General features: G+C 46.0%; 3 protein-coding genes and 1 non-coding gene across 6 annotated transcripts; all 4 read left to right on the forward strand.

The window, feature by feature from the left end:
* The first annotated feature begins 34,602 nt into the window (after nucleotides 1-34,602).
* LOC144728825 (potassium channel subfamily K member 13-like) lies at nucleotides 34,603-68,104 on the forward strand. Its single transcript, XM_078608507.1, has 2 exons — nucleotides 34,603-35,130; nucleotides 63,424-68,104. The coding sequence occupies exons 1-2, from the start codon at nucleotides 34,740-34,742 to the stop codon at nucleotides 64,569-64,571; spliced, it is 1,539 nt and encodes a 512-aa protein (XP_078464633.1). The 5' UTR covers nucleotides 34,603-34,739; the 3' UTR covers nucleotides 64,572-68,104.
* A 19,701-nt stretch (nucleotides 68,105-87,805) lies between these two features.
* Nucleotides 87,806-102,311, forward strand: WDR43 (WD repeat domain 43). The gene is made up of 18 exons (XM_078608508.1): nucleotides 87,806-88,057; nucleotides 88,732-88,866; nucleotides 90,181-90,302; nucleotides 90,586-90,706; nucleotides 90,825-90,964; nucleotides 91,768-91,867; nucleotides 92,314-92,378; nucleotides 93,078-93,243; nucleotides 93,364-93,450; nucleotides 94,649-94,804; nucleotides 95,750-95,884; nucleotides 97,057-97,143; nucleotides 98,031-98,062; nucleotides 98,938-99,001; nucleotides 99,447-99,560; nucleotides 100,207-100,276; nucleotides 101,155-101,210; nucleotides 101,577-102,311. Exons 1-18 carry the CDS (start codon nucleotides 87,866-87,868, stop codon nucleotides 101,688-101,690), a joined length of 1,956 nt encoding a protein of 651 aa, XP_078464634.1. The 5' UTR covers nucleotides 87,806-87,865; the 3' UTR covers nucleotides 101,691-102,311.
* Nucleotides 91,062-91,139, forward strand: LOC144728998 (small nucleolar RNA SNORD53/SNORD92). Its single transcript, XR_013587609.1, has one exon. It is a non-coding gene; the product is annotated as a small nucleolar RNA SNORD53/SNORD92 (small nucleolar RNA).
* Nucleotides 102,312-106,906: 4,595 nt separating the features above from the next.
* On the forward strand, nucleotides 106,907-121,156 carry PRPF39 (pre-mRNA processing factor 39). Of its 3 annotated transcripts, XR_013587571.1 has the most exons (15): nucleotides 106,907-107,029; nucleotides 109,506-110,209; nucleotides 110,370-110,495; nucleotides 111,369-111,487; nucleotides 111,961-112,128; nucleotides 112,486-112,726; nucleotides 113,462-113,569; nucleotides 114,369-114,533; nucleotides 115,009-115,135; nucleotides 115,421-115,689; nucleotides 116,087-116,271; nucleotides 116,451-116,511; nucleotides 116,702-116,782; nucleotides 117,835-118,027; nucleotides 120,022-121,156. XR_013587571.1 is itself a non-coding variant. In XM_078608509.1 (14 exons), exons 1-14 carry the CDS (start codon nucleotides 106,945-106,947, stop codon nucleotides 120,103-120,105), a joined length of 2,655 nt encoding a protein of 884 aa, XP_078464635.1. In that variant the 5' UTR covers nucleotides 106,907-106,944; the 3' UTR covers nucleotides 120,106-121,156. The 3 variants fall into 3 exon arrangements, 2 of the variants coding, with proteins under 2 accessions (XP_078464635.1, XP_078464636.1); XM_078608509.1 differs by lacking the exon at nucleotides 116,451-116,511; XM_078608510.1 differs by lacking the exons at nucleotides 117,835-118,027; nucleotides 120,022-121,156 and having other exon boundaries at nucleotides 116,451-116,541.
* Nucleotides 121,157-121,896: the final 740 nt, after the last annotated feature.

Here is a 121,896-nt window from a genome sequence, read left to right on the forward strand (position 1 = left end):
CTGCCTAGTGCTTTGTAGGGAGACTGCCATGCATACAAAATGTGTCTACAGTCTGCCGCAGGGCTACGATGGGCGTAGGGTGGTGGAGGATTGACACCACTCGTGCCTCGCAGCCGAGATGGGCCTGAGTTCGATTTCTGCCCTGGACATATTTCTGCGTGGATTTTTAAAATTCTCTCCCTCTGTTTTGCATCGGTTTCCTCTGGCTTTTTTCTGGGTTTTTTTCGCCCCATAGCTAAAAAACAATGAAACATGCAATGCAACTGGTATTGACCAAACACTTCCCAGTTCTGAAAAGTCACCTTCAAATTAATTGAGAGATCACCCGCTAGTCCAAAACCTGGCGGGAGCCTCCTAAAAAAGAGTCTTGAGACTTAGTGAGGCTTTGCTGGCTAAATAATAATATATATTTTTTTTTAACGGAGGGCAGTGCACCAAATGAATTGTTGTATGGTACTATGCTGCCAACGTCTACGTTCCCCTCCTTCGCCAACCCACACTGACCAGCGTGGTGAAGTATGCTCAAACGTCTCCCGTACCTGACAGGGCCTTCATCCGGCGACGATGGCACGCCTGGACCTGTAAATGACAATCAGAGTCATTAAGTTGGAGAGTGATAAGGTCACGCCAGGCACCTTCCCTGCAGTTCTCGATGGCGTTCAGCGAATACATTAACAGGACACTGCGGTGATCTAGGTCAAGGATTGGATTTAAGCTCAATATGGCTGTAACAATAAAATTATCATTTATATTCTAAGGTTTTCGGTAAAGTCACGTAGGTAAAAAAATTTAGAATTAATAAAAGTAAAATAAAATAAAAATCACGACGTTTCGGAGGCAACACAAGCTTCCGTCTTCAGGTGGAACCGTCACAGCACGATTGCTGTATCAAGTAAGAGAAACTCCAAGAAAACCGTCCTTGTATATATACTTTTTTTACTTTTATTAATTTTAATTTTACTTTACCGAAAAAACCTAAAATTTGGCTATAACAATTAAATTATCATTGGCATGACAGGTTCGCATGATGTGTATTCTACCCCACCCCTCCCCCCCCACAGCAATACATATGAGACACAGTAAGTGCTGTAGAATACACATTGGGTTATGTGGCCCATAGCGGATGCAGTACAACGTCTTCCATCTGTTGCCACGCGCGGCTGCTGGCTGACTCACTTATCCAGTATCTCGCGGAGTTCATAAATTGTCGATTTGTATTGACATTGAGGAGCAATAAAAAACAAACCATTGCAGACCAGTGACTGTGAAACACCATTCACATCACCTCCCACGACCTATCTGTCCCTCCAAGTTACATCACTTACGATGAAATGTATTCGGCCTGCTCTCAAGCATCAACAGTTACAAAATACCTCCATCTATGGCAATGTTGTCACAAAGTATCTGTGCAATGCGGTTGGAATAAGTTGCACAACGTTGTCCATTCAATGTTACATGAAGACGTTTGTGTTAGTCGTGGATTATTTTTCAATTTAAAGTTTTCGTGACTGCAGGGATTCATATTCGTGGTTCTTTCGGAAAAAGTCACGTAGAAGGGAAAAAAATAAAATAAAAATAAAAAAACTTCACCACGCTGGTCAGTTCCGGTTGGTGAAAGGACGATGAGTCCAAGAACAATTCAAATATCACCTGTCACTGATATTGGCCATGGCTAGGAATCGAACTGAGGTTGCTGGCTTACCGAAGGATGATAATATCCACTGCTCCGCCCCTTTGCAAATTTGCGCATCGATATTTGCCACTCGAATAGAAATTGTCCGATGTAGTTGTTATATATAGTGAAATATTTCGCACCACAATGTGGAAATGTACATTAATCTATAAGGGGGTGAGACAAAGGAAGTTGGAGAAACATTACCATACATTTCAACGATATTCTTAGTTTTTCGGTAAAGTCACGTAGGTAAAAAATTAAAATTAATAAAGATAAAATAATATAATTTTTATTATTATTATTATTTTATTTTTATTAATTTTAATTTCATTTTTTTACCTACGTGACTTTACCGAAAAAACTAAGAGTATGAATCCTTGCAGTCACGAAAGCTTCAAATCATTTCAACGATGCCACCACAAATTTTGCAACAACCACGAAAAAAACTAGGAGTTAGGGGAAATGCGTGCCTCTCGTTCTAAAACCGCGACGTACGCGCTTACAAAGTCCACCCCGAGGCTTGAGCAAAGCTGCAAGGACCGGGCTGAGCCTGCTAACATTGCACCGACTACGCCACGGAACGCCGCGTACAGCACCAGTGGCTGACAACGGGTTTTTTTTTCTGGACCTGAGGGCCTCTCACCGCTCCCTCTCAACATCTCGGCAGGCCCCCTCTACACGAGAGAGAGAGAGAGGATGAATGAGTCATTAACGTGGCAGGGTGTATTTATGATTATGCCTCTGATTGGTGGTTGGATTATCACGGGGGGGCAGGGGGGTGGAGTAGGGAGGGGGAGAGGCGCGCGGGGGGGGGGTGAAGTGCTTACGCACTCTGGCCAAAGATACCTGGAGAAAGGGGGGAGGTGGCAGGGGTGGATAATGGGGGGGGGGTGGATTTACTCCCCTCCCCAAAATGTTTAGATGGCAGTTGTGGATCACAGACCATTGTTGAGATGTGTTTCACGAGAGTAACATAAAAAATAATGACCCCGTGTTGGTGCATCTTTTATTTGAGATGTACTGCGTTTAATAGCATAAAATGCAAACTTCGGGCGTATGCAATCAATTGCGTTTTCCTTAAAATGTGTGACGTTATAACGGTGAAAAAATTTTGCACCCTTAAAACCTTTATGTTATATAAACTAAAATATTTTTTTTTATTTTATCAGCTAAGGGCCACTGAGCTATATAGCTCTTTTTCAGAAGCGACCTGGCCACAAATGATAGCCTAATGAAGTGGCTTTTCCCGTGGAAATGTATAGCAGCCAAATACACTAAAAGCATGTTTCTAAATATGGAGGGAAAAACCGGAGGACCCGGAGAAAAATTTCACACGACCACGGGCAGAGAGACACGCAAACTCCAAATATACAGCAGCAGGCGTCAGGATCGACCCCACGGCCTCCTGTATACCAGGCGAGGTAGTTAACATCTCGCCACCGTGATGATGAGAGAGATACACGCAAACTCCAAATATACAGCAGCAGGCGCCAGGATCAGGATCGAACCCACGACCTCCTGTATACCAGGCGAGGAAGTTAACATCTCCTAACCACCGTGATGATGAGAGAGATACACGCAAACTACAAATATACAGCAGGCGCCAGGATCAGGATCGAACTGACGACCTCCAGTATACCAGGCGAGGTAGTTAACATATCCTAGCCACCATGGTGCGCGGCCCACAGTACGCCAGCTGGGTCAGGCCTCGTAATCTCAGCTCTTGCGGAGCGCCACGAGAGTCCTGCCAACACCCAAGGAGGAGAACGAGGCGGGGGCTAGGGGGCTTTCCAGGGCCCCTAGGGGTGTAACCACTGGGGGGTACACAACAACCCCTCGTCACCCCCCCCCCCCCACCAGTCAGACCCTTCCCCCGCCCCAATAGTCAATGGAATGCCCCTTTCAAGAGGGACGTCACACACATGCGCGCACGTGATGTCAGAAATTCGGGCCGCTACATTTTGTTTCTATGACGGGGTGGTGGGGGGGGCAACGTAGACAGTAAAGCAGAGGTGGAGTGGTGATTGGAAGGGATTCACGGGGTGATGCAAGTCGTCACCGCTGCTGATTGTCGGGGTGATTAAGTGGCACGAGCCTGATTGGGGTCTATTCAGACCACGGATGTTGAAGGCTTCCCGTCGCATGTCACCTGTGCGGGTGGTGCGTTATTAGGAGGGGGGGGGGGGGCCTTTGTCAAGGTTCGTCCAAGGAAAGCAGGGGGACCTTTAACGGGGCCGGGGCTGCCTCTTCCAATGCTCGCATTCGTTAATATTTAATTGGATAAATAATTATTAACGTGTGGGTAGATCCGACAGATGGCGCGTCGTCGTGAATGGCGGATATGGAAATGTTATCCTTTCATTTCAATATGAATGAACACATGCTTACAAAATGTGGCTGTGTTTAATATTTAATATACATGGATAGTTTGAATGCAAATCATGCATCTTGTTGGCTCTTTGATTTAATGCAAGATTTTTATGTGAATTTGCAATCAGGTAACATGGTGGCTCCGGTGTCTTGCGTTGGCATATCTCCCATTCGTATTCACAAATTCAGGGTGTATTTGGCCGAATGTCATCTTCTTCTTCTGGGCCGTGACCCCCCCAAAAATCAACAACACGCCACCCACAGAAAGTATAAAGGTGCGGCGCTGCAACTGCGCGGCCACACCACTGCTGGTTGAAGAGCCTCCAATAGAGCGAGCTCCGGAGATCCCCTCTGAAGGGTATTTGGCCTACTCTTTCATGTTGGGTAGCATCCACTATTTAGCCCACCACAGTCGACAAACCGATGAAGCGATTTTATTATCTATCTATTTATTTACGTATCTATTTTTGTATTTATGCCGCTGGGTGGAAATAGAGGCGGGTGGGGGGAGTGGGCAGCTCAGGAACTGGCCCCATATTTGAAACTTTCGTGACTGCAGGAATCCATACTCTTTGGTTCTTTTAAAACAGTCTGCCTCAGCAGCAGACCATGCTTTCCCACCTGATGATGGACGCTTATGTTGCGCCCGAAACGTCGTGATTTGTTTTATTTTATTTTATACCTACGTGACTTTACCGAAAGAACCAAAGAGTATGGACTCTATTGTTTCAACTGCTGCGTCGGGAGATGGGATCTGGATTAGCAAAGCCAGCGTGCTCATGGCCATCACGCCACGGCAGCGGGCTGCATGCCGGTCACCACACCACCTACATCACGGCATACACCTGCAAGTGATGGGACCCTTCACAGGCCCAGGCTAAATCGGGTGCATTTACGAGGAGATCTTCAGAAATTCCACCGCGGTTCCGAAGCGAAGAGCTCTGCACGGTTGGAAATGTTCCGACTGATGGTAATAAAATGTCAAAAAAAATACGTGCAATATAGTAATAGGTTTTTACCCTTTCAACTGGTACAAAAACTGACACCTTTATACAAGGCGTCATGTTTGCAATAACCACAACACAAGCAGTCAAAATGCAAACAAAAAGAAACAACTCTGAAGATGATAACTTATGCACTGTCCTTGAAGTTGCATATCATTATCATCATCAGAGTAGTTTATTTTTGTTTGCATTTTGACTGCTTGTGTTGTGGTTATTGCAAACATGATGCCTTGTATAAAGGCGTCAGTTTTTGTACCAGTTGAAAGGGTAAAAACCTATTACTATATTTTGCCACTGGTAAAGGAGGTCTCATAGTATATATGTGCAATATAATTAATACATACACCCAAGATGTTCTGGTGGAAATGCAGACGTGCAGTTCTCTCTGTGTGCATCTAATGCATTTCAGCGGAGGGCAAATCTTGCGAGCTGAAGATGTCGAAGGAATTGGGAGACAAAATAATTCCCACAAAGTGGTTGATAAGCATTCGACTTTTTACAGCCACGAAAATAGGGCACGCTAATGGGCTGCTGTATGGCCACTTCCACTCCTAGGAACAATTCGCTAAATCAGTTTGCAGTTGTAAATTGCTTTGACCCTTGCATGGCGTGCTGGCAGTTAATTCATGTATATAAAAGAATTCTGATTGTGTAGCCGTTATGCCTATCTCGGTCATTAATGAAGATTAGATCCAAGCACGTGTGTGTGTGTGTGCTCTGACACAAATGAGGGTACAGTCAAGCGCATAGCTGCACAGATTGACGAGACAGATGATGCCAAAGGTTTATTTTTTTGTTAAAAGTGAGTTTGCAAGAAGCAATAGGCATTTCCATGCGCAAAATTTTTCAATCAAAATTTGAGCCATGTTTTGAATGCATATATACGCCTTTATTGTAAATTTTAAAAATGTTATGTTTCGCGTGCTTCGTAAGCCTTGATTGCTTTGAAAATAGCAGTAATAATAATTGCCTTTGTTCGTCGGCTAAAAAACCCACCTCACTTTGCTCCGGCCGCGATTTATGTGGCATCAAACGATGCCCCCGTTAAATGCGATGTACCCTCTAAATGGGCCCTTGAGTGCCGCGATCATGTCAAATACAAAGGTTAAACGGGTCACGTGGCGCGCATCTTTCGTATGTGACCCGCGGGGATCGTTTTGACGAGAGATGACAACGCTGCGACCAAGGCCATGTCTACAAAAGCCAGAGGGGGGGGGGGGGGAAGGAAAAAATACATATATGAGGGTTTCTCTGATTTCATCGCGTAAATATAGAAATGTGTCGTCAAAGCCGTCACCACCAGACAGAGCCAATTAGTAAGGTTTGTCACGTTAACAGACATGCCAATTCGTTGCTAGTACAGCAAACGGGTGTGTTGGAGAGCATTTATATATTTACGCGATATAACCCCCCAATAAATCGTGTATTATGGATGATATTGGTCACGAAAACTTATACAGCACAACCGCGTAATGAAACCAGGAAAGCCTCTGAGTTTTGAGGATTTACTTGCCTGAAACGATTTGACCAATCCCTTATTTAGCATTTTAATAATGCAATTATTATAACAATCGAGTGAAGTTCATTTATCCTGAAAATCCTCGCCGAATCTCAATACTGTGTTTGCACCACATCCCTGCTTGGGAAGAAGTCGAGTTTCCAATTCCGTTTCAAGTGCCGGAGGATACTTCACATATATAGCTCTGCAGCCTACTTGCTGTACTACCTTGTTGTCCATGCAGATCGATGTCTCCCGAACACGATGGCCCTATCTGTATACGACTTACCGGCAACGCTGCCACGCTGCTGGATTACGGCATGGCCGTTGTCAAATTGGGCCAAAGGCACCATTGGAACCTCCTTTGCCAGTAGCAAAATATGATAATTGTTTATTTTTACCCTTTTTATCTGGCACCAAAACTGACAACTTTTTTACAAGGAGTCATGTTTGCATTGACCACAATATCTGCGGTCGGAATGCCAACAAAAAAACATAACTTTGATAATGTATACACTGTCCTTGAAATTAATTGGTCAACACCCGAGACAGCTTTTCTTAGAGCCTAGTCTCACATGGTGTTGGACCAGATGACGCCAAAAGGCGCACATCTCAAAGACAATGCACCATCAGAGTATGAGAGCTCGGGGCAAGCATTTACAAAGCCCCAGGAATTACATATTCAAATGTCACAGTGACCATAACTAGTCATCATCCCTCCATGGTAACTCAAACGACACAAAAACTTGAATAGTAATTCACACTCGGTGGTGGAGGTGAGGCTAACATGGCTCTAGCCATTAATGCGATAACATAAAGTAGTCATAATAATGATTCCCTTTATGCAAGCAGGAAAAACTCAGTCTTACCCTTCCTGCTTCGGCTTTTATTTGGCCGATTTGTTCAATGAGTGGCGCTAGAAAATAAGCCGCAGTGCACGGACACAGTCCGAACAGAAAGATTGGAAGAAAATGTGTCACGATTAATTATTAATTACATTTATTGTCTTTGATGGCGATTCATGTGTGTGCACTGTTTTCGATTTCACCCGAAACGCCGTTGGTTAATTGTCATAATTTGCTTACATATCATACAGCGTTTCGAGATGCCTTTGTATTAATTACGCAGTGTGAAATATAACTGTAATACAATTTTTTCTCAGATTTCTATGAGGTTGTTTTTGCACCGATTTTGTGTTTGCTTCACTCTTGCCCATTTGTCTGCGTGACCCAAGTAAAATTTTCAATGAAGACGCACTCCGGTCTCTTGAGCTCTCACCCGGTTGATCGACTTAACTTGAACTCAAAGCTCCACCAAGGATACATTCAAACCCACTTGCTGCACTGCCCTCTCCTGTTGACCTCACGGCACGGCGAGTAGGCGAGCATCGCAAGTCTCGACGTGTGATCCACCAAGCCTCCTCGCGTCCACACGCGCTGTATCACAGAGGCATGCGACATTGCTATGGCAGTGCCCTCGGCACCGACAAATGGAAATATTGATTTCCATCGCACGAGACTTGTAAAAGCATTGGATCAGAGTGTTTTTTTTTCTTTTTAGAGATAGAGCGAAAGAGGGAGAGATTGGGAGAGTACACGTGAGAACGGGAGAGTGTACCTCTGTGGTTTAATGCTTCTCTGTCTCCCTCACCATGTGCCCGCCGGAGGAAAGTAAGCACATGGCACACGCATTACTGGCCAGCTTCAGTGAATCCCACCCAACCCCGAAGCTCCTTTGAAGACACGGGGATTAGTGTGTTCGCCGTTTGCGTAGGTTTACCTGCATTGTGTCGCAAAGCACTTCTTTGGCCGCGTGATTTGTTTCATTTATTTGATATATAATTTTTGAGCGGATGAGTGAATACAATGAATTGAAAGGCAAGTGGGAAAACGCACAAAAAGCGTGCTCCGTTGCATCCTTTACGGAAACATGATTTTAAAAAAAGATAAATTTATACAAATTAATGGGCCCCAAAGAAAATGTGACGCTCACGCACACTTGAATCAGATCACGTGGCCGAATAAAATAGAATTAGAGAATGCAACATTTTAGCAGTTATATCTACACCCACTAGCATAAAGAGAAATGGAATACAATTACGATGTTATTTAAAGACGGTTGACATTATGGCCGTGCAAATATGGTAGTAAATTATAATTTTAAGCCCTTTCACAATCATCTATTGAATGAAGGCCTGCCCACACCTTTCAATCATAAGAAAAAAAATCTAACTTTTTTAACAAAACTGCCATAAAATAAAATCAACCATAATCGGTGACGTTTCAGGCAATGGACCTTCTTCATAACACATAGAAGCCAGAGAGATTTGGTTAATAATGATTAGAGACTGCACTTAACATCATTGGGCCTGAGGAGAATTACATTTTCTAAATGTGTTCTGATCACACAATTTTAAATCGACATATTCATAGTGACCGAAAAGTAGCTATTGAGTAGTAGACAACTCCTTCAATGAAAAAAGTATCACAAGAAAACTAACTTATATTCAAAGTAAAAACGTTCAATGTTGCCGGCGCAATGCATTGTGTTATTACTCTTTGTTTTTTTTTCGGTAAAGTCACGTAGGTAAAAAAAGAAAATCACCACGTTTCGGAGGCAACACAAGCTTCCGTCTTCAGGTGAAACCGTCACAGCAAAATTACTGTATCAAGTCAGTAATTTTAATTTATTTTCTTTTTTTACCTTCGTGACTTTCCCGGAAAACCAAAGAGTATGAACCCTTGCAGTCACGAAAACTTAAAATCTAGCATTGTGTTAAGTTTAGTTGTGGCAAGGACAAAATGGGCCCAATCCCCCCTGGCATTGCGTTGATGGGCCTAATTCTAATTTCAACATTTTTATTGCCCATACTTCACCACGCTGGTTTGGTGAGAAGGGCGCCACTCAGGACCACATCTTTGACATCGCCCGCCACGAATGTTCACCGTCAAACTGGAATGGAATCCGGGTCGCTGGGTTCACAGCGCAGAGCGCTATTTATTTATTACTAATCACTTGGAAACTAATTTTTAACTAAACGACACGGATCTTCCTCGTGCAAAGCGATTTCATAAATCTCCGCGTTCACTTGTTAAATTAAACAGCCTAAAGAACACATATCTCTGGGGGGAAAGGGATTGCATGAATAATTAAAAATTAATTTAATTATATCCATTTCCCTGACGAACATGCTAATCATAATGATATAAACCCGTTTGACTGCATGCAATTTTATTTTTAAAAAAAGTCTAATTGGCATCACGTACGGACACTCGATAATTAGCACCTCCAACAAATTAGTGCGGGTTTCCCTTAACGCGCCTGCATAGTTGCACATTCTCGCGGTCATCATGGCTTGAACTACTCCAACTCTTAGGTTTTTCGGTAAAGTCACGAAAGCTTCAAATCTATAATCCTCAAACTCTGTTTTTAAATCCTTTATATTAAGTTCACTTGCTTGCTTGCGCGCTTACGACCGTGCAAATCTTTCGGTCGTTTTTTTAACCCACTTCCCGTGATCCAATCGAGCTGACATTTTTCACACAGACTCGTTGTGCGTGACAATTTATTTTCGTGAAATTTTTTTCCAAAATTTTACACTTTTTAGGAAAAAAATCATTTCATATTTTATTTAAAATACCAATGCGATAAAAATGAAACTCTTACTCAAGAAAAACAGAAATGAATAATAAAATAAAACCGATGCCACGCATTTAAAGGATATATAGTGAAAAACTTTGTTTTTACGGGTTAATTTTTTATTATGACGACGACGACGACTGCCGCGGCTGTTTGAGTTATCGACAAAATCTCTAGGGAGTGTGCCCACGTCTCGCGAGACCTCGGCCGCTTGGCACGGCGGTTTCGAGAGCTCTGGGGAAGGTGTCCGGGATGCTGGGACCTGCCGTGACAAACGGGCGTCAGGGGGCGATGGAGACGGTGCAGCGCTGTCAATTGTCGTACCCACTACGACGTTCCTTCCAAGCCATCTACGCCCCGCACCCCTTTGGTTCGCAATCCGTAAACATTTACATGATGTAAATATAATGCATAGTTGTTACTTACGTGCCCGATCTTTCCGACAGACCTGTTCTTCACCTGAGGACGGCTGCTTGCGTTGTGGCCGAAACGTCGTGAGAATTGTATTTTATTATGTTTTATTTTTATTATTTTATTATTTCCCTTCTACGTGACATTACCGAAAGAACCAATAAGATGAATCCCTGCAGTCACGAAAGCTTTAAATCGAAATTTGCTCGTGCTTAATTTGTGTTTCGATGATTTACCATCTAAAATTTTAAATCTGCCCATGTCTCGCACCGCCCAAGAAGGGCATCTCGCACGCCGAGAGGTTGCGTGTACCCCAGGTTAGGAACCACTGCTCTACGCCTTCTCCGCCTTTCATCAACCCTCACTGACCAGCGTGGTGAAGTGCCGTCAATGATCCACCCGCGACCCACACGCGCGTGGGAAGACTCTCATCCAGCAGTGGATTAGTGACAAAAGGGGCTGTATGCATACAAGAATATCTCATGCGTCCTCTCTCTTTCCCGGGATCCCATAGGAATATTGGAAAACATCATTTGTCTTGTACCAGTCCCACGTTGAGTGTGACACTGTAAATGCCGTGGTCGACTGCTGCTGACAGCGACGTCACGGCATCTCTAATTCCCGTGCGACCATGGAAAAATCCAATTGGATTTGAACCCCGACAGGTCCGGCCGATCGTTGTGTGACCTGGAGGTCAGCACTGCCCCAATCACAACACAGCGGCGGGTTTGAACGAACGCTCCGCTTCAACTCGCCGTGGCGTGCTGATGCGCTGTCATTTATCCGTTCGGCGAGAAGTTGCATGACTTGTCAAAACACAACCGAGCGGTGCTGAGTCAGGTTTCCATCACGGGCTCCGTAGCAGCAGGGGAGATGTTTGTTACCGACCAATCACTCGGGCGGACGAGGAGCGCTATGTTACGTGACGTCTGATGTTCGTTTGTTGAACTTCTTTCGCACCGTACGTAGCCAACCGTGCTAATCGGAGGTGCGAGATTAATGTTCCGTCGGTGAATGAATGCCGAGATGCATAATTGTTTTACCTAATTCATACATGCCGGCATTATTCACATTTCACACATCCCAGCATTCGATCACCAAATGGAGGAATTAATCCGACAAAATATCGCTTCGCTGCAGCGTTTGACTCGGTGGCTGGAACATTGCCTTGGCTATCGATCCATTTCTCAATTGGCATTTCTTTTCTTTATATCCAACATAAGAATGCATAACACTTGGGTGCGGGAACCGGCAATATATTTCTCAGCACGAACACTCCCTGCACACCCCGAATGCGCCCGATCTCATGGGATCTCGGAAGCTAAGCAGCTGAGCCTGGTCACCGCTTGGATGGGCGACAACACCGGCCCTGCCCGGTGTTGTCGGCATGGGGCTTGCGAGGGCTGCCAAGTGGGAAGGAGATTGGCAGGAGAGTGTGCGTGCGGTCAACAGATATATTTGGTCTACTCAGTGGCTCGAGCCTCTGGATGGGATCTGTCCGTGTGGCGATGTCGGTGCTTTCTCTTCATGCGCACGAAGTGGCTTTGTCTCAGGGTGCTCTCATCTCCTCCCACACAAAGCCAAACTCTTGGTAATAAAATTGACCGAACATCCCGGTGTAGCAGCACCCTCCTAATGAGAAGAGTCTCAAGGCTTATTGAGGCTTTGCTGGATAAATAACACTGGTCAACACACTTTTTCTGGCATAAGGTATTCCAACGGTTTTAAGGTAATGTTGGGGTGCTGATTCCAAATCTGGCATCAGTTTTTATCTATCACATCAGGTTTTTAAAATATCAAATATTGCATTTTCAATAAAAACTGCAGAATAAAAATATTAAATAAATGTGGATATCTACGTTAAATTATATTATAAACTAAAAATACAGCACCATATTTGAACACTAAAGCAGTTACTGACTCGCAACAACTTTCAATCATAGCATAAAATGAAATGTGATAGAGCAAATCTGAGATCAGATTTGGAATCGGCACCCTGAAATTAGTCTAAAACAGCTGCAAAAGTCCAGGCCAGAAATTTTTTTTTTTTGACCAGTGTAATCGAATAATCGGCGTCATTGAAGTCTAGGCGGGTGCGGTATTGGGGAGTGGGGGGTAGTGTTGCGGTTGAGTGGTGGTAGAGCGGTTGCCGCACTGCTCTGTGAACCGGGTGATTCCCGACCACGGCTGAGATCGGTGGCAAATGACATCAGAGCAGGTCCTCGCCTCTCCCTCTCTCTCGTCAACCCACCATGACCAGCGGTGATCAAGTATGGACACGGCGCTCTCCACGTAGCGGTGGACTGACACACTCCTATCTCGATCATCACTCTCAGTTCGTGTTATATTTACGCAGATGGTTCCGCCCGTTGCTGGATTGACATCGACGGGACTTAACGTCGAAGGACGGCGCTGCGGCTGCGTGCACGAGCGAGACAATCACCGCACGGCCTTCAAGCGCTCTCGCCCTGCAACTCCCCGCGCATCGGCGGCGCGGTTATTCGCGATGTCGCCGCAAGACGACGACTCGTCGCGACTCGGAGGAGAGTCGAGATTGAAGGTGGATCGGCGAGGAACTCGGGGCCGGCAAAGCGCGCTGGCTGTGGGAATGCGGTTCGCTGCGCGTTCCACCGTCACGACGTTTGCTGCTCCAGCACCCCGCCCTTGGCATTTGAGCGGTGCCGGAGAGTCACATTCATTAATAATTGGGGGATATTTCTGCCTGCTGGTTATTGCGGCATTAGCTTCGGCGATGGTTTGTCGCTGCCGTTACGTGACGGACACACAACAGGGAATCGTTGACCCCCGCTTAGCCTCATTTTGTTTGATGCCAAAATGGGATCGAGTGTTTTGTTGTTGTTGTTGGTTGAATTGTTATTGTTATGATTAATTTGACCGTGATTATAACACAAGCTGATATCTGAGCCGATCATGGGTTGCTCTCTATTGCCTTCATCAAACACACTGACCGGTGCTCTGGTGGTGGTGGTGGTGGTGATGGTGGTGCAGTAGTTTGCGCACGGTGCTATCAGCCCCGTGACCCGAGTTCAATATACCCAATCACAGGTCACACCTCCGATTAGCACGGTTGGCTACGTACGGCGCGAAAGAAGTTCACCATATATACATTGGTGAGTGAATGTTTAACGACTCCGAAGGGCTTCCCCCTCTTCACCAGCCTGCACTGAATCCCCGACCAGGAGTAACATCAGCGGCAAATTATATCAGAGCCAGTCCTACACTCCACCCCTTCAACAACCTGCACTAACCGGTGTGGTGAAGTATGAACACACAAACTCCATGACCGTTACGGTGTCTGCAGGCCTTCAACCGGAAGTCGATTGATGAACGAACGTTAACATTTTCGCTGGTGCCGTTTCTTGCTGTCCGCTAAGCGCTTTGGACTTTTGGGCCAAAGTTCAGCAGCCACCGTGCAGCGGCGCTTATTCTTCATGTTCGGGATGAAAGGTCACGACACAGCGACTCAGGATGCCATGCGACTTAAACGTGAAGATGTCGCACGGTGTGCAACGTCGGCGTTGCAGGAGACACTCTGCGTAACGTATCGGTTGTCTGCTTATCCAACCTGAGCCCTGCGGCGAGCAAGCCGACCGCCAGACAATGAACATATGAATCACCCGATGACGCAGAGATTTTTTTTTAAAATATATATATATTTTTAAAGAGCATCGCTTTGGAAGTTTGCGTCAATATTACCAACGCTTTGCTCAAAATGCATTCGACAAGTGCCCCGTTATCGACGGAGTGGCAGAGAAAGGCGAAACCAAGCCTGGGGGGGGGGGGGGATGTCAACACCCCGTAGATGGAGCGATGATATCGCCTCGCGAACAGTGGCCAGATGTATTCTCGCGAGGCCACGACGGACGGCGTCAGCTTGGAAAGGCCTTGTGATGACAACAACAACAACAATAATAGTTTAATAACAATTACAACTTGTCACGCTCCACGCGGTATTCGCTCACTGTCGACGAGAGAGAATGACTCCCGAGGGACGATGGAACGACAAACAAGCAGCAAGGGCAGCAGCGAGGCAGTGAGTAGGCGCCAATAATTGCCCGAGCTCTGCAGTCCTCTATATATGAAGATATTTTCATCTAATTACATGTGGAGGGGGGGGGGGGACCGGCGCGCCTGGAGAAACCCCACGTGTGCGAGGGGGTGGGGGGGGGGGCAATACTCTCTACCGTACAGATGGAAGAGGTGGAGTCCCTATTTGCCGTACGACCGTCTTCTCGCGAGCCAGGGTATGGCAACATCCGTGACGCCCGCCTGAAGGAAGCTTCACGACATCGGTGCGATACACCAACCCTCCAGAGTGCTGGATTGCAGGTCACGTGCAAGATAGCCACCACCGGCCCGGCCTTCGTCCAGCATTGAATGGCTGATGACGCGTTGAAGCCCCATCTCCGTGGAAATAAATTTGGAAGTGATGAGGTCATTGTTGTGTGGCCAAGTCTTGATGTCACGGTTAGAAAAACACGTGGTCGGGCAAATGTGTGACACAGGTTGGAGACTGCGTGGAAAAGGAATTATAATTATTCGTATTTTTTTAATAAATCTCGATAATCGCCATGGAGCTCTTGAATAATAGAATCTTTGTAACGATTTCCAACTTATGTTAACCATTTCACGTTGTGGATACCGACGAGGGGGAGGTAGCTAAATTGCGTTTCCTACAACTATGAACTACTATTTTTTATAACAGGTAAGGCCCACTGAGCTATTTAGCTCTTTCTCAGCAGCGACCTGGTCACAAATGATAGCTCAAGTAAGTGGCTTGTCACGTGGACATTTATCGCAGCCAAATACTCCAAAACGCATGTTTCTCAATGTGGAGAGAAAAACCCGGAGGACCCGAAGAGAATTCCACACGACCACGGGGAGAGAGAGAACACGCAAACTCCAAATATACAGCAGGCGTCAGAGTTGGGAAATCACGACCTCCTGTATACCAGGCGAGGTAGTTAACATCTCGCCACCACGAGGAACCAGTGAAACAACGCGTCGATTATAATCAAACTATCCCTGCAGCTTTGGTGTCTTTGGCGAAAAGAGGTCTCTTGTGACGGAAATTAAATCCGAATGAATCGTTGTTTTTGTCAAGAAAAACAATAACAATACAGTTTCATAGCTTTGTTTGATAAACTAGTGATCTTTAAAAAAAAAAACACACAATTTCGGGCTTAACTGCTACAATAACCAGGGCTTTGTTGTTGTGTGAATTAACAAAATAACCGCCGCACCCATTCGTGTTCGGATTCTAAATGGGCCTCTCGCTCATCTGCCACCAAGAGCCCTCCCCTCTTTCTCGCCGTCTGATAAGAGGATCCGCGGACAATTTGTTTTTAAAATGGGGTAGAACAGCTCCACCTTTCAGGTGGCTTGTGCGACCTTGTTGGGGACTACGCAGCGACGTTAAACCGACGCAGTGCCAGTCCCTTCTCGCTGCCATCGCAGACGCCGTTAACGGGAGCCGGCACGACACACGACTTCGGGAGCGAGCTCGTGCGTGCGTGGGTATTGAGTGAGTGAATGCGTCCTGATTATTGAATTAACACCACACTGGGATTGAATGGTGGCACAGTGATTTCGCGCTTGCACGCTGCGGTCCGAAACCCCAGGCATTGGCGGGTTTGCTTTTTGAACCATCAGTGGTGAGTGAAATTTGTACCGGTTATCGTAATAATACGCTGGTATTCCAAAGCATGCATGCATGTACTGTACTTACCAGGCTCGACCCCACGTAGTATCCGAAATCTGGCGATATGCTCACACGTCTTACTAAATGACGTTGCAATTGCTTTCGTGCATGCTGGCAGTAACGAGTCCCTCGTAATAGACCACAAAGATAAAGATCTCCCGTATAGCCTTCATAAACTTTTGGGGTAAGTGCTGTTAGCGAGCACCTATAAAGGCCGGCAAGATGCACGGGTGGCCAGCATCGCGCCCCAGTGGCGATGTTTACACACCTAATTTGAGGCTGAGTCGACCTAGGGGAGGCCCGGGACCGTTTCGAATAATCGCCAATGGGCGTTGGCCGTGAGCGGGAATCGAACTCTGGTGGCCGGGTTCGTAGGGCAGCGCGCTGACCGCTACACCACCGCCCCCCAGCAATAGACCACACACACACACGCGCGCAGAGACATGGAGGAGATGTGCGCATGGATTCAATCCCCCCCCCCTCCCCGAGTTGCTCCCGCGCCCCTACAGCCGCTCGATGCGCGTTGATCGATCGCCTTTAATTTCGTCTGCCTCCGTTTGGCGGAGTATATTGATGACTTTCTTTTGGCAGCTTAAGAATTTCCCCCATCTCCCCCCTCCCCTCTCTCTCTCGCTTCGCCCGCACCTTCAACTTGCGGTAGGGAGATGCGGGTGACCTTATGGGGGCCACGCAAAGTAATAGCGACTGGAGTGCGCACGTCGCTTGCACAGCCCCTTCCTCGTCACGATCCACTGCTGGATGGGAGCCTCCCCCGCAAAACGCCGTGCGGACCGTGCGGAGGGGCCGTTCGGACACAGGGCGCCCCGAACTCATCAATGCGGGTCGGTGGAGGCGGGGAATGTGCATGTTGGAGCATAGCATTTAGTTCATTCCCCGAACAGCAAAGCCCTGGTTACTGTAGCAAATAAGCCGAATCTGTGTTTTTAAAGAGCACTAGTTTATCCAACAAAGGTATGGAACTGTATTGTTATTGTTTTTCTATCCAAAAACAACGATTCATTCGGATTGAATTTCTGTCACAGACATGGATTTTACTGCACTGACTTCTGCTGTTCACCTCAAATTTTTTTTTGTTAAATCACAGTTACTGAATACAGCCTCAAAATCCCTAAATCGTCGAGCCGCCAGCAAAACACATCGCTCTTGATAGTGTAATAGATAAGAGTTAATGCGTTTCTTGAAATATGCGACGGAGGATGTAATGTTGTGCACAGTATTTGGGGCTTACAAAGCCCCGCAAGAACAAGAACTACGGCAAGAATGTTCGGTGGTCACCAACGCAAGCAATGCCTACGTGTGGGATCGGAGATCTGATGACATCGGATCATTCCTGGCGAGTTGATCATGGGTAGATATTGAGTTGAAATTCCAGCCAGGGTTGACACTGGCCCAATCATCATATCATCCTCATCATCTTCATCCCACTGTGGTTAGTTAAATAGTCGCCTCCTTCTGAACTGCACAAATCAATGGGGAGTCATGCGCGGTTGTTTGTTGGAGAGAATGGTCCTTGCAATGCTGAATTTGCATCAGCGCACCAGGAGCAAAAATAACTTCCCAAGCAGACGCAGAGGGCCCACTTTAGACCTTAAACGCAGTGACTTTTCAAATTCCACACGCACAAAGTAATTTCAACTTTTACTGCCATGTGCTTCGTGAATTTAAATCGTGTTTGTTACACGTGGGCACCCAACATGTTTTTTTTTTACATTCGCCTTGCTAAATGTGCAGCTGCGTAATCCGTAACACAAACAGCAGTTTGTGTGTGAATTGTTTTTCCTGACAAATTCACGATGCTAAAATCGTTTGCGATTATTTACATTTCGGCTAACATTTCTTTTTTTCAGTGTCATGTTCACATTTTGTGCCTTGTTTGATTGTCCTGAAATTAGAATGAGCTCTGTTGGAAACTCAAATACAAAATAACAAAATATATTAACACGATGCCTCGCTGAAATAGTTAACATTTAAAATCCTCCCCCCCCAAAAAAAAACCCACGATAAATTATCATTCGGGGTTGCCCTTTAGGCAGACCAAAAGCTTGATTTATTTATTCACACCCCATTGATTTATAATAACCATCCTACTTTCTTCTCAACAGACGATTGAAGAGTGTGTAAGTTGTGGCACACGAGCAGAGAAGGAAGGTGATAGCTAGCATAGATGAAGATTCCCAGAGGTGTGTTCACACACAAAATAAAGATCCCTCGTGTAGCCCTAACCTAATGTTAGCGCAAGTGCTGTTAGCGAGCACCTATGAAGGCCGGCACGGCACCCGATGGGTGTGAATGGCCAGCCTCACGCCAGACCGCTTTTGTCTCCCTAGTGGCGGTGTTTATGCATCACACCTATTTAAGGCCGAGTCAACTTAGGGGAATGCCCAGGACCGGTTCAGATAATCGCCACTGGTGTTGGCCGTGAGCCGGAATCGAACTCGGGCGGGGGGGGCGGGTTCGTAGCGCAGCGGCGCTAACTGGCTTACACCCACCGCTCTCTCACGCGTACCCGGGCAGCTTGACTATTCCACCACGTGGGGAAACGATCTACAAATTATATGCCACAAATGCCGTGACGCACGTGAAATAAAGACGGAGAGAAAACAACTGTGATAACAGAACACGTGTTGCATGTGCGAGTTGCCACGCTGAGCAGCTCTCAATCAGAATGTACACGTGTACAAATGTATCCTTGTAATATCGGCGGAGGTAGCTATGAAGGACAATAAAAAAACTCAACGCATTTGTCAAGAAAACCGTGGCCTTGAAAGCAGGAAATATATCATCGGCGACATTCCGGGAAACGGGCCTTTTTATAGCATAAGTGGTGTATGTGCTATGCGAAAAATCTATTCAGCTCAACGGGCCTTAACACATCGAAAAAAAAGTCTAAATGACGTCTGTGCAATGAATAAGGACCATTGACCAAAACGTCGGCTGTTTATATATATTTTTACTTCTCAGGCCACGCAGTGTTCTTGACTAATGTGTTGCGTTTTATTGTCGTTATTTGCCATCAATAAATAGTGACCATGTATTATCTATCAATGGGTCATCATCTATCATCTATCAATGGGTCACCATCTATTATTATAGCTGTGTACAACAGTACGAGACCTCCTATTCGATTCTATTTCGAGTCACCCTCTATTATCAATGCTCTATGGTTCTTTCGGCAAAGTTACGTAGGTAGATATTATATCACGACGTATTACACTGGTCAACACACTTCTTCTGGCATAAGGTATTGCAACGGTTTTAAGGTAATTTTGGGGTGCTGATTCCAAATCTGGCATCAGTTTTTGTCTATCACATCAGGTTTTTGAGATATCAAATATTTCATTTTCAATAAAAACTGCAGAAGAAAAATATTAAATAAATGTGGATATCTACATAAAATTATATTATAAACACACTATCCTAAAAATACAGCACCATATTTTAACACTAAAGCAGTCACTGACTCGCAAAATCAATGAAAATGGGGTATACCGATAGCATAAAATGAAAGGTGATAGAGCAAATCTGAGATCAGATTTGGAATCAGCACCCTGAAATTAGTCTAAAATAGCTGCAAAAGTCCAGGCCAGAAAAAAATGTTTTTTTTTCTTGACCAGTGTTATCTATCGAGCTGAGCTTCCGAAATGAAATGTTTGTGATTGTTCCGAATCGTCGTCATCATCATCATCATTATCCGACATGTGCGGGGGTCGGCACCCTGCGGCTCTGGAGCCGCGTGCGGCTTTTTAAGGACCACTTCGTGACCGTTGTTTATTAAGGACCCACCGCCGTCTCGCGTTCACCACCGTAGTGCTCTTGAAATGTTGAGTTGTTGTTGTTGTTGTTTTCTGAATTCGGAAAAACAAGGCTCATCTTGTTATTTTGTTATTGCCGACCCCCTGGTCATGACCAATCCATCGCTAGATCAAGGCCTCCTCGCCAAGCCATCGCCACCTGTCAACGATCCTGAGATATAAGAACAGGTGTTACCCTTTCTGGCAATAAAACAGTTGTGTTCAGATGTTAAAACACCAAACAGAAACCTTTCGCAAGGAATCATGCCTGCATTAACCATACGGTACTTGCGGTGAACATGCAAATAAATAACACATGCTCTGATAATATATGCATTGTCTTTGAAACGGATTGGTCCACACCAGAGACAGCAACTCTTAAGAGCCCAGTCTCAAAGTGTTCGACCAGAGAACGCCAAAAGGTGATGTTTTAAAATCCAGCTAGCGCCCACGCACGAGCTGATTCCATCGCTCCGTCTCCCTGGCGAACGTTACCCGCGGTCGCACTCTTCTCTTCCGGAGTTAAACACGGCGAACGCATTTCGCTGCGCCAATATTTTGGGAATCAGCGGATGTCCTTAAGGCGTGTTTTTTTTAGTTTTCTGAAAATTAATTATATTTTGCTGGAGCCGATGTTTGCTATGCTAATATGTGTCTACAAATTTGCTTGTGCAGCGTGAATTCAATTTGGCTGTCTTAGTCGTTTGCAGACGATCGCAGGGGAGGGTTTATATTGGCTGTAAAATATGAGCTCGTGATGTCATGATAATTGACTTACAAATTAAGTGCAATTTTTGGGCAGGCAGATTTTAGTTTTTTTTTGTTGCCCGCGTTAATTGGCCGTATTGCGCATTTGGTTCTTCAGCTGTTAGCCCCGAAACATTCTTCGCCACTTTTCCACATCGCGGCGTTCAAACGGATTGGGCACTCGCGAGATGACCGCGTGAACGCGTCGTGCGCGAAAGTGTTTAACGTCACAGATGGGATCAGATCACGCATTTTACGTACTGTACTGTACATGCCACAACGCTGGGATACTGTACGTAAAATTCGTGATCTGATCCCATCTCTGATTTGAAATACCCCAGCGTCTACAAACTAAGCTTTGTCTGCGGCAGAAGTTACATTGGGGAAACTAAGCGACATGTCTCGGACCGTGTTCGTGAACACAAGGCAGATCTGAAACACGGTAGGATCAATACCTCGGCTGTGGCTGATCATTGTTTTAATGCGGTGGGCTCACACGAAATTGATTTCTCTAAGACGAAGGTACTTTGCAAGCCCACTGGCTATCAACAAAGATTCGTTCATGAAGCCATCCATATATATAGACACAGACACACTTTCAACCGAGAAGATGGGTACAAACTGAGCAATCATTGTAAGAATCTGATTAACCAGTTTAAGTCATAACTGGCTGTGATGTTTACATCCTACCTTCCGATGTTCGTAGTTATTTTCGACTCTCTGGTTTCACATGAACAGGTTCAATGTCTTCACATGAACAGGTTCAATGTCTCACACTAACACAGCCACCGTCGCTCCCGTCCTCGATGTGGCGGCGGTGGCTCTGCGACCTCACATTGACATGCTCATCTCTCGATTTAAAACTTTCGTGACTGCAGGGATTCATATTCTTGGTTCTTTCGGTAAAGTCACGTAGAAGGGAAAAAAATATATATATAAAACAATACAAATAAAAAAATTATTTTATTTTTCTCCCTTCTACGTGACTTTAACGAAAGAACCAAGAATATACTAATCTCTCACAATACAATGGCCACCTCTGCACCCTCGTCGTGGAGATAGCTCTCCGACCCTACATTGACATGCAAATCTCTCACTTTAACATCACTAGCCCCGCTCACTTAGTTTACGACCCTTGGGCTACACCCATTTAAAACCTTTAAAAACAGCCTGCCTCAGCAGCTTTCCCACTCGTCTTCTTGGTTCTTTCGGTAAAGTCACGTAGAATGGAAATAATAAAATAATAAAATAATAAAAACATAATAAAATAATATTTTATAATAAAATAATATTTTATTATGTTTTTATTTTATAATCAAATAATATTTTATTATGTTTTTATTTGTATTTTTTATTATTTTATTATTTCCATTCTACGTGACTTTACGGAAAAAACCAAGAAGATGAATCCCTGCAGTCACGAAAGCTTTAAATCGAAGCTTTCCCACTCTTTTTTCTCCCGATTACGATTGCTTGTGTCGCGATCGAAACGTCGTAGTTTTTTGTTATTTTGTTATTTTCTTTGAGCCTATCTACGTGACTTTACCGAAAGACCCAAGCATATGAATTCCTGCGGTCACGAAAGCTTTAAGTCAAGAGTCATTATTGTTAATCAATTTATTTCTAAGCAAATGTATGGTGAGGCCTTCATCCAGCGGTAGATTCACAGGGTACTGTGAATGATAATTTATATTGTTGTATTGTCAAAGTGGTGTTAAAGTTCAGTCTCCAACTCTTATCATCAACTCTATCGCTCTGGCCTCTCTGTGTTTGCGCCATGGAGAAGACCCATTGCCGGAAACGTCGCCGGATATATATAATTTTTTTTATTTTAAGACGACGCGGTGTTGTTGAAAAATGTGTTGCTTTTTTGTTGTTATTTTTTTTTCTTGTGCACCACTGCCAACGCAGCAACAGCAGCATATGTTGATGGGAATGACACGCATCGAGAGACATGGACACTCGGATAGGAAGACAGATATCGAGATGGATGGATACGCGGATAAACGAGGAGGCCCTCTGAGCCGGCGATTTAATAATAATTTTATTTTATATAATGTCATTCATGCAATTGCATCCCACAACGCTGCACATAAATTATCCAGTTCCCTACGAAAAAACTACGAAGCGCATCTGTGGTACGACGTGGACATGAATTGGCGTGGGCGATTGCATTAACTGCACTGAGTCACGTGCCTCCATTCGCAATCTGTGCGTCACTGCCTCTCATTCAGCACCAATTCGAGCTCACAGCCTTGGACAGCACCCACACGAGGTGCGGGATCATGCACGCGCCACCCACTCCTGGTGGCACAATGACAGATGTTCAAACAGTCCAACGAGTTTCGATTTTAAGCTTTCGTAACTGCAGGATTAATCTTCTTGGTTCTTTCGGTAAAGTCACGTAAAAGGGAAATAATAAAAATGAAACATAATACAATTATTCTCACGACGTTTCGGCTACAACGCAAGCAGCCGTTCTCAGGTGAAGAACAGGTGAAGAACAGGTCTGTCTTTCCGACAGACCTGTTCTTCACCTGAGGATGGCTGCTTGCGTTGTAGCCGAAACGTCGTGAGAATTCTTTTATTATATTGTATTTTTATTATTTTATTATTTCCCTTCTACGTGACTTTACCGAAAGAACCAAGAAGATCAGTCCAACGAGGTCAACCGTCCGGATGTTTGTGAGTGAGTGGAACGAGACCGTTTTACGTACATTCTAAATGGGTTTATAGAAGGGGCAATTTTATATATATGTGTTCTGTTCAAATAGGTTGGATGTATGCTCATACCTAGAAAAAAGTGAAAAACAAACATTTTGAGTTTCACAATGTAAATATATCATCAGATGTACGAGGCCTCCTTTGCAGTGCTAAAATATAATAATACGTTTTTTTTTACCCCAGAGTGTGTTTTTTTTTTGACCGCAGGTATTGTGGAAAAAAAACCTATGATTAGATGTAATGCTGTGAAGATAACATTTGTTGGAACCTCGCAATAATTATTGAGAATTTTTATTTTATTACATTTTTGAACGTTTTTGAGTCAAGGCCTACAAAGGTCTGTAAGTCAAGGTTCTGAAGAGCGCTCGAATAACTCCGCCCATTCAATTGGTTATTGGAAGAATGTGACGATGACGCCGATCGAAAGTCCACTGCAAGTTACAGGTGAATACACCGACGAGTTCGGTTCCAGAGGTCTGTTCGTAAGTCGATTTGTTCGTAAGTCCAACTTTACTCCAGTCTATTCCGAACACGTTGTACGGCGTGTACACTAAACACGGGGAATGGCTTTAAAAGTTGTGTAACCTCATGTAGATGTAGATGCCACTGGTTCTTCACGTTCTGCAGGTGTAGATGCCACTGGTTCTTCACGTTCTGCAGATGTAGATGCCACTGGTTCTTCACGTTCTGCAGGTGTAGATGCCACTGGTTTTTCACGTTCTGCAGATGTAGATGCCACTGGTTCTTCACGTTCTGCAGATGTAGATGCCACTGGTTCTTCACGTTCTGCAGGTGTAGATGCCACTGGTTTTTCACGTTCTGCAGATGTAGATGCCACTGGTTCTTCACGTTCTGCAGATGTAGATGCCACTGGTTCTTCACGTTCTGCAGATGTAGATGCCACTGGTTCTTCACGTTCTGTAGATGTAGATGCCATTGGTTCTTCACGTTCTGCAGATGTAGATGCCACTGGTTCTTCACGTTCTGCAGATGTAGATGCCACTGGTTTTTCACGTTCTGTAGATGTAGATGCCATTGGTTCGTCACGTTCTGCAGATGTAGATGCCACTGGTTCTTCACGTTCTGCAGATGTAGATGCCACTGGTTCTTCACATTCTGCAGATGTAGATGCCACTGGTTCTTCACCTTCTGCAGATGTAGATGCCACTGGTTCTTCACATTCTGCAGATGTAGATGCCACTGGTTCTTCACGTTCTGGAGATGTAGATGCCACTGGTTCTTCACGTTCTGTAGATATAGATGCCACTGGTTATTCACGTTCTGCAGAAGTATATGCCACTGGTTCTTCACGTTCTGTAGATGTAGATGCCACTGGTTCTTCACGTTCTGCAGATGTAGATGCCGCTGGTTCTTCACGTTCTGCAGCCGTAGATGCCACTGGCTCTTCACGTTCTGCAGATGTAGATGCCACTGGTTCTTCACGTTCTGTAGATATAGATGCCACTGGTTCTTCAAGTTCTGGAGATGTAGATGCCACTGGTTCTTCACGTTCTGCAGATGTAGATGCCACTGGTTCTTCACGTTCTGGAGATGTAGATGCCACTGGTTCTTCACGTCCTGCAGATGTAGATGCCACTGGTTCTTCACGTTCTGCAGATGTAGATGCCACTAATTCTTCACGTTCTGCAGGTGTAGATGCCACTGGTTCTTCACGTTCTGCAGATGTAGATGCCACTGGTTCTTCACGTTCTGCAGATGTAGATGCCACTGGTTCTTCACGTTCTGCAGATGTAGATGCCACTGGTTCTTCACGTTCTGCAGATGTAGATGCCACTGGTTCTTCACGTTCTGCAGATGTAGATGCCACTGGTTCTTCACGTTCTGCAGATGTAGATGCCACTGGTTCTTCACGTTCTATAGATGTAGATGCCACTGGTTCTTCACGTTCTGCAGATGTAGATGCCGCTAGTTCTTCACGTTCTGTAGATGTAGATGCCACTGGTTTTTCACGTTCTGTAGATGTAGATGCCACTGGTTCTTCACGTTCTGCAGCCGTAGATGCCACTGGTTCTTCACGTTCTGCAGATGTAGATGCCACTGGTTCTTCACGTTCTGTAGATGTAGATGCCACTGGTTCTTCACGTTCTGCAGATGTAGATGCCGCTAGTTTTTCACGTTCTGTAGATGTAGATGCCACTGGTTTTTCACGTTCTGTAGATGTAGATGCCACTGGTTCTTCACGTTCTGTAGATGTAGATGCCACCACCGCCATCTATGCGAGGAGGTGGCCACAAGATGGCAGTACAGCAATAAATGTAACCCTAATCATAGCGGGTTTGTGTTTGTTTAGATCGCGTTAATATAAAGGTGTCGTTAAACCCGCCACAACCCGACACAGCCAATGAGTAAGGTTTGTCACGTAAACGAAACATGGCAATGCATTTCTAGTACAGCACACCGGTGTGTTGGAGAGTAAACCCACAACATTTACAATTCGAGTACGACGTTTCGCCGGTAATTACAGCCAACATCATCAGACGGAAGCCAGATTTGTGGAGAAATACTCCCGTTTCGTTCTTAAATAGAGGGATAAATAGAGAGATGCAACCCTGCCCGCGCAGACCTTCCTGCGTTATTTTCCCATACGTGCGTTGATTTCCCATACGTGCGTTGATTTCCCATACGTGCGTTGATTTCCCATACGTGCGTTATTTTCCCTCCACGGAATCAGCTGTCCTTCCCATTTGCCAAGCGCTTGTGGATTCAAATTTGCCACGCTCCACAATGTAGGAGCATTCTCAAAGCGGGGCCGGCTCGAGACACACAGAGAGACTGTTCTGAGTTCGTGGGTAATAATATTATCGAGGGCAGTGAGATAGGGAAGGGGATTATTGCTGGTAATTTCTAAATTATGTACTCTGTACTATGAGCTATGTATCTAGCCGTCAAAATGCCTCCACGGTACGAGAGAAGTCAAAATAGTAGGTTATGCGTGCAAATTCACAGTTATTACGGCTCTGCATTAACCAATTCCATGCCCCGTAGGGCTACCGTGAAAGAATTTGTTTAATTAAAAGTACACAGTTATGACAATTTAAAGTATAACTTTTTTTTGGTTGGTGCACTTTCTTTTATAGCTTGTCACAAGTTTTTTTTTTATTACGACATTTTAAATATAATGTTTACAGAGAGAGAGAAAAAAGTGGATTGTTAACATTTTAAATTAGTAAAATCGAATCGATGAAGTATAGCAGCAGCATATCGCCTGGAGAAGCGTGGCTAGCAATCAGAGAGTGGCGACAGGGAACTCTCTCACTCCCCGATCGTCACACAAGCAACCTGAAGACGGCTGCTTGTGTGGCGATCGAAACGTCGTGATCTATTATTATTTGTTTCTACCTACGTGACTTTACCGAAAGAACTAAAGAGCACAGAGTATGTAACTCAAAACAAAGCACCTTTTTGTGGCAGAAATCTCCCCGTGCTTTTCACCCAATGCAGGATATAAAAGCACAAGAGAGGGAAAGCAACGAGTGGAAAATAAATTAAATTACCGCGAAGGTTTTTTCTTCTTCTTCTTCTTAAAAAATGTGTGTTTACTTTTGAATACTTTGAGATAAAACACAGTCAGAAGCGTGTGGCATTCCACATCCAGGGCTCGGGACGACCCAGCCTATCACCAGTCAATTTAAAATTGACAGCAGTTGTCCTTTGGAAAGACTGGTACCGCCATGGGATTGGGGAATTTCCACCCGTGGCTCAGCGCTGTAAACAGCTCAATGAAGTGGGAAACCATCGTTACTATATGTAACGGTAGTGTTATCGTTATGCTCGCATAATCTGCGTGATCTTTCTCGCGAGTGGCTTCTGAATAGGGCCCCATCGCTCCATGTCCAGATCTGAGAGCCAAAGCACAACCTCGGGAGGAGCTGATTGAATGCATTTGTACGTATCTGTACACACACCAACGTAGCTATCTGTGACCATGACGTATTGGCTGAAACAAATAAGGCAGCGGGATATAGTTTATTTTCAAATTACAACAGCATTAAAATCTTTGTTTTTTTATGCCTACGTTTATCAAATGTCCAAAAAACACGCTCACGCATTGCCTGGGGGGAGACAACCCACACCGAAGGGTGTGTTGGAAATGCAGCTCTCTGATCGTGTCTCCAGGTCGTGTCACGTGTGTCGCTCGGCACGACGCCCCGACGTTTCGCCACACGTGCCCGGGGGAGCTTCTGTTCCCAGAACTGTTCGCGAGAGAAAGAAAAAAAGACGCTCCCACAGCACCTGCGGCGAAACGTCGGACATTCGCCGCTCGCCGAAAGCACATCGCAGAACCGCGCAGCAAGGCTCGCCGGAATACCCCAAAACCAGTGGGGATGAGCGATGCCAGCAGAGGGTTGCTCTGTTTGGTGGATGAATTCGCAATGTGCGGTTATGCCGCTACAAAAAGAAAAATGATCGCATTATTCCGTCGAGTTGCAAACGCTCTTTAGCTGCACCGGCACTGCTCTGAGCTCGTGGATCAAATCATCATTCACGCCGAGCACGGATCCCAGGGGCCGCTGGCTACAAACACAACGCTGCGCTATGAAGCCACACTCGCGCTCTCTCCCTCCTCCCCCTCCCCCACCACGTGTTAACTCTCGAAGCCACTGCAGCTGGACGCCGCGGTGTAGCGGTTGTCACGCTGGTAAAATGTGGACAATGCACCTCTCCGATACCTTTGGCCTGCGTGGAAAAGTAGACCAAATGCTGTCTAGACGGGGCTCTGCAGAGGCTCCCCCCCCTAATGCCAGCAGTGCTGTGAGCAAGCAATTGCAGGACTGCACCTTTGCCATTTGACATTCAGCCGTTGCACATACGCACACGGGGTTAAATCGTTAGCCGCTTTTGGGCTCCACCTTCGTTATTTTCTTATGCGTAGCATTTCCATTCAAACGGTCATTTATTTATAAGCCGGTGAGCAGGGCTTCACTTATCGCCAATTATATTCTGGGTCGCTGGCTGAGGCTGTTGACTCGTAGTAGCCACAGACGTAACGGGAGTTACACTGGATGTAATGTGGACATTTTTCCGGATCGCCGACCCAGACAGACCAACGCCGAAATTAATCCCTGCCGGTGAGAGCACTTGAGACGAATTTTTCGTCGTGTATTTACATAGGGTGCTTTAACAAAACATGTTTAACACGTCTGAGAATTTGCAACAACACCACGGGAAATGAGCCTCCGGGCTTTGGAGACCACTTGGAAAAGATTCCAGGCACGCTTTGACAATGATGGCGAGCAATTGAGAGACTCTTTGACTTTTTGAAGCTCTTAACATGACAATTGTGACCATGTTACAGTGTATTATCCGCCGTTTCCATTAAAAACGATAGTCCCGTATGAGTGTTAAAAACATTTTGAAGCACCCTGTATACGATGCGCGTCACAGCTATGCACTAATTAAACGTGGACAAAAACTGGAAGGTGTGCAAAGAAGAACGGTGAGGTGCACACTTGAAATGTACTCAGACAGCAAGAGGAGCACACATGGATTAGGGAATAAAATACGAACCACAGACACCAACATCGAGTGTTTAAGCATAGTCAGTGGGGCTTGGACACAACCTGTCGCTACGAGGCATGACGGCTGATGGACGAGACTGGTGACGGAATGTCAGCCAAAGGAGGCCCCAAAAACGCGGCGTAAAGCGACGTCCGCCGTGGAGATGGAGCGATGAGATCAGTTCACGAGCAGGGGTGAGGTGGGTTGTGGCGTCCTCAGGCTGTAAGAGAACGGTGACGGCATGGGAAGGCCTTCAGGCAGCAGTACACAGTGACAATGATGATGATATCTTATACCAACCTATTCTTAATTCTCTCTACCTCTATGGGCTCTTGTTGTGCCTTGAAAAAGGGTCATTGCGCGAAACGTCGCCTGTTATATACATTTTCGTTTTAAGACAGTGTTGTTGATGAATGTGTTGAGTGCTTTCTTATACCGTATCGATTATTTGTGATTGTGCCATGCTGTCAATGCAGTATCGACACATTATTGTATTTATATATGGGATTATTCTTAAACGGTAGTTTATTTATACAGAAAAGCTTCCCCGCATCGCCAATACAATGCCATCTGTCTTCCTGGCTCCTACGTTCGCACACACGATGAGGTCATGGCAACCGAATACATCCTGAATCCATTGACTGGGGTGTTATATAGAATCATACATTTTCGTCCATCTGCCTATTGGCCTTGTGGATAATGTTTTTTCCGAAAGTAATTTTTCGCCAATGTCTGGCCTGTTTGACACTATGTTGAGAGACCTTGACGCACACCGCGGGACGTATTCGACACAAAGCAGCAACAAAGTACGAGACATATTCTTGGTTGTTTCGGTAAAGTCACGTAGAAGGGAAACAATAACATAATAAAAATATAAAACAATAAATCAAAATTTTAAGTACGAGACTCCCACAGTGCGCCTCCGAGGATTTACTGTGAGTCATCCCATCATCGCCTGTCATCCCAAATCCAGGGGTCGACGGCCTTGCACCTGCAACTATTTATGTCCCTCTGGTCTCCTGTAACAGGTTGCAGGTGCCTGACCTTCTAAACCAAAACCACGTCCATTTCGCTGGTCAGTCCTTCGCCCCTTTGTCTCACTTTTGGTCTCTTGCCCTCCGTCAATCTCACGAGCGTCGCACGGAATCTCGCCGAACCCTCTTGTCTCACTGCGTGTTCCAAAAAATGTTCCCTTGTTCGTGGCTTCGACCTTTATGAAGTTGACGATTTTGCTGTTCCACTCCTTGAAATACGTTTGTCATTCGTCATTCTTTCGAGCCGCCATAAGGTCAGCAAATCTCTTTAGAATCCACGTTTTAGTTCTGATCCAGCTTTTGCTCCATCTATTTTACTCATCCTCCGCTGTGAGCGTTTGTTCCGCCGCGTACGATTCAAATTAAATTTAAAAAACATGTTGTCCATCAACCCATGGGCGTCGTGGATCCACTACTTTCTCTCGGAATTAATTTCAGCACCCCAAATCTCGGCACGGGTTTCAACCTTCCGTGTCTCACCGGCGACGAATCCCGCTGCCTTTTCCCGATGCGGCATTTTACAAGCGGCAGCGTCGAAACGTTTAACCGTATTCTGTCATCCCCCCCCCCCAAAAAACCAACTCGCACGTGATGAGAAGCAAAAACAAAAGTTGTACGGACAGCAATCAGTGACGCGCACTCGCGCAGCCTTTGGTGATGTGCGCGCGTTGTACCGGCCTCGCGGTGCCGACGCGCGCGTGACGGACGCGTGGGCTTGTTACTACAACGACGGCGAGCCGGCCGCGGCAAGCAACGCGGCGCGGCCGCAGATCAACGCCGTCAATGCTACTCGCTCGCGTCGGAGGCGGCGGGAGCGAGGAGCGGTTTGACCGCGCGGGTGTGCGGCCCGCGCTTCGCCGGTGCCCGCATCCCAACGAAACGCGAGAGTCGCCGAGCGGCAACCGCGGTTCGTTCGTGGAAACTTCTCCGCCGTGAACTCGACGGAGAATCTCTCGGTCCGTAGGACTTGGACGACGATGCACCGGGGGTCAAGGGCGGGGCGGGGGGTTGGGAGGGGGTGTTCGCGCCACTCAAACTCCACGCGTTAGCGTTGCCCACGAATGTCCATGGCAACAAGCTGGGGGCATTCACGCACACGCACGCACTCTGGCCTTTAAAGAAACAAAAAAAAAACAATGATTTGGCGAGATGTTTTAAACTCGAGCAAGGAGATTATAGCCGTCATCCCACGTGACATTTTTATGCGTGTTGCCTCTCCCCCACAATCGCACTCGGCTTAAGGAGGTAAGATTGAAATGATGCGAGGTGGTGGAGGGCCGTGGATACTCGTGTGCGCATCCCATTCTGAGAGCCCGCATTCCACGAACGTCCCTCTAGACAGCCAAGGGAATTGGAATTTTATCCACGCATGACCTGTCCTACATTAATAAGGACGACGTGGTATGACATTGGAACACGACGCTTGCTGGAGCGGTGGGGGGGGGATTGGTAACAGCGGAGAGTTCACGAGCAGCCCCATTGTTCAAAGTTGCTCACCACGCTCACGCTGTGGCATGTGCTTTGATTTTCCATTGGTAATTGTTGCAATTCTCTCATTTGTCAAAGTGTAAAGTTCATTGATTAGGTATAGCCCTGTGAGCTACTCGGCTCTTGAATCGGGTGCAACCGCAACAAACAAAAAACAAAAACATGAACAAGAAAACATCTTAAAGTGACTATGTGCAAACAGAAAATCCAAAAAAAGACAGCAAAATATTGCAGAAAAATCACCGTACACCCACACTGTGCAAATATCCCAGTGGGATGCAAGTCCTTGTCGAGGAGAACCACACTGATTCGTAGGACTACTTTTCAAGAGGGTCCTGCATTAGGTTTATTTATTTTATTTCAAGCTGTTTTAAGCCATTTCGTACGTGTGGTTGAAACTCGGAGCACCCATAGAAAACCCTCGCACGCATGAGAGCGGCACTCTATCCCAGTAGAGTTCGATACGGATCGTCATTACTCCACTTGCCTTCTCCCAGCGAGCCTGCACCTCGTCGATGTCCACGGGAAGGGAGTTTCACAACATTTGTGTGATGCACCAACCCTGGCCTCAACAGCGCAGGATTACAGCCGTGAACAAGGTATCTGCAGCGTGCAAGCGATGTTACCAACGCATTACATTGACATCTGCCAATTACTATCAAGTGCTGATTCCTGGACCACAATTAGAGATTCTGTTTATTTTTAAACGCCCATGACCACTGTATCTAAAGCCACAAAAAATGAATGCTGAATTTAATGACCAACAGCAGCGTGCAGTCATGCACGTTGCTGTGTGCACCTTTAACCCTACAAATGATTCCTCACATGTCCCTTGTTCGGAGTACACAATGCTTTCTGAAACCCATCCAGCTTTGGCAATATGTATACAAAATGAAATTAAATTGCCAGCGTAATTGTCCTGTTGCAAGGAGCGTGGGTTGTCATAGTCTCAACCAATGATGTCAGACGTTTAATTGATGTACCCGCGGTATACAGTGGTCTTCCGAAAAACATTGGCAATCGTACGGTAAGAGTTGTTTTAAATTGCAATTTTAATTGTATAAATCGTCAACCGATGTTTCTTTTCCCTGAAAACAAATATCAATTATGGCTAAGCTTTGTATGGATTTATGGATGCGTTCATTGGCCAAATAACAGCTGATGTACAGGACAGGCGGTAATGTGAATGCATGTGATTAGGGAACATCAGTAGTGCCTTTGGTGGTTCATCAGCTATGCAACGAACCCTTTAGGTACGTGCACACAAAGCCAAAGAAATTAGAGTGAATTGTGAAGAGCCATTGCTTGATGTGGAGATTGAATTGCTTTATGCTCCTCCAAGGACTCCAAGTATATTTTAACACGTCCTTGATTATCACAAATACGACGTAAATTGGCAATAATAGGCTTCAATAAATGGCAGCGATGGAGATATGGTCCGTCAGTTTGTTAGGGGTTTTAGATTTTATTCAGCGTAACTGGATAACACGCGGGAGAGGCATGGATGGCCACCAAGCCATGCGATGTTTTGTCAGCCCCTAAACTGCAGATGTATCTTAAAATTACGTTTCACTTCTGCGCGTGCATGTGTGTGGACGCGCACAAAGACAGAGATATACGCCTTATAGCCTTAAACAGATTATTGGTGCTATTAATACTGGGGAGACAAAGACGGCTGGGCGTGGTTGCTGGCCACCCACCCCCTCGTGTGCCGTTCTAGCCTTCATGGGTGTTCGCAAACAACACTTGCCCCAACAGTCTGTTACAGGCTATACGGGGGGCCTTTGTCTTCGCGTGATCGCGCGCCGCGCACACACACGGAGGCTATTCATTCGCCATCCAAGAGTTAACCCATTCGACGGCCGAACGTGACGGCGCACATGCGGTTGTGTGATTGCCCTCATTCACGAACCCGCGTTACCTCCTCGCGGCCAATCAAACCTCTTTCGAGCAGTAAACGGTGCGTTCAGTTGCTTCAAACTGCTTAATGGACAAAGGCATTCGAACACGAACGTCGCTGCGCGTTAACATCGCTGAATGGGGACGGCGCTCTGTTCGGTCGGTGTAAAGATCAGGGTTAGACTTTGCATTGGTGGGGAAAGGTACATTTTTTAAAGTTAGGGGTATGTGCTTAGGTGTCTGTGTAAAGGTTCGAGAATAGCGAAGGACCAGCCCCAGTATCATTTGTAAAGGCTAATTCCAAACCCTGCTACGTAAGTAAGTAAGTACAGCACGACAATTCGACAGCTCCGCATCACGCGAGCAAAACTGCGCGTATGAGGCCAGATATGTGGGCACCGCCGAAATAAGCTGCTGCTGCTGCTGCTGGTAGTGGTGGGGGTCGTGGCAGTGATGGGGGGTGATGGCGTTCCTAAGGCTGTGGTGGTCTGGAGCGGAGGCGGCGGCGGCGGCGGTGGCGGCGGTGGTGGTGGGGGGTGGAGGAGGAGGAGGAGGAGAGGTGGGAGTGTTGGATGGACGGGCGTCGCAACTTTCAGCACCACAGCTCCAGTGGACAGCGCCTCGGCTCCTGCCGCGTGCGATGCGCGCAGCTCGCGGTCTGCCACTCTCAGAGGGCGCAGCAAGCGAGGCCGCCTCGGATCATGGAGGCTCGCAGCGCGCTCCCTGTAAGGAGACCTGAGGCCGTGGAGATTGAAGGCAACGGGTAGACATCGTGCTGCAACAGCGGCGGCTGCGGCGGCGACGGCACACGCGCACGGGACCTACGGTACTCGCCTGTTGCATCGGTGGGGTGGGAAGGGGAGGAGAAAGGGCTGTATCGTCTGTCGGCACTACACCCAGCGCACTTCCACAACAGTGTGTGTCCAGGGCGGGGGGGGGGGGGGGTGGAGAGGGGGGGGGCGCAGCCTCTCTGACTGTCTGTCTCACTGGCAGTCTCTGTTGTCGCTCGACAGTATCATTCGCGCGCCTCCCCCTTAATAACACACACACTCACTCTCTCTCTCTCTTTCCGCCGTGCTGGGAGAAGTGTCCCGCGGGGGGAGAGCGAGTGAGCACCCGCGAGATAGCGATAGTGATCGACCCTGCCGACTCCTCGTCCTCATGAACGTTGACTGCTCGCCGGGGTCCAACGTAACATGCCCGCCCACGGCGGAGGAGCAGGAGGAGGTGGAGGAGGAGGAGGCGATTGCGCTGCTGGTGCTGCTGGTGGTGGTGGTGGGAGCCCCGTGTGTGAAGACAACGCACGCTTCGCCCTCCTTGCGCTGCTCATCGTGTGCTACATGCTCTTCGGAGCCGCGGTCTTCTCGGCTCTGGAGCGACCCGCCGAGGAGGAGGCCCGGCGACGCTGGTGCAGCAGGCTGAGCAACTTCACCAGGACTCACGGCGTGAGCGCCGTCGCCATGGAGGAGTTGCTCCGGGACTACGAGGCGGCCAGCCTGCAAGCCGCGGTCGGTGCCGACGAGCTGAAGCCCCGCTGGGATTTTTCGGGAGCCTTCTACTTTGTAGGCACAGTGGTGACCACCATCGGTGAGCTGCGCTCCATGTCACACGCGGCGGCGGCGGTGTCTTGCGGCGATTCGTTTGCAGCGCCATGGCGGTTCGGTACTAGCGGCACGGCATGGTTATATTCTAGATTTGAAGCTTTCGTGACTGCAAGGATTCATACTCTTTAGTTCTTTCGGTAAAGTCACGTAGGTAAAAAAATGTAATTAAATTTAATAAGAATAAAATAATAAAAATCACGACGTTTCCGAGGCAACACAAGTCTCCGTCATCAGGTGGGACCGTCACAGCCAGGTGGGACCGTCACAGCTGGCTGTGACGATCCCACCTGATGACGGAGACTTGTGTTGCCTCCGAAACGTCGTGATTTTTATTTTATTTTATTAATTTTAATTTCATTTTTTACCTACGTGACTTTACCGAAAGAACTAAGAGTAGGCATGGTTAGAGTTGAAAAGCCGCATCCATCTCGTCCTATTTTTGGCCTCGTAGTTTGGATAAATCCTAAATAGGAAGATATGAGACGATACTAGCAATAGGATTAGTATGTTCTTGGTTCTTTCGGTAAAGTCACGTAGAATGGAAATAATAAAATAATAAAAATAAAACATAATAGACTTCAGACTCTGTCTTCTCGACAGACCTGTTCTCCACCCGAGGACGGCTGCTTGCGTTGTGGCCGAAACGTCGTGAGAATTATTTTATTATGTTTTTTTATTTTTATTTTTTTATTTCCATTCTACGTGACTTTACCGAAAGAACCAAGAAGATGGATCCCTGCTGTCACGAAAGCTTTAAATCTAAAAGGATTATTATGGATACATGTACATTGTGTCCTAGTGGTAGTGCCTTACGACAATAATTCAGGTTCCAAGCAAGCGTAGCGGGGATCTTCCAGAAACATATTGAGGAGACAAAAAGCCCAGTTAGACGTCACGATCGCCAAATGTGATGTCTCCGATTTCAGTGTGGTCTCACCCTGATCCGCGCGTAATTCCAAGCGTGCGTCTTGACAACGTCCTGCTGTGTGCTCTTGTAAGCATTGCGTTCGATTTCCTCCGTCAGTGTCAGGAGTCAGTCGTTCGAGCGGTGGTTCTTGACTTAGGGAGTGCGAGACATAGCCAGATAATATTTTTGTTTAGAAGGTAAATGGTCGAAACACAAATTAAGCAGGGGCAGGTAGGCACGAATACTTTGTTTCATCAAACCCATGTGTGTGTTAACAGTATTAATGTTTAACGATTGTGAACCAATGGGGGGTGCACGTAAGGCTGCAGTAAAGGTTAAGGAACCACGGCGTTAGAGTTTGGCTGCCGGCCAGCGCGTGCCGTGAGAAGGCCTCGTGGAGGCGTGAGACCACCCGGGGAATTCCGGGGTGGGCACCGGGCGAGGGGGAAAGGAGACAAAGACACGTTCAGACAATGACACGGTCAGACAATAACACGGCCAGACAATGACACGGCCAGACAAAGACACGGTCAGATAATGACACGGCCAGACAAAGACACGGTCAGATAATGACACGGCCAGACAAAGACACGGTCAAACAAAGACACGGTCAGATAATGACACGGCCAGACAATGACACGGCCAGACAAAGACACGGTCAGACAAAGACACGGTCAGATAATGACACGGCCAGACAATGACACGGCCAGACAATGACATGGCCAGACAAAGACACGGTCAGACAAAGACACGGTCAGATAATGACACGGCCAGACAATGACACGGCCAGACAAAGACACGGTCAGACAAAGACACGGTCAGATAATGACACGGCCAGACAATGACACGGCCAGACAATGACATGGCCAGACAAAGACACGGTCAAACAAAGACACGGTCAGATAATGACACGGCCAGACAATGACACGGCCAGACAAAGACACGGTCAGACAAAGACACGGTCAGATAATGACACGGCCAGACAATGACACGGCCAGACAATGACATGGCCAGACAAAGACACGGTCAAACAAAGACACGGTCAGATAATGACACGACCAGACAATGACACGGCCAGACAAAGACACGGTCAGACAAAGACACGGTCAGATAATGACACGGCCAGACAATGACACGGCCAGACAATGACATGGCCAGACAATGACACGGCCAGACAATGACACGGCCAGACAAAGACACGGTCAGACAAAGACACGGTCAGACATAGACATAGACACGGCCAGACAATGACACGGCCAGACAATGACACGGCCAGACAAAGACACTGCCAGACAAAGACACGGCCGGACAAAGACACGGTCAGATAATGACACTGCCAGACAATGACACGGCCAGACAAAGACACGGTCAGACAAAGACACGGCCGGACAAAGACACGGTCAGATAATGACACTGCCAGACAATGACACGGCCAGACAATGACACGGCCAGACAATGACACGGCCAGACAAAGACACGGTCAGACAAAGACACGGTCAGACAATGACACGGCCAGACAAAGACACGGTCAGACAATGACACGGTCAGACAAAAACACGGTCAGACAATGACACGGCCAGACAAAGACACGGTCAGACAAAGACACGGTCAGACAATGACACGGCCAGACAAAGACACGGTCAGACAATGACACGGTCAGACAAAAACACGGTCAGACAATGACACGGCCAGACAAAGACACGGTCAGACAAAGACACGGTCAGACAATGACACGGCCAGACAAAGACACGGTCAGACAATGACACGGTCAGACAAAAACACGGTCAGACAATGACACGGCCAGACAAAGACACGGTCAGACAAAGACACGGTCAGACAATGACACGGCCAGACAAAGACACGGTCAGACAATGACACGGTCAGACAAAAACACGGTCAGACAATGACACAGCCAGACAAAGACACGGTCAGACAAAGACACGGTCAGACAATGACACGGCCAGACAAAGACACGGTCAGACAATGACACGGTCAGACAAAAACACGGTCAGACAATGACACGGCCAGACAAAGACACGGTCAGACAAAGACACGGTCAGACAATGACACGGCCGGACAAAGACCGTTACCCAAAGAGGTATCGGTCATGGCGGGGTTGGGAGTCACGTGGTCATCTTTTCCCCCGTGGTCAGTAAAAGTAGTGCGGCTTGAAGGCGGGGAGCATAGAAGACCTTGGAGCATGAGTGCAATACAATGGATTTTGCTGCACTGCCCTTTGCTGACAACGTTGCCCAGCAGCAGCAAATAGACGCACGTTTCATGGAGGGGTGGTTGCCCATCCAGGCACTATCCAGGCTGAGACCTGCTTAGCTTTTGAGTACTGACGCGATTGGGCGCATGCTGGGTTCGTCTTGGGTTACGGGCGCTAAGTTTGTAGCTAATTAATATTGGCGTGACTCAGTGAACCGGGTGAGTTTAAACTGTGGTGATGTTCTAGCCCAAGAAGCTGAACTTTGGAACGCGTATACGTTCTGTGCTTTTATAAGTGCAGAATAAACATCTGACACGCGACATGTTACGACTTTGTGTCCGCCAAACGTCGATCCCGAATCATCGTTCGCGTCGTTGTGGAGATTATAAACAAGCCGAGAATATGTCTCCTTTACAAATCATCCGTCCCTCCGAATAAATAAGGAAATAATTTCTTACGAATCCCAGCTGCTGCACGGCATTCTGGGAGGCCATCACGTCAGCAGCGTTGGTTCAAGACAAGCAAATATCTGAATATTCTGAAGGCTGATTGTGTTTTTTTGTTTTTTAACTTAAATGGCAGGGTCAGCCTAAAGTTGTACGTTGCCTTAGTTCTCGTGCTTATCACTTAAATAAATCCCCGTTGTCAGTGAACCGAGTAATTCCCCTCCCGTGGGGCGTGAGACGCTAAAGCCGACGGAGAGTGGGTCAAGCCACCCACCGGTTATGCACGCAGTGTAAATATGGTTACATCTAAAGGGCACAAGCTATTCGTATTTGGCATACATGCATATGGTTGCCACATTTTCCACAGAGCGAACCCGCACATATTTCTCAGTCAGCCAGGGTCTGAATAAAGTTGTGCCAGTATGCTGTGATATTAGTTCAACAAATCCCGGACCAGATCTCAGTGCGAATGAATTTCTGCCACCCGAACACAGATTCCAATTCACAGACTGTCCCGGGTATAGCCTGAAAGTGTTAGAGGCACGGTTAAGGTCGAGCAAAACCAGACACGAGTGTAGACACACATTATAAACATGATGTTGTTTTCAACATTTTCTCAATATGGCCCCGATTCGTGTAAATAAATGCATTCATTTATTATTAAGCAGGTTGCACTTGTAAGAGATGCTGGGGAGAAGTCTTGGCTGAGAAACCACATTATGAACACAATTTATGTATAATTTAAAGCCCCATGCCAATCCACTCCTGAATAACGGCCTCTCCCCACACAATTTTTCGTGGTGGTGAAGTATGGTCAAACCACCTCATGCCGTGTCGTTCGTGAGAGTTGCTTAAATCCTGCTTCACCACGCTTGGCCAGTGCGGCTTGGTTAAGAGATCAGGGAGTCCAGGAACTACGACGGATAATCGCTCGCCCCACGGATGTAACCTTGGCCGGGAATTGAACGCATGTGGCCAGGTTGATTGTGCAGTGTTCGAACCACTGCGCCACAGCTCAGTCTATTGTCTCAGCTTTGAAAATCAACCTGATTGAGTGCAAAATATACATTTTTGGCGTGTGACATTTAATATTGTTTCATCCTGAACACACATTTTTTTCTCCCTTCTCAATTGAGGTTTTTCATCGATTTGGGATAATATTGACTTGAATCTTGATTTCAAGCTTTCGTGACTGCAGGAATCCATACTCTTTGGTTCTTTCGGTAAAGTCACGTAGGTAGAAAATAAATTAAATCACGACGTTTCGGGCGCAACACAAGCGTCCGTCATCAGGTGGGAAAGCATCTCTATGAGATATTTATTCGAAAGCACAGTGGTATTTGATTGAATACATCTCCAGTCATCATTATCCTTGGTCTATCCACTGCTGGATGAATGCCTGCTTCCCTTGCCGTCGACATTCATCACGGTCCTGCGATGACAACATCCGTCCCGCTCACGCACCCCAACTAATCTCGTTGCCCCGTCTCCGTAAGGGGTGATCCTCTTCGCCATGCCCTCTGCTTCCATTAGCCACACACACACACACTCCACGGGCATGTTTCACACATGCACAGAGCGACACATATGGAGTATATTAGAATAAAGGCACGTGCACGAATGACATGCGTGCACCGTTAAGTGTTAAACACGATCCCCACCGGGATTTAAAATCACTAAAGCTGCCCAGTGATTTCCTGCCGGGATTTGATGTCACAGAGCCAGTGACGTCGTACTGAATGCATTGACCGAGCATTGTCGAAAGGAAGCCGTTTTTTTTTAATATAGAAACATTAAAATATTAAGAACATGGTGCTAATTAAATTCTGCATGTAAGGAGCATTGTCGTACGATCAACGTTGCATCTAATCGCTGCCAATTTAGACCTGGCAGAAGGAATGAAGCCGTGGCAGGCTGTGGTGGAATCGACATCATTTTCCGTGATGGCCTTTTCACCTTGACCTTCAGCTAGGAATTGATGCTTCGCACAGTCAGAACATTTGTGAAGTTCCTTTCAATGACTTCATCATCATCATCGTTGCCATCAGCAACAACAACAGCAGCAGCAGCCGTGATATATTAACTGCAATGTCTGTCAGAGGAGCATAACTGCTCAACACGTGGGTGTGGAGTACGTGTGTTTATACCCAGTTACTGAAAGTCGACTGCTATCAAGACAAGCGAGGAGGCAATGCTTTAGGAAAACTGAATTTGATAATGAAAAATAAAACAACTCAAAAGTGCAATGTCACCTATTTCTATATATATATTTTTTCCATTTGAATGCCACGGTGTTAATGACGAAAGTGTTGAGTTTTTATCGCGTTTCTGTGCTTGTGCACAACTGCTAGTCCAGCAGCAGCAGCAGCAGCGCCGGCAAACAATTATTGGATTCGATAACGAAAAGCGACGCAGCAATGCGCCCGAGTAAGATGGTTTCACGTGGCTTGCTTGGCTGCTAACACTGGTCAACACACTTTTTCTGGCATAAGGTATTCCAACGGGTTTAAGGTTATTTTGGGGTGCTGATTCCAAATCTGGCATCAGTTTTTGTCTATTACATCAGGTTTTTGAGATATCAAATATTGCATTTTCAATAAAAACTGCAGAAGAAAAATATTAAATAAATGTGGATATCTACATAAAATGATATTATAAACACACTATCCTAAAAACACAGCACAATATTTTAACACTAAAGCAGTCACTGACTCGCAACAACTTGCAATCATAAGGGACAGAGTTAATTTCGGATAAAATCAATGAAAATGGGGTATGCCAATTGCATAAAAATGAGATGTGATAGAGCAAATCTGAGATCAGATTTGGAATCAGCACCCTGAAACTAGTCTAAAACAGCTGCAAAAATCCAGGCCAGAAAAAGAGGTATTTTTTTTATTTACCAGTGTAATTGGTCCATCTCGACATCACTGGCTGACCCACAAGGCCACCGAGCCAACGTGTTGCCGCCGTGCCCGTGGCTGGAAAGTGAACACAGGTTCCTCGGGTTCGACAACACTTTTAAAACACGTGCTTCTGCTAATTCGGTTACATTGCCGAATCCATTGCACTCGCACAAATATTAACTTGGGACAAAATGTGCTGCGTGATTTAAAAAAAAAACACAACACAAGTAGGACATTCGTTTGTTCCTAATATCCTCCACCCGTCTAAGTATAGACCAACCAAAGAATGTCATCATACGCTGCCACAATGCAATACATCATCATTATTACCATTATTTAATCACTGTGTCAGTATCATGTAGGCAATTTAAGTCCCTAGCAACCCAAATTAAGCCTTCAACTATAACGTCTGTAGTTCATTCTGAAAATGAATTGCTCATACGAGATCATCAATCAGCAGCAGCAGCCATGATCTTTTCACTGCTGGATGAAGGCCTTCCAAAGCCGCGGCCACCTCCCCCTCCCCCCCGATTCCATGCTCCTGCCGAACTCATCAATGTGCGTCCACGATGAGAGACGTCCTTCCCGGTGCGTTCCGTCCTTTGGCTGCCACTCCTTCATGAGTCTCGACCAGTGGCCGTCACCCCCGCCCAGGTCCACAAAAGACAAAGATCCCCCGTAGAGCCTTAACAGACGATTGGGGCAAGTGCTGTTAGCGAGGCACCTATGACGGCCGAAACGGCACACCAGGGGGATGGTGGCCAGCACCACGCCCAGCCGCCTTTCTATGCCTATTGGCGATGTTTTTTTTACGCACCGCACCAGGTACTCATTTGAGGCTGAGTCGACCTAGGGGAGGGCCCAGGACCGGTTCAGATAAGTCACTGTTGGCCGTGAGTGGCAATAGAACGTGGGTCGCCCGGCTTGTATCGTGGTGCGCTAACCGCTACACTACCGCCCAGGTCCACGTACACCTTTCACAATCGTCAACGTGACGTCTCAAAACTCGCGTGCGTCCTCCGAAGCACGTGTTTCATCTTCGCTCCTCCCTCCCTCTCTCTCTCTCGGTGTAATTATTCCAGTCGCAGTCTCTCCATTACAATTTGTGCAATTACTAAAGCTCTTGCTGGTTGGACCGTGTTCACGATCAGTACGCTATCACGTGCAGCTGTTGAAGACACGGACATTGCCCTTGTTTAGCCAGGAGAGCCTCACCGAGTCTCGTGACTCGCTTTCAGGAAGCTACCTGCCAAGTTTCAGAAGTCAGGGTTGCGACGCACGCTATGCCTGATCCCAACCGAGTACGATTGCGAGCAATGAAACCCACGTGACGACATTTCTACCATGACGTAGGCGACGGCGACGGCCCACTCCTCTCCGAATGACCTCACGTGATCTTTAACGCCAGCCGTGAGGCAGACCGCGTGTGGCTTTTCGGTTGCTGCACACTCCGTATTAACCAGGGCGGCCCGCCGCTGACAAGCCGCGATCCTCTGCAACGAGCGACGCACGCGCGCGCGCTTCCTCGAGGCCACGTCACCGTCATTCTCACGCCTTTCTTATAAACAGTCGCGCCTCGTTACTGTCGCATCATCGTCGCAGTCACACTTGGTCACTTGGGGAAGTCGTTCCACACGGGGCTACGTTTCTCACGAAATGTTGGTGGTTCGGTTTGACCAGTCCCGATCCTTTGAGGCGCATTTTGCAACCTCCGATTAGCACTGTTGGCTACGTACGGTGCGAAAGAGTTTCAGCAACATTTATCTCGGGTGGTTCGAACTTTTGTCCTTGCCCCTTAGACATATTGCCCGGCTGATTTTGTCTTCTCCCGTTGTTGCAGTATCACTGCAACAACGCATTACGCTTCGGGATTCTGGGTAAGGTGCCGGGCAGACTCCAGCTTGGTCAGAATGTTTGGAGTTATACTTATAATATTAATCTAGATTGTATTGTGATTGTTATTGTGATATAACATCAAACTGGGATTTTTGCACATTTTTTTGTACGCAGCATAAACAAATGGTGCTTCTTCTGGAAGATGTAATTGTTTTTCTAGGGGTTGTTTAAATTTGCGTGCAGTAAATTTTAAATGTATCTTGTAATGTTATTGTTTGTTGCGGTTGCACCCGAATCAAGAGCCGAATGGCTCACAGGGTAAAACCAAATAAATGAAACCGAAACTGAGAATGCAGCTGCTACGTGCGCACAGTTTCGCGAGCACACCACACCTGTTCTCATGTCTCTGCATTGGCGTCCAGTGAATAATAAGATCCTAATGCTGACCTACAAGGTCCTCGGTGGGTTAGCCCCACAACATTTGCAGGAGCTAATTAAAGTTTGAAACTTCAACGATGTCCCTGACATCTTCAGATCGCCTTATTTTAAGTACTCTGAGATCGTGGCTCTGCTCCTGGTGTGATGAGTCAAGTTCAAGTTCATTTATTTGGTATAGCCCTGTGAGCCATTCGGCTCTTGAATCGGGTGCAACCGCAACAAACAAAAAAACAAAAACATGAACAAGAAAACATCTTAAAGTGACTATGTGCAAACAGAAAATCCAAGTAAAGACAGCTAAATATTCCACAAAAACCACCGTACATCAACGCTGTGTGCAAAAATCCCAGTGGGATACAAGTCAAACAACAACAACCACAAGACAACTTAGATTAAGGCCATCAGTCGAACTCCGTACTACAACAAACAAACATGGCCAAACCAAAAAACGTTTTCGAAATCACCACAATAAAGCCATAAAAGCAATGAAACAGTGATCATAGGAACTGTGACCGAATTTTCACAATTAACGACATAAACAACATGAACTACGATGTACTACCGGCGCAGCTCCCAAACAATGGGAGGCTGCGCTATTGGCAATAAGTCAATCGGAGTTGTTTAAGGGCTATTTAAATCTGTTCCGAAGACTCACTTCTTTAAATTTGCCTTCACTGACGTTTCGCCAGTAATTACAATCAGCATCGCGAGGCGACAGCCAGATTTGTGGAGAACTCCTCCTCCCGTTTCGTTCTTCGCTTCACCTTTCAAACAACAGTTTCGGTGGCGGAGCCAAGCCTGAGCCGAGTCGTGACTGCCATTACGGCGGGGCCTCATTTGCCAGAAGGAAGCCTTCCCTGTGCCGAGATTGTTTTGGAGGTGTCTGGTCGGATGACCCCGTGGTTTAGAGTGCATGAGTGACAGTTGTGAGGTTTCAAAGGTCATACTGCAAGCGGTGGGGTCAACCCAAGCAGTGCTCATTGCCGTGGACAAACTCGCTTGTTTGAGGCTGGAGACACCACGATTGTAAACAATGAGGTGTACGTGCTGTTTGCACCTTCAAGAACACACTCGGGTGGAGGTGGAGCGGTGGCACAGCAGTCGGCGCACTGCGCTTCCAAGCCCCTGCGCACGGACTTGGATACCTGGATACGGACGAACCCGTCAGTGGCGAGTGAAGTCTGAACTGGTCCTGGGCTCTGCCCCCCCCCCCTCCCCCCCCACTAGACCAGCCCGCACTTGGCCAGTGCAGTGAAGTTCACCTCCGTGACCCACGACGCGGCATAGGGAGAGACTTGACCCAGCTGTCTGTACAAAAACTAAAATGTGTGTTGCTAAATTTTGCTCAATATATCTGGCTGCCGCCTGATGAAGCTAGTTGTAATTATTGGCGAAACGTCGTACTCGGATTATAAATGTTGTGGCTTGGCTCTCCAACACTCCGGTGTGCTGTACTAGTACACTACACTATACACTACACAATACACTACACAATACACTACACACTAGTGCTGAACTAGTGACGGATTGGCACGTTTTGTTCAGCTGACAACCCTTACTAGTTGGCTGTGTCGGGTGGTGGCGGGTTTTAACGACACACTTATATATTTACGCAATCTAACCGCAAAAAAAGCCTCTACAGTGAGGGAAAAAAGTATTTGATCCCCTGCTGATTTTGTACGTTTGCCCACTGACAAAGAAATGATCAGTCTATAATTGTAATGGTAGGTTTATTTGAACAGTGAGAGACAGAACAACAACAACAACAAAAAAAACGCATGTCAAAAATGTTACAAATTGATTTGCATTTTAATGAGGGAAATAAGTATTTGACCCCTCTGCAAAACATGACTTAGTACTCGGTGGCAAAACCCTTGTTGGCAATCACAGAGGTCAGACGTTTCTTGTAGTTGGCCACCAGGTTTGCACACATCTCAGGAGGAATTTTGTTTCACTCCTCTTTGCAGATCTTCTCTAAGTCATTAAGGTTTCGAGGCTGACGTTTGGCAACTCGAACCTTCAGCTCCCTCCACATATTTTCTATGGGATTAATGTCTGGAGACTGGCTAGGCCACTCCAGGACCTTAATGTGCTTCTTCTTGAGCCACTCCTTTGTTGCCTTGGCTGTGTGTTTTGGATCATTGTCATGCTGGAATACCCATCCACGACCCATTTTTAATGGCCTGGCGGAGGGAAGGAGGTTCTCACCCAAGATTTGACGGTACATGGCCCCGTCCATCGTCCCTTTGATGCGGTGAAGTTGTCTTGTCCCCTTAGCAGAAAAACACCCCCAAAGCATAATGTTTCCACCTCCATGTTTGACGGTGGGGATGGTATTCTTGGGGTCATAGGCAGCATTCCTCCTCCTCCAAACACGACGAGTTGAGTTTATGCCAAAGAGCTCCATTTTGGTCTCATCTGACCGCAACACTTTCACCCAGTTGTCCTCTGAATCATTCAAATGTTCATTGGCAAACTTCAGACGGGCATGTATATGTGCTTTCTTGAGCAGGGGGACCTTGCGGGCGCTGCAGGATTTCAGTCCTTCACGGTGTAGTGTGTTACCAACTGTTTTCTTGGTGACTATAGTCCCAGCTGCCTTGAGATCATTGACAAGATCCTCCCGTGTAGTTCTGGGCTGATTCCTCACCGTTCTCATGATCATTGCAACTCCACGAGGTGAGATCTTGCATGGAGCCCCAGGCCGAGGGAGATTGACAGTTCTTTTGTGTTTCGTCCATTTGCGAATAATCGCACCAACTGTTGTCACCTTATCACCAAGCTGCTTGGCGATGGTCTTGTAGCCTATTCCAGCCTTGTGAAGGTCTACAATCTTGTCCCTGACATCCTTGGAAAGCTCTTTGGTCTTGGCCATGGTGGAGAGTTTGGAATCTGATTGATTGATTGCTTCTGTGAACAGGTGTCTTTTATACAGGTAACAAGCTGATATTAGGAGCACTCCCTTTAAGAGTGTGCTCCTAATCTCAGCTCGTTACCTGTATAAAAGACACCTGGGAGCCAGAAATCTTTCTGATTGAGAGGGAGTCAAATACTTATTTCCCTCATTATAATGCAAATCAATTTATTAAAAAAATTATATGCGTTTTTCTGGATTGTGTTGTTGTTATTCTGTCTCTCACTGTTCAAATAAACCTACCATTAAAATTATAGACTTATCATTTCTTTGTCAGTGGGCAAACATCCAAAATCAGCAGGGGATCAAATACTTTTTCCCTCACTGTATTATGGATGTGCTCAACATGTCAGCATTTTCCCCCGAATCCACTTTCCACGCTCAGTGGGTGTCATTTTCTTCCCACGCAAGACAGTTTGTACAATCTATTACTAATCAAAGCTATGTAGCTCTTTTCCAGAAGCGACCTGGCCACAAATGATAGCACAACGAAGTGGCTTATCAATATGGAAATGTACACCAGCCAAATACTCTAAATGCATGTTTCTAAATGTGGAGGTAAAAACCGGAGGACCCGGAGAAAGATCCACGCCACCACGGGGAGAGAGAGAGAGAGACGCAAACTCCGAATATATAGCAGCAGGCGTGAGGGTTGGGATCGAACCCACGACCTCCTGTAGACCAAGCGAGGTAGTTAACATATCCTAGCCACCGTGATGATGATGATGATGATGAGACAGAGACGCAAACTCCAAATATACAGCAGCAGGCGTCAGGTTGGGATCGAACCCACGACCTCCTGCATACCAGGCGAGGTAGTGAACGTCTCCTCGCCACCGTGGGCACCCAAGTGTCCTCATTCCCGAGATATGCAACATCTGCGCGTTCACACCGCACAGCACCTCCTGGAAATTAGCGCACACTGTCAGCACACGTCACATTTAAGCGGACGATCACGTGACAAAATTACCAACTGTGCAGTTCCATTCCAATGTGTGCTTACTCATTATCACCGGGTGCAGGCTTGTTACGAATTTTAAATCATGAATCACGATACTGGTCTCCCTCTAAGAATACAAATTCATCGCAGTGCCCTGCATATCTTTCAAATTGGCTTTTTTTCTCTCTCGCATTTCAACGACAACAAATGAGAACCAGCGAAAGGCATCAGGTTATGCAACCTCTAGGAGTCATAGCCAGGGTAGGCAGTCCCCCCCCCCCCCCTCGCAGCTTTGAAAAGCGAAACAGCGGAGAATGATTATAAAGGAAAGGCGATAATAAGAAAGAGATATGGACGAGGGGAAGAAAGAGTTGTGGCGTATGGAGGGGGTGAGGGGGGGGGGGACAAGTCGGGAAAGGAAGGGTGAAAATCGAGAAGGCATCAACAAATGAGACGCTATATATTTGGGAGGCCTTATTGCCAGGATTCTTGGTGACACGTCTGTTTGCATGTTTTGTCACACTTATTTATGGTCCATGCAGACATGATGCCTTGCAAAGGGTACATGCAGTAGTTTGTGTTTGAACATTTGTACACCTCTTTTATAGCTAGACAGGGTAAACGCTATTTTTATTTTTCATCAAATCAAACGCTGCTCAGCAGCAGCGGTGGTGGCAAATGGTGCACCGGTGAAATTTGAAAAGTTTAGATAAACAAGTTTGAGTCATTTTAAAATGAGATGCTAACAATGATATGGATGTGAACTTCTTTCGCACGGTACATAGCTGACCGTGCTAATCGGATGTGCGAGGGAAGGACAAGAAACCAAACACAAAAGGACGTTCTAAACAAATGCTCAACACAACAACAGCAAGAAATTCTCAAGGAATTAGTTTTCCCGAAAAATATTTTTTTCAATCTGAAGAAATTCGTTTTCAATCTGAAGAAATTAGTTGTCAATCTGAAAAAAATGAGTTTTCAATCGGAAGTAATACGTTTTCAATCTGAAGAAACTAGTTTTCATTCTGAAGAAATTAGTTTTCAATCTGAAGAAATTAGTTTTCATTCTGAAGAAATTAGTTTGCAATCTGAAGAAATGAGTTTTCAATCTGAAGAAATTAGTTTTCAATCGGAAGTAATACGTTTTCAATCTGAAGAAACGAGTTTTCAATCCGAAGAAACGAGTTTTCAATCCGAAAAAATTCGTTTTCAATCTGAAGAAATTAGTTTTCAATCTGAAGAAATTAGTTTTTCGTACAAAAAAACACAGCCATTTGTTCAGCCAGAGCACCAGCCCGAGCAACGTAACGGAATGCCTTTGTGGGGATGTACACAGGGGAGACATTGAAGCGACTAGCCCGCCTCCCCTCTGTGTGGCTCGGTGGACTGGTCCACTGCAGGTTGCTGTGAGAGATGGCGACGGCACGGGGTGGCATCATCCAGCAGTGGATAGGTCGTGGCTGATGATGATGATAATAGCAAAGGCAACCGCATCTCAAGACGCCGGACACACGAGGATGACGCCTATTATGGCGAAAATAGGCCTGGATATGTTACTTTGTTTTTTTTTTATACAGAAGAAGCAGTCGGTCACAGGCATGGCAGAAGAGGAATGGCTGAGACTTAGAGCCTGGACTCGAACAGGAGCAGGGAATCAACAGCACGGATGTCTGGGAGGCTGGAGGTGGGTGGGTCCAGACCGTGGGGCCAGCATATGAGAAGGAGCGACCTACCTTTGCGCAACAGTTGACCGGAAGCAGAGAGCTGCGTGGGGAGGGAGGGACCTTGGGAGACAGGGGAGGCGCTAGCGACTCTATTGAGGGTTCACATTCTTAGGTTTTTTCGATAAAGTCACAAAAATGTAAATTTTAATGTAAAAAAATTTAAGAAAAAAATGTCTTTATTTAATATTTATTTTACTTGTATTAATTAAAAAATTAATACAAGTAAAATAAAAAATATAATTTTATTTTACTTTTATTAATTTGAATTTTTTACCTACGTGATTTTACCGAAAAAACCTAAGAATATGAATCCTTGCAGTCACGAAAGCTTCAAATCTAGAATCTATTGAGGGTCTTGAAGTCTAGGCACTCGTGAACCAACGGCATACCCTGAAACAGTAAACCAAAATGACGTTACCTGTGTAACTACGATGACACCGTGGGTCCCTATCTCGAAAGAGATCATGACATTGACTGGACCGGTTAAATAAAGGACGTGGGGTTTGATTGAACTGAAGGAGAGCGCGAGGACTCGGGGGTTATAGGAGTTGGGATTGTATGAGTTCCTAATTCAACAAATATTGTGGTGATTTAACGAACCGCGCAATCAAAATAAATGGTATTGTGTGTACATTGCAAATATGTATTTATGCAAATATATTTCCGCAATTTTTACTCTGGATTGCATATTTTATTTTCTCAGTTTTGTCAATTAGATTGTTTTCCCGAAAATGTTGATATAACTCTCACACTACCAAGCATTCTCCCGTGGGGCACTTATACGTCACGGACAATAAAACACGATTTAAATGACTCAACAAAGAAAAATTAGCGATCCACATGGGAACAAATGTCATCAATATTTGAATTCATCTGCCAAGGCACATCCAATGCATCATCATCATCATCATCGGGCATGATCAATCCACTGCTGGACTAAGGCCTCCCCAAGCTGTAGTCTTCTTGGTTCTTTCGGTAAAAGTCACGTAGAATGGAAATAATAAAATAATACAAATAATAAACAATAAAATTCTCACAACGTTTCGACTGCAACACAAGCAATCATCATCAGGCATGAAATTGTGTTGCTGTGGAATTCACACCTGATGATGATTGCTTGTGTTGCAGTCGAAACGTCGTGTTTAATATTTTTATTATTTTATTATTTCCCTTCTACGTAACTTTACCGAAAGAACCAAGAATATGAATCCCTGCAGTCACGAAAGCTTTAAATCAAAATTTTACTTGTGTATGTTCACCGATCCTTGTTGTTGTGTTCAATCAATGCATCCTACCAGCTATGACACGGCTTACAAACACGGTCAATAAAAAAAATGGAAAACCAAACTGAAAAAGTACATAAACAAGCATGGAATGAATGAATGATGGGGTCATACACAATACCATTGATGGTACGCTGCCATGGTGGTTAATGGTTGGCACACTGGACTGGTTCAATCCACCGGCTTGAAAGTTGCAATAATGGTGCAATATATATATTTTTTTAAATAATGTTCACATTCATAACGCGCCAGATTTTTGCAGACAAGTCGACAACTCAGAGGCGCGGAGCCAAGCTCAGGGCTGCTCGCAAGCCCTGAGCCAGACACTGATAGAGAGAGGCCTTTCGATGTTTCTTAAAAGTCAGAAGCGCATTTGATGTGGCGGATGTGCAAAGTGGTAGAGTTCCACGCGACAGCGGCGATCCGACGTGAGGCTGTGACAGTTTGAGACCTCGATGTCCGAAGCAGATTTTGAGTGACGCTGCTGCGTAGGCTTAAAACCGTGATCCCTCCCTGCCTGCCTCTCTCCGCCGAGCGGTTGAAATGGGTACACCGTAGCTCGTCAAATCTACAGGCCGCTTGCGACGGGGTAAAGTGTGGGTGGCTCCCTTTCATCTCTTCAAAGACGTCTGATCGGCGTGGAAAAGTAGGCCAAGGTATATCCTCGAGATGGGCTCTCTAAAGCTCCCTCGAGTGGGCGTGCTTCCGCCAGCAGTGGATGGTCAAGCAATTGCAAGGCTGTGCCTTTACCTTCACTCTTTGACCATGTGCAGATATTGAAGCGGTCAGTGCATAACGGGCGCTCTCATATGCGCTCTTGCGGCCGTCTGGAACGCTCTTCTTCGCGATATTGGGAAGCCACTGGAGCTATGTACTTTTAAATAATCTCGATTGAAAGTTTACTTTTTTAGAACTGATTTTTGTGTTTAGTTTGTTGTCCTTCCCCCGCACCTCCGATTAGCACGGTTGGTTACGTACGGTGCGAAAGAAGTTCAACATACATACCTTCAGAGTCACCGAGTTGTCATGCTCAGTGTAATCCTGCTCATCTCTTTTGTCCTTGAGAAAGTGATGGAATTTCGATTGGTTTGGACGAGTCAAAATGTGATGATTGAGGTGATTGGGGAGAGATAGGGGAAAGTGTATGAAATATGATAAATGGAATCGAGCCTGAATAATACCTTAATGCTGTGCTTAAACCTCAAGCTTACGCAACAATTTAGTGCAGCAGCGTCTTAATAATAATAATAAAAACCGGCTCTGTGATCCCAATTCTTAAGTGAGTACGGTGTTTAATTCCAAATTAGTCATCTGACAGGTGGAAGATTAACGTGGGGTTTGTTTTGCATTTCGTACGTATAATCCCGATTATGGATCTACCTATCCCCACTCATTTCTGATAGATGGATGTGTTCGATGATAATCACAATGATGACATCAGAGGCATCATCTGTGACGACCTCATTGACTACAACATAAATATGTCCACCGTCGGTGTCCATCATCATCATCATAATAATACTACTACAAACTCAAACTTTTATTTTATAAGGCGCCATTCACACAGGACTTCACAGCGATTGAAATAAATACATAAAAACCACTCCAGCCACTAAAACGGAATGAATGTATATCACGTGCAATATTCCACGGACATAATTCACCGTGACTCTGGGGCACGGAGGTGGTCAAAGTCCGCGCGGAGATGTGGGGCCTTTTAATCGTTCTCTTCTTAAACCGTCGGCGTTAATTGAACCCCTGCAGCTGCCGTGAAAGTGCAGCAGCAGTGGGGACGAGGAGGATGATTGTGGTGGTGGTGGTGGCCGCGTTCCAGACGGCGTGGGCTGCTGCGGAGAAACTTCGTCTGGCAGTGGCCACGGTGCGGGCTTCCTTGGTGTAGAGACGAGATTGTGAGTCGCGTTTCGGAGAGAATAAATGCAGTCGCATTCATAACAACAAGACCCCTATTATTGGTTCTTTCGGTAAAGTCACGTAGAAGGGAAATACTAATATTTGTATTAATAACAATGTTTTTATTATTTTGTTATTTCCCTTCTACGTGACTTTACCGAAAGAACCAAGAATATGAATCCCTGCAGTCACGAAAGCTTTAAATCGAAAAAGACCCATATTCTTCGTTCTTTCGGTAAAGTCACGTAGAAGGGAAATACTAATATTTGTATTAATAATAATATTTTTGTTATTTTATTATGTCCCTTCTACGTGACTTTACCAGTCACGAAAGCTTTAAATCAAAACAAGACCCCTGTCAATACATTGCTGTATGAAAACCGCCCCACGCCGTGTTGGTTTTAGAGGTTGTTTGGCCATACTTCACCATGCCGGTCAGTTCGGGCTGGTGAAGGGCCGGTTCAGATATCGCTGGCTGCCGATGTCAGCCGTGGACAGGAATAGAACTCCGATAACTGGGTTCAAGTTTCAAGGTTTATTTTGTTGAACGAGGCGAGATGCTCGAGAGACAATGACAGAGTCGAAGTTTGCATTTAACCGGAGTCACTAAAATGATAACAGCAAAAACACAAAAAAGTGCGGCGATGGAGAAAATACACAAACACTATAACCAAAACGGCGTTACGTGAGAATTCGCAAGAATTGCACAAAAACATCAATGTAAAATGAAATAAAAATCCCTGTAACCGAAGTTGGCTCTGTCAGGTTCTTTTTTTTAAACTGATAATTGCACAATTACAAAAATTAAGTTACAGAAACATTCAACGGACAGAGGTTGACTATTACACTCTGTCAACAGACAAGAACATACGATGGGAAACGCAATTGCAAGTGTAGTTATCATAAATAATCGGCTGTTTAGCATCAAAATTGTAACCGGCCACATTTGCGAATCGTTGGAATAATGCGCTCTGGGTTCATGCTACACTGTGTGAACCACTTCACCGCTGCTGCACCCCCTAACTTATAAATGACCGTATTTTCTCGATTATAAGACGCATCTATCCCCCCAACCCCCCGCCGCCGTGCATTTAAAAACGAATTTAAGGGGTGCGTCTTATACCATCTGGTAGGTGTGTAGTGTGCGTGTGTGATGTCAGATTTGTATAGCTTTATGGACACCGCGTGTGATATCAGATTTGTATAGCTTTATGGACACCGCGTGTGATATCAGATTTGTATAGCTTTATGGACACCGCGTGTGATATCAGATTTGTATAGCTTTATGGACACCGCGTGTGATATCAGATTTGTATAGCTTTATGGACACCGCGTGTGATATCAGATTTGTATAGCTTTATGGACACCGCGTGTGATATCAGATTTGTATAGCTTTATGGACACCGCGTGTGATATCAGATTTGTATAGCTTTATGGACACCGCGTGTGATATCAGATTTGTATAGCTTTATGGACATCGCGTGTGATATCAGATTTGTATAGCTTTATGGACACCGCGTGTAAACGTGGGGTACGTCTTACTCTCTGGAGCCCCGCACAATCTCTAGAGAATATGGATAGAAGAACAATGATACAGCAATAACTAAAACAAATAAGGAATTTTAAATTTTGATTCAAAGCTTTCGTGACTGCAAGGATTCATATTATTGGTTCTTTCGGTAAAGTCACGTAGAAGGGAAATAATAAAATAATACAAATATAAAACAATATATTTGTAGAAGGGAAATAACAAAATAATACAAATATAAAACAAAATATATTGTATTATTCTATTATTTCCCTTCTACGTGACTTTACCGAAAGAACCAAGAATAAATTAAGAATTGTTAATGGTCTCTCTTTATTCAAAGGGTAAACTCTCACTGTGTCTCCGGCTTGGGATGGTGTATGATCAGGGTTGGGACGTGTTATTGACTAATTGATCAATAGCAATCGCTTACAAACCAGTACAATAATCGCCCCACATCTAACGTTTTCATATCAAACCTTATCTGGGTGCATGGAACAGCGAGTGTACGTTTTTTTACGCTATTCGAGCCCCGCCGAGGAAGCCAGGGGGATGGCTTCGCATCACCTGCGGTGAAGGTGCTAACCGTTGGACGCAAGTTGAAACGGAGGCGACGAATCGCAGCTGATATCCGTCTACGGGATGACCTCAAAATGCCTTTCCCACCGTGTGGCGATAACATTATCGACCGCAGGCAAAGACAGAGACCGGACTAAGCCTGATGTCGGACAGGCAGATATGAACTCACGGCCACGTCCCGATTGGGAGCCGCTCCGCTCTAATGACAACATCGGCTGTAATGACACGCTGGCCGCAAGCAAACACGCGCCCGCTCACACAAAGACAAAGATGCCCCGTGTAGCGCCCTTGACAAAATGTTGGGGGCAAGTGCTGTTAGCGAGTGGCATCGCCGATGAAGGTCAGGACGGCACACGCGGGGGTTGGTGGTGGGGGGTGGCCAGTGCTGATGTCTAAAACAACGCACCAAGTACTCATTTAAGGCTGAGTCGACCACGGTGTCACTGCTATCGGTCGTGGCTGGGACGCAGTGCGCTAACCGCTATGCCACCACTCGCCCACAAACGGGCAGGTGCACAGTGGCGGTGCTGGACCATTGGGGGCTCAAGGCAGAAATGATGTCTGTGTGACCCCCCCGCCACATTCAATTTATAAAATCACAGCGAGGTAGAGATGAGACAGACGCAGTGAAACCAGAGAGATGTGGACAAGAGACAAATATGGAGTTCGATGAGACGAGAGAGATACAAAACAAGATGAGGACGAGAGAGATTAATTCGCGTTTTGATGCTGATTACGATTTGAATTCGAGTTGATAATTGGTTCTTCCCTGGTCGTTTTTCACAAAACGAGGGCATCTCAAGCAATTTGGGGCTTTCACTATTTTCTGAGATTGCTTTTGCCGAGTGCCACCCAATGGACACTGACACACGTAATGGAACAATAAGAAAAAAAAGTGCGATGCGCGTATGTTGAACTTCTTTCGCATCGTTACGTGGCCAACCGTGCTCATCGGAGGTGCGGAGGTTCAAGGACAACAAACTAAACGCAAAAAATATTTTTTTTTAAGAAATGGGTGATGGACGCTTGCATTCATGCTGAGAGAACAGAGAGCGGAACACACGGATCTGGAAATATATTGCAATTTGAGACGGCATATTAACTGTGAAAGAAAGAAAATACACGCAGACGTGGGCAGGACGAGAAGCGAGTGGCACGCCCACGAGAACGAGAACCGTGGAGACGGAGCGACGAGGCCGGATCCTAAGTACAGGAGGAGAAAGGGATTGTGTCATCGCAAGAACCTGGCACCAGAGTTCGAGTCCTGACCACGGCGAGTGATATCCGGGCGACTCCATTCAGCAATCCGCAATGACCAGCGTGGTGAAATATAACGCTGCTGGCCAACATGATGTTGGTAGCGCCCTTCATCCAGCAGTCGATAGACCATGCCTCATAACGATTATGACAAGACTCGCCTCCTTGTTACCCAGTGACGCACACGCCCGCGACATTTGCACAGCGTCTTCATCAGCAGTTGCATTCAAGCGGTATTCTGAAGCCCCTGCCCGGGCTGGGTGACAGGCACTGCGCGAAACGAGCCCTTCATCCAGCAGTGGATAGACCACAGCCTCCTAACGACGATGACGACAACACCGCCTCCTCCTCGTCGCCACGCAGTTACGCGCACGCCCCCGCCACTCTGAGACGATGCGTCCGGAGTGATCGGACCGTTCTGTGAATCCAATCGTGCTGTGCGTGGAGTCCTGGCTGCCCCCTTGAGCTGCCCCCCTGGGCTGCCCACTTGAGCTGCCCCCCTGTTCTGCCCCCCTGAACTACCCCCCTGTTCTGCCCCCCTGGACTGCCCCCCTGACCTGCCCCCTGGGCTGCCCGCCTGAACTGCAACCCTGGGCTGCCCCATGTGCTACCCCCCGTGGGCTGCCCCCCTGGACTGCCCCCCTGTTCTGCCCCCCTGGGCTGCCCCCCTGGGCTGCCCCCCTGTTCTACCCCCCTGTTCTGCCCTCCTGGGCTGCCCCCCTGGGCTGCCCCCCTGTTCTGCCCCCCTGGACTGCCCCCCTGGGCTGCCCCCCTGTTCTGCCCCCCTGAACTGCCCCTCTGGACTGCCCCATGTGCTACCCCCCGTGGGCTGCCCCCCTGGACTGCCCCCCTGGGCTGCCCCATGTGCTACCCCCCCGTGAGCTGAGTGAACTATGGTGAACCGCGCCAAAACAACAAACACCCGGGCGCTGTAGAGGACAGCTGTGCCGCCTTATTAGCTGCGTCATGGGCGGGCCGGGTACTTAGCGCGCCTCTGGAGTGGCGGCGCCCCGTTGGAGCGGCGACCCCTCCACACGAGGCCGAACGCACGAAGCCAAAACCCTCCTCCCCGCGTCGCCCGGCAACCGCCGTGCAGGTCGCGGCATCAGCAGCAGCATCAGCAGCAGCAGGGCAAGTAGCAGCTGCAGCTGCAGCAGGAGCGGTTGTTGTTGAAGCAGCTACGGCAGCGGCGGTGATAGTCAGGGCAGCAGGCAAAGCGGTACTGGTACAAGTGGCTGCAGCAGTAGCAGCAGCAGCAGGAACACTGCGGCACAAGCCCCGGGTAGCAAGCAGAGAGTCTCCGTGCCTGATCGCCGCCGTTGCGTTCGAAGGCTGGTGGTTTAATAATGAGTTTAACACGTGGCAGGCTTTCGCGACCAATATTATTCATAATCAACGTTTTTGGGTTTAGATCGCGTTATTTATCAATGTGTCGTAAACCTCCACCACCCGACACGGCCAATCAGTAAAAAAGTGTCACGTTGACAAAAGACAAATAGTTCACTGCTTTAGCCCACACCGGTGTGTTGAAGCGTGAAACCACAACATTTACAATTTTTGAGTACGACGTTTCGCTGGTAATTGCATCCAGCATCATCGGGCAATTGAGTATTAATTATAATTAAGCACCGCGAGACTCGCTGCTACTCGGCCTAGATTGGTTGCTCAGATTTGAGACTTGAATTATAGAAACTAAACAGTGTACCACACGCGGTGGCATTAATAGGGTGGGTGTCACCCAGTGCGGTCACTCGTGGTGTCACCCCTCATGGACCTCCGCCCGTACCAGACCATACAGAATCCTTAGTCGTGGATTTTGTGATAATTTTACTCGTAAATCGTAACTCCCGTACATCGCTTAATGTAATGGCAATAGTTGTGACGAAAGCAACTAGCAACATTTTAATGAGACCTTTAAATTACGATATTTCCTTTAATTACTGCTTAATTCTCTAAAAAAGTTATTGATATAGGTTCACACATACTAATTACCACAATATTGTAGCTTAAACACCAGACAATTTTTACTAAATCAGCGACTATAAAAACACGAGCAGCGACGAACACAACAGCACGTGCTTGTAGCGCGTGCAGACGAAACCACGTGATTAGAAGCGTCACTATAGTTGGGTAACAACTAACAATGACGACTCTGACCGGAGAGCATTAGAAGGTTCAAAAAGTAAATTAGCACAGAGTTTTAGCCTTGTAGGTATATTGATACTGTAAATGTAAGCTGGGCTTACGAAAAATGTTTTTGTTGTCATAAGTAACTACAGGGATATATATATTTTTTTAAGAATACATTTCTGCTGAAACACTGCACAAAAATGTTTCAGACAACCATTTTGGTGTCAACCCCCTCTGATGGTGTCACGAGGTGCGGTCCTCACCCCCCGAGTGACGTCACCGTACCCAACCCCCCTCCCCCCCCAAAACCCACCCCGTTCGTGACGTCGGGCGAAGGAAACCCCCGTGCGTCGCTTTTCCACGTCACCACGTGGACGCGCGTACTGGGGGGGGTGGGGGGGGCACTTATCTTCGCCCCTCGGTCGATCCCTCGGCCAGTGGTGGAGGACACCCTGAGCCCGTGTCTGCTGTGAGCGTTCGCCGAGGGCGCGGGCGGCATCCGCTCATCGTCCTCTTGAAGCCAGCCAGCAGCAGCAGCAGAGGTTCCGACTTGGAGATCGACTTCGAGTTGCTGAGCAAATCACATCCATATGGTAAAGAAGGTGGCGATTCGTAATTTCCAAGGGGAGGGAAAGAGTTTGTTCTTAGGAAATAATGATATCAAGTGGTTGAGTTTGGGGCGATACGGTGGCGAGATGTTAACTACCTCGCCTGGTATACAGGAGGTCGCGGGTTCGATCCTGACCCTGACGCCTGCTGTATATGTGGAGTTTGCATGTCTCTCTCCTCGTGGTCGCGTGGATTTTTTATCGGTATCCGCCGGTTTTCCCCTCCACATTTAGAAACGTGCGTTTCAAGTATTAGTCTGCGATACATTTCCACGTAATAAGCCACTTCGTTGAGCTATCATTTGTGGCCAGGTCGCTTCTGAAAAAGAGCTCTTAAGCTCAGTGGGCCTTGCCTGGGAAATACGAATCGCAGGAAAGAGTAATAGAGTGATCCGGATTATCGATCCATGATAGCAAAAACGAGAAGAGGTGAAGTTAACTTAGCGTGGTTTTTTTCGAGCGGTCATTGGCGACTGGACTGAGGACCATAAACTCACGTCAGCTGAGCACCCGACGGAGCACGAGTGGCTCCAGTTGCCACGTCTGAAGTGCAAAAACCTCGACATATCATGGAAAGAAGAATATCTCGCAAATTCCAGAAGAGGTGATAACTATACTCATTGGTTCTTTCGGTAAAGTCACGTATGTAGAAATAAACTAAAATTTAAATAAATCACAAAGAAAATACAATTTAAATAAATCACAAATTAAATTAAAATAAATCACGACGTTTCGAACGCAACACGAGCGTTCATCGTCAGGTTAAAATGGGGCAAAAACACACAGTGAGGGAACACACAGCGGGACATCACACACAGAGCACACAGAGAACGGCAAACTTGCACGGAGGCAAATACAGCAAGAAGATGGGAGACGCGAACTCAACAAACCTTAGAAACATCGTGATTTATTTAAATTTTATTTGTGATCTATTAAAATTGTATTTTATTTCTACATACGTGACTTTACCGAAAGAACCAATGAGTAGAGTAATTCCTGCAGTCAGGAAAGCTTCAATTCTAGGTGATAGCTACTTGTGGCCGGGTACGGGTAGGGTACGGGTATCGGGTACCTGATTGCGACCTCTGGGATGAAGCCATGTTGCAGGCGTGGGTGGGTTGATTCTAGGAACTTGAATTGTGAGAAGAGACAAGACGTTGGGAAATGAGTGACAAACGGTTACTCACCGGTGACTCACGGTCTACCCGTACCCGGCTGCACCAGGGTCGCAAACGGGTAACCCGTACCCGTACCCGGCGGGTACGGGTAGCCGGGTATCGGGTAGGGTACGGGTATCGGGTACCCGGTTGCGACCTCTGCAGTGCGGGTATTTCAGATACTCACCAGGCTACGCCTGAAGCCATCCACTTGTTCACAGCACCCACATCGACATTCACATTTATAAAAGAACAAATGTCTGCTTAAGTCTGTTGACATCTGTCGGTGTTTCTGTAAGATTGTGGGTCTCTCTGTGTAATTCTAGATTTGAAGCTTTCGTGACTGCAAGGATTCATACTCTTAGTTTTTTCGGTAAAGTCAAGTAGGTAAAAAATTAAATAAAAATTAATAAAAAATAAAATAATAAAAATAACGACGTTTCGGAGGCAACACAAGTCTCCGTCATCAGGTGGGACCGTCACAGCCAGATTTGCTGTATCAAGTCACTTGATACAGCAAATCTAGCTTCGTGACTTTATCTATCTACGTGACTTTACCGAAAAAACTAAGAGTATCTCTCTGTGTAAGTCAATGCATTTTCATTTTAGTCTGTACCTCATGCACAAAGTAACACCGCAACCCACTTAGATCATTCGCCGGTAGAATTTCAGATATTCACCAGGGCTTTTTGCTGGCTTACCAACTTCGACTTGAACATATCTCGAGGTTGGTGACCAATTTACCACCCATATCCAAATGCAGGTGGCATTGACCAATCAGCCACCCGCCCACCATGTGAGTGGCAACACTTGTGTCTCACAGCAAGGAAGGTCTGGGTTCCATTCTCAAATCAGGCACCTCTCTGTGTGGACTTTGTATTCCCCTATTTTGCATGAGTTCCCTTCAAATATTTTGGTTTCCTCCCATGTCTAAATAAAAACCATACACACAACGTAACAGCTATTGGCCAAAACAATCCCAAGGCGACAATATTTACGTGCAAATTATCAAATTGTGACTCTACACACACAGCAACATCGCCCCTCTACTGCGAAAACTTGGCAGGGCCCTCCTAAAAAGATAGTATTGAGACTCCGTGAAGCTTTCGTGGGTAAAACGATCGTCACGACAATAATAATTACTTTTAAGAAGCCCCACTCGGCTCAGGCGTGCGCTGTCTCGCGAAAAGTCCCTGCGAGTGACGCCACCACAGCCGAGGCTGCCGTAATCCGTCAGTCAGTTTACGGCTCTTGCCCTTTCGTAATGTTCTGCTGCTGATCGGCTTAATAAAAAAAAGAATGTGTTAGATTGACAGCTATGCAAATGCTATTTTGTCACTCTTCGTTATTAATTATTCAAGAGCGGAGTGGCCCCATTCCAGGCAGCCCGGGACCACGATTAACCTGACCTTTCTGGCTTTGTAATTAGGCGTTGTTTAAATATGACAAGAAACATCTATTAATAAACACCTGCTCCTCCTCACCCCACCGTTGGTTCGGTTTCGTGTAATGTTATGGCCGAGGAGAATATTTCGTCACGTCGCTGGAGACGTGACGTTTGGTTTGTTATTCAAAGGTAACTGCAGGAAGTCACAATTCACCTCTCAATTATCCATGGACGGATTATCCGGACCGTGTATTCACCGAGCTTTTGAGGGGGTGAAACAAGAAAACAAATTTCACGTGCGCGCTGGTTCAGTTATTGGCTGCTCCTAACTCGTTGAGGGTCAATTGGCTCGGTGCCCACGTGACCACAAATGTCGGCACCCCACCTTCAGTTGTCGTCACGCTCAGAGCGCGGCTTGAACACAAATTGCATTTACACATTCACTCCGCGAAATGAAAACAAGCAAAACAAAATCTACGCAACATCTGCACTTGTCCCAAACTCACTACCCATCGGCTACAGCGTCTCTCCTCGGAGTGACACCTTTGGCGTCATGCAGCTTTAATTTCGAAAATGTACCAAAAAAAAGGTACGCGTCATTAATAACAAGACGCGCTTCAATCCACTGTCCCGGTCACGTTTTTTTTATATTCATGGGGCATGGAAGCCCCACATGGTGCGGGGGAATGAGGGAGGGGGGGGGGAGTAAGGGGAGGGTTTGGGGGGGGGGGGGCTATGCAGTTTATCGTCTGCCAACGAAGCCAACCCCGACGGTGTGCAGTAATTATTGCTGAATGGCAACGAGAGCGAACGTACACTTTTCACTTCCTGTCGCACGTTCGTTAGCGATGGCCGTGTTTCTGGGTCACGTCACAGCAGGTTGTGCACACAAGCAGCAACGCGATAGCCGGAGAACGCGCGCGCGAGTCAACGGCACCGTTATTGACGGTGGATAGGGGTCAAAGTGCGCTTGGGCGGAAACACGCCCATAGAGAGGAGCGATGGCCGGTGGTCGAGACTAACGACGGAGTGGCAGCTAAAGGAGGGGAAACGCTCCCGGGTACGGCAGTTTCATCCAGCGTGACGCCAAGTACTCATTCGTGGAGCTTGTTAAGCAGCCCAATGCAGGGCTCTCCCGAAAAAGAGAGTCGTAAGACTCGGCAAGATTTTCCTGTATAAATAGAGGAGGTTAGTGGTTCATTTTTTTTTGTAAAACGCAGCCATCGAGAAATGATATCGTGTGCAGGGGCCAGGTGGAATGTTACATTGTGGGATCACGAGGACTAGCGACAGTTTGTTGAGGCCTTCATCCAGCAGTGGACTGACCGTGGATTTTCTTTTCCTTTAAAACCACAGTTCCAAAGCAAAGGCCCAAAAGACCCCAAAACCATCAACAACAAATGGCAATTTTGAAGGTGTAGTGGTTAAGATTGAATTTTAAAAAGTGTTAACTGAGCGAAGTTATGAGAACGTTGAATATAAAGCGATGCGATGGGATTCCAAAGTGGCACGGTGCGAGGGACGAAGCAGAAAGGGAAGCGTTGTTGTGGACTCCTGCATTGCGGCGGTTGAACACAGAGTGGAGCAGACGACACGGTCATCTTGGCAGACCGGGTCCTCAACATCGGTAGACAGTGGCGTAACTACATTATCAGCTCAGGTGGTGTGGCACTCGGTCAAGTGGGGCCCCAATATTGGATTTGATCTGTCTCGCACGGCTGCACCGAGGCTATATATCACATAATTACACTCACGGTATCGAACATTTAACGCTGTAGGGGCGCTCCGTCTTTACCAAATCATTTTTGTTGTTCTGTTACACTGTTGTTGAAAACACATCTCATGGTGGTTGTCAAGGGGGCCCCAACTCGTAGCTTTGCCCACCAGGAGGGGCCAAGGCACCCCCCTGCCCCCACGCTGGTCACGCCACTGTCGGTGAAGGAATGAGCGGGTGAGGTTCGTGGGAACAGCAACCACGGTAGTAGCGAAAGAAGAGCGACACGGACGTGACTTGACTGAGTTGTGACCGCGGCGAATCAGTGACTTGTGTGTGGGGGGTGGGGGCTGTCTCCATCCCCCCCCCAACCCGGGCCCCCCTCGCTGTCGTCACCAGGCTTCGGGATGACGACGCCGGCGACCGTGCCGGGCAAGGTGTTCCTCATCTTCTACGGCATGCTCGGCTGCTCGGCCGCCATCCTCTTCTTCAACCTCTTCCTCGAGCGCCTCATCACGCTGCTCGCCTGCGTCATGCGCTCCTGCCGCCAGCGCCGCTTCTGGCGCAAGGGCCGGCAGGTGGCGGCCGCGTGGGTCTCAGAGGCAGGGCCCTCGGCGCCGGCGGCGGCCGCGGCGGCCACGGCGGCCGCGGCGGGCCCCGGCAGAACGCGGCACGATGGCGTGGCCCGCGAGGCGTGGAAGCCGTCGGTCTACCACGTCATGCTGATCCTGGGAGCCGCAGCCGTCGCCATCGCGTGCTCTGCGTCGGCGCTTTACTCCGCCGTCGAGGACTGGAGCTACGTGGACTCGCTCTACTTCTGCTTCGTGGCGTTCAGCACCATCGGCTTCGGCGACCTGGTGAGCGGCCAGGCGGCCGTGACGAAGGTCGTCGACCAGAGCGCCTACCGCTTCGTCAACTTCGCCTTCATCCTGCTGGGCGTGTGTTGCATCTACTCGCTCTTCAACGTCATCTCCATAGTCATCAAGCAGCTGCTCAACTGGACGCTCAAGAAGGTGGAGCAGGCGCGGCGGTACCTGTGGCAGCGCGGGTTTCGGCCGAGGGGACGCAACGCGGTCGTGCCCAGCAACGTTCACCGGCACCATGAGCTCAATCATCATCAGCAACATCAGCAGCAGCAGCACGGTCGTCAGCAGCCGCGGACACAGCAGCAGCAACAGCAGCAGCAACAACACAGCCAGCAGCATCAGCGGCACTGGCAGAGGAGGCAGCAACAGCAGCAGCAGCACCAGAAGATGCGCACCATCTCCATCGAGACAGACCTGGGCGTGGACAGCGAGACGGACGGCGGGCGCCGCATGTCGGGGGAGATGATTTCGATGCAGGATTTCCTCGCCTCCAACAAGGTGTCGCTGGCCATCATGCAGAAGCAGCTGTCGGAAGCGGCCAACGGCACGGCGCCAGCGACGGCATCGAGCGCGCCCGCCGCCGCCGCCGTCGCCGTCAAAGTGGACAACGGGTTTTCGTACGGCGTGGGCTCGCTGGCCATCATGAACAATCGCTTGGCCGAGACAAGCGTCGTGAACTGAAGGAGCCCCGCGGAATTTTTTGTTGTTGTTGTTGTTGTCGAGCGACACATTTTGTCGCTTTGGCTCGCGCAGGAGGACCGATGTATCCATCACCACCCCACCCCCCATGCGAGAAAAGGCGCGGGCGTGTTTTTTTGCAGAGGTTTGCGTGACCACCCTCCCCATTCTGTCTCGCCGGAGAGATGCCAAAGGTGCACAGGAGCGGCAGGATTTGCGAGCGGTGGCTCAAGTCGTCGAAAAAAAACGCAATGTGTGTGCACGACGGCTTCGAACGAAGGAGTACAACCACCGGCGTAAAGGTCAGGGCGTTTGCACTACGAGTTGAACCGCGATCATAATTTTTTTATGATTGAACCTGAGTATTTAAACAAAATGTGACAATTTAATTCCTTCATAGGTCCATCAAAAAGGGAATGAACGTTCGTTAAATGGCAGAAGCCCGCCGCCGACAAGGCAATGCCAGACCATGCACGAGAACATCACAGGCCATTGAATAGTTTGGATGGACTCTGCTGCCCCATCTAACTACAGCACAAGGCGAGTTGCGGCACCCTTTTACTTTCATCCATTGAGCGCTTTAAAGCGTAGCCTAAGCGAGCTGCAATTTTGAAAATTGTCTTTTTGCCGTACGGGGTATCTGTTCACAATGGTCACGCGATGCAGACGACCCTTGATGCCGTGATGGAATGCCGGCAGGGACATGGAAGGCGACTGCTGACAAACAACATTTTCACGAGCACAGGGAATTTTGCGGCACTTTGGCGAAAATAGAGGTATGGTGAAAGAAGCGAAGCAATTTGGAGCGCTGCTTGTACGCTCGCGTTCTTGAGACGCTCCTGTGCGCTGCTTTGTCTGGTCTCGTCGCGAGACTCGCGCGTAAGTGGCCCATGAGCTGAGCCACGCGGTGTGAAGCTGCAATTATATGCGGCCATAAAAGCGCGTATTCATAAATGGTACAGGTGGCCACTAAAGCGCCATTCGTGCGTACAGGAAGCACACTTTTGGCAACATTACTGATAAATATTCCATTGATAAAATGTTCGACACCGCAGGCTTATTTGTACGTTTTTTTAACACGCTCTGCTTTTGGACTAGACGCAAAAGATTTCGCAAACGGAATTGCACAATCAGAATTGTAAAGGTGTTTAAAAAGGGGACCCAAAACGTGGGTGAAATTTAAAATATGAATGTTTTTTTCGTGGCGCAGTAATTTTCCGTCGTCTCTTCCGCCAAGCACGGGGCCTCGGTCCTGAAATATTCTGGGTGCTACCCACAATCCACTCGCCAAACACAAAGAGGCGAATGCAATGTACGTGTGTTTTTTTTGCCGTGCTTTGTGGTACAAAAAATCAGAACGTTTATCCTGCACGACCTATTTAGGGTGTTAATGCATTTAAATTACGCTCGCACCTTATCGGATATTGTCTTTGTCTCAGCCTGCACATTAACGCGCGCCTACTTAACTGAACGCTGTAAATTTCTGCAGTTCCCCCCCCCCTCTCCCCGCCCCTCGTTCCCCCCTGCGCTCACCACAGTGCAGCAGCAGCAGCACACATAAACCATTTGATGCGTTCCAATAGCGAGAGAGATCAGGGTGCAAATGACATGACGGGAATACAGCTGTCGGATGTACCTCTCACTGCTTTTGATTTCGACTCCGGGCTAAATCGCGAAGATCGCCTGACGGCGGGGAGAGCTGTGCTGACGCTCGGCATATTGTGTTGAGATTAAGCGGAGCCAAGGTGGTGGATATTTTTGGTTTGGTCTCGTTCAGGAGGATCTGCCAGGCAATGTGCCTGGTATCCGCGCTCGAGAGGCAAGTGGAATTTGAACAAATTCACGGGCAGGCAAATCACTCAGGATGTTGCGGCGATAAGAAGGCACCGGTTTTTATACGAAAAAAAAACGTGTAGGACAGAATATAATTGTAGAAAATGAAGCCATAGACAGCATGTGATGATAAGCACAAAGGAGCAGATGCCTGTAAATTGCCAAGTGCCGTCGTTAAGAAGGGTAAATAATAATGGAGCACTTTCTGGGTGTGTCACCACCCTTGGGGCACAACGTAAACTGGGACGAGTCATGGGAAGAATATTCCACGATACGGTATGAAGAGGGCCATTTTACTGAGTGGTGTATTAATGACACTACTGACAACACTGGGAGTTTTTGATGACCCGGAAAAGCTTTTGCAAATTTCCCAGGACGGTTACACCTCAAAAAATTAACCCGTAAAAACAAAGTTTTTCACTATAAATCCTTTATATGCGTGGCGGCTAGAGTCCTCTCGTCCTCTGGCTTGAGATGGCTGCCACCTATGGGTCAGATGATTGCCTGCCACCATTAAGCAATTGGTAATTAAATATAATTTATTTTTTCCTAAAAAGTGTAAAATTTTGGAAAAAAATTTTCACGAAAATAAATTGTCACGCACAACGAGTCTGTGTGCAAAATGTCAGCTCGATTGGATCACGGGAAGTGGGTTAAAAAACGACCGAAAGATTTGCACGGTCGTAAGCGCGCAAGCAAGCAAGTGAACTTAATATAAAGGATTTAAAAAGAGGACATCCTGGGAAAATCCGGACAGGTGGCAACCTAAAACAATCACGTGACGCTTGACTAACAACCCCACTACGAAGATTCCGTGTGATGGTTGATTATATTTTTCCACTGAGATGCATATTTGTCGACTTTTTTTCCTACACAAATATTTATTTTGGCTAACAAAAAATGTATTAAACGCATTCAAAAATAGGGTCAAAGGAAATAGGCGGCAGAGTGACCTCGCACACTGCCTGTTTTCTCAAATCGTGGCATTTTCCCCGAGAAAATTGATAAGGCCTTGAACGCGGCAGGGCTGGGGTCATGTCACAGAGCCCATGGTTTAACCCCGTCTCATGAACTCCAGGGATGCTGACCCAGCGGTGTCATGGTTAAGCAGCGCACTGGTCTTGCAACCCAGAAGTCGCCGGTTCGATTCCATCTTCCGGCACGGCAGTTTAAACGATGGTGCAAGTTTCTTGAATCCTCCCCCCCCCCCCCCCAGACCGTCTCTGACCACCCAGCTGTGTAAATGGGTTGATTGCAGTTATTTGATCGGCAGGTCGCGTGCGGTGGGGTAACACGTGGATACTTCCACCTCTTCCAAAAAGTCTGGTCAGCGTCGAAGAGGAGGCCAAAATGCCCTGCTAGAGAGTCTCTCTACAGCAGTCTCCCACCAGCATTGGCATGAGTAAGCAACTTCACCTTCATGTCTCCATGTTTGGACAATTCCGAGAATGAGCACATGCATGGACAACCGAAACCAACTCAGCCGTAGGTTGCCACAGCCATACTTGATATTGGGTAAGACCACGTAATGAATGAACTCACTAATGATATTACTGAACCCAAATGTCAATGATAAATCACTTACCGAAGTTATATCCAGGTACAGAAGCTCTCGAAGAGCGGATGATTAATTATCAGCGTCCGCCCACATGTGGCTGGCCAAATGCACAATTGGGAGTCCAATGACAGGAACAGAAGAATGGGAAAAGGACGTTTTAACAAGCGCGGTCTGCTACTGCCCATGCCGTCGGAGCTCAGAGATACATCTGCAGATGGGTTTACTTATATATTCGTCGACGGTGCGGTAATGATATCGGCGAGGGAAGAAAAAAACAAACCTTAGAAGGACATAATAACGAAATCAGCCGGCTGCTTAAGAACGAGACCTACGCGCGCGCCACGGGGTGGGGGGGGGGACAAGATGTCCAAGACGCGACGCGAGAGTAGTCACACGGTCGCTGTGAAATTCATGAATTATTTTCAGGGACACTCGCTCGCTCGCTCGCGCGGCCAGAAGAGAAGCCAATTTAAAAAAAAAATGTTGCATAGCTCAAAGTAGCAGCTGGTGTCGCGAGCTGGTTATATATATAAAATAAAACCTACGTGTCTGTGGCACACGTACGCACGGAAGCACGTTTCACTTGCACTTCGTGGCATATGGTGTACTGCAGCCAAAATAAAAATAAGCACTCACATTTTTTCGATTTAAAGCTTTCGTGACTGCACATTTTTTAAAGCTTTCGTGACTGCATATTTTTTCGATTTAAAGCTTTCGTGACTGCAGGGATTCATCTTATTGGTTGTTTCGGTAAAGTCACGTAGAAGGGAAATAATAAAATAATAAAAATAATAAAAATAAAACATTATAAAATAATGATGTTTATTATTATTATGGTTATTTATAAAATAGTTATTTTATTATTTTAATTTTTATTATTTTATTATTTCCCTTCTACGTGACTTTTCCGAAAGAACCAAGAAGACTCACATTTTTGTTTGTTCACGTTCTATATTTTACGTACGTGAACATGCAATCGCGCTGTGCGATTGGCGTAGGCGAGGACGCCGAACGGGAGCTCGTCCCGACGAAGCTGCAAACGTCACTGGCTCAAGGTGCAAAACGGTGTGCTCTCAATCGCGTGGGGCCGCGAAAGTTCTGCGTTGAGATTAGGGGGCGTTTATAAATAGAGGACGTGGATTTACATCCTTTTTTAATCACAGTCGTTACTCCATCTACACCTCCCCCCTCCTCCCCCCTCTGAGCACTGCCACGTGCAAATTTTACAATGAAACAATTACTTTATTTTGCATTAATCGAACGAATTTCAATGAATTGGCGTCATATAACGGTGATGTGGAGAGCGGTGGTGCAGTCGTTGGCATGTTGAATTCCATGCCATGGCTGAAATCAGTGGCGAGTGATGTCAAAATTGGTCTTCGCCATCCCCTTCTTCGGCAACCCGCGTTGACCAGCATGGTGAAGTATGGTCAAACAACCCCCATTAATGACACAGTGGGATAAGTCCTTGCCTAATCCTGGCCAGCTGCCTCAATAACTCAATAAAAAGACAGCATTGGGAAGCGGTCATCCAGCAGTGGGTTTGATCAAGGACTCTCAATCGGCATTATTATTATTTATTATGGATACACCAATCAGACGTCGACATTGCTGGGACTCTATGAAGCTGGGTAATGTGAGACAACGCGTATGATTTCTACGTTGTATTTTTTTAAAGCTCAGGTGCAAGAAGGGATCCCGGGCGAAGCCGTGTGTGTCACATCCACATCGGCTGAGTGCACAAAGAAGTGCACCTGCTATGTTATACTGTACTAATAACAAGGGAGCGCATCAAGACAATATTTATTTGATGCAGGACCTCAAAGAGGCAGTACGTCTTAAACAAGTCTTTAGAAACTGCACAAAAGATGACGAAAATGAATTTCAAATTATACAAAATTTTAATAACGTGCCACAGACATTTGTTACGTAAAATAAACCATCATGAAATAAATATGCTCGGCATATGTTCCTTATTGTTTGCATTGGCTTGCTTGTAATGTAATATCTTGGTTTATTGTTTATTACAAGCAATAAAGGTGTTTAAAGCAAGAGGGAACGCCGGTACGATGTCATATCTCGTTAAAATGTAAAACACTCGTGGATTTTTTTTTACAAAATTTCTATTTGTTTGCGTTCGCGTCGTTTGGCGGCATGAGAAAGTCGCCGACATCTCTCAGAATTTCGCAGCCGGCAATTATGCTGCGTTACCCTAACGCACCGCTCCTCACCTGAACGCACACAAATACCAACAGTGGACGCGAATTGCAATTTTATTTGTTTATTTTATCCCCCCCCCGCCCCGCCAACAACGCCGCAAATCCCCGGGCACCACCAAATGCCATCCATTTGTTGTCTCGTAAGCGTCGCCGGATTACGAAGAGCCTCGTGCCGCTATGCGCATCTTGTCACGTCGCCAGGCTGCTCCACACAAAGAGGCGGTAGGCTCATCAATATAGAGGTGGGAGGTGGGGAGGGGGGGAGATAATTAAATTAATTGATGAAACTGCACGGCGGCCGTTAATGCTGGCGGTATCAGCGCGGGACAGTTGGGGAGGGGAGGGGTGGAAGGAGAAAGGAGGGGGGGGAGAAAGGGGAGGGGGAATGGGGGGAGAAAGGGGGGAGGGAGAGAGAAAGGGGGGGGGGTGAAAGGGGGGGGGACAAAGGGGGGGGGGACAAAGGGGGGTGGGACAAAGGGGGGGGACAAAGGTGGGGAGAAAGGGGGGGAGAAAAGGGGGGGGAAGGGGGGGGGAGAAAAGGGGGGGGAGAAAGGGGGGGGGGAGAAAGGGGGGGGGAGAAAGGGGAGGGGACAAAGGGGAGGGGACAAAGGGGAGGGGGACAAAGGGGGGGGGGGAGAAAGGGGGAGGGAGAAAGGGGGGGGGAGAAAGGGGGGTGCATCCCAGGTTAAGAACTACTGATTCTAGAAGCACCTGTAGCTACATCTAAGCTGCTGATCATAATAACGAGTCGAGCACCTACTATGTGGAGCAAAACAATAGGGGCAATCTGTAAGTGAAGCACATGAACAACATTGTAATCCCAGCTAATGTTGTCAATTGTTTGAATTGTATTGTCTTCTTGTATTTAAATGTCACTTCGGTAAACAGAATAGAATATATTCACCTAGCCGCTATTGGTTTCATCAACATGTTTACTCCGTGACAAAATTACAATCTCAAAGTCCACAACCCGTGTGTCTTCCTTTCTCGCTATATTCCAGGCTCACCGATATTTTCCACCCCCAGTGTAAATTGGGGCAGTGTTCCATTGCAAAATAAACAACACGAAAATATATATAATGTTGATCACGGAAAAAGGGGGGCTAGAAAGGAAGTAGGGTTTATTAAAGCACTTTAAAGCTACCGTAAAACAGCACAAAAGGTTGTAATGATTTTATTTGTTGTAGGCTTCGTGTGCTTCGTACCGCTCGTAAAGTGTGCAAACTGCCACTCTCTTCCCACACCTGTAAAATTACACCGACACAACAGCGAACAAACAACCGCCACTATTCCGATAGCCACGCTGGCTCCCAAAGCCCATCCTGGGTCAACTGCAACATCTCCCCCTCATTCTGAAGATCCTTTGTAAAGTTGCCTCCGAGCCACAGAGGCTTTCATCTCTCTGCACTCACAACCACCCGGGCCTCTCTCGCAACTCCATCAGGCCCTTGCGGCGAAATGCACCGATTTCAATTGCCATCACGTGACGTCAATTTCCAGACAAACGTGACGTCGTTAAATTAAATGTTGTTACGGTTTTTACAAAAAAATGCATCGTTTTACTTGAAGGATCTTTACGTGCAAATTCGTTGTTTTCCATTATAACCGTGTAATATGATCAAATGTAACGAGTACGATTAACTGTAGTTCACAAACAACGAAGGCAAAAACACACTTGTAAATTGGATGCATTGAAATCTGAACAAAAAACACACGAACGTGCGAAATAAAATCCGAAATTTTCAGCTCAAGTTGACTCGGAGGAATCGAATTGCGGGTCGCCGAGTTCCTCGCGCAACTTGCTAATTTTTTCGCCACCAGCCCCTGGCCCCTGCACCGCCGCTTCCCCACGTGAAGACATCACGCGCGCACACACGAATGCTGCTGGAACACGGTCGAACAGCCTCTACTAAGACCACCAGGTCAGCCTGACTTCGTTGGCCATCCTCAAGCAATAAGCCATTTCTGGCATTTATCTTTGTCTTCGGAAACCCTCTCATTAAGGGAGAGGTAATTACGCACGAAATGAGACTATATAATGCATATTAGGAATTCGATTGTCAACCACCCACCAACACTCCCACTCCCTTGCTCGGAATCGCTCATTCATTAATAATCCTAATTGGTGTGGATGAGGCCAAAATGAGATAGTGAGCGGCTAAGGTGGTGGTGGTGGAGGAGAGTTGTGCAAAAGAGGTTTGTCACGATGGATCGATACCACGATACGATATTTGTTGTTGTAAGGGTCTGGACATCTGTGGGAAAGAGCTTCATAGCTAATCGGATTCCTCCAGCATAAATATTCTGATTCTGATGAGATCCGCAGTAATCGTATCATTCGTTTTGCAAGATATCATAGCATTTGTCATTAACGTTGCTGCATTTAACATTATAGGTGTAATTTCCTGAAGAAAAAAACATTGCAATAGCATTAAATGTTTACATAAATACAGTGGCACTTACCCATGACAGTACTTTGATGTTTAGTTAAACAAAAAAACCCAGTTCGGAGTAATTGACGGAATGGCGTCACAACTTTTGTGCTTAAAATTGTATTCTCTCTGGTAATTATGTATAGTTTAACTGACCACATGTCTGTTATTCGCAATATAGGCTGTTGAGTGAACTAATTTGGACTGTAAGTCCAGCAAAGTACACAAATAAAAACAATAAAACTGTAAAATAGCAATTACAAAAATGTCGGAATCGGGCATAAATACAGGACTGTGGTAACCCTCATAAACATCAAGAAGCATATAAATGAATCCTGAATAATACTTTAATGCTGTGTTTAAATCTCAAGCTTAGGCGACAATCTAGTGCAACCACATTAATCAAAAAACAAAACGGCTCTGTGATTCCCTCCCCTAAAGTGGATGCAATATTTCATCTGACATTAATATTCCCACAGGTGACATATGAGCATGGGGTTGCATTGGATGTTTTTTTTTATTTACGTACAGCTAAGCCTAGAAAAATATATATATATATGTCCCAACTTGTTTGTTAACACCATCAGCAGCAGCTGCTACTGCTGCTGCATCGTAGATGTGGCATGCCACAGTAATTCACGGAACAGCGGTCCGGATTGTTCCAGCTAAGATGAAGCCTCTCGCTTGCTGGTCCTTCGCTGGAAATGTTCTCGGCAGCCGCTAGTTTCTAATGGGGGGCATGACCATCGCCACTGTTTGATTAAGAGCTGCGAAGCTGCCTCACAGGAGCAGATTGAGTATACGTGGCCATTATACTCGTAGGAACGAAGTGGACCAGACCACCAATAGATTATATCGTCCGTCCGTCCGTCCGTGTATCAACATCGCCCCCTACTGCAAACACTTGGCATGACCCTGTCCGACAAGATGGCCGCCTGCTCCCCCTGCGATCTGTGAATTAAACAAGATGGCCGTCGCTTCCGGCGCCTCACGGCGAAACTTTTTGATCGACTGACTATGGGCGAACTCATTTATTCTGGTGGGTGAACAGTGGCGGGGAGGGGTGGAGGAGGAATTGATGATAAAAACAAACTTGCACCATCGTTACAGCTGCCGCGACGAGAGATGTGGGAGGAGAAGCGGCGACCGCTGCCTTGCAGGTGAGAGGTGCGTGTGTGTGTGTGTGCGCGTGTGTGCGCGTGCGTGCGTGTGTGTATGTGTGTGCGTGTGTGTGTGCGTGTGTATGCGCGTGTGTGTGTGTGTTTGCTGTGGAGAGAGTGGAGAGTTTCCCATACCTGGGCAGTGTGCTTATGACCGGCTCCAGTTTATCAGCAGAGGTCTCACTCCGAATCAGTCGAGCGGCAATATCTTTTCATCGGTTGCGTAACGCTGTGTGGAAGCTACCTGGTCTGTCACTCCGCACGAAGCTTCAGGTCTTCTCGGCCACGGTCATTCCCTCCCTTCTCTACGCTTGCGAAACGTGTACCCCCCTAGTGGAGCATCTTCGCCGGTTGGAAACATTTAGGCTGGCCTGCCTACGATCCATCCTGGGTTTAACCAGGCTGGATTGTGTGAGGAGCTCACAAGTCCTTGAAAGATCTGGGCAAAGTCCCATCAGTGAGCTCCTCCGGCAGGCAAGGCTGCGTTGGCTGGGTCATGTAGCCCGCATGCCCAGCCACCGCATGCCTAAACAGCTTTTGTTCGGCCGGATCGAGGGGGCTAAACGAGCGCGGCACGGGCTAGAGAAGAGATGGAGTGATGTGGTACAGGAGGACGTGGAGCTGAGTGGACTTGCCGATGACTGGTACCAGCGGTGTCAAGATCGGCCTCAGTGGAGGAGGCTCGTGAAGGACGCTACTGGGCAGTTGGAGGCAGTCGCCCTCCAACAACAACGGAGGGCGGAGGAGCGACGCTCACAACAACGAGCGGAGCGCCGGGTGGCTAAAGCACAGCAGGTTGGCACAGTAGGGGGCACAGGTGGTGCATCAGCCAGTCATCTCGGTCATCTCGGTCAGTCGACCCGTGGCACCTGGGTCTGCCCCGTGACCTCCTGCCAGCGGGCGTTCGACACTTCACGTGGCCTCAGGGTGCACATGGCCTGGCACAAGCGTCGTGGTGACGTCACCGCCACTTAGTGGCGAATGGCGGTTGTTGTGTGTTTGCGTGCGTGCGTGTGTGTGCGTGTGTATGCGCGTGTGTGTGCGTGTCTGTGTGTGCGTGCGTGTGTGTATATGTGTGACTGTGTGCGTGTGTGTGCGTGCGTGTGTGCGTGTCCGGCCCACTCGAGCGGCGTGATGAATGGGCGCTATTGGGCTTCGGATCGTTATTCACGGCGAACTGGAAGCGTAGCAACACAACTTCATTACGTGTGCGTGCGTGCATGTGTGTGTACGTGTGTGTGTGTGTGCGTGCGGTGTGTGTGTGTGTGTGTGCGTGTGTACGTGTATGTGCGTGTGTGCGCGTATGTGCGTGTGTGTGTGCGCGTGTGTGTGCGGTCGATATCCCTGTACCGGTATTAGTATTATTCCTACCAGCCCACCCCGCAGGGTCCTGTTCAGGACAAACACAATTCATCACTGTCGAGACCACGTGCACGACATTTTACGGTTCGCGTCTCAATAGCCGATTATGAAATCGAAGTGTTACTCTTTAGAGGGTTTTTGTCCTCTTGTGAGCAGTACATTAAAGTTGTGACCAATACTATTAGCTTTTTCGGTAAAGTCACGTAGGGATTCCATCTTGGAATCCCTGCCTCACTTGATACAGCAAATCTGGCTGTGACGTTCCCACCTGATGACGGAGACTTGTGTTGCCTCCGAAACGTCATGATTTTTATTATTTTATTTTTTATTAATTTTCGAAGGATGGAAGGGAAAAAATACGAATGTGTCATTTTCTGGATCGTAAGACGCTTTGAAAAGTAAGATACACCTCCGAAACGTGTGCCAGGTGTCAATAAAGTCACGCAACTCTCGCCAAAAGACAAAGATCCCCCATGTAGTCGGCACGGCACACGAGGGGGTGGGTGGCCAGCACCACGCCTGGTCGCCTCGGTCTCCCGATTGGCGATGTTCACACATCGCACCAGCCACAGGACTAATTCGAGGCAAAGCTGCACCTCTCCCCAAACTCCACCTATGGGAAAATTCCCAACAATTTACTTTAATATTCTCCCACCCTCAACCAGTATACATACAAGGACTGTTTTCTTGGCATTTCTCTCACTTGATACAGCTATCGTGCTGTGACGGTTCCACCTGAAGACGGAAGCTTGTGTTGCCTCCGAAACGTCGTGATTTTTATTTTATTTTTATTTTTATTAATTTTAATTTTAGTTTTTCACCTACGTGACTTTACCGAAAAAAACCTAAGAATATGAATCCTTGCAGTCACGAAAGCTTCAAATCTAGAATTTACTTTAACTTACAAAGTGGGGAAAATGCGTCTTACGATACACGTGGGCGCACCGTACAGGACTGAAGACAGAAGGCGGTGGGGGGACACGGCGAGACATCTCTGCACAAACAGATGAGTCAGTTGTTTAGCGGGTCGCGTGACCGCCGGCGCGCGCGCGTGCGTGTGCGCGCTCTCGCTCGTGCATTCATTTGCGAAACAGCTTTTTTTATCCTTTATATTAAGTTCGCTTGCTTGCGTGCTTGCTTGCGTGCTTGCTTGCTTGCTTACGACCGTGCAAATCTTTCGGTCGTTATTTAACCCACTTCCCGTGATCCAATCGAGCTGACATTTTCCACACAGACTCGTTGTGCGAGACAATTAATGTTCGTGAAAAAAATTCCCAAAATTTGACACTGTTTAGGGAAAACAAATTAAATATTTAATTACCAATTGCTTAATACTGGCAGACAATCATCTGACCCATAGGTGGCAGCCATCTCAAGCCAGAGGACGAGAAGACTCTAGCCGCCCCGATGCCACGTATATAAAGGATTTATAGTGAAAAACTTTGTTTTTACGGGTTATACTTGTTTCTTTCTTCCAGCTACTAGGGAGACACGCCGTTGATTGCTGCCGTGGCAGAGTGGGCTCTATTGCCGGCGCGCACCGGGCCATCGGTCCGGTGTCGTGGGCTGACAGCATTAGGCGGGCTGGTTTAACCCTTGCATTTCTTCAGGCTCATTCAGTGTCTCTCTCCTGCTTTTCGGTGTACTCTCCTATATATATGTCGGTTCTTCACAACATTTATTTAGCCAGGAAAGACTCACTGAGCCTCAAGACTTTTACTTAAGGCGGGTCCTGTTGATTTTCCTAATAGGGAGTCTTCTTCCTTGAGCCGTATGCGGTTGTTATTTATTTCCTTTCACATTTGCCATATTTCGACCATTTCGCGGCCTCCTCTTTTTCAAATAATACGAATGGATGTTGAACTTCTTTCGCAAACCCTACGTAGCCAACCCGCGCTATTCGGAGGTGCGATGATCTTTAACATCCAGCATGAAACAGACGATGACTCTTTCTCTGGTTAGTGGACCCACACAGTGCCGGATTAAGCTAGTGCGGGGCCTGTATCATGCTATAAAGGGGCCCAAAATAAATAAATAAACACGTAAATATTAAAACACAAATGTTTTACTTGCATCGTAAAGTAATTGTATTTTTTCATTTGCTATACAGTCGGATAATACGACAAATCGTTAACCTTAAACACCCATATTCTTTGTTTCTTTCGGTAAAGTCACGTAGGTGAAAAAAAATATTTAAATCACGACGTTTCGATTGCAACACAAGCAAAAATTTCCTGCTGTGGTTGTCACACTTGATGATGATTGCTTGTGTTGCAATCGAAACGTCGTGATTTAATTTATTTATGTGACTTTACCAAAAGAACCAAAGATTATGGATCCTTGCAGTCACGAAAACTTCAAATCTAGCTTAAACACCCAGTCGTTCATAAAGGTTGAAGGCAGTATATAGTAATAGAACAAGTGCAGAATCACTGAACCGGAATTAATGGCTTGAAAGCATTTAGCGCGGGGCTCTTGAAAGTGCGGGGCCCGTAGCTACATATGTAGCTACTTTTGCTACTGGGAGAATCCGACACTGCACCCACAGTATTGGCCAGAGTGGCCACCGGGCGCGATCCGCGAACCTCTGGGGCATGCGGCAAACCCTCTACCACTGCGCTTCCGCTGGGCCATGTACACACCCCTGGGGTTAGACGAATTTGAAGCCTATGTTGAGCTGGTTGGCCATGTAGGGCTGTTTGCGAGCGCCTATTAAGGCCTGAATAGTGCGCGATGCGGCCGTGTGGCCAGCACCACATCCAACCACCTTTGCCTTGCTAGAACTTATGTTTTTCTTTTTACACACTGCACTAGGTACTCGTTGGAGGCTGAGTCAACCTCAAAATCAGAATGTTTATTTATGCTGGAGGAATCCGATCAGCTATAAAGCTCTTCATAATCAACGTTTTTGGGTTTAGATCGCGTTATTTATAAATGTGTCGTAACCCTCCACCACCCGACACGGCCAATCACAGATCGATAGTACCTAACGGTAGCCCAGGATCAGTTGCATTGTCACTCGTCGCTGATGTTTTTAGTCGTGGCCAGCAATGTGACTCAGGTCGCCGGGTTCATAGCGCAGTGCACCCTCCTCTCATCCACAACTCCTCCACCACCACCACTACCAGCAGGAAAAAAAAATCAATATTCTCCCTGCTCGCAATCAGAGGTTGCTCAAACAGGCATTGTTACAACCAATTGAACACAGGAATGCAACTCAAAAGAGTGCAACGCCGTCTGACGATAACAACATGCGGACACGTAGGCCCGATCGCGAGCCGTATTGTGTTCTTGTGGGCTATGGCCAAATAAAAAAAAAACCACGGCCAAAATGCGTGGGGAGGCCTTTATCCAGTAGCGGTTTGACAAAGGCCTGTGAATAAAATTGTTCAACTGTGCTTAAAGAGGACATTACCGTATCTCCCAACGTATAACCCTTTGTTTAACACGTAGGCTTTCGCGACCAATTTCATCCATAATAGAGGGTTTTGGGGTTTTATCGCGTCAATTATTATTTACGCGATCTAACCCAAAAAAAACCTCTATTATGTATAACCCTTTGTCAATCAAATGTCATGTCAGTCATGGTAGTAATTTTAGCATATACTTCACCACGCCGGTCAGAGCGGGACGGTTTATTTACGGCGAATACATTTTCAGTGGAGTTAAAACGTCTTCGGCCACCTATTTTCTCGCTTGGAATCACCGCACAGCCACCGGGCTCTCATTGTGTCTTTTGCGTCGGGCCTGTGATGTGAAAATAGCTCATGTGTTCCACCCCTTCCACCACCATCGCCCTGCTCAGGCTGTTTTAGACACACTTCTTCAGGCTCTGCACCACGCCTGACGGCTCGCTCGCTCGCCTGAGTGTGAGAGTGGCAAGTGATCGGTGTCAGTGTCAGTCTGCGGCTGCAGCTTGAGGAGGCTTCAAACCAGGAGAGTGCGGCCACTGCGGGTGTTGTCATTGGGATTACGCACGACCATGTGGAACACTAATGCCCTCTTTGCAGAGCGGTGCCGAGTCGCCTGGGCTGCAGAGATAGCTGCTACCAAGAACCATTCCAACTGTACTGTTGGTGGCTGAGCCACTTGAATGCGATCTTCTGGGTGGCGTTAAGGTTTGGTGAGACCCTCATCCAGCAGTGGAGAGATCACGAGCTGACAATGATGACAGGCATAGAAGAAGAATGTACAATTGACAGCACTTCCACTGTGAAACGTTGACACTCACATATTTTGTTTACTTGCCTGAAAATCCTCAAAATTAACAACCAAATACGTGTAAACATATTTGGGGAATTCATCGTCACCAAGTCTCTGAGTTTTGTGTTGCAAATTTCACAATTTCCATTCAAAAGCCTCCACGAGGTTGGGCGGCTGGGACAGGCTCGCGTTTCTGCTTCTTTTGCACAAAAATTCCCATCACCCACGAATAATAGAGGCAATCACAAAGGAGCAAAATACATTCTCTGCGATGTGATCTCTCCTTCAACAGGTTTTGGAATAAAAATTGAATAGTAAAAAGGTAAAGGTGCAACCCTGCAATTGCTTGTTGGCAGTAGAGGGAGCTCTAGACAGCCCCTCCAGAGGGCATTTTTGGCCTACTCTTCCACTCTGGCCAAATGTCTTGGAAGAGGTTAGGAGTACCCACTCTTTGCCCCACCACTCGCGAGGTGCCGACAGAACGACTATACTGATGAATTTACAGACGATTGGGGGGGGGGGGTTAAAAAACGTGTCCATTCTTTCAACTACCGCACCGGGAGATCGAATCAAATTGGTCACCACCGGATCGCAGGTCCACTTTGTGATCCAGTCCAACGTGGCAGCATCTCTGGACAACATGGAATGACAATTAGCGGAGTCAAAAAAATAACAAATAGACGAATCTAAAAGCCTCTATCATCGACCACCCTGCCCTCGCGTCCTGACCTTTCGTGACCCCCACCTTCTGCCAAAGTTACAAAGTGGCCCACCAGCATCGGGCGTCACCCTCGGCCGCCACCATCTGTTGCAGCAGTATCACTCACCTGCACGCTCCACCCTGCGTCAAGACAAGCCCTCATCCTTCCCAGTCACCTGGGAGAACGTGTGTTTGAATAAGCCCACGGCTGTATCGCACCACACCACACCTGCCCCGGTCAGTATTTCACATCTGCTTCGTTTAACCAGCGCAGATAAAAACCCCACAGAAGCGCTCGCTTCTGTGGACCGGTCAACAAATAACAATTAAGCAATAGTACAGAAATACGCATGGACTGAGTGGAACTCATTGTATTCAATATTTACGTAGTCACACTACCTCCTGTATATTCACTAACAGTACTCTTATTATATTATCACTGGTTATTAGCTCTACTATATCTCGCTGGCTTCCACTCTATCGCTCTGGCTTATCTATCTATGCGCCATAATAAAGGGTCATTGCTCCAAACGTCACTGACTACATTTTTTTTTATTTTAAAGGCAGTGTTATTGACAAACGTTTTGAGCTATTCGTTCACTGTGCTTGTGCCACATTGGCAACGCGGCATCGAAACAGAACCATGAGTCTCTTGTACAGCCCTCCCAGGCGTTCTCGGGTTGTATTGTGTGCACGAACTGCGTTGTTCGGAAACAAAGACGTCCGACGTTTGGCTCCAACAGCACGCAGTACAACCCGAAAACACAATCGGAGAGCTGTACAGCACACAACTGAGAAAATCTGCGCAGCAATGCAACCTATAGTTCATTCAAAAGGTAGGTTCCACGCGTGAACACGCAACTGCCAAGTTGCTCTTCGCCACACATCGTATTAACATGTGCTGCGCAGACGAGCTGCTCGTAACGCGACTTACTCACGAATCCACTTTCATTACGAATGGGAAATCTGCAAGCGATTAATTACCCTGGGTGAGAATTTCATCTCGTCACGGCATTGCCGACAAACCAAGAGCTGAACGAAAGCCGAGGAACGGCTGTATTTTAAATTTGTGCGGTCGTTTCATATCAACATCTGTTTTTAAACGCCCGTGTTTGCATTGCATAATCCATTCACCGTTCTACCAGTCCTTCGAAAATCCGACACACTATATATTACATTTTTCAAAGGAAATGTATTAAAATAGGGCCGTATTCCTTCGAGGCATTCCAATCATGTACTGCTAGCCACATGTGCAGACGCAAGCACTTGCATATCTAGCAAATAAAGCAGATTTATTCATATGCCATTGCTATATGATTATCTTCAAGTGCAAATCCGTGTAGGGCAATGCAAGCTCGCCCTTCCCCCTCCCCACAGAATACCAAATAACAGCGGTCTTGGCAATACGTTAGATGAACTCGCTCATCTCGGAACCCAATAGCCTTTCATTACAGGGGTCCCTTGTTCTTGGCTGTTCCAGGAGACAGGGTGAAGGTGCGGGGGTTGTAGGAGGAGTTGTCGTTTAAGTTCGATTTTTCAGAAGCGACCTGGCCACAAATGATAGCTCAACGAAGTGGCTGATCATCGCGTGGAAATGTACAGCAGCCAAATAACTCGAAGCGCGTGACGCTGATTTAAAATGTTTGAAGGAAAAACCGAAGGACCCAGAGACAAATCCACGCGACCATGGGGAGAGCGACACGCAAACTCCAAATATACAGCAGGCGTCAGGGTCGGGATCGAACCCACGACCTCCTGTATACCAGGCGAGGTAGTTAACGTCTCGCCACCGTGGCGCCCCAATGAGCTGGTAGACTAACCAACAGTGGTGTAGCTATCGAGTGTACAATTGAACAGGGGGCTTCAGGCAAAAGGAACCGAGGCGAAATATATCAACATTGTTTTAGTTCTTCAGCCTATTGGATTTCTACATCAATATTATCTGGTAATATTTGCTGCGGAAAGCAGACTCTGGACTGGTTTATACCTTCTTGGCCTCATCAGTAGTCAGGCTGGTTAAGCAAATACCGTTGGGTTTCCAGATGGCCAGAGATGATAATGTATGTGGTGTTTCCATGAGTCTGAAGATTATTTGACAGCAATGTTCTACATTGCCATTTTAGGCTATTTCCATTAATACGCGTTTGGCATTGTGTGGGAGAAAACCTGAGAACCAGGGGATGACGAATATACGGATTGCGATGTGGGCGTCGACCATCCAAACCTGTTGAATGCGGTGGCGTTCAGCAAATGCCGAATTTGAAATAAAAGTTTAGCTTGCGTGATGCTTAAAACAAAGGACACACAGCACTGTTTTCTGAAATTACAATAAACACGTTCTTTCGGAGTGGGCAGGTAGGAACTTAGTTGGACAGTGCATTCGTGCACGACAGACACAAATAATCCCTGGTGGGTAGTGTGGAACCTGTTGTTCCTACCTGTATAAGTGTAGTGTATCGTGTCATGTATAATGTAGTGTGTAGGTTAAACGTTGAGTTTTATAAGGGGACCACGGGGTGACCAGCCCCTCCTCACCCAGCCCCACCCCTCCCACCACCCACCCTTTCCACCCAGCCCCTCCCCACCGAGAGACACAAGATCCGTTGAGCAAGTTTTGGTCTGGTGACAACGTGACGTGGTCTACCCCTAAAAACGAAAACTTCGGTGTGTCTTCTTACGTTCATCAACCAACATATTTGTTACGACACATATATAGCAATTATTACATTTACATTTTAATAGAACACGTAGGTGAATGTGTGAAGATGGATTGGCGACATGTGGGAGTAGAGTACCCACGTGAATTCAAACTAAAAATGTCACTTCATTTTCAATTCAGCTCATTTTTAGAAATATAATTTTCACTCTCCGTATGCTGCTGGTAATATATATTATTAACTCCGCCCCTCCACAAACAAGCAGCAGCGTGTACGTATGTTTTACAAAATGTGCAACGTGCTCCCTCTATTAAAGTCGAGCACTTTTAAGCCTACAGCTGAAATGTATCTAATAAAGGCGTCATAGTATAATGGCACCTTGACCTGAGTCTTATCGACGACTTGTTCTCTCTATCGCTGGATCTGACACTTCAGTATTTTGAATTCTTGGCCATGCATCGGGAACAAAACAAAAAATTGCACCTGGACCTTCCTGATGCCCAATTCTGAGTGGTAATTCCCCACAGAGTCCTATCGGACACAAAACCACACGCGAACAACCCATGGACATTTATCATAGTCTCTTTGTTTTATCTTCCCAGGACTGCGTATATCCATACATTCGCGTGCCAATATTTAATCGGATAACCATTTACGATCATTTAAAATGACAGGCCTCTCCTTGACTTTAATGCCGCGGTAATTAAAACACAAAGAGCTCCATGCTGTTTGACTTTCATTGAGACGGCGCAGTAAAAGCGGGCAATAAGCACGCGCAAATGGCAAACAATTTGTTCGACGTGTAATTTGCCTTTGTACGTTGGCGCATGCGTTTCATGAGCTCCTGCAATAAGATACGTTTAAAATGAGACACGAGCCGATGTAATCGCCTTTTCAAAATGACACAATTTCCAAAGCGGGCTTTTAATTGATATTAAACAAGCAACCAAATGACCAATTTAATACATCCCCTTGCCAAGTATGAATTAAGATAATATATTCACGTCTCTCATAAACGGAACACATTCTCTAATAGGCTGATGTTTAGGGCAATGACCGTCTCCCCCTCCCCCATTCTAGCAGGGCTATTGCCTGAAACGTTGGACTTGTCCTCTATCCCACCGATGCCTCGGCTGCCAGCTCTCTCCACCTTTGCCTGTCTTTCTCAGGTGTCGTGTCAGCCTACCAGGCAGGGACACGCGACCACAAAATATCGGGCCTACCGCTGTATTTATTTTTCACTATATAAGGCAACATTAAGGAACAATTTGGTGTGTTGTGTTCGTCGTGACTGCACACTGCATTCAACGTAGAGGCCTGCCATTTGTTTTTTCTTTCAACAAAAGCTGCACATGCTTCGCCACCAAGTGGAAAAAGTCCAATACTTAACCCGTGTAACAGCAGTCCCCAACAGAGAATTGTATGAGGTAATCCCAGGGTAATTTATGAAAGTTGACATTCAGTAAAAAAAAATGCCACCTGAATCAAAGGCTTTATCACACTCTTTATTTGACGCAGAGGTCAAATTTCCCACGCTCTTGGGAGTGCATTTGGCACCATTCTTAAGCAGTGAATGCAGCGCTGCATATCGCCATTGAAGACAAACAGCAGCAGCAGTGGCATCTGCACGGCACCATGAAGTTCAGGAATAGTGGCTCACTTATCGAAGCACAATTGTCTAGGCAATGTCCCACTTGCCAAGGGCTTCCAATTAATATGAAACTGTGAATAACAGGTTATTGAGTGCGCACCTTGCCCTGGGCAATTAAAATTCAGTTCTAAACACGTGAGCCGTCATCTCAACAGCTCCGCTCTGCAATCTCCAATGGAGTTCTCCTTAACACTGTATTGTGGCAATTTTACTTCATGTTTGACATCTCAAAGATATATTTTCGTAAGATGTCATAGCCCGAGGCTTTGTTCTGCCTATTCTGCACCCGCTGAATATTCATCATTATATATATATATTTAAAAAATCTAATTGCTCAGGAAAACATTTCTCAATGAGAGGTTTGCATTTGCATCTGCTGCCCTGGGTCTAACTCCGTTTTCCCAGCCATGCGCGTATTTTTTGACTCACTGCCACTGTTCCAAATCCAAGTTCAAGACCGATTTTACTCTTAATTTTGCCCCTCTGTATAAAAATACATGTGTCCATTGTATCCGCACGGCGTGCTGTGATTCGGTAGCAAATATAAATTGGATGCTTTCTGAATCCAAAGTGTATTGCATGTCTTGACGTAAAGCTTTCGTGACTTGCAGGAATTCATATTCTTTGGGTCTTTCGGTAAAGTCACGTAGAACAATTTTGTTTTGTTTTACGTGACTTTACCGAAAGACCCAAAGAATATGTACTGCACGTGTAGATTTCCACGTTTGCGAAGTCACCCACAACTCACGTTTGCAGATGGCATTGGTGATCTTTACATGCACTATACAGTACAGCCCTTTCGTCAATACACTGCTGGATGATGGCATTTCCCATGTCGTGCAAGTCGTAATGGTTATTCATATAATATCTGAGCCTGGATAGTGCTTGGATGGGTGACCACCATGCAGGCCTCATGTGTTGGTATGCAGAGGGCAGTGCAGCAAAATTCACTGTTGCACTATCATCATGCCCTATGAAGAAGGGGCATTGCCAAAAACGTCGCCTATTGTATTTTTTTCTTTTAAGGCCACAGTGTTACTGAAAAATGCGTTGCATTTTTAAAATGTGTGCTTGTCCCCCACTGCCAACGCATAAATCACCAAATAATCAGTTCAAATATGATGCTGTGCCGTTATTCTCCCCGCCTTTACCGATCTGTGTGGTGAAGTATGGCCAAAAAATCCCCACGATCCGCACCAGAGGCATGGGGAGGTCCTCACCCAGCACTGGACGAACAAAGAGCCTGTCATGTGTACACGTGTGCACCATGAGCAGAGGTCGCAACCGGGTACCCGATACCCGTACCCTACCCGATACCCGGCTACCCGTACCCGGCTGGGTACGGGTACCCGTTTGCGGCCCTGGTGCGGCCGGGTATGGGTAGACCGCGAGTCACTGGTGAGTAACCGTTTGACACTCATTTCCCAACGTCTTGTCTCTTCTCACAATTCAAGTTCCTAGAATCAACCCACCCGCGCCTGCAACATGGCTTCATCCCAGAGGTCGCAATCAGGTACCCGATACCCGTACCCTACCCGGCCGGGTACGGGTAGGGTACGGCCGGGTACGGATACCCGTTTGCGACCCTGGTGCGGACGGGTACGGGTAAGGAATCAAAACCCGTTTGCGACCTCTGACCATGAGTGAAGTGCCCGTGGTGAAGGCGGATTTGTCACAATCGCACGGGGGCCATCTGCTGGCTGTGAGCTGGATGCACGTGCAGGAGCTGCCACGTGTCTTCCCTTTCAAAAACTAATTTCCTCAAACACCATGGCAACGGGGAACTTCCAGAAGATTCTCTCAGAAGTTTCTTCCGGAAGACATCTACCGAAATTACGTGAAGAAGTTTGACTTTAAAAAAACGAAACTACTTAGTGATGCTGCTGCTGTGTTGGCAGTGGTGCACAATTAACAAAACACGTTCGTCAGGAACAGCGAATGGCTTTCAAAGGAAAACATGTGACGTTTCATGCAATGACCCTTCTTCATGACACAAGAAAAGCAGACAACACGCTTCCTTCCCTCCCACATTTGTCCCACCACGTGAAAAAAATCTTATCAGGAGCATCGGTTCAACAAAAAGTTAAACTCTCGACCGGTTTCCACGGTTAGTGTCTCATCAGCAGCAGACAGGTTGAATAAAAAACGCAATTCTGAACTGCCAGATGTTAAATAAATGTTTTGTTGCTTATATTACCCCACGACTGTGCTGATTATTCCGTGGTGTAACTCGAACACGCTTATCCATAATAGAGGTTGTTTGGGTTGGATCGCGTAAATATATAAATGTGTCGTTAAAACCCACCACCACCCGACACAGCCAACTAGTATGGGTTGTCACGTAAACAGAACGTGGCCAATTCGTCACTCGGACAGCACACCGGTGTGTTGGAGAGCAAAGCCACAACATTTACACCACTGCCAACGCAGCAGCAGCATCACCAAGTAGTTTCATTTTTTTTAAGTCAAACTTCTTACACGGAATGTCGGAAGATGTCTTCCGGAAGATACTTCTGGGAGAATCTAGTTGGCTGTGTCGGGTGGTGGCGTGTTTTAACGACACATTTGTATATTTACAAGATCTAACCCAAAACAACTCTGTTATGGATGATATTGGTCGCGAAAGCCTACGTGTTAATCTAACATGCTTAGAACCCTACATCTGCCAGCGAACATCTTTCGACATTCCGCTCACCATTCGTGACAAGTTGCTGGGTTCTAGATTAGAAGTTTTCGTGACTGCAAGGGTTTTGATTTTTGCGGTAAATAAATAACTTAAATCACGACGTTTCGGAAGCAACACAAGCTTCCGTCTTCAGGCGGAACCGTTAATTTATTTATTTTATTTTTTACTACCTACGTGACTTTACCGAAAAAACCAAAGAGTAAGTCTTTTAAATCGTCTGGAGCTCCCATTGCCCCGACCCCTATCCCATTGCCCCGACCCCTATCCCATTGACCGGATCCCTATCCCGTTGCCCCGACCCATATCCCATAACCCAGACACTCTCCCATTAACCTGACCCCAATCCTAAAGACGAAAGCTTGTGTTGCCTCCGAAACGTCGTGATTTTTATTTTATTTTACTTTTATTAATTGTAATTCTTTACCTACGTGACTTTACCGAAAAAACCTAAGAATATGAATCCCTATATTTCGATTTAAAGCTTTCGTGACTGCAGGGATTCATCTTATGAATCCCTTGCAGTCACGAAAGCTTCAAATCTAGAATTGACCCCAATCCCTTTACCCCAACCCCTCCTCCCATTGCCCCGCCCCTACCCTCTAATTACCCCGCCCTCTTTTCCATTGCCCCGCCCCCTTTCCAATTACCTCGCCCCCCTTTCATATTGCCCCCTCCCCCCTCTCCCATTGTCCCCCCTCCTCCATTGCCCCTCCCCTCACTAAGCCCGCCCCCTCTGCATTAATCCGCCCCCCACCCTTCCTGCCCCTCAACTTCCGGCTCCCGTCGTGCTTAGCCGCACATGCGCCTCGGCCCAACACGTGGAAGAAGGAGAAGTAATGGCGGCGTCGGCGGTGGCGTTGTGCGCTTACTCCTCGGACCCCACGAAATGCTTCGCCGTTGCGTCGCCCGATGGCCGCGTGTACGTGTGGGACGCGAGTAGCGGCGCACTTCGGCACGAGTACGCGCCCAGCTCGCATCTGAGCGCCACGTGCAGCTGCCTAAGTTGGGGCCCTCCGAGAAAGTGCAAGGTAGGCCTCACGCGGTAACTTCGGGCCTACGGCGTGGGACTGGCGATCTAGCGGGGAAAGTCGCGTGCGAACCCCGCGAAGTGACTATCCGAGGGCGGTACCCCCTCCACTTTATCGGGGCTCAGACACGTGTTTGCTGGAATGGTTTGAAAGCTCTTGCGTTGGTAATAGTTATAACACAATACTGCTAAACGTTTTAAACATTAAGGGTCAATGCCAAAAGTACGTGCTGTAGTAGGAGTGGCTTAAATTGTGGCCATTTGCTTAATGTCTACCTAGAAAATGAAAGCCATTGCTCGCCACGTGAACACGTTCGTATAATATTTAAAACAATATATTTATAGTTTGTTTTAAGACTGTGAAGGCGATGAGTGATTTCATTTGTGCTTTCGCACATGCCGATGTACATTATGTTTTAATGGGCCGGTCACGCTGACGTAATGAGCATTTCTAGGCGGCGCGTTTTATCAAACGCCGCAGTTTGTGGTTAAAGCAGTAGCAATTAAAAAAGCTAATGAATGAATGCAATTAAGCGAGACACGATGGTGACTTGACATTCAGGGGTTTGAGGAGGGCACGGTCGATTGGTTTGTGGGATTGCCCATGTGGGGCTGAGACTGCGATCGTTCGGGCCGTGCAAATTGTACTTGTTCGCGCACCTCGTGCTACACCAGGATGCGCCGCAGAGGAAAAAGCGGCGATCGGAGACGACGGGCAGGCTTGCCGAGCTGGACCTGCTGGCGATGGGCACAGCCGTGGGCAGCGTGCTGCTTTACAGCACCGTCAAGGGGGAACTACACAGCAAGTTGGTGAGGTTTTTTTTTTATTCTTCCACGAGCCTGCTGGCTTTGGGGTGCCTCGTGGTTGATAAGGCTACGGACCAAATCACTGGGAATGTTCCAGGTGAACTCAGAAGCTAAGCAGATTGGAGCCGGGATAGTGCTTGAATAAGCGACCACCATACTTTACAGGTGTTATGGCCTTCCATTGCTACGCTGTGGGCAGTAGCGGACTGCAGCAGAATCATTGTACTGTATTGATATACTCCCACATCAATGCTTTCTCGTTTTACCACTGACTTTAACCAGCGTGATGAAGTGTGGTTAAATAACTCCTGCATCCCACATGGCTTCGGGAGGCCATTATCCAGCACTGGATTGACAGCTGTGTGTTAAAAATTGAGTTAATGTTATCAGTCGGTTGCCCTCTTTAATTAAGATATGAATGCGTTGAGCAGCTAACCATCGCCTACCTTAAGTGTTGGTATTCTTAAAAAAATTACATGAATTATGCAATACTCCTTAATTACATTTATGTTATCTAGATTTCTAGTGCCTTTTGAAGGCGCTTTCCAGCAACTTTGGGAGGCCGTATAGCAGTTATACAATTGCGCACAGGATGATATGAATTTGAAATGAAGAATTTGGTTATTGTGCCCAAACATCCCATTTCAAAACCACCACACATCCACCAAATGACGTAGTAGTTTAAATGCATCAGGTTTTTACTAGATAATGGAGGCTGCTCACGACAAAATCTTATATCTGCCAAGTGCTCCGGTCTTCCACTTCTCACATTCCGTTGTCTCGTGCGATTCATGGTGCGATGCCGGCTGCATGAGAGATGCAAGTACGATGATGACCACCTTGTGTTGGTTTTTGCTCCCCTGAAAACCATGATGGCATCTTTACCTTGGCTGTGTCCAAGTACTTGCTTATATATTGTTGATGTGTGATACATTACTATACTGTTTTTAAATCACAAAATCACCTGCAGGCCTTTGTAAATCTACTATTCTATGAAAGCCTCCCAACGTTGCTGAGAGTTGTTTGAGTGTAGAAAAAAATTGTGCTGGGTAGAACGTATGCTGCATAGGGGAATAACATTTAGTGAAACAGTATTGGAGTGGTCTTCACAAATTGAGCAACCAAGAGGAATATCTAAGAACATATTGTGGGATTCTGTCTGGGCAGATATTAAAGGTAGTGTATCTACTGTGCATAAGCTGCGGGACCTGAAACAGGGTTAAAAACGTTGGTGAGGTATGGAAATGGCATCAACGGCTTTGGCCACGAAGACGTCGTGATCTCGTACATGTAGTGACATTGTTTGGTCCCTGGCAGGATGGCGGGCATGACGGTCGAGTGAACTGCGTGCAGTGGCACCCGGAGACAGACTCGCTGTACAGCTGCTCTGACGATCAGCACATAGTGGAATGGAGCGTGGTCTCGGCAAAAGTCAAGTGGTGAGGAGATTTGCTGCTTTTTTACACTTCACCTATTGTTCAAGGTGGTATAAGTCAGCATAATAGCACTACATTTGTGAGAGTGGTGTGTCTATATATGGATGCTTGCATGGTGACCTGCATTTGTATGCGGTGGAGTTTATGTCGAGGTTGGCCAGTGAGCCAGTGAGAATGACTTCAGGAGTTGCCGGCTGAATAGTTTAAATACAGGCATTCCGTGAAACGAAATTGCATTTCAACTTTGACTATATATAAAATTTGCTTAACTTTTTTCTTTCTCCAGCAAATGGAAAGGGGACAAAGGAGGCGTGAGCTCGTTGTGTTTGAGTCCTGATGGGAAAAGCCTAATCTCTGCTGGTCGAGCAATCAAACTGTGGGATCTGGAGACGAAGAAATTACTCAGGGTAAGGTGGTGCACTCTTATTCATGCTGCAAACCAATCCAGTTTCACTGATGCAAACTAAACATTAAATAATTCATTGCTAATTTGCACTTTCCTTCTGTTCATATTCACATTTGCAGAAGTTCACTGGTCACGCCACGACAGTGTCCTTAATGATGTTCGCCACCACGCATCCACCAAATGACATGGAGTCATTCGACGGCATAACGGGTCTCTACTTCATCACGGGGGCAGCTCACGACAGATTCCTAAATGTCTGGTAAGTGTCAGAGCCCCTCCCACTTATTTTATTCCTTTTTCCTGTGCCATTAACCCTAACTTTAGAAGGTGCGATGCTGGCTACTTGAGTGATGCAAGTACGGTGATGATTAACCTTCTGGTTTCGCTTTCCTGAGATGCATGATGACACCTTTACCTTGGCTGTGTCTGAGTACTTGCTAACATTTTCCTTGTTTTTGTACGTTATTGTACCCTTTTACTAACACGTTTCAAAATAACCTGGATGCCTTTGGCTATGTTATAAGACCCTCTTTCCATGCCATTTGTATCATTTTATCAAGCGGTAAATGCTCTTTCATTATGCAAGTGTTCATTGGTGTTGCAGTGACGAGGATTACATTGCACGCAATTATCATTTAGTAACTACTACAGGAATAGACCTGTGGAGCGGCAATTTGCCAATTTCGCTAATAACCTAGCGACCTGTTAAATTTCCGATGAGTGGTATCTAAACCAGTCTTGGACCCTCCTCACCCTTCACCAACCTGCACTCAGCAGCATGGTATGGTCAACAACCTCCACACCCGATACGGTGTAGGTTGGCCTTAATCTAGTAGTGGATTGACAAGGAGATTTAAATTCTTATTCTTAACTTCTGTAATATCTGCAACCTAACTTCAAATTCTGCTCTTCCTGCGCATGTTTTTTCTTGTTAAACTTTTACCCCCTTTGGGAAGATGCATTATTCTCTTGGCTCACGGATGAGACATACTTGCATGTGTCGCACAAAAAAAGCCCCGTGCATGCCGTGATGTTCACTTGCCCTCTACGTCTTACTCGTAGGCAAGTGAAGGACGACAACAAGAAGACGCCCGCCGTTGCTCTAACGCTCACCGACGAACCCACCTACGTGGACCTGGTGCGGCCTGAAAAAAGTGACGAGGTGAGATTGTGTGTTGCAAAAATTTGACCCCACATGGCCTGTGGTGGTGCAGACTTTGGAAAACACCACTTCAATCTGCTGGCAGGGGGATCGGTGCATACTCAAAGCAGCAGGCAGCTGCAGCAGGCAGCTGCAGCAGGCAGCAGGCAGCTGCAGCAGGCAGCTGCAGCAGGCAGCTGCAGCAGGCAGCTGCAGCAGGCAGCTGCAGCAGGCAGCTGCAGCAGGCAGCTGCAGCAGGCAGCTGCAGCAGGCAGCTGCAGCTGGCAGCTGCAGCTGGCAGCTGCAGCAGGCAGCTGCAGCAGGCAGCTGCAGCAGGCAGCTGCAGCAGGCAGCTGCAGCAGGCAGCTGCAGCAGGCAGCTGCAGCAGGCAGCTGCAGCAGGCAGATCTGATTTGTCTTATTCCTTGCAGAAGTAATATTAACCTTGTTCTTCTTTGCTACTTTCAGCCTATGAAGGTTGTCGTGGTGTGCAATGATGGAAAACTTCATATATTTGAATATATCCTCAATGGGTAAGTACTCGTGACAATTATGAACACCTCATTAATTTATGCAGAGACACCTGTCCATTCTCAAACTTTTTTGCGTGGCAATGACAGATTTTAATCTAGATTTGAAAGTTTTTGTGACTGCATTATTTTGTTTTATATCTACGTGACTTTACCGAAAGAACCAAAGAGTAATGACAGTTTGTAACTACGTTGAGTTGAGCTCTATAATGGCATCTGTAGTGACCAGAATCCATTTGTACCTCCTGCAAAAGCAGTATTTGGCAGTCGTCGGTGATGTGAGTGATGGATTGCACTCTAATAGAGACCCATAGACTCGATGCCATACTATGCATGTTATGCGAGTGATGCATTGCACTTGAGTGCAGTCACAATTGAGCGACTTGAATTTTCCACATGGAAGAGGTAGCCGCACCTCCCATGTGTAATTCTGACATGGTTACGTGCAGCCAAGTGTCTTTGAGACAAGGACACCAGGTAGTTCCTTGGATGTTCAAATGGGTCTGGTTGGGAACATTGCAGGATGCCCATCTATCTTAATAGGTCTCGCCTCCAGCTATCTATGCGTTTACCTGCTAACAAAAGCATGGCGGTAGGGGTCCACTTATTCATTCACGTTTATCTCTTTTGGGTTGCCCAACGAGACCAGAATTAAACTCCTCCGCTCTTCCACTTGTCTTTTGCCCGCCGCCATTTCACCAGTACGTGCAAGAAACCCTTGAAGCCCAGCTGGTCGCTGCAGCTGGTCACGCAAGGCAAAGACGAGACCCCGAGGCCCTTGCCTGTCCTTGCCGCTGCGTTCTGCGCTGACCAGTGCTCCCTCATGCTGGCGTACGGCCCCAGCATCCGCCCAGTGCTGGAGCGCGTGGTGAGTTCCACGCTCCCATATCACGTCACCAAGAAACTGCGTGCACCGAGCGAGATGATTTTTGCTTCTATATCCATCTTTCATTTTTTGATCACTTGTCACGGTTTCTTTCCTACGCAGGCAATCGACAAGTCTCAGAGCATGGTGTGCCTCGTCCGAGACGAGCCGACGAGCCTGGCGATAAAGATGGAAACCAAAGTCACGAAGGTCCGTTCAGTCACGCTCATAAGTTGTGACTATTATTATTTTGCAAAACTACTCTTAGACTAATTCTAGATTTGAAGTTTTCGTGACTACAAGGGGTCCATACTCTTTGGTTTTTTCGGTAAAGTCACGTAGGTAAAAAAGAAAATAAAAATTAATAAAATCACGACGTTTCGGAGGCAAAATTTCTGTATCAAGTGTTTGCTGTAACGGTGCCACCTGAAGACGGAAGCTTGTGTTGCCTCCGAAACGTCGTGATTTAATACTTTTTTCTTTTCTTTTTTACCTACGTGACTTTACCGAACAAACCAAAGAGTATACTCTTAGACTAGATTCGTCTGCGCCACAGCGCATTCGTGACAGCCTTGCGCTCTAAACAATTGCGTCAATACAAATGTGTTAAAAAGTGATTGAAGTTCTAGTGGGTGAATGCTCGTATACGGATGTACAGGGAGACTGGGTGCTTCCAGCCTTCACAGGACGCCCGTGTCGTGGTTGCCGGTTTGTTTTACGGAAGCAAAAGCGAAGCGCAGCCCGGAACACGGTTCGACCTGAAATATTCACTTTCTCGCCGACTGCTGTCAGGCTGGCACAGCCAGGGTTTACAACTCTGGGCAACCACCCGGTATCTTTGTTGTTGAAATTGATTTGCACGCGACTATTCTTAAGGGACTATATCAGAGGCAGGCGGCGATGCGATTAGAAGGATGTAAGAGAAAGATGAGGATTCTGGACTCGTACAATCAATATCGGATCTTGCACTTGTTTAACGACCGGTGGGAGCAAACTAATGAATATTAACTTGAATATAAGTGGGGAGAGAAATGCCTTGATCAAATGTTTTCAACCCATCAGCCATTATGCCTTCAAGACGATTGCTTAATGAGTCAAACTAGTCTCCAGTTTTGCATTTCTGGGCCCCATGAGCTGTCAGGCTTTTAACCACAGTTAGCATATGTCATTGGCACAAGAGCCAACCATTTTTGCTATGGGCCCGTCACTGTAAAATATTATTGTTCTATAAAAAACTCATCAGGATCATGGGTAACTTTTAAATATACAAAATTAGATATTGTGTATGCTTCAGACTGAGCAGTGTAGCATAATGAGACGCACTAATTTTATGATCATAGTGGGGAGTGGTGGCGATGAGTGGCTGTGGTGATGAACATGTGTGGTGGTGGTTCGCGTGCGCACACAGACCAAGACCCCCCTGGTGCCTGGGAAGGCCAAGGTGTTGGCACCCGGTGTACCGGGCCACACGAGCACAGCTCAGGCTGTGGTGGTGCTGGAGAAGGCGGGGCGTGGCAAAAAGCGGAAAGGAGACCAGGGCACCGAGACGGCCACACCTGCAGAGGTAACTGGCAGGGCCCCCAGGGCAACAAGGCCTTGTATATTGCTGTAACGTCTTCCCTGTCTATAATGTGGGGGGGGGATGCTTACTGCAAACTTTTTTCATTGCTCCATCTCCACAGTGCTTCGTGCGGGGAGGGTGTTTCCTAAGGATCGTTATGCATTTTTGTCTTACGATGAGGACTTGCAATTGTGGTGGTACATCTTCTTGGTTCTTTCGGTAAAGTCACGTAGAAGGGAAATAATAAAAATAAAACATAATAAAATAATTCTCACGACGTTTCGGCCACAACGCAAGCAGCCGTCCTCAGGTGAAGACCAGGTCTGTCGGGGAGACAGCGTCAGAGGACGGCTGCTTGCGTTGTGGCCGAAACGTCGTTAGAATTATTTTATTATGTTTTATTTTTATGATTTTATTATTTCCCTTCTACGTGACTTTACCGAAAGAACCAAGAAGATGAATCCCTGCAGTCACGAAAGCTTTAAATCGGAACTTGAACTGCTTCGGAAGGTCCCTGGCTCTACATGGATGATTCGAATTGCAAACGTGTTTCTGATGACATTAAAATTGGACGCAGCAGCGGCTGCACGCCAGCAGTGGTTAGCCGCGTCTTTGTTGGCTAGATTATGTTGCTGCTATAAATTTCCACATACTAAGCCGTTTCGTTGAGCTATCATTTTTGGCCAGGTCGCGTCTGAAAAAGAAGCTAATAGCCCAGTGGGTTTTGCCTGGTAAAATAAAAAATAGTTTTGTTTTATTTGTATTGTTTATTAGTGATTGGTGTTTGCCTTTTCTATACTTTGCACTCCTATCGTGTTTTTGTATTGTCACGTGACCTGCCCCTGCTGGACATCTGTGAAAAAAAGAAGCTTCAGAGCTCATTCCTCCAAAATCGACGAATATTCTCCTTATGAATTTCGCCTCCGTGATGCCTTTGCGCGCCGCCAGTTGAGCCTGGAGGAGCGCTTGTCGACCATGCAGCTGGGCAAGGGCGGCAGGCGGCCGGGTGAGCAGCCGCAAGCAGACGGCTTCAGTGTCCTGCTCACGCAGGGTCTGGAGAGCAACGACAGCGACATCCTCAACGTGAGCAAGCCCCGGCAACGGCCGGCCCACCCCCCCTCCCCCCACGGGCCCAAGTGACGATCGACGCTCACTGTTTTTCACAGCGCTGTCAATTTTAATTTGTAAATCGTAATGTTTTTTTAATAAGGTTTGTTTCAAACAAATGAATATGCAGAGGGGAAAAAATGTTAGGGGGTAATCATTTGGCAGTCGCAAGACATCTGGACCACCCTGTACAGTCCAAATGTTACGTATCTGAGCGTCGCATATCGTCCGCCCTGAACAAATAACCTCCCTGCACCACCCAGTTGTGGCGTTTGTGTATTTGGTGTGTAACTCGTTTTCTTGAGACGTTCACAAAACCGACCTTGTCGCACGCAGGAATGTATTGTTAATATCGTGTAAATTCACTTAAATTTAATCTGTTTGCACTTTAATTTTGTTTGGTAAACCATCTGTGCATGGTGTAATCTTCGTTTTCAATATGTTGACGTATCTGGCCTTTTAACATATCTACCTATACCTCGAGGTCCCCAGTGTCGGTCTGATCAGCGACGTACTGTGCTCCAAAGGTCGTCTGAGGTGCTTGAACGTTATCGCTAATGCTGTGTTCTTAACCGTGAATGTCGTTGAGCAACGGAGATCTGTAAGTGCAGCCGTGAAACAATTGGAAAGCCCGAGCAAAAACAACCGTGTGACATGAGCAGTGGAAATATTTTTTTTTTAATTAAATTGATGGTCAGTAAAGCATTGTGGTTGGAGTGTTGCACTCGTTGGGGTCATAGCGCAAGGTGGTTTTAGTAACTTTGTTTAAAACAAATCAAAATGGGAAGAAAATTACAGCTTTGCAAGATGAACGTGTAAAATATTTAGTGCAAAAGCACGCAAGTGCTGTAGTAACCAGTCTAAATGTATTAGTAAAATAACATTTCTCTGGAACAATGCCTATGCAAACACGCAAACCTTTGCAACGGTGCCATCTGGACATGTAAACAAAATTTACATTTGAGCATCTTGATGTACCGTCATTCTTTTATTCCTTAAGCAAATATTGGATCGTGGTCAATATAAAAAAAATCCAGTATCCCCGATGGTTTTCCAAGTGGTTTTTTAGGTGCGTATTGGTCTGCTAACAACTTGCCTACCGTCGCATGTTGCGCCCGTTGATGGCCTCTTGTCACTCGGCCCTACAGAAAGTCCTGCAGACCAAGAACGAGATAGTGATCCGCAACACGGTGCAGCAGCTCGCCATCCACATGATCATGCCTCTGCTGCGAGTGGTGAGTTTACCCCCCCCTCCCGCCTGCCCGCCATTAGTGGTTTGCTGGCGTATTGTACAATTTCCCTGCGGTGCTGCGTTGTCAGTGGGGAGCAGTGCAGTAAAATCTGTTGCACCGTACTATGCTGCAACATAGACTGGCCCTGACTTCACTCCAGGCCACATTGACCAGAGTGGTGGTGTTTTGTCAATTCGTCCTCACAATCGCGACCACTGATCCCCCGTGCTGCCCCCCCGTCCCAGCCTCGGTAATATTAATAATGTCGCCAAGGCCACAATGCAGAGGTCACATGTCCCTCGCCTCGAGTCAGCAGCATGGTGTTAAGTTACTTGTTTCAAGCCGTGTAATCGGGTGTTTTGTTTCAAGCATTCGTTTCACGTGTATTCATGTGTTTTGTGCGAGTACGGCATTTGTTTAATGTTGTTCATTCTTACCGGGAAGTGGTGACTATGCACGATTATAATCCGGTACTTGGGAGGTGAGGGTTGGTGGTTCACACAAATGTTGTCAGCAGACTCCCTTCCCGTGGGCATCAAGTTGCCATACCCTAGTTCCCCCTGGAGGAAGCAGTACAGCAAGTGGATTAATCGCCATCTGTTCCAATCTGTATGGGGGGGATAGTCGTGCCCCTTGAGACATGTGGGTATTCACCGGGTGCTCCGGTTTCCTCTCCCTCTTGTGTAAATGCTCATTAATTGGCTGCAAACATCTTTAGTGGAGAAATCCCCTCCCACTTGTATAAACGCTCATTAATTGGCTGCAAACATCTTTAGTGGAGAAATCCCATTTGCGCACCTCTGCAATCGATCCATTGCAGACATTGTGTTATTTTGGTGCGGCTAAAACATTCTTCGTGTGTGCGTGTCTGTTGTTGCCCTTTGCTACAGCTTACAAAGAGAATACAGAGCCATCCATTCAGGTGAGCGTCTGCTTTTGCAATCTTCTGGTTGGGTTTTAAGGGATGCAAGTGCACGCACTGCCCCGTTAAGAAAGCCAAGAAAAAGGAATAATTTGCATTGGGGGTGCTGGCAGGGGTGGGGGGGGGTAATAGGAGAGCAGTCAACACGTCGTGCTGTGTACTACAAGTACCGCCGGGTGAGATTGCCGTAGCTCTGGAAGCTACTATTTTAAATGTGTTGCACTCTTATTTTTTTAACCAGAGTCTTATTGGTTAGAGCATTACAAATTACTTTTTACAATAATCCTAACTTGATTGTACAAACGCATCATGTCAATGAATTCAACGGCCCTATCTGATATATACGTAATCGGTGACGTGTTTGGCATTGGGCCTTATCCATGAAGGGCAATAGCCCAAATGTGAGTTATTAAGCATCGTTAAAAAAGAAACACTGCCAACGCAGTTTGACGAAGAGATCGTTGAAATGCGTTGTTGGTCTGGAAAGTGAGTGTAATGTCATGTTTTATTCTGTTGCTTGCGATAAACCCTAATCTTTAAACTCTGTTAATCATTCACACTTGTTTGCAAGTTCAAATTTCAAGTTTATTTTGTTTAACCAGGGTGAAAACTCAGAGACCAGGATAGCTGTCCTTTTCGATCAGTAAGTAGGTTGTGATGATTGCTGCTGTGTATAACCCCAATCCAGCATAGTTGGACCCTGACGGGCAACTTGTTGTAATAATCAGGGCGCCCTCTGGATTCAAGCTCCGAACCCCTCTGCAAACGGGGAGAGAAAATCTGATCCCACTAGACTCTTGTTCGCCACACTGCGTTGTGTGCACACGCACTGGTTGATGACATTCCACCGTCTCCATGTGTCCTCCCACCTGTAGCGCTGTGATGACCATGCGGTGGGTGAGGGCCGTGCTGACCATCCACGCGTCTTACTTGGCGGCGGTGAGTCCTTCGCTACTTTTACGGATGAAATGTGCCTTGAAATGTTAAATATTTTATAAGCATGTAATACATTTGTAGAAGCCCCCGAGTAAAATGATAGAGTAATTGGAGAATCACATTTTATTTTCAAACTTCTCCAAGTCTCATAGCAATCTAAATTCCTTTGTTACTCTCTGAAACAAATTTTGAGAGAAGTCAAATGGATCATCAATCGGTGGAGTATCTCATGAATGGCTCACCCTGTATAAGTAGGTGTCTATGTTGTCTACAGGTGTGCAAGTCATGTGGATGTGAGCTCCGATTTATGCACTGCTGCTTGTATTCAATTATATTTTTACACGTTCTAATTCGGCTTTTAGTGGTGCTTTGGCAGGGTAAAGTGTGGGTATACATCTATGTTATTGGTATCATAAAGAGTATCCCGTGTGTGTGTGTGTGTATATAGATTCCGGATTTGGTGCAGCAGATGGCAGTGCTCTATCAGCTGATGGACAGCCGAATCCGCGTTCACCAGAGGCTTGCGCAGATGAGCGGCAAGCTCTGCCTCATGATGAGCCAGGTGATGATGCCATAGCATCCTCCCCCCCCTCGCATCTTTTTGTTGTCCTTCCCTGCACCTCCGATTAGCACGGTTGACTACGTATAGTGCGAAAGAACTTCAGCATACGTACATAGCCTTGTTACGCTCTCTAACAATAATATTCCGTGAGTGTAAACACATTTAAAGCTTTCGTGACTGCAGGGATTCATCTTCTTGGTTCTTTCGGTAAAGTCACGTAGAAGGGAAGTAATAAAATAATAAAAATAAAACATAATAAAACAATTCTCACGCGAATTGTTTTATTATGTTTTATTTTTATTATTTTATTACTTCCCTTCTACGTGACTTTACCGAAAGAACCAAGAAGAAAAAAAGTGTAAACACAGTTGAATAAAATCCGTGGTAGAGATCCCAAAATGTACCTTCATCTCGAAAGTACAGGTCAGCAGCCTAACACTTGGAGACTGTGGAGGCTGTGTGAATTATTTATGATTTTAACTGAACCGATACAGGTAAATGAAAAATTTGGCTGGGTTTGGAGAAACCGGGATTTTGTTGTAACTTTGTTTTACTTTGTCCGCATCTTCCCCCCCCCCCCCCCCCCCGAATGTATACCCATAAGCTGCTTACACAATACAAATTAATTAATTAATGTTTCTTTCAGCTGGACGTGGCTAGGAAAGCAAACATCGGGAGTGGTGTGCAGCAAACTGCCCAACTGGTCTATGAAGAAGGTACATTTTAATTCTCAGTTGGGCTTTGGTCTTCTGGCCTGACGGATTAAACGACGGTGCAAGTTTATTAAAATCCCCCCTGCCACTGTCCGACCCGAAAGTATAAAGGTGAATGTTAGCCCGGGCGGTGGTGGCGCGCACACCTGTAATAAATCCAGCACTGGAGGCGAGAGTTGGTGGATCGCACGAATGTCGTGACGCTCCCTTACCGTGGGTGTCAAGGAGGTGTGCCATACCCTGGCTCACCAGGAGAGAAGGCAGTACATGTACAGGAAGTGGACTAATCGCCATCTGCACGGGATAGTGTTGCCCCCTCGCCACGCATGTGGATTTTCTCCTAGGTGCTTTGGGTTCCTCCCACTTGCATAAACAAAACACTCATTGGCTCAAAGCATCTGAAAATAAAAACCCAATACACTTCCCTCCTGAAAAAGTGTGTCCCACCGCTCACCTGGATGAATAAGTACATTAAATTAAAGGTTGCATGTGGTGTGGGGTGAAGTGTCGGTATTCCCAACTCTATAAATATTTCCCTGGACAGCATGTAAGAGTAGGTCAACATACCCTTTAGTGACGGGCATTCTGCCAGCAGCGAGTTGGGGGCGGTTAGAAAGCAATTACAGCGGCGACAACCACCACCGCTTATGCCCCTCTTGTGTAATGATTGAATTGTTCAGTGTAAGGGAAATGTATGGCTGTTGAAGGTGAACTTTTCTTGTGTCCATGTGGCAGTGGGGTGTGGGGAAAAACGGTGAAACGCAGCATTTGTGCCCTGCTCCAAATATGAAAAACGTTGGGGCGGTTACAAACAGCTTGAGTAGCTTTGATTTTCCTCCGGAGGCATTAAAAGTGTTGCGGTTCTTTTGATTTTCTTTCAGAATCATCAGACGAGGAGGTGTCAGAAGATGAACTCATGGGAAAAGAGGAGGACTCTGTAAGTTAACCATGGGTTTTCAGTGGCTGCATTTGTTAACACTTGATTAAAATTTAATGACAATCACTTGATATTACTTCAATAAAAAAATTACCATTGCAGATAGTATATCGGCAATGTTGTCTTGGTTTTTCTCAGTCTAAATGTGAAGCTGCGTTAATGATAAAATACAGTTACGTTTTTCACGTGAACCGCTATATTATTCTGTTGATATCACTGCTGTATATTTCTAACGAGAGTGCGGGGACATCGTATAAGACGGGAATGGCAGCTTGTTGCAAAACTTAAAACTCCTGTTGGACAGTCTGGGTTAGGAATAGCATCTTCCTTGAATGCACATTAATGCAAGATTGTCTTTGCCACTAGGACAACTGGGAGGAGATTGAGGAGCAAGAGGAAGGAGGAGACGACTCCGCCACCGAGATGAACGCCGTCGTAAAGGGAGAACATTCTGATGACGAAGTTGCCGAGAGCGATTGAAGAGCAATAGTCGGGTTGACGATTGATGCACCAGTGAAAGTGGACTCTACTTCATTCAACACAATGAAAACCAACAAATCACCCCCCCCTCCCCGACGTTGATGAAATTGTGGGTCCGACGGATGTTGGTACAAACTCTTTAAGACCTGCCGAGATTGAGTTATAGACAATGAAGATGCCTGAACGTACAGAGTATTTTTTCTGCCCATGTCTGCAAGTTTTCCAAATGCAGCATGCTTTTTAAACATTGTTTAAGGAATTATTGCTGCACGCTGGGCTGCATACAATGCCTACGCATCAATGGGATATTGCTTTTCAGTAAGCAAGTAATGGATTTAGATGTCTAACATTTTAAGGTTTCATGTTGCTAAAGTTTGACTTTGTAAAATCTGTACAGAGAATAAACCGTATGGAGCGTTGCATTCCCCAAGATTTTTTTTTCCCTCGGTCATCACATTTTTGGTTGCTTCAGTGACCTGCAAGGTAATTTTTGAGTTAGATAGACCGTATCTTGTGTTTCACATACCTTACCTGACATGCAGCAGTTCAAAATAACTCGACGCATTTTCGGTGAACTTTAAAACTATGTTTTGAAATAAACACCGTCTTGCGCGCCTTAAATATGCTGTGTGGTGTCCAATTTTTTTGCCTTTGTACCTGAAATGCTAACTAGCTTTAAAAGGTCATGTCATTTATTATGAGCTGTACTTTTACAAGTGCATTACAAATGATAACCAGCTATCAAAGTCCAGTAGTAATATCTTCCAAGTTATACAGTTTCACCTTTTAAAACTATTCTCAATGCTGAGAATAGGGTTTTCTTCCCCTTTTATCTGGCAACAAAACAGGTGTTAAGATGTTAAAACCTCAAACTGAAGCATTTTACAAGGAATCCTGTCTGCATTAACCACAATACTTGTGGTCAAAATGCAAACAAAACATACTGATAATATACATTGTCCTTTAAACTGATTGGTCCACACCAGAGACTGCTTTCTTTTGAGCCTCGTCTCAAACGGTGTTAGACCAGAGGCGTGGCAAAGGAGGTCCCATGAAGTAGTTGCATAGGAGACCTCGGTTAAAATGTAAAGTTTTACGTATGGGGTATCTTTTTTACAGTATTGTAGTTACATAAAATGACATGTCAGTGTATTGATAACAAGGAAAATGTATCCACCAACATCCTGGCATGCACGCAAGTTCGTCTGAGTACGTTCAAGGTTGAATATTAAAAATCTTCGTTGACAAGGTGAGAAAAAATATCTCGCAATGTCCCAATTGGTTGATGCAATCAAAATAAATAAGTCACTCCCGTGATACGAATGATTTCCCAGCGTCTGAAATGGCTGCCCAAAATCAGCCAGTGGCATTAATTGCGTTGAAATTACGGGTATGATCATCAATTACATTTATAGTTTAGCTCACGACAATACTCTGAAATTGCGTGTATGATTCGGCAATAAGCTGGGACGGTTGATTCTCAAACAGGATATTAAATCCTTTATATTAAGTTCGCTTGCTTGTGTAGTAAGTATTCAGGAGGCTTTGACGACGGGGTCGGAGGCACGCTTATTTATTAACACCAACTTGTGCACAGTAACGGGTACACACAGTACTTAAGGGGGTATCGTCCCCTTCACTCGTCTAACAGGGAGAACATCTAACCCCACCAACCTACGCCCAAGTCCTCCACTACGGAGCTAGGGGAGGCTACCTATCCCAGCCCTGGTCAAGCTGGGATCCCGGCACCCTGAGTCTCCAGACCGGCTCTTATAAGAACGTCAGTCTGGGCTCTCGGGGCCACGCCACCGGCTTGCCCTGGTCGGCCATGACAAGGACAGCGAGCCAGGGGAGCTCCGGGGCCTATTCTAGCTGGTCTTCAGTCTTCGCTGGTTTAAGCTAATACTCGACCTCGAGCCCTCCACCTCACCACCTTTTATAGTACTTGGCCCCCGGGAGGGGCCCGTGGGGGATGCAGGTGCGGACGTCGGTGTGAGCACATCCTCTGTGTACGGCCCTAACCACGCCCCTTGTGTTTGTTAGCCATCCGCGCCCATACACAATTACACCTCTACACTTGCTTAGGACCGTGCAAATCTTTCGGTCGTTTTTGAACCCACTTCCCGTGATCCAATCGAGCTGACATTTTGCACACAGACTCGTTGTGCGTGACTGCATTTTCGTGACACAAACATTTCCAAAATTTTACACTGTTTAGGGGAAAATTTTAAATATTTAATTACCAATTGTTTAATGCTGCCAGACAATCATCTGACCCATAGGTGGCAGCCATCTCAAGCCAGAGGACGAGATGACTCTAGCTGCCCCGATGCCACGCATATAAAGGATTTATAGTGAAAAACTTTGTTTTTACGGGTTAATTTTTGCGAGTGTCCTCGGGCACCTATGAACTGTGACATCGTGAAGGTTGGACCACCCTCTCTTTCCCCGGGAAGCCAGGGACCACGGTGACAGCGTTGAAGTCCCTAAGCTCTGCTCATCGCCTCCCGTCCAGCGGCACAAGTGGAAACGGGCGATACCTTTAAATGTTTTTATGCTAACCGATTGAGCAGGGAGTTTACGAAACTCTCCCCCCCCCTAGCCATGAGAGCAAGGGTGGGGAACCTTTTTTTCTGCCAAGGGCCATTTGGATATTTACAACATCATTCGCGGGCCATACAAAATTATCAACTTAAAAAATTCGCCTGTTATATTTGGTCAAACATTTAATTAACTCCTCACCCCTAATGTGATTGCTGGAACTGCTTCTCTTTGGTGAGGCGTGTGATGTTAGCTGGTATTGATGATGTTGCTACTCGCAACTGCTTTTCCAGGTTTGCTCCTAGATTTATTGAATGTCGAGTCCCGCCTGCGGTTGTCTTGGCAGGGCCAGACCCAAATGATTTCGCTGGGCCGGACGTTCCCACCCCTACATTAGAGGCTGCTATATTCGTTAAATATTTGTTTTAAATCATGAGGGGAGCGGATTTGTTAAAGTCCCTATGCAAGTGTTCATGAAGCTTTATAAGACATTTCCAAGCTGTAAAATACTGTGTAATGTAACCCAATTTTCTCACTGACAAACACAAGTAAATTGGGAGTGTCACGCACCTTAAGTTGGCCCAGTAATGTATGATTGGTAAATTAAGACGATAGTTATTGGAGTAAAACAGTATATTTCACACATTAATTGGTGGGACGGTTAATGCCAAAATTAATGTGCTCTATGTTCTTGGTTATTTCGGTCACGTACTGTAGAAGGGAAATAATACAAATATATATAATAATAAATATATTTATTATTTCCCTTCTACGTGACTTTACCGAAAGAACCAAGAATATGAATCCCAGCAGTCACGAAAGCTTGAAATCAAAATGTGATCTAGTTATTAAAGCAGTGTTATTGACGAATGAGTTTTATCAGAGTTGCTTCTTTTTGTTTGCTTTTTTGACTACTTGTGTTGTGGTTATTGCAAACATGATGCCTTGAATAAAGGTGTCAGTTTTGTACCAGTTTAAAAGGGTAAAAACCTACTACTATATTTTGCCACTGGTAAAAGAGATCTCATAGTGTAAATGCTTACCCCGAGCTCTCAATACTCTGATATTGCACTGTGTTTGAGTTGTACGCCTTCTGGTGTCATCTGGTCCAACACCAATGGGGACTAGGCTCTAAAGAAAGCCGTCTCGGGTGTGGACCAATCAACTTCAAGGACAGTGCATATTATTATCATTATCAGAGTTGCTTCTTTTTGTTTGCTTTTTTGACTACTTGTGTTGTGGTTATTGCAAACATGATGCCTTGAATAAAGGTGTCAGTTTTGTACCACTTTAAAAGGGTAAAAACCTACTACTATATTTTTTATAAATGTTGTGGGTGTCAAGCTTTCAGTCCCATCACCCTACTAGCTTACCACACCAATGTGATGCAAAACCATTTAAATTACAAAAAAGCTACGCCGGTTACAACATGATGGATCTCATGCTGCTGGCTTACCAGTTATTGGTAAGGGCACTCCATCATTAAGCTAAGCTATTTTATTTTACCAGTTTTCGATTTAAAGCTTTCGTGACTGCAGGGATTCATCTTCTTGGTTCTTTCGGTAAAGTCACGTAGAAGGGAAATTATAAAATAACAAAAAAAATATTTTTATTTAAAAAAAAATAAGAAAAAATATTTTATTCTTATTTTGTTAAAATGAAAACAATATTTTCTTTTATTATTTCCCTTCTACGTGACTTTACCGAAAGAACCAAGAATATAGCTGCGTAGTTATTTTCCATAATTGACCTGGCCTACACAAATGATAGCTCAACGAAGTGGCTTAGGGGCCGTCCTTAAATGACGTCACGCGATTTTTTACGATTTTTGACCCCCCCCCCCTTCGTCACACGGCGTCACAAAAAGTCAGGACCCCCCCCCCCCTCAAATATGACGTCACAAAGCTCTGCCCCCCCCCCGAAAAATAAAACATGCTTCAAATCGCTTGAAACTATTGTCATTGTAGTGCGTATTTAATGTGGCGCTGCACTCTGATGTTGGAGGACTTAACATTTATTAAAAAGTCTATTTAATTAAGTAGAACGTGTTGTCTATATTTATTTAAAGTTGCGCATTTTGATGTGACGTCACATTTCTCAAACCGCCCCCCCCCCTCGTCACACATCGTTACAAATGTGTGACACCCCCCCCCCCCCAGGTGCGTGACGTCACTTACAGACGGCCCCTTATCCATATGGACATTTACAGCAGCCAAAACGCCCTAAACGAGCAATGTTGAGTCTAAATTCGGAGAAAAATATCCACGCGACCACTGGGAGAGAAACACCGCATACTACAAATATAAACTATTTGGTTCTTTCGGTAAAGTCACGTATAAAGAGAAAATAATACATTAAATAATATAAAATATACTACAAATATACGGCAGCAGGGGTCGGGATCGAACCCACTTACGCATGCGTATCAGGCGAGGTCGTTAGCACAAAAAGGTCAATATTTTATGCATCCCATTATAATGAGGGGCACAAGTTCCGCTTGCATATGCTCTTTACCTGCAGTGCTGCGCAGCGATGCGCAACGCTGTAACGCGAAGGTGCCCGCGTCATTTTATTTTGTTTAAATAAAAAAAGTTTAACTTTTAATTAAAGTGGCGCCAACAACCAACTTCCGGTGCGTGCGGTGACGTAATTCTCTTTTACGCCGGAAACGCTCATCAGCCGCGCATGCGCAGTCGGAGCTTGCGTCGGTGAAATGGCGGCCAGTGATGAAGGAGGCTTCGGCACCGCGGGAGAACGGGACGGCGCCGCGAATCCGTTGCATCTGCCGGCATCGCAAGGTTTGTCGGCTCGCCGTTTCTTCTTAGACGGTGCGCACGGACGTTGCTCGTTTAGCACGTCGGATATTTTGTTTCCCGCACACTGCCATCACCCTGCGTGGGGTGTTTCGCATGAGAGGCTTTCTATTTGCCTGCGTGGCGCGCTGTAAAAAAAAATAAGAGAGATGCGTTGAAAGCGCGGGAGCGTCGTCGTTGCCCGCCAGACGACTGTGATCTTGTTGCTGTAGCTTAAGTTATTGTAATAACAATCTCGCCGCGTCTTTTTTTGGAGATGTATCTGTGCGTTTTAACCTATGGGGTGTGTACAGTACGCAGGCCGCATTTCACGTTACTGCTTCGTACTTTGAGGCGTTCTACGTTAAAGACGTTTATCTGAAATAAACACATTAAACGGCCTTAACGAGCGAATGCAATCGTCTTAACTGCTCATTGGAGTGGCATGCGGTGAGAAATTCCACATTTCTACTGCATCCACTGTTGACCTCACAAAATGGTAGTTAATGTATCGACCATGAAGGGATGATGATGAAATCGATTCCGCAGCGTGATGTAACAAGTTTCATTCATGAACATTATTGTAAACATATCAATTGCTTGATATTGTTTGTTTTATTAGGGGCCACGTGTTGCAATAAGGAGCGTTGGCGGGGTACTTCTGTATGAGGCATGGTCGCGAACTTCCGCGTGTATTCCAGAATTGCTGAGTCGCTTCGTGCTGTCCGGCATTTATTATCTTGCCTGATTTGCCTACTGCTCGTGTAGCACTTAATTGGCTAAAAGAAATCATCATCTTTACTGCCAGTCCTCCTGTATGTTTCGTCTCGTTTGTACTGTCTCCTCTGCCTTGTGTCGTCTCATTTTTACGGCCTGGCACGATGCGTGTTTGGTGAATGTAAAATATATTTTGAGTTTTGACATTCCGGTAAAGTAGGTTTGCGAGAATTCGCCCCCTCCATGGGTCGATTATTGCATTCGGGAATCGGTTCCTTTTGGCCATAGTGGTGCATTTAGAAGCTAACATGGCTAAAAGGTTTCTCTAATCCAAACACCGTTGTTAGTGCAGTTATCAACTGGCCGCTTGGCGTTTCAGTCATTTTCTGAACAACCGTGGTTAATTATACGGAGTTTGAATCCTTGCTAATACAGTATATTCTTAGCATAGGTGGGACAAAGTCATTGTTATGTAAGTCCAAGTCGAGTCGCAAGTCATCAAATTCATGACTCGAGTCTGACTCGAGTCCAAGTCACATGACTCGAGTCCACATCTCATAGGTGGGACAAAGTCATTGTTATGCAAGTCCAAGTCGAGTCGCAAGTCATCAAATTCATGACTCGAGTCTGACTCGAGTCCAAGTCACATGACTCGAGTCCACACCTCTGATTCTTAGACCTACAATTCTATGCATGTGGCATAAGCATTGATTTTAGTTCATTAAAAGTTACGTATTTAATTTTAAAACGCCCACAATTATCGCGTGCAAAAATATGTATTTGTTATGCTTAAACGCATATGGAAACGGAGTTAATATTGAAAAGCTTAGGCGTATGGCCTCCGATTAAATATTAACAAGCCTTACTCGACAAACCCTAAGCATTGTATTTCAAGTTTAAGCCTGGATGCATTTAATCAAGTTGACAGGTTTAGTATTTTTCCAACCCTATTATACACACACACTGTTAGGGTGAAGAACAAGTCAATGTCAAGAGGTTATCACAGAATACCATCGGTGCCACCACACCTCACCATTTCGTCTTGTTAGATCCCTCCGTGTACTGTGATTCTCAGTGGTCAACTCTCAACATTTACTGTCTGGCTCTCGGGTTATTAAGTCGCCGACCTTTGGATGCAACTGCAAAGCCCACAATAAATGGAAGAGCAGTTGCATCAAGCTATAATGGTCCCATTCGGCAAAGTGCATCAATGTATGAACTCCCCATTGAATTCCCAAGGATCTTGTTTTTTATATGCCTGTCAAGCTCGGTCTATACTTTAATTCTATGCAAATACTCTAGTGGTTGTGGAAAGTGTGCTGTTACTTTCAATCCAAGTGGTATGTGTTCTCAGCGTTATACAAAGTCGTGTACAAAGCGAGGATGCATTACTGTATGCCTTTTGTGGACAAAGGATTTTTAAAAAAGACATTAAAGTCTTTCATGTGATCAGTGGGTTACATTAAGGTTCAGTGATGTTTGTTTTTACTGACATTTTGTAAGCAATTACTCGTTTTAAAAGGTCAGGCAAGCTTGAAGACAAGTCGCTAAGAAGCCTGGCTTCTTATAAATAGTGACGAGCTCAGAATTGTTGACCGTGGTTAGTCATGCCTCCCATTAGGATCCGGCTTGGTGTTTGCCAAGTGCTGGCTTATATTGGGCTTGGCATTAAAACCCTAGTGCACAGGTTGTACTGCCTTATTCACATCTGTTTGCTTGCTACGTATTCGTGAAGTAACCTCACTCTTTGATACTTGCTCCTCAGATCCTGCCAACATGCAGATTGCTGATTATGAGCAGCTGGATGGTGTTCCAAACCCATCGACGACCAAACTTAAATTAACGGAAAATAAAGTTGGGGCTGACTGGAGCAATGGAGATTCCAATACAAATCACACGTTTGTATCTGAAGAGAAGCAACGGCCACTGGTGGACTACGGTGTGGACATGATGGACGCAGCTTATGATGAACAAGTCCCAGAATTTCTCGCACCCGTTCCGACGGAGTTGGCAAAAGCAGCCGAAGACGGTGGGCACGTTTTGTCGTGTCCTGTGGACAGCATTGCCAAGCCAACAATTTATTCTGCTGACAATAAGCAAGGATCTTCTTTACCTGTGCAAAATGCTCCAGAAGGGATGACAGAAATTGCTGGTGATAAATGGGACTCTATGGATACACAGGACAAAGTGCCAGCAGAGATGTTGAGCACGGAAGCGAATAACGTGAATGCGGGTTCTGTCTTAGGACAGGAAGAGGGCAAAGTGCCCCCTCAAGTTGCTGAGACCGAGGGTGCAGCTGTAGTGAGTGCAGAGAGGAATTCGACGGTGGTGGGGGACTCGTCTTTTTACGACCCAGAGGAGGAGATTCCACCTTTCCCACCAGAGTTTGACAAGTACTGGAAGGCCGTAGAGGAGAACCCACAGGACTTCACTGGGTGGACATACCTGTTGCAGTACATTGAGCAGGAGGTAAGGCCGTGTGTTCTTGGCTGTTTTTATGTTCATGGTTTTATTATTATAATTTTTTTAATGTTAACATTCTTGTAAAATGTATTATTCATATTTGACATTCAGATTTGTGACAGTTATGGTACAACATTAACTTTTTATATTTTTCTTGTTGCTACAGAACCATGTGTGGGCTGCAAGAAAGGCATTTGATGAGTTTTTCATGCGTTACCCGTACTGCTACGGCTACTGGAAGAAGTATGCAGATCTGGAAAAGCGCTTTGGCAACGTGAAGCAGGCAGAGGAGGTGAGATTCGGATGGCCCATTCGGCAACGGGGACATGCCTTTACCGAGATCGTAGAGCCAGAGGCGTTCTCGGTGGTGGCATGGACTTTACTCCACAAACATAGCGTTGCTTGTTTCATAAGTCCTTGCCCAAATTCACTCAAGTTCCTTTAAAAGTGGAAGCCACAATTGATGGACAGTAATACTTAAAATTTGGCACTTTGGCTACCCCCGTGTAAGCCTTTTGAACTTGCAACGCATGCTCCCTTTCAACATGACTTCTGTTTTTAGGATCTGCTGTCTGATTCGCGCCAGTGTTGCATTTTGTCTTCATGTTGTACTGCTAACATGTTCTCTGTCTTTCAACAGGTGGCACCGCAGCTTTAACCAGCTGTGGGGTGCAGCAAGTTTGCCAGTAGCTACCATTTGATTAGGCCAGGGCTGTCTTGCTCTCACTGTGCCTAATTGGCTAATTTCAACTTTCTTAATAGGTGTGTTTGCTGCGTTCAAATTTCAACCATACGATGCGTTTGCCGGTTTAATTTTTATGCCACCAGTCCATTTCGAAAAGAGGTACATGGTTTTATGGTGGTGATACTCTAATGGGTCTATGCCTTATGGTCTGTATCCCAAGCCCCCCACATCCTACCCCCCTTCGATGAGCTATGCTGGACGTCTTGAAGAGTACAAGAATACAAGGGGAGAGCTGAGCATTGTGATGTATTTCCAACCTGCGCAAGCATGGTAATGCTGGAATATTCAAACACAATTCCTGAGCAGAAACAAATTTGCGGTCCTGGCTTTGGGAAGGCGATATATGGCTATGTGCTCTTGAGGATGGTGGGCTATTAACTTTCTGGCCCATTTCTGTAACCCTTTCCTCTTTGTGTGTAGGTGTTTAGACGTGGTTTGCAGGCCATACCCCTCAGCGTGGACCTCTGGATACACTACATTAACTTTGAGATTGAGTTGCTCGACCCAGACTGCCCTGAAACCGTCTCGAAGATTCGAAGGTGTGCATAAAATGTGTTTTTAATGTAAATGCAAGTTGTACCTAAGGACTCGTGTAAAAACATACTCGTGTAATGTTCTATTTTATCATTGTATGTGCACAACTGCCACACGTAACTTTATTTAAATTTGCACTTTAAACTGTCTGCCATGAGTTTGAAGATCGTTAATAAGATGGCAAGCCTTTGAAATCACGGTCAGCTGTAGAACATTGTAGTGATGTCGCCCTACTTGCATGTTAAAATGCATAAGGGTGATGTCCTTAGAGGTCCATAAAGACTCCTTTGGCCTTAACTTGAAAGTATATGGACAAAGTTACAGACCCATGCTGGATAATCTTAAGACACAGCCAGGGTATATGTTAACAATATGGGAGATTTGTCTTGATTCAAATCTTTTAAATAGAATGTGTGGTTTCAGAGTACAGGGAAACAGTTGCAATCACGATGCTTGTGTTGACTTTCAAACCCTGCAGCCTTTTCGAGTTGGCCGTCGCGGCAGCAGGAACAGACTTTCGCTCGGACAAACTTTGGGAAATGTTCATCTCGTGGGAGAGGGAGAATATCCGCCTGAGGGAGGTGACAGCCGTGTATGACATGGTGCTGAACATCCCAACACAGCTCTATAGCCACCACTTTGACAAGTGAGTTGTTTTGCAGTCCGTGTCACACCCTTGCCTTGTTTTTTTGTGTGGCTGCGTGCTCAGAGCCGTTTAAATTGCTGTTCTTTTTTTTTCATTTTCAGCAAAATATTTTTCAAATGGCTTTGTGTAAATGAATGATTGTCTAAATGTCCAAATACACAACATGTATCCTATTTGGATGTGCTTGTTTATTTGCAGTCATTGGTGATCATCCAAAGAGATCAACTTGTTACCATTAAATTGGGTTCTTTAATAGCAGATGGCTGCCTGGATTGCAACGCGTGACCTCAGTGCCAGTTCGGAGCTCTTCAGCCACCCTGCCACCTGTACACTGATTTGTTTGCGATTGCCACGTAGGTTCAAGGAACACGTGAACAACCACCAGCCTAAAGACATCTTGTCAACGGACGAGTTCCTTAAGCTGCGTGCACAGTTGGTGTCGAGCAGACTTGAGGCCGGGGAACAAGGAGTCGGGGGAGTTGAGGAAGACGACGAAGACGTGGGTGTCTCCAGTGGGGGGGATGCACCGCCTGGCATCGAAGGCCCCCCTGGAGATGACCAGCCACCTGGGATGGAGGTTGAAAATGTGGAAGTCAAGGTGGGTTCTAATAAGTTCTAGAAAAACCGCCCACCGCCGTGGAAGGGATTTTACCCTCGTTTTATGGGTGGTATTTGCACTCGAGCAGTTGGTGCTTTGATAGCAAGCCACTTATAAACGGGGTGTTGTATAATCTGCCATGTCTGTAGCCCCTACTTTAAACATGTGATAGCCAGTGCATAAGTATGGTTAAACAACCCTTGTAACAACCGCTATGCACCTCCAATTAGCACAGTTGGCTATGTACGGTGTGAAAGAAGTTGAGCATTTCTACCGATCTACAATAACTTTAGCACTAGGCATCTAATGATGCATATATTTAACGATTAAAACCCATTATACTAAAGATATGTTGAATATGTGTGAGAATAATATATGTAAAATATATACTTATGTGAATTTTACATTTAGGATAAAACAAACAAAATGTAAACTTCAAATGAGATGGTAACTAAAATCAATATATTCTTGATCTGCGAGTCGTGACGATTCTTTGAATTTCTCGAGTGGGTGAATGGTTCAATGTCGGCTATTGTAAAGAATACGGAATGGTTGTTCATGTCTTGCTGTGGGGTTGCTGGCATTTTATGTTATTGGCTGTGGTGCTTTAGTAACAGATGCGATTTGCTGAGCTGAACATGTGCATATTCGATGTCCATCAGACCAGGAAAACGCATTTTATCTCGTGAAATAGTTTATGACATGGCAATAACAACAAATATTGGTGTTTTCCAGGTGGATGCAGAGACGGAAAAGCTACGAGAGAGAATTATTGGCACGCGGCAAGATATTTTCTTCCAGAATGAACAGGAGGTTAGCAAGCGGTGGACCTTCGAGGAAGGGGTAAGTGATATACTGCATGTAGACGATCACAACTTGGTGTATTAGTGATATTTGGGAATGGCTAGGAATCTGAAATTTCGAACATTGTCAAATCTCGATTTAAAGCTTTCGTGACTGCAGGGATTCATCTTCTTGGTTCTTTCGGTAAAGTCACGTAGAAGGAAAATAATAAAAATAAAATAATTCTCACGACGTTTCGGCCACAACGCAAGCAGCCGTCTTCAGGTGGAGAACAGGTCTGTCAAGTAGACAGTCATGACAGACAAGTAGACAGAGTCTTGACAGACCTGTTCTCCACCTGAAGACGGCTGCTTGCGTTGTGGCCGAAACGTCGTGAGAATTATTTTATTATGTTTTATTTTTAATATTTTCCTTCTACGTGACTTTACCGAAAGAACCAAGAAGATTGTCAAATCTATTGAATTTTAAGTCCGACAACTGTTCTGGCTTGCCACCTGTTAAGGGGCGGTGGATTGTTTTATCCTCATAGGAAAGGGTCAGCCTAGTTTGCAAATTGCTTTATCTCACATTTAACGCTTACAATTTTTGATTTCATCATCCATGACCTTAGTAAATTTCCTCCTGTAAAGTGTGATGATAAATGTGACGAAAGTTGTCATAAACTGCTAGTTTTTCATAAAAGTACTCACATTTGTTGACAAGCCGTCGTTTTTGCGAACATCGCTCGTTAGAAATACCCGTGCATGATTTAACGTGTGTATAAACCTTTTGAAGGATGTTTTCACTACCTGGTCACCGTTTGGCTTGCACCGACTGACCTGTGTGCGTCGTTATGCAGATCAAGCGACCGTACTTCCACGTAAAGCCACTGGAGAGGGCACAGCTGAAGAACTGGAAGGAGTACCTCGACTTTGAGATTGACAACGGCACCCACGAGCGTGTGGTCGTCCTCTTCGAGCGCTGTGTCATCGCGTGTGCCCTTTACGAGGAGTTCTGGATCAAGGTGAGTGTTTTACAATCAGATTTGCTTGCACATGGCTGGATGAGTTTGCAGCTTTAGAAATCTTATGTGCAGATCAGTTGGCCAGGAAATTGCTTCATTGGATGTGTGGTGGACTGTTTCCATGCCATCCGTTCGATATTCAGAATTTACAGTGCTTCACAAATAGATTGTCAGTGGTGAATGGTCTGGTCTGTATTTCTGCAATTGCATTTCTGGATCATTTTACCCAAGTGAAAGTAGTAGGCACACAAATGTTAACACACCCATCATTTGAATTGATAGGTGTGCTAACGATTGTGTATGCATGCAGCATATATCTAGTTATTAGTATATACACATTTGTTTGAACAGCAGCAACGAGTAAATTAAACTGATTGGTGCTATTAAGGTCACAGGAGCACTGTTTGAGGTACTGTTTACAGCAGCGTCGTGTTTCAAATCTATAATGTTTCACTGTCGTGTGCTTGCCTTGCAGTATGCAAAGTACATGGAAGAACACAGTTTGGAGGGCGTGCAGAACGTGTTCAGGCGCGCCTGCATGATTCACTTGCCAAAGAAGCACAACATCCATCTGCTGTGGGCAGCGTTCGAGGAGCAGCAGGGTAAGGGAGGAGTTGCACGTAACAGCGACCTTGTGTTTCGTGACATTTTTTAACATTGACATGCCCTACAAGTGAGCCATGCAAATACAATCTGGAAACACGTTTGGTTCAATAATTCAAACTTGTCATCCTCGCCTACCGGCCCTCATCTGTTTGAGTGACACGTCCTGCCAAAGTCCACTTTTCTTAAGTCAAAAGGAGCCATGAAATGTTTTTAGTTGTCTTCTCAAGACAGCATTATCGCACCACGGTCGCTGAACACCCCCTCTGTGTGCGTGCCTGTAGGTAACCTGGACGAGGCACGCCGAGTGCTGCGCTCGCTGGAGGAGTCTCTACCTGGGCTCGCGATGGTTCGCCTGCGGCGTGTGAGCCTCGAGCGCCGGCAGGGCAACTTCAGCGCTGCCGAGACTCTGCTACGGGAGGCCATGGAAGGCGCCAAGACCCCAGAAATGGCCTCCTTTTATGCCATCAAGCTGACGCGCATGCTCGCCAAGGTGGAGAAAACCGTGGAGAAAGCACGCAAGGTTCTACTCGATGCCATCGAAAAGGATTCGGTAAGGTTGTCTTGTTACTTGACCTGTTTTTACAACTGTGTTGACGCATGTAATTCATCTTTAGGTTACAGTAAAACCTTGGATTTCGAGTAACTTGGTCTGCGAGTGTTTTGCAAGACGAGCAACATTTTAAAATAAATATTAATTTGATAAACGAGCGAGGTCTTACAATACGAGTAGTACGTGTATTCGCTTTGTCTGCCGAGCGTCACGTGATCACAACTGATATACGAGTGCTTTGGATTACAGACACGTTCCCGGAACGAATTATGCTCGCAATCCAAGGGTTTACTGTATATGCCATTTTAACAGCTAATTATGCAAACTTGTAAGTGAAGAATTGCAAGGATATCGCACACTAATTTCATGTTATTGCTCTCTGTGCCCTTGAATTCAGATGAACACAAAGATTTACCTGAATCTTCTGGAGCTGGAGTTCAGTGGTGATATTGCAGTCAATGAAGAGCACATTATGGCCTGTTTTGAGAAGGTGCAGAGCAGCGATTTGTCCATGGAAACAAAAATCACCTTCTCCCAGCGCAAAGTGGAGTTCCTGGAAGACTTCAGCATGGACGTGAAAAAGTGAGCATTCCTGACACTCCAATCCGAGGGCTTCCCTCACAAGCAGAGGCGCGTAAAACCATTTCCCAGTCTTGCATGCATTATTGGGAATTTAGAAAAAAAAAGCCTGTGCTTTTGTGTGCCAATGAGAGCTGGTGGGTGTAATTGATGTGTTTTCTCCCTTATCCTGCCGTCACTAGACTAGGCTTGATGTTTCTGCACAGAACACATGCTGTGGGTGGCCGAGGCATGCTGGAAAAGGTACTAAAGGGCTGAGCCAGCCTTTTGTGGGTAATGGTCACCTTTTTATTTTGGCAAAGGCGAGCGCCCCCATTTTCATGCCGTCAAATTTTTTTTTTCCTCCCTTCCTGCACCGTTTGTAGCGACGTTGAGTGGCTTGCGTGTTCTGCACTAGTTTTTATGCTTCGCTGTTTTCATGCCATTTATGCAGGTTGCTAGCTGCCTACGATGAACATCAAGTACTTCTAAGACAACATTCCACTGCAAAGAAGAGAGCCCCAACTGAGAATGGGTAAGAGAAACCTTTGTGTTTTATGTTTTGACTAGTCTTTTGCCCGTCCTAGGACGGAAGCTGTAATATTACAATTTTTTTTAGCAAAGTATCATTGTATCTTGTGTAAATTTAATGGCAGTACATCTTGCACAAAAGTATGTCATCAAACACTTAACTGCATTTCACTGTAGCACTATTAATGGCAGTTAATTTGGCACAAAACTACGTCATAAAACACCCCACTTCATGTCACTGTAGCGCTGTATATAACTGACCTTCAATTTGTTCAAATTCACTGCTCTGATACTTTATTATCTTCTGCTTTCGGTCGCAGGGGTTGAAATTAATTGGAAATCAATACAATATCTGGAAAATCACTGAGAAATGTCTATTTTACCATAATGTAGAAGCATAAATTAGACTTAACTTTTGTCTGAAGTGCTGAAGAAATAAAGACACCAAATCCACTTTGTTGCTGCTTAGAATTATTTATTAGATTCACTTTTAATAACAAAACGTGAAACTTAAAGCGAATTTGCAGAAAAAAAGTATTTCCGCTCGACGTTCTGCGTGAATGTAAAAATCCACCCGCTCATGAATATTAATGAGGGGGGGGTGCAGCATGTGGAGTGACGTCACATGCGTTACACACAGACAGACATTCTTGGCTCATTATAGTAGTCATAACACCGTTTATGGTTGTGATGAGGATGACTTGCTTTGATTTAAAGAAATAATCTATCCAAACGTTTTTAACCATACGTAATCGGCATGTAATAATTTACTACCCCGACAATTCAAGAATTGATTTTATTCTAGTGTCTCGCCATCTGGTTAATTACTCCCACAATATCCTAATTATGTAATATTTGCATATCAAGTTATTTTAACACAACAAATTTGACGCATAATTGTGATTGTAAGAATAAGCTAATTCAAGCATCATACCTAGAAAAACAACCACGACATTTTTTTCACGTGCAATTTCTGCTTTGGGTAGATGTGTCAAGTTGGGCAATTCTTTTTTTATTACAAACCGATGACAATATCAAAATCTGGTGTTGCCTAAGTGCCGAGGAGCCGGAGGAGAAGAGGTTCCGGCTGGAAGAGCCGGTGGCCGCCCCGGTAATTGCAGCGCATTTGAACCCGGCGGCGGCGGCGGCGGCGGCAGCGGCAGCAGCAGCACCCGCACCCCTCCCCATGCAGCATCCAGCTGACCCCAACGTCGCCCAGGCGGCCTACAACTACAGCAACTGGTACCAGGTGAGCGCCACAATGTGTCGCCGTGAACCAGCGGACTTCACGTGGAAATACTCGGCTCCATTGTTATTGAGAAATTAGAGGGCAGGCTCATCCCAAAATTATTTGTCACTAAAAGTTACATTTTCCACATTTAGTGAACCAAGTAAGCATCCTCCCATACTGTTGTTACTCTAAGCAATATGAAAGAGACAAATATTGATCGTGGATACTAGTAGAAAGATATCGGGAACAAATTAGCAAACTAAGAAACGAGCTGCTGTCTTATGCAACAGTCGTAAATAAAAAAAAAAATGTACACCCCTTTTCCATCTAGTGTAGACTGTAGCCTTAACTGAGGTATAGATTGCCAGTACACTCACCCAGCTTAACCATTGCTACAGTCTACATTATAGACTGCCAGTACACTCACCAAACTTAATAACCAGGCTACAGTCTACATTAATGGGCTTTTTAATATTATATTTGTTATTTGTATTCACTTTTTTTTTATCTACGTGACTTTATCGAAAGAAGCAAAGAATATAGAGTTTGTGTACCTACTACTATGGCCAGTATACACTGCTATAGAGTTAGTATAGCTACTACTACAGCCAGTACATACTCCTGTAGTGAAAGTAGCTACTACTACAGCCAGTACGTACTATTGTGCTAGTAGATACTGCTATCGAGTCTGTATATACTACTATAGAGTTAGTAGATATTACTATAGTCGGTATAGACTACTGTAGAGTTAGTCGCTACTGCTATAGAGTCTATCTACTATTATTATAGAGTCGGTAGATACTACTGCAGAGTCGGTAGAGGCTACTGTAGAGTAAGCAAATACTGCTACAGAGTAAGCAGATACTACTACGGTCAGTAAATACGACTACGGTCAGTAGATGCTACTGTAGAGTTCGTAGTTACTTCCATAGTTGGTTGTTACGACCGTAGAGTCGGTAGATAATAGTACAGTCAGTAGATACTATAGTCAGTATATACTGCTGCAGAGTGGGTAGATTCGACTATAGAGTCAGTAGATACTGGTATAGCGTCAGCAGATACTACCATAGTGAGTGGATACGACTATAGAGTCAACAGATACGACTAGAGTCAGTATATACCACTATAGTCATGAGATACTGTTGTAGAGCCAGTGTTTACTACTATAGAGTTGGTTGATACTACTATAAAGTCAGCAGATCCTAATGTAGAGTTTAATACTACTGTAGGGTCAATAGATACTACTGTAGAGCCAGATACTACAATAGTCATTAGATGCTACTCACTATTGTATGTAGGGTGTGTAGGTATATATGAGGGGGGGTGTAAAAATATTTTTTGATGGAGGTGGTGGGGATGTCGACATTTTTCGGAAACCTTTTAGATCAACTTTTTACCCGCCACTTTCTATTACTTTTGGATTCAGGACTTCTTCAAGCCTCTTATTATTTTGTTGATGGACAAATGGTCAAAGGGAACGCCGGTCTTTCACAATAGCTTAGTACTTGTGTATGTATATGTTATGTTTTAAAGATAAGTTTTTAAATGTATTTTTCTCCCGGGCAACGTGCCGGGTACTTCCAGCTAGTGATCTCTAGATATCACTCGCCACTGATATTATCCGTGGCCAGGAATCAAACTCGGGTTCGTAGTGCTGTGTGTGGATCACTATTCCATCCAATCTACGGAGCTCAGTGTTACTTGTGTAATTGTGGGTAATTTGTTTAGCCTTGTATTTAGTTTGACACAGCGCTTGTAGATGTATGTAGATTGCATGTCCCGGGTTGCCTACCATCATGGTCTTGAGAGATTAGAATTTCACTGGCCGAGTGTTTTGGTGGAATACCTGGCTACAAATTCAAAATGTTTTATATTAAATCTGCAAACTCGTGTAGGATAGCCCAATCACAGGAAGCGATATTTTTTTGTCTTTAAAAATACTAATTACATGATATGTTGTTGTTGTTGTGGCCCCAGTTGACTGTACCTTTTGTAATGCAATGTGCCCACAGCATTACAACTACCAAAACTACCCAGGAAGCTACCAGAACTACCACAACCCATGGAACTACGGGCAGTACTACCCACCCTCTTAAACGACTCGAGAGGGGGCAAAGACGTTGTTTGCTAAGTTCTTCTGTGTTATAAGTCATGTTTTTTTTATGACTTTCTACCACTCCATAGGGGCAGTGACAGTATGGGAATGCACACACGTTTGAGTAATTGAACTTGCGTTAAGTGTTCAATTGTATTCCCATGCCGGGGTGTGTCCTTGTGTTTATACGTTGTAAAATGTTCAAGAAAATGGAGCAGTCAATAAAGATCCGGTGAATAAAAGTACATTTTTTAATTAGGATAGAACTTGCCCAGTGAAGAGCAACTATATCTGTATTTTACAATTCGTGAATAATTTGCTCTATTCCTGTCAATAAAAAAGAACAACATTGTGCTTGTACTTTTGTGGAATATTATTGACTTGCTCTGTTGTGTCTTGTGGCTCTTTTGCCATTTCTGGTTTAGTTGGAAATCCAAAGGGGATGCTGGAAATCATTTATATGATAAACATCGTTTGTTGATGGCTCTGCACGAGCCAAAAAATGCAATGATAATGCTGTAAAAAAAAAACATCACTAGGAAATGAATCCCCAGTGCGTGCAAATTGCATCATTACTACTGTTTTGAAAGTATTAACCGCACATTTTTACACTTTCCATTGTAGACATTTTCAATGTTCAAAAGAAACAATTGAAAGACTGCAAGTTATGAAAATACACACTCAAGAATTGACTAGCTATATTTTCTTTAGGTGCAATAGCAATGTGGTGTAATTGTGTGGTTTTTGGCCACATTTTGAGTTGTTACGCAGTTCACATTGCTGTTGGAGATGTGTATGGCTTCCACACTGCAAGAATTTACAACTTAAATTTGAACAATGAGTGCAAATTTTACTTTCCCAGTATAATTCAGAACGAAATCCATGGGTGAATTAAAAACGTGGGTGTTAGGAGTTCACTACTGCCTCTTGTTAAGCTCTCCCCCGAGTTGGTAAATGTGCATTTTTTTATAGCTTTGGCTGGTAGTCAAACTTATATAATAAATGTAACATGAAAGTGTTTTCAATAAAATTGTGTCATTTGAGTAAGCTTGTTGGATTGTTAAAACGAGTTGTGTTTGCAATTGTGGCTCCCAATAGAGGCAATGTCTAACGTGTACAGCATAAATGTATAAGGTTATACAATTCTCCTTTGGGTCCTGACTCGGTCAACGGGTAAGTAAAACAACGTTGCACACATTTTATTATTTCCCTTCTACGTGACTTTACCGAAATAACCAAGAATATGAATCTCTGTAGTCATTCTAGAGTTGAAGCTTTCGTGACTGCAAGGATTCATATTCTTAGGTTTTTTCGGTAAAGTCACGTAGGTAAAACATTTAAATTAATAAAAGTAGTCGCTAAGGCTTTAAATCGAAACATTACACACATTTGAAAGGGTGCATTTAACCTTCGAAAAATGGTTCTCGCAGACCACAATGGCCCATTTTTAACCTTGAAGCCTGCATTTTATGGTTTATGACAATCTTTCAAGCATAACGTGAAATAAGGTAGTGTATACTCAACATTGCCTTACGCAATGAAAAGCACTTTCTGGCTTGAACGTCTTTAGGTCGGTATGATAAAAAATTTAACTTTAGATACTACTTAATATTTGGCATATGCTTGTGCATTGGCCAACAGTGGTGGGGTGGATATCAATTTTTTTAATGTATTTGACAAAACCCAAAAGGAGTTGCCATTTGATCCTGCTGAACTGAAACGTCTCAATTTTCATTTGGGAGTGCCACTTCATTTTGTTTTCCCATATGCGATTTTTAAATCCTTTATATTA

This window comes from Lampetra planeri, chromosome 30 (assembly GCF_965212315.1).
Source record: "Lampetra planeri chromosome 30, kcLamPlan1.2.h2, whole genome shotgun sequence".
Lineage (NCBI taxonomy): Eukaryota > Metazoa > Chordata > Hyperoartia > Petromyzontiformes > Petromyzontidae > Lampetra > Lampetra planeri.

Bases quoted from the DNA above. Each gene is read 5' to 3' on its own strand.
- LOC144728825 (XM_078608507.1), top strand. From the start codon at position 34,740: ATGCCCGCCCACGGCGGAGGAGCAGGAGGAGGTGGAGGAGGAGGAGGC. The intron at 35,131-63,423 runs GTGAGCTGCGCT...TGTCGTCACCAG, and splicing joins CACAGTGGTGACCACCATCG to GCTTCGGGATGACGACGCCG.
- WDR43 (XM_078608508.1), top strand. From the start codon at position 87,866: ATGGCGGCGTCGGCGGTGGCGTTGTGCGCTTACTCCTCGGACCCCACG. The intron at 92,379-93,077 runs GTAAGTACTCGT...CCATTTCACCAG, and splicing joins TTTGAATATATCCTCAATGG to TACGTGCAAGAAACCCTTGA. The intron at 95,885-97,056 runs GTGAGCAAGCCC...TCGGCCCTACAG, and splicing joins ACGACAGCGACATCCTCAAC to AAAGTCCTGCAGACCAAGAA.
- PRPF39 (XM_078608509.1), top strand. From the start codon at position 106,945: ATGGCGGCCAGTGATGAAGGAGGCTTCGGCACCGCGGGAGAACGGGAC. The intron at 110,496-111,368 runs GTGAGATTCGGA...CTTTGTGTGTAG, and splicing joins ACGTGAAGCAGGCAGAGGAG to GTGTTTAGACGTGGTTTGCA. The intron at 112,727-113,461 runs GTGGGTTCTAAT...GGTGTTTTCCAG, and splicing joins TTGAAAATGTGGAAGTCAAG to GTGGATGCAGAGACGGAAAA.